Genomic DNA, 144179 nt, shown 5'->3' with positions numbered 1-144179 from the left:
AGGAGAAGCCATAATGAAAAAAGATAAGATACAGCCTATGGAAAAATGTTTGCAATGCACATACCAAACATGAATTAGAATATAGAACATATAAAGAATTTCTAATAAATCTATAGGAAAAAGACAAATGCCTCAGTAGAAAAATGCGTAAAATATATGTTTTAGCAATTTACCATAGAGGAAAGATGCTCACTGCACATATAATCAGAAAAGACATATTAAAACCATTCAAATGATAAAACTGGGAAATGTGACAATATTAAATGTTGACAAGGATAGATAGAATGGTAGATCATACGAATGCACTTGCAAACTGTAAATGCTGCAAGCACTGTGTAGGATTTGGGCAATATCTGAATAAAGGAAAGAAGTAAAACCCACATAATCAAGCAATTGTACTCATAGTCATATGCCTAAAAAGTATTGAATATTGGCACTGTAATACATGCCCTCCAAAAAAAAGAAATCATTTCTACAGTGTCTGCTATAGTGGGAAATTAGAAATGCCTATTAATGAGACAGGGAAAAGTAAACTGTAGTAGGTTTATAAAAAGGAATACTATACAGCAATGAAAATTAATGAAGTAGATCTTTCTGTACCAACTTCAATAAATCACATAAAATAATATTTCCAAGGATGCATATAGTATGTTACAATTTATATAAATATTTAGTTATTTAATATAATACTACGTATGATTGAAGGGTGTACATATACTTAGTAAAATCAAGAAGAAATGCATGGGAATCATAATTGCAAATTTACAATGCTGGTTACCTCAGAGGTACATACAATCTGAAAAAGTACATAGAGAGGTTCAATTTTATTTTTAATATGTACTTACTTAATCTGGGTGGTAATTCACAAATATTCGTTTCACTGTTTTCTCTGTTTTTGCCAAATGAACATGGCATAATAATAAAAAGTCAGAGTCATTAAAAGCTCCAAGAACTCTGCACAGCAGCACTTCAACTGTAAAGGTTATCTTTCAAAATTCTGCTCTTGAGAAGTGTGCCTTCCTGATGCAGGCCTCTTTAATTTCAGTAAGAATGAATTACATGATTTAACTGACTGTACTCTGTAATCAAATCTTTCTTTGAAGCACAGCAATCCAGGAAGCCATGCTCACAGCTCTCAATAAGATCTAAGAAGCTATGCTGATGGTTCCGCCCCCAACTGCCAAATTAATCTCCATATTATCTGGCTGAGCTGAGGAATAAGCATTGTGATAAACTCCAAGTGCCTGGTTACACCTGAAACGCTTGCTGAAATGTGGATTCCAGAATCCCACTCCCATATGTTCTAATGTGTTCAATTTAGTGGGGGAAGGGAGTCCAGGGAGTGGTATTTTAAGTGTTATTTTTGTTGATTTGGAGGTCTTCTTGGTTCAATGGACAAAGTTTGAGAAATACTGCTTCGAGGAATTCAGTCTCATGGTGGAAATGAAATAAACAAATGCAATGGAATTTTGGAGATATTATTAAGAAAGGATTAGAAAGAGACATATTTAAATCTATTTGCTTAACATGAAAGTCTTCACAGAAGAGGTGACAACTGTTTTGTGTTTTCAAAGATCACCCAAGGATCAAGTAAGTGAGAAACATTCTGGGCAGAAGTTCTAACATAAAAAAAAGCAGAGAGTAATGACATATCCTGAGTATTTGAGAAAATGCAAGTCGATTTTCACAGCAAATGATAAAGCTGGAGGCTGAAGAGAGGAATTCTGGGCCCAGATGATAGAGTACCTTAAATAACATGATAAAGAGTTTGGACGTCATTGTTTGTGCTCTAGAAAGATGACTCTGCAGGCATAACACACATGAATTCAAGTGGGGCAAGAATGGAGGTGAGGTGATAGCTTAGAAGGCTGATCCTAGGAATCATGAGTAGGATTTGAGGGCAGGTCTGTCTGTGGGAAGAAGAGGTTGGGTTCAAGAAAAAGAAAATCATCAGTACATATTTTTTTTCACTGCTTGAATGTAGTGGATACGACAGAGGGATGTGTCAAAGATGAATTTGTCTGGATGCATTATGTGCTATTGATGAATTGGAAATCCAAGTAGAAGAGCAAGTTTGGCAGGAAGGATAATGCATGTGGCTTCAAATGATTTCCTTTACTATATTTTCCTTTAAAATATTTTAATTCATCTCTACGTGGAGATGTCAAGTAGTTCCCTGGCAATATAAATGTGGCAATCAGGAGCAACACATGGAATAAAGATATAAAATTTAGATTTCATTATTGAAACACTAGATTTGCATCACACCATCTGGGGTGACTGAAGAGAATGAGAAGACAATAAGGGCTAAATTTAGTAATATAATTAGCAAATAGAAAATTATAGTTGACAGACAATTTATGGAAAATATATAATATAAATTAAAACCAAATTAGATGGCAGACGTTGTAATTCATTGGGAACTTCAGAGGTGTGTAAAAACTATGAGGATTGGAATAGACAGAGAAATTTCATGGTGGAGGAGAAACATGAACCTTCTTACAAGTGAACAGGGTTTGGCCAAGAGAAGGGGAGGCTCTTCCAGATCAGAGAAGCCATGTGTACAGAAAGGTGAAAGTGGAGGTGTACAATTTTCAATCTGAAAATAACTTGATGGATTCTTCCCAGACTGCTTGGCCGTATCTGTCCACATTTCAAAGCAAATGATGAAGGCCCCATTTCACCCCTCTTCTCTGACCTCAAAAGATGATGATACAGTTGGGGTGGGGGGTAGAGGTGGAGCTTTCTTACTAAAGAAGTTATGGCTATGACATCCTTGGAAAGTTAGTGTTTATAGAAGATTGGTCTGGGGGAAATGCAAAGAGTGGTTTGGACAAGAAAAATATATTTAAGAGGTTCAGAAATTATGACTTCTGAAACAAAATTCAAAAAATAATAAATTTTTATTTAAATATGAGGGGAAAAATAGGTCCATGACATGCAGGAAAAGCATGTACTATATCATGAAAAAGAGTTTGTTTCCAATGGGGAATCTGCCCCTTATTTGCTGAATGGTTATGTATATTTTGCTTAACCTCTCTGAGATTCAGTCTCTTCATAAGTTAAAGAAATCTAATAGTCTATTTCAAAAGGGTGATGTGATGATTGAATGAAATATCTATTGCAACTAGGGTGTCTAACACTGTGTCTACAGTTTTCCCCAGTTACTCTTCTAGGACCTTTATTTCCTATAGAATTAGGATAATTGCCTGGTCCATAGAGCACTAATATAGTTTAGGTATAAACATGAATGCATCAACAATATTACTGCTCACTCAACTCAATACCAAGTTTAGAGAGATAAATGATAATGTGACCAGGTCATAATTCTAGCCTACTATATGCTATTATGTTTTTGTTTCTGAACTCACAGATCTAAGAGAAAGAGAAAGATCAGTTGAGTTTTCTGGATGATAAGAAGGACCTCATTCTCTAGTGGATTGGATGGAACCCCACCTCAAGTTACGTTTCAAATGGGGCATTGCACCTGCTCATTTATCAAGCTGCCAAGGGCTGGCTTTGCTGTCTTGCTTTTTTCTTTTAAAATTCACATCTTTGCAGTATCTTGAGTTGCTCAGCCTCATAATGTAAGTAGCATATTAAACCTTGCTTAAATGAAAATAGCTCCTAATGTATCAAGTATAGATAATGCCAAAAGGTGCCATCTCACAGCTGAGTATAACAATAGTTTCCAAATGTTGCATGCAAGTGCATAGCTTCCCTTTCATTTCTGATCAATGTTATTTGTATTTGAATTTAATCTTATAATTTAAAATAAAAGAACTATATAGACCAACATAATTCTCTTTGGGGAGATATTCGGATATTTTTCTTTATTTTGTACAGTACAGGGTAAGAGAAAGTCAGCTTTAAACCTACAGGACTCTCTGGGCAGCTGTGAGTCTCTCCCCCCAACCCCACACTCAGCACAGGTGCTGGATCACTGGAAATCACTAACCCTTTGCAGGATACAGCCTAGAAGATGATAACACTGGTTCAAGGACAAGGGAAGGGAAGGGAAGTAAAAGGAAGTAAGTGGGAAAATAGAGCAAACGTGATTAACAGCTGTTTTCTGAAGCAAGCCTCCATCAGGGATCTGCAGCTGTGTCATTGTGCTTCAGTTATGCAGATTATACAAGGCTAAATTGGAAGACTCATGGAGCAAAAAGATATGTGGAGAAAGGTTAAAGGAAGTCCAAAATCCATGGCAATGATATGCCCTAACTCCCTACTTACTCCTCAGTTTCACCCTTTCCCTTTCTTATGGGAAGAAGCTAGATGCCTAAGAAACAAATAAAGTCCTCCTACTAACTAGATATTTGTTCTGGGTTGCTGCTATTGATGATTTTGGTATTTCTTCTGTTTTGGGAGAGAAAGGAAAGGGGTTGATGGAACACCAGTGGATCCTTTAATAAACCCCTTTAATAAACTCAACATGCTGTATGCCTTCCAGAACGCTTTCAAAAGAACTACACGTACCTCCTCAAGATAAAGAGGAGATACCGGGATATGGGTGGAAAATTAAGTCTCAAAATATTCGGTGCTAGGAGCATCCAATTTGGGTCTGAAAGCCTAGCTGCCAGGCTTCTAGCTGGCTGCCTAATAAATGGGTGGATTCTCACAATATTTTGTTTAGTATCACATCCTAGTTGCCAAACAACCACAATGAAGGGCACAAATGTAATGAAATATTATTGTCTTATCCCATGTGCTCCGAGGAGTATGTTTCCTCTGAAAGATCCCCTTCAAGCAACCAACATCCCCATGTAGACCATTCCTTAGGGTCCTTAATCTATGCCCCTTCCTCCAAGTGCTCAGCGGGGGTCGGCAATCCACCTTGAATTAAACAATCTCCCACCACTACTTGGAAATACACAAACCATCTCTTCACAGCCCTTCGTAACACACAGCCTGGTACAATCACTTAAAAAGAAACAGGACAGATGACCCAGAGGAATTTACAAGGTCAGGGCACTCCCCGGTGGGGGCGTGAAAGGGTGGGAGGTGCTGAGGTCAGGGTTAAATGACACTGCCAAATGAAGCCCCCCCTGCCCTGCCACCTCCTTCCTTCATCTCTAGAAGGAGTCTCCAGTGAGCTCCCGCGTCTGGAAGCCTGCCCCTTCCGTGCCGCAGAGAGGTTAGGAAGCGCATTTCAAAGCCGCATCTAAAGCAGCCCACTTAAAAGAGACAAGAAAAGCCTGGCTGATGACCAGAATTGGCCCAAATCACTTGCTGCCGTTCTCTTCTCGGAAGCCTCATTAGCGTTTCCCTTCTTTCCTCTTCGCCCTCTTTCCCCTTAGGGTACAAGTCCTCTCGGAAGCTTGGGATGCACCCTAGGGATTTTCGGTTAGCGGCTGCAGCTCTGACCCGGGGCTGGAATGAGATGCTTTAGCATTCCGTCTGCCTATCCCACCTGTGGCCCCTGGAAGGATAACCCGGGACCTCTGCGGCCAGGCGTACGCGTCCAGCTCCGGCCCCTCGGGGACCTCGTGGCGCGTGGCTGCTGGGCGCAACCTCCGCGGCGCCGTAACCCCCTGCGGAGCGGCAGCCGGCTCGCCACGCCGAGCTCCCCCTCCACCCGCCCGCAGAGGTCTGCTCGCCTCTTCCCATTGTGTCCGCAGTGCTGCGGGGCTGAGCCGTGCGCCCGCCGCATCCGCGCCAACCCCCGAGCTGCAGGCGGGAGGAGACCGGGAGAGAAGAGGGGGGCAGGGAGAAGGACCGAGAAGGGAACTAGAAGGGCACAGCGCTTCATCAGTAATGCAGAGGCACCTGGACCTCCCTGCAATACGTTTTACAGTTAAACGCCACCAACTAGAGCGCTTCCTGGCACGTCCCCACGCGTGTGGTTTTTGTGTGTGAAAGATGGGACGCACCTTGTTCATTCATCTATCTGCGCTTCATCCTCTCGTCTCCCTCAGAAAAAGTTCCCCCTCTCTTAGCTTTAAGCCTCCATCCCCTCCACATCAGCACTCCATTTCCAGGCAAACACTGCCGATTGGAAACACAGGTCTTGAAAGACCCCACTACATATCAGGAAGAGTTTACCAAAATTCACCTAGTAACGCTGATTTTCGAAGCCCCCATTCTCATCCTCCTTCTTGGAAAATGCTTTCAAAGTTTGGGAGCTCAAATGGCCTTGGACCTGGTGGTTTCTGCACCTCAGTCCCCAATCATGAACCGCGATGCGGTCAGAGACACCGAGATTACGCGGCAAAGTTGCCCAGCACCAACCCAGCAGGCCGCTGATGCTAGGAGCATCGTAAGAGGCAGCTCTTCTGTACGTCCCTGGGAAGCCCAAATGCGCGACGTAACCTCCGCCAACAAGGATTAACTCAACCACACACAACAGACACACATCCCGGAAAGTTCTTTGTGAAGCAGGCTCAGCCCACTCTGAAGGGACGTTCAGCACAACTTGCAAGGAAATAAATAAACATCTCACCCCTACAGGGAAACTTGTTGAATCCCTCCGAGCGAAAGCCTGCAGTTTCCGATTTAGCCTGAAGGTTTTTGATTCTACCCCCAAACATCCCGGTGCACCAGTCACAATTTCTGGACAAACTGCAGAGTGCTTTCCGCACCCATTCTGCACTCCAGTGACCACCGCTATGAAACCGAGCGTGTGCCTCTAGACAATTCGAAAGCCGGCTGTCACTACCTTTGCCATCATATGGGAGACTTACCCTTTGATTAGACTGTTTTCAGCAATCTAGCGGCTCCGCGGTGCAGGCGCAGCCCTCCAACTTTGCTGGGCACGGGGACCTTCCGAGTTCAACCAAGCAAAAGCTGTCTGTGACTTACAAATGTAAGAGTGGGAAATAGGGAGAGAGTGAAGTCGGGTTTCTTCTCAGTATCAGCACCCTGGAAGAATCCAGTCGTTCTTCAGTAGAAGATTCTTTCAACCCCGTTATCTGTATTACTATTAATGAGCAGAGCAGAGGGCATTGCATGCAAATAGGTCCAAGTGCGCGCTTCTATTGGTGGCTGCGGAGGCCCCTGGGTCCTACTGCTCTGGCGCTAAACTACGCAGCAACACTACGCACGCAGCTTTGGAGGAGCAGAGGGGAAAATGGATTTAATTGACTCGTTACCTCTGGTATTGTAATGCCTGCTGCGATGTTTAACGGAGGAAAAAAGAAACCCTCACATTTAAACTCATGTCATGTGATCTATCATTTCATATTTGCTTTTAATTGCCTGTGTGGAGTGGCTTTGAACATACAAAGGCTTTTTGAAAGAACATTTTCTGGGGAAAATCCACACAGATACATTTGGCAGGAAAACCCTCTTTTTTTGTTCTGTTATGCATTATTCGGATGTAAATTCAGGAAATATTTATATAGTCAGATACTTCTGCCTTACCCTTAAATAAAATAGTATCTAATTTTATTTTTGAAAGTGCATGGCTACTCAAAATAAACAGGTTAAAACGACAGAAGCTAAAATATGAATGTTAAGATATCTGGGATATATTTTTTAAAGACTACTGAAAAAAATGCCATCCATGACGATGCCATGGGCATCTTTTTTATTTTGCAAAATAGGAAATTTAGAAATATTTTGTTAGTGAGTATTGACACAAAAATATAAATCAACATAAAGATACTGATGTCACAATATGTCAAGCATTCACTATTAATTGCCACATTTTCTTTTTACAGTTTCTCTCTTTGCAAGCCCATTAGAGATGCAAACTGGCACAAGGAGATTTAAAGTGAGGCAGGCTTGTGGTGACTGGCAATTTTGAAATATTGTAATGTTGTGCAAAAACCCCTCCAGTACCTCATCATTAAAGGTAGCTATCTCAAAAATTAGAATATTAATAGCTGAATCTTAATATATATAAATTTAAAGCCCTTAAGCATGCTTTTCCCTGACCTTTAATTTTGTGGAAGGCAAGAAATCCTGCCTGAAATGACACAGACTCTCCACCAAGTTCCATCTAAGATATTTGCTGATAATACAACCTAGGGAATAACATAATTTTATTGGGTTTTAGATGTAAATAGTAATGCAAATTTAATTACAAAATAATGTCTGTAATTTACAGCTCAATGCTGTTAGAAAGTGATACACTGAATAAGGTCAGCAGCAACGAACTCATAAATTCACCAGCCATGTGTAAAGTAAATAACTGAAAACACAAAATGCAAACATACAACAGAATTGAGATCTTATTCCAAACACATGTATAGCATTTGAATTTATGTAGTGTGTGCTACGATCCTTCTTCATTTCCATAACTCCTTCCCCTTGTAGCCTCTTCCCTTCCCCCATCAGTAACCCTTGACAACAGAAGTGTTACTTCAAGTCCAGGTTGCTTTTGCTGCTTTCCAGACCTACCTTACAGATTACATCCTCATAGGGAACAGAATTAACTCTTACAGGACTGAGATGTAAAAGAAGAGTTTCCTTCGGGGGTTAGAAAATCCAGCATTCTTAGGTGTATTTCCAAAGTTTTCATCAAGCATATATATTTGAAACATCTGTGACCACTAATTCAGAGTGAAAAGACATGATCAATTGTCATTACATCAGAGTCAATTTGCTGCATTTCCCCATTACTATTATGTCTCTGGAATAGTCTTTTGAAATGATGTTTTACACAGAGTTATTACAATCACTTTAGCCCAGGTTAAGAAATTTTCAATTTACAATAGAGTTAACATAAAAATATCAAGATATTACTGTATTCAGTATAAGAGTTTAAAGGACTCATTATCTGTAAAAGAAAAAAAAAGGCTGTTATTTGGTCTAGTAAGGAAAGCACAATGACCATGCAAAGTTGAATGGAGATGACTGATAGTCAATTCTTTTTTTAAAACAAGTATATTATTGGTCTTTCAAGTTCTTGCTACAAGTGGACTTGAAAAAATAATCGTTTGCAGTCTCAGTGCAAATTGAAAGTTCTGCATTTAACGAATATCTTTTTAGAACTGAGAAAATACGTGTTTTATTCAGGCAGAGTTTGTACAAAATTAATGCAATTTATCTATGACTATAATAGAGACGTTGAATAGTGGACAAATATGAGAGTGCATAAAAGAAAATAAATAAATAAAAACAAGCCTATTAACACATTTAGCATAAAATTGTTTGATCAATTCTCACTTTCTGCATAAAAGGCTGAGGCAAATATACAGCAAGGTAACCAGAATCATAAATTCAACTTATTAGTTTTTCAGGAAAAAAATATATTCTACATCTCTTCAATGAGTTACTGGTGTTTATCCCAGTTATTCTTATATGTTATGAAATATATAATATATATGATTGCATATAATATATATTTATAAATATTGAAAATATTTTACCTTATTAGATACTAGAGTAATAATTGTTTTAAACAATAATATTGATGTCACAAGAGTTTTCATCCTCAGATATGTAGGAATATCCTTGATCTATTCTTTACTATCTGAAGTATTGTTGGATCCCTCTTTTTGTTGGTGCAGTTTTCAAGGACAATATATGCTCTGTCAGAAACTGATTTCCATTATGCCCTTGGATCATGATGACAATACCTTATTGTGGCTAATGTGAACATCTATAAAAGTTGGAAAGCAAAACACACCTGGCATACTTCTGTATGCCATTACTATAATCAGCTTACTTTCTAAATTTAAATAGGTAAACATGTAATAGTATACCATTAGGTAAAAGTTAATGAGCTCTAATGACTTTCAGTTACTAGTCAAGCTATTTTTAAAAATTCTATGTGTCTTTAATATTTTTGAAATATGTATAGGTTAAAAAATTCCAAAGCCATAGACAATAATTCATTTGTCTACTTTAAATAGAACATTCATTCGTGTCTGATTTTTGACAGATGAAAAGGAATATTAGCAGACATATAAATTATACTTTGAAAGTAGAAATACAAAAGTAAGAATGTGGTTAAATGGGCATTTTTTTTCGGGTGTAAATCAGCAATATGTATACTAATTGCTAATTAGGATGCTATGATATATTAAATAATTGTGCTAAAATGCCTTCTAAATAATGTAGAAAGTTGCAAGAGGTTATGTTTACATATGCAGTTTATATACTAATTTGGATTAATTGTTATATCAGGTAAAGAAAGTACAACTCAAAAGTTAAAAATAAATTTGTATAAGATAGTAAACTTGAGAAGAAATAAGAACTTAAAAAAGGTGAACTAAATTTTATACTTAGTAGAAGAGATGAGAACTTCACGGTACCATAATTTTGGTAAGACAATCACCATGAATGGAATGTTCGTAATATGTAGAATTCTAATAAAAACTGGCAAGAAAAAGAGGCATGGAGGAGGATAGTTTACTCTATATCAGACAGGATTATAAAGCAAGTAAGATAAAAGTTGACAATAAAATTGTAGAAGTGAAATACTTTGGCAAAAGATGAAAGCACAAACAACAAAACAAAAGAGAAATTGGGTAAGAATCTGTTATAGTACCTTGAGATTAGAGAAAATGTTAATAAACATTGTTTTTATTCAAGTACTAAATTCTTAAGCATATTGTTACCTATTTTCCGACAAAATCTGTGAATAAAAGCTTCAAATATTTTTGCAAATAATGACAGAAAATGTAAACTTACCTAAAATGCTTATAAACTATCAGATAAGTTTTAGTTATAGCAAACAAACAAATGAATATGGATGTAGATATCTAAAACACCACTTCTACATATTGGGGGATAAACATCCAATCAATTTTCTGTATGTTTGTTATAGCAAGGCTAATAGTCAGATGTGGTTTGCCCTTCAAAAGATAATTTAGAGGGAACTCTGTACTAATCAAATTCTAACATATTTAAAAGCCACTCATTTAGTCTGTTTTAAGGACTCCTTTAGGACTTGCTTATAAAGCATAATAAAAGAATTTTAAACTATGTTCTATTTATATACCATAGTTCTTAGGCTGTTAAATTCAGTTAAATTCTAATGTTATTTCCTTTTGTCCTAGACCAACCTCTGCCTGTACAACAGTTAATATTAAAGTTAAGGGTCACTTGCTCATTTAGTGAATATTAAGTCTACTTTCATATGGTATTGTGTTGGACACATAAAAGTAGATAAAGCTACAATAGAAATTAAGAGCAAACATTTTTATTTAAAAGGAAAGAGAAATGAATACAATAGCACGATCCTCTAAGAAGGAAGGGATTGCAAAATATATATTTTAGTGTTAAATAATAATAAATATAGTAGTCTGTGTTTCCTATGCTGGGAGGTTAATAACAGAAAGTCTCCTTGCACATAAGGTTCTGTTCCTTTCTTAACTACTTTTAAAATACCTTCTCCTGTCATATCTCCCAGAAAGGAGCTTTTTTCTTAAGCAACGTTCAAATGTAGGTAATCAATGTGTACCTAGTTTAGAGCAAAGGATCAAATTTTAGTGGTTTTCAGTCGAAGTATCTGTGCAATACTTAGGCCCAACAAATCAGTTTTCTCACTATTTGGTTTCTTTTCTTCATGTAGTAAATACATCTTAGTCTTCAATTGTATGATCCACTTGTTAAATAATAGTTGCTCTAGATTACATAGGTAGGTAGGTAGAGAGGGAGAGAGAGAGGTGATGATGGATAAATAGCAATAGAGAAATACTTGAGAAAGTAGATTAAGAGCAGATTTGGACTCTGGAATTGGTGATGGAAAATTGCTGTGACATTTTGGTAATATAATTACATTAAGTTTTAAAAAAGTACTAAATATTCATACAATGTTTGTTTTAAACACAGAGCTCTAAAAATGGAACATGGATTTTAAAGGGCTGGAGATCCTAGTAATTCAGTTCTGACAGCCAAGCAAATTAATATCAAAAATAAAAAATAGAATAAGAATAACAAAATTTTAAAAATAAAGATTGGCTCAGACTGAAAGAATAGTTTTGGAAAGGCTAAAAGCTAGAAGTAAGGCTTGGAGAATCAAAGTAGAGCAGCCACACTCTGTTTCCTGAGAGATACAGTACAAAGTTAACAGGTACCTAAAAATTGGGAGCTACTTAGATCCTAAGTTTGCTTTTACTCTATTCATTGAGGTAAAACAATTCCAAATTTGAAGAGATATAATATTCATGATTAAGAAGAGATTAAGCATATTAAAAATCATTGATATGTGTGTGTTGTATTCATGGGTGACTTTTTTCTTTTTCTGTTTTTTGTTTGCTTAACATTCCATAAAGCACATATATTAATTTTGTTATTAAAGAAATAAATTAAAAAGCAAATATGAACATTAAGTCAAATAATAAAACACATATTTCAGGCTTATTTCCTATTATCTTAGGAAGGTCACTAGCCTTTTGGACCTCAGATCACTGCTCTCTAAGGTGGGAATGAAATCTTTTTATGGTAAGAATAAAATGTGTGATAAGGTTTTGTAGAGTCCACATTTTAAAAGTAATGTTGGGACTTCCCTGGTGGCTCAGTGGTTAAGAATTGCCTGCCAATGCAGGGGACACAGGTTCGAGCCCTGGTCTGGGAAGATCCCACATGCCATGTAGCAACTAAGCCACAACTACTGAAGCCCGCACGCCTAGAGCCCGTGCTCCGCAACGAGAGAAGCCACCGCAACAAGAAGCCCGTGCACTGCAATGAAAAGTAGCCCCGGCTCGCTGCAATTAGAGAAAGCCTGCATGCAGCAATGAAGACCCAATGGGGCAATAAATAGATAAATAAATTTATCTATTTATTTAAAAAAATAAAAGTAAGGTTAATCAATATTTAAAAAGCACCTAGTGGAGGAGCTTCAAGATGGCAGAAGAGTTAAGATGCGGAGATCACCTTCCTCTCCACAAATACATCAGAAATACATCTACATGTGGAACAGCTCCTATAGAACACCTACTGAACGCTGGCAGAAGACCTCAGACCTCCCAAAAGGCAGGAAACTCCCCACGTACCTGGGTAGGGCAAAAGAAAAAAGAAAAAACAGAGACAAAAGAACAGGGAAGGGACCTGCACCAGTGGGAGGGAGCCGTGAAGGAGGAAAGGTTTCCACACACTAGGAAGCCCCTTCGCAGGTGGAGACTGCGGGTGGCGGAGGGGGGAAGCTTCGGAGCCACGGAGGAGAGCGCAGCCACAGGGGTGCGGAGGGCAAAGCGGAGAGATTCCCGCATGGAGGATCGGTGCCGAGTAGCACTCACCGGCCTGAGAGGCTTGTCTGCTCCCCCGCCGGGGCGGGCGGGGCTGGGAGCTGAGGCTCGGGCTTTGGTGTTAGCCGGGAGGGAGTCCGGGAAAAAGTCTGCAGCTGCTGAAGAGGCAAGAGTCTTTTTCTTGACTCTTTGTTTCCTGGTGCGCAAGGAGAGGGGATTCAGAGCGCTGCTTAAAGGAGCTCCAGAGACAGGCACGAGCCGCGGCTACGAGCCCGAACCCCAGAGACGGGCATGGGACGCTAAGGCTGCTGCTGCCGCCACCAAGAAGCCTGTGTGCGAGCACAGGTCACTCTCCACACCGCCCCTCCCGGGAGCCTGTGCAGCCGCCACTGCCAGGGTCCCGTGATCCGGGGACAACTTACCCCGGAGAACGCACGGCGCGCCTCAGGCTGCTGCAACGTCACGTGGCCTCTGACGCCGCAGGCTCGCCCCGCCTCCTCTGTACCCCTCCCTCCCCGCGGCCTGGGTGAGCCAGAGCCCCCGAAGCAGCTGCTCCTTTAACCCCGTTCTGTCTGGGCGGGGAACAGACGCCCTCAGGCGACCTACACGCAGAGGCGGGTCCAAATCCAAAGCTGAACCCCGGGAGCTGTGCAAACAAGGAAGAGAAAGGGAAATCTCTCCCAGCAGCCTCAGGAGCAGCGGATTAAATCTCCACAAACAACTTGATGTGCCTGCATCTGTGGAATACCTAAATAGACAACGAATCATCCCAAATTGAGGAGGTGGATATTGGGAGCAAAGATATATAATTTTCCTCCCTTTTTCTCTTTTTGTGAGTGTGTATGTGTATGCTTCTGTGTGTGATTTTGTCTGTATAGCTTTACTTTTACCATTTGTCCTAGGGTTCTGTCCATCCGGTTTTTTTTTTTTTTTTTACTTTTTAAAATTTTTCTCTTAATAATTATTTTTTATTTTTTACTTTAATAACTTGATTTTATTTTACTTTATTTTATCTTATTTCTTTATTTCTTTCTATTTTTTATCCCTTTTATTCTGAGCCATGTGGATGAAAGGCTCTTGGGGCTCCAGCCAGGCGTCAGGGCTGTGCCTCTGAGGTAGGAGAGCCAACTTCAGGACACTTGTCCACCATAGACCTCCCATCTCCATGTAATATCAAATGGCGAAAATATCCCAGAGATCTCCATCTCAATGCCAAGACCCAGCTCCACTCAACAACCAGCAAGTTACAGTGTTGGACACCCTATGCCAAACAACTAGCAAGACAGGAACACAGCCCCATCCATTAGCAAAGAGGCTGACTAAAATCATAATAAGGCCACAGACACCCCAAAATACACCACCAGACATGGACGTGCCCACCAGAAAGACAAGATCCAGCCTCATCCACTAGAACACAGGCACTAGTCCCCTCCACCAGGAAGCCTACACAACCCACTGAACCAAACTTAGCCACTGGGGACACACACCAGAAACAACGTGAACTACGAACCTGCAGCCTGCGAAAAGGAGACCCCAAACACAATAAATTAAGCAAAATGAGAAGACAGAAAAACACACAGCAGATGAAGGAGCAAGGCAGAAACCCACCAGACCTAACAAGTGAAGAGGAAATAGGGAGACTACCTGAAAAAGAATTCAGAATAATGATAGTAAAGATGACCCAAAATCTTGGAAATAGAAGGGAGAAAATACAAGAAACGTTTAACAAGGACCTAGAAGAACTAAAAAGCAAACAAACAATGATGAACAACACAATAAATGAAATTAAAAATTCTCTAGAAGGGATCAATAGCAGAATAACTGAGGCAGAAAAACGGATAAGGGACCTGGAAGATAAAATAGTGGAAATAACTGCTGCAGAGCAGAAAAGAAAAAAGAAGGAAAAGAACTGAGGACGGTCTCAGAGACCTCTGGGACAACATTAAATGCACCAAGATTCGAATTATAGGGGTCCCAGAAGAAGAAGAGAAAAAGAAAGGGACTGAGAAAATATTTGAGGAGATTATAGTTGAAAACTTCCCTAATATGGGAAAGGAAATAGTTAATCAAGTCCAGGAAGCACACAGAGTCCCATACAGGATAAATCTAAGGAGAAACACGCCAAGACACATAATAATCAAACTATAAAAATTTAAATAGAAAAAATATTAAAAGCAGCAAGGGAGAAACCACAAATAACACACAAGGGAATCCTCATAAGGCTAACAGCTGATCTTTCAGCAGAAACTCTGCAAGCCAGAAGGGAGTGGCAGGACATATTTAAAGTGATGAAGGAGAAAAACCTACAACCAAAATTACTCTACCCAGTAAGGATCTCATTCAGATTTGATGGAGAAATTAAAACCTTTACAGACAAGCAAAAGCTAAGACAATTCAGCACCACTAAACCAGCTTTACAACAAATGCTAAAGGAACTTCTCTAGGAAGGAAACACAAGAGAAGGAAAAGACCTACAATAACAAACCCAAAACAATTAAGAAAATGGGAATAGGAACATACATATCGATAATTACCTTAAATGTAAATGGATTAAATGCTCCAACCAAAAGATATAGACTGGCAGAATGGATACAAAAACAAGACCCATATATATGCTGTTTACAAGAGACCCACTTCAGACCTAGGGACACATACAGACTGAAAGTGAGGGGATGGAAAAAGATATTCCATGCAAATGGAAATCAAAAGAAAGCAGGAGTAGGAATTCTCATATCAGAGAAAATGACTTTAAAATACAGACTATTACAAGAGACAAAGAAGGACACTACCTAATGATCAAGGGATCGATCCAAGAAGAAGATATAACAATTGTAAATATTTATGCACCCAACATAGGAGCACCTCAATACATAAGGCAAATACTAACAGCCATAAAAGGGGAAATCGACAGTAACACAATCATAGTAGGGGACTTTAAAACCCCACTTTCACCAACGGACAGATCATCCAAAATGAAAATAAATAAGGAAACACAAGCTTTAAATGATACATTAAACAAGATGGACTTAATTGATATATATAGGACATTCCATCCAAAAACAACAGAATACACATTCTTCTCAAGTGCTCATGGAACATTCTCCAGAATAGATCATATGTTGCGTCACAAATAAAGCCTTGGTAAATTTAAGAAAATTGAAAGCGTATCAAGTATCTTTTCTGACCACAACGCTATGAGACTAGATATCAATTACAGGAAAAGATCTGTAGAAAATACAAACACATGGAGGCTACACAATACACTACTTAATAACAAAGTGATCACTGAAGAAATCAAATGGGAAATCAAAAAATACCTAGAAACAAATGACAATGGAGACACGACGACCCAAAACCTATGGGATGCAGCAAAAGCAGTGCTAAGAGGGAAGTTTATAGCAATACAAGCCTACATCAAGAAACAGGAAACATCTCCAATAAACAACCTAACCTTGCACCTAAAGCAATTAGAGAAAGAAGAGCAAAAAAACCCCAAAGCTAGCAGAAGGAAAGAAATCATAAAGATCAGATCAGAAATAAATGAAAAAGAAATGAAGGAAACAATAGCAAAAATCAATGAAACTAAAAGCTGGTTCTTCGAGAAGATAAACAAAATAGATAAACCATTAGCCAGACTCATCAAGAGAAAAAGGGAGATGACTCAAATCAATAGAATTAGAAATGAAAAAGGAGAAGTAACCACTGACACTGCAGAAATACAAACGATCATGAGAGATTACTACAAGCAACTCTATGCCAATAAAAAGAACAACCTGGAAGAAATGGACAGATTCTTAGAAATGCACAACCTGCCGAGACTGAACCAGGAAGAAGTAGAAAATATGAACAGACCAATCACAAGCACTGAAATTGAAACTGTGATTAAAAATCTTCCAACAAACAAAAGCCCAGGACCAGATGGCTTCACAGGTGAATTCTATCAAACATTGAGAGAAGAGCTAACACCTATCCTTCTCAAACTCTTTCAAAATATTGCAGAGGGAGGAACAATCCCCAACTCATTCTACGAGGCCACCATCACCCTGATACCAAAACCAGACAAAGATGTCACAAAGAAAGAAAACTACAGGCCAATATCACTGATGAACATAGATGCAAAAATCCTCAACAAAATACTAGCAAACAGAATCCAACAGCATATTAAAAGGATTATACACCATGATCAAGTGGGGTTTATTCCAGGAATGCAAGGATTCTTCAATATACGCAAATCAATCAATGTGATACACCATATTAACAAACTGAAGGAAAAAAAAAAAAACATATGATCATCTCAATAGATCCAGAGAAAGCTTTTGACAAAATTCAACACCCATTTATGATAAAAACCCTCAGAAACTAGTCATAGAGGGAACTTTCCTCAACATAATGAAGGCCATATATGACAAGCCCACAGCCAACATCATTCTCAATGGTGAAAAACTGAAACCATTTCCACTAAGATCAGGAACAAGACAAGGTTGCCCACTCTCACCATTATTATTCAACATAGTTTTGGAAGTTTTAGCCACAGCAATCAGAGAAGAAAAAGAAATAAAAGGAATCCAAATCGGAAAGGAAGAAGTAAAGCTGTCACTGTTTGCAGATGACATGATACTATACATAGAAAATCCTAAAGATGCTACCAGAAAACTACTAGAGCTAATCAATGAATTTGGTAAAGTAGCATGATACAAAATTAATGCACAGAAATCACTAGCATTCCTATACACTAATGATGAAAAATTTGAAAATGAAATTAAGAAAACACTCCCATTTACCATTGCAACAAAAAGAGTAAAATATCTAGGAATAAACCTACCTAAGGAGACAAAAGACCTGTATGCAGAAAGTTATAAGACACTGATGAAAGAAATTAAAGATGATACCAACAGATGGAGAGATATACCATGTTCTTGGATTGGAAGAATCAACATTGTGAAAATGACTCTATTACCCAAAGCAATCTACAGATTCACTGCAATCCCTTTCAAACTACCACTGGCATTTTTCACAGAACTGGAACAAAAAATTTCAGAATATGTATGGAAACACAAAAGACCCCGAATAGCCAATGCAATCTTGAGAAAGAAAAACGGAGCTGGGGGAATCAGGCTTCCTGACTTCAGACTATACTACAAAGCTACAGTAATCAAGACAGTATGGTACTGGCACAGAAACAGAAATATAGATCAATGGAACAGGATAGAAAACCAAGAGATAAACCCATGCACATATGGTCAACTAATCTATGACAAAGGAGGCAATGATATACAATAGAGAAAAGACAGTCTCTTCAATAAGTGGTGCTGGGAAAGCTGGACAGCTACATGTAAAAGAATGAAATTAGAACACTCCCTAACACCATACACAAAAATAAACTCAAAATGGATTAAAGACCTAAATGTAAGGCCAGACACTATCAAATTCTTAGAGGAAAGTATAGGCAGAGCACTCTATGACATAAATCACAGCAAGATCCTTTTTGACCCACCTCCTAGAGAAATGGAAAGAAAAACAAAAATAAACAAATGGGACCTAATGAAACTGAAAAGCTTTTGCACAGCAAAGGAAAACATAAACAAGACCAAAAGACAACCCTCAGAATGGGAGAAAATATTTGCAAATGAAGCAACTGACAAAGGATTAATGTCCAAAAATTATAAGCAGCTCATGCAGCTCAATATCAAGAAAAAAAACAACCCAGTCCAAAAATGGGCAGAAGACCTAAATAGACATTTCTCCAAAGAAGATATACAGATTGCCAACAAACACATGAAAGAATGCTCAACATCATTAATCATTAGAGAAATGCAAATCAAAACTACAATGAGATATCATCTCACACCTGTCAGAATGGCCATCATCAAAAAATCTACAAACAATAAATGCTGGAGAGGGTGTGGAGAAAAGGGAACCCTCTTGCACTATTGGTGGGAATATAAATTGACACAGCCACTATGGAGAACAGTATGGAGGTTCCTTAAAAATCTAAAAATAGAACTACTACACAACCCAGCAATCCGACTACTGGGCATATACCCTGAGAAAACCATAATTCAAAAAGAGTCATGTACCAAAATGTTCATTGCAGCTCTATTTACAATAGCCAGGACATGGAAGCAACCTAAGTGTCCATCATTGGATGAATGGATAAAGAAGATGTGGCACATATATATAATGGAATATTACTCAGCCATAAAAAGAAATGAAATCGAGTTATCTGTAGTGAGTTGGATGGACCTAGAGTCTGTCATACAGAGTGAAGTAAGTCACAAAGAGAAAAACACATACCGTATGCTAATACATATATATGGAATCTAAGAAAAAAAAAAAAACAACTAAGGTCCTGAAGAACCCAGTGGCAAGATGGGAATAAAGACACAGACTTACTAGAGAATGGACTTGAGGATATGGGGAGGGGGAAGGGTAAGCTGTGACAAAGTAAGAGAGTGGCATGGACATATATAAACTACCAAACGTAAAATAGATAGCTAGTGGGAAACAACCGCATAGCACAGGGAGATCAGCTTGGTGCTTTGTGACCACCTAGAGGGGTGGGATAGGGAGGGTGGGAGGGAGGGAGACGGAAGAGGGAAGAGATATGGGAACATATGTATATGTATAACTGATTCACTTTGTTATACAGCAGAAACTAACACACCATTGTAAAGCAATTATACTGCAATAAAGATGTTAAAATAATAAATAAATTAAAAAAAATAAGTAAAAAACACCTAGCTATTTTAACCTTACTCAACTATTTAGTACTGGAAAAATTTTATATCCATTTTTGTAAAGTACAAACATGATCACCAACTCTCTCTTTAATATTTGTTTAAAAATTTACAAGGAGATATAAAAAAACACCAAGTTTCTAAAATAGTAAATAAACAAATAAGAATAATGCACTGCCAGGAAAATTTCAAGAATAGGCTCTTAAAATAATCTGTAAACAATTAGGATATTTTAGAGCAAGGAGAAAGGGCATAGGTTTATTGAGAAGGAATCATACATAGCAAAACTTACTTTCTATTTTTGCTAAGTTAAGCAGCTTTTAGATCATGAGAATGTCTTAGAAGAAGTTTGTCTTGATTCCAGCTAAACATTTGACCAGGGGTTGAATAATTTCATTTTAACCAAGGTAGAGAAAAATTGGCAGTATGATAGTGCATTTAGGTGGATTTGTAGGTAATGAAACAATTGGACTTACTGTGTTGATTCATCAATATCAACCTGAGGGGACTTCAGATGTCCTGCCACAAGCTTGTGCACTTGATCCTGTGAGGTTTAACATATTATCAGTGAAAGAATCTTCATCAAATGCACAGCTGAGGTATAGCTGAGCCAGAAAGCCAACAATTTGAAAAACTAACTGACTATGAAAATGGACACTCAAAACTTAAAAAAAAAAAGGCTAAATGCATTAATGCTGAAATATAACATTGAGTAATAGAATGTTTGAAAATTAAGTTCAGAGATCAGTGAGAAACCACTTGTATGGTTACACCAACCACAAGGTCAATACAAGCTAATGGTGTGGTGTGAGACCTAATAACACTATCTTAGGTTGCAGTCAGCCAAGTTCTGTGTTATGATCAAGGCAGATAGTAGTAGAACTACTCTCCACAGTTCAGAGCTTATCAAATTCTAGGCCCCATGTTGAAAAAAGAAAGAAAAGGAAGGAAGGGAGGGAGCAAGAAAGAAGGGAAGAAAGAAAGAAAACTAGAGAGCAAGTTATAAACCAAGATAGTGATGGATCTGACAGTGGCATGTAAAAAAGACTTAAGAAAATAAAGATGTTTAACCCAGGGAAAAGATTTTTAGAAAATATGATAGTTGACTTCTACTATTTGCAGAGCTATCATTAAGAAGAGATGGTAAGACAACCCCAAAAATGTTACTCTGGTACTCTTCGAGTCTATGATTCTTTTTTCTATCAAAAAAGAGATATTGGCCATAGACACTCATATATTGAATATAATTTGACCTTTGAACCTAAGTACTTTTCAGATCCCATGCAGGGTTACAAAATCCAATTTACATTTGGACACAAGATGCTTGTTTAAATTAAGCTGAGTGGCCTATTTATCTATGAGAACATCTCAATTCTATTTATGCACATAAATGTGCAAAAATGCCTAGAAAGGGAGAAATGGTGAAGACAAGAAGGATGAAGACATGATATGTGTGAGTTAAAATGTTAACTGTATCATTCTACAAAAACATGCAAAATAGGTTAAACATATTCTTTGGTCAGAAAGTTAATGATAAGGGCATGAATTATGATAAATTTCTGTAAATTCTTGGCACCAAATGATAATTCTAAGAAGGTTTACTTTTAAAAAATAAATATAAAATCTTTCACTGGGATAATTTAGGTGTACTTTGCCAAATTAAGCCAGTAATTTATTTCTTTCTAACAAGAATATTTACTCATTTTAAAATATTAGTGTGTATTTCTATATCCATTCCCATTAAGGAAGAAAACTCTTGTTTGAAAACTTTACTTAATGAGGGCATTCTAGAACTCTGGATGCAGAATCAACATTAAATTATGATCAGATAGAAAAAAGGTAAAGACAATGGCATTATTACACATGGTATTTTATGATATAGATATGTCCAATTGACTGTTTAATCACATTATTCAATGAACTAAATTATAAAAGTGTTCACTGAGAAGGAATGGACTCCATAATTTAAATTATACAAAAGAGCCAGAACAAATTCAAGTAATAAACAAAGTCAGAACAAATTCGAGTAAGGATAAACAATATAAAACTCATGCTGAAATGATATTAGGATGCTAGATTTAACAAAGGAAATAACTTTTGTTTATGATTATACCTTGAAAATAATTAAATATCCTAATAAAAAAAATCAGGGGGAAAGCGGCGGAGGGGTGGCGGTGGTGTGGTGAATTGGGAGATTGGGATTGATGTATATACACTAATATGTATAAAATAGATAACTAATAAGAACCTGCTGTATAAAAAATAAATAAATAAAATAAAATTTAAAAAAATCACCAAGGTGTGCAAGAATCATATATTTATCAAGAGAAATAAATAATTAAACTAAATAAGATAAACACACTTGCTTGTAAATTTTTTTTAGCAAACATGGTTAGATAAAAGTTCAATAAGCAGAATATCAGGTGAAAAAACTTTGGATTGAATTGCATTTTAAAATTTTAGTTCACTTAATAAGTATTTGGAAAAATATATAACATATATGTTACAACCTATTTGTGTACACACATATAGGTTATAGGACACATATAGTGTGTGTGTGTGTGTGTGTGTGTGTGTGTGTGTGTTATAGGATGAATTATCTCTGTATTAACACCTTTGCATGTTTGAACATCTATTATAGTATCCTTTCGCATGGAAGAGAAACTTGAGTATTCCAGGCACCTAACAAAATGAAAGATACTTTTGCTTTATGTACTAGAGTGGATTAATGTTTGACAAATATTAATTTGCAGCGCTTCTCCCTGCAGTGCCTCTTCTTTCAAGAGGATCACACATCTCTATGTGAAAAACTGTGATCAATGAAATTTTGGCAGAATTTTAAGAATAGCATGTGGCTTATAATGTCTTTTCCCCATTACCTGTTGATGGGTTGTTTTCAGTAGAGGCTGCTTGGTTTACATGGGTTGGGAATAAAGCCACAAATGACTCATGATGGACATATTGTATGAGTGAAAAATAAACCTTTATATTGGTAAGCACCCGAGACTTGGGGAGCATTAGTCACTGCAGCAGTCTAGGAAATCCTGATACAGTATGGAATTGAAGAAATTAGATTCTATGAACTAACAATACTTTCTGTATACAGTAACTAGAAACTATTTTCTATTCTTGGTACCCATTTCTTTTTTTTTTTTTTAATTTTTATTGGAGTATAGTTGATTTACAATGTTGTGTTTCAGGTGTACAGCAAAGTGAATCAGTTATACATATACATATATCCACTCTGTTTTTTTTTTAGGTTCTTTTTCCATATAGGCCATTACAGAGTATTGAGCAGAGTTCCTTGTGCTTGGTAACCACTTTTGAAAGGAGTTGAGATGCAATGTCCCCGTAGCTACATCTGTGTAATCGTAAAGACAACAGCTCCAAATCAAGAATAGCCTTAACTCTCCTTTTAAGTCATTTCAAAATTTGCGGTATTTGAAGTTTCCATTCAGAATCTTAATTGAAAACAATATCTATCAAAGAAACACTTAATTTAGGGGCCACAATGATCGTGCTACCTAATTTGGGCTCATCCTGGATTTGAATTTTCAAGACATTTATTTTTCCCATACAAAGTGTAGAAGGCAGAGGAGATAGAAACATATTCAATTGATTATAAAATTCTGGTAATCCTAAAACCATCATGTTTTGCTTTTAGATACAGGAAGAAATTCCCACAAATAATTTTATATACTATACTCAATATTTACTTTAAAATAATCAAAGAATCAAACAAAAACAATAGAATTACTGATGTTAAAAAATAAAATTAACCTCTCTTCAGATTAAAAATTTATATGAAAATGAAATTTATCTCATTATAGAATTATAGACTGATTACTACCACACTAAAAAAAGATCACTAGGACTTCCCTGGTGGCGCAGTGCTTAAGAATCTGCCTGCCAATGCAGGGGACACGGGTTCGAGACCTGGTCCGGGAAGATCCCACATGCCGCGGAGCAACTAAGTCCGTGTGCCACAACTGCTGAGCCCACGTGCCACAACTGCTGAAGCCCACATGCCTGGAGCCCGTGCTCCGGAACAAGAGAAGCCACTGCAATGAGAAGCCCGCGCACCGCAACGAAGAGTAGCCCCCTCTTGTCGCAACTAGAGAAAGCCCACGTGCAGCAACGAAGACCTAATGCAGCCAAAAATAAATAAATTTATTAAAAAAAAAAATCACTAAATCCAACCTGTTCAAAACAGAAGAAAATGATGGAGGTAGTATAAAGGATTAACAACAAATCTTAAAACACCTAGAATATAATGGAAACAAATACTAGAAATAGATGCAGATCATGAATAATAAATCTCAACAAAATATGACCACTAATGAATTTGCTTGTGTTACAAAATTTAAAACACAATGCTTAGTAGACATAAGCAAATAAATAACTCATATACAAATGTTTAGATAAGTATTACTGTGAAAGTATGTTTGATAATTGACTACAAGTAAAACAAAAGTTATAAAAAATCATGTGATAATGTGTTTCATAGAAATACAGTGTTCAAGAGGGTGCTGCAAAAATAGATAATAAACTCTGTTTCAGTGATGATGTTTGTTAAGGATGTATGAACTAATATAGAACACAAACAGCACATTGCTTAAATTTGCAAAATTTAAATGACTTGCTTTTTTACTGGGCATATGTATTTTAATAGTAGTTAGAGAAAGGTATGTAAAATGGAAAAAAATCTATGATTTTGCTATTATTATCATCAAGAGCAACAATGTAGAATCTCTCAACAAATTTTGAGAACTAATTTTGCAGAAAATAAATGATTAGGCTTTTATGAACGATTCAGCTATAATATTTTAAATCTCATATGTTAATTATATTATTGCTCATTCAAGTTATAGAGCATTCTGAAATGAATCATTGACCCATGACAACAAATTACTGCTCTGAAATAACACTATTATTAATATCTTCTGGACCCATTGTGTGGTTGTCCATAGAGGGAATTCTATTTACAAAGAGTTACTAAAACAGCATAGGAAAAATCATAGCCCCATCTTCTTATATTATCCGGGAAGGATGTGGTTCATACCATGTGCTACTCCAGATTGAGTTTCCAACATGGTCAGCATTACTATAGATCATATTCACAATAGTATCATTACTGTATGGCTGGTCTATAGACAATGTGCCAGAGAAAAATAAAAAGGACTTACAATATTTCAACCTGGGTTCTATCTTTTGGAATTTATTCTTGTCCATAATTCTCTGAGCCTCTAGAAAATGAAGACATTTAGAAAGTTAAGGTAGAAGCATATCTTAAAAAGGAATGGACATCACTTTTCTCTCTCCATTTTCAACATTTTTTAAGCCCTCAGTTTTCCTCTGACCCTGCCCTTTATCCAGGACTGTGCAGAGTCCCTTCAATGGAACACTCCAATCTTGGCTACTATCTTTCCCTACATGGAAAAGGAACTCTCTGGATCTGTCTCCGCTCGACCTAACAAATAACCTACTGTACTTTCATTCTCATTATGAGCTGTGACCTCTCCATTGAGATTTAAATATTTCATTTGATAAACATCTCATGCTTTATGTCTGCTTCAAAGATTGGCATTTTATCTGGAAATCTTCATCAGATGCAATGGTCCTCTAATTTCAAGCAATAATTCTTGATAGACTGTGAAATACTAGATTCTATGGCTAAGTATGTTTCAATCACCCTTGAGATTGCTCTAGGTTGGAAAGCCTGAGCATATTTTTTTAGGTGGGAAGGAAGTCATTGTTACAGGAATTTAGATAGCTAAAACTACTCCATGATTCCATTCTTAAGAATGATATTCCTTTGGGGGCTTATGTAAGAGCAGTTCCTGGCTAAAGTTGATGAACCAGTTGCTTTTTAAAATTAACTGTACATAGCTGTTCAATGAACTCTATGGGTCACAAAAAGGTGGGGAAGCAATATATCCTATTAAGAAGCTTATGAAATTGCATCAGGATGCATAATTAATAACATGGTTAGTAAAGTACAACTATGCATAAGTGTTATTGAAGACAACAGAAAAGAATCATCTCTTGGAGGTGAGATTAGGCTAAGCAGAAATAAAACCAGTGAAATTTATTTTAAAATTGACCACAATATAGAGAAGAAATATAGATTTCTCAATGTGAGAAAAATGTGAACAAATGAAATTTCAGGAAGGAACAATAAAAATAATTAAGGGTCTAAATGAAATGATTAATGGGTGGAGACTAAAAAATAGTATGCATTTAATTTGGTGAAAAGACTAATGGGAAACTCAATCACTTGAAAGTATCTGTAGAGTAAAAAAGAGGGGAGAAGGAGCAAATTTTAAGTTAGTCAGGAGAAAATAACCAGAAGTAATGGAATAGAACTGAGTATAGGAAATTTTTGAGTGACTATCATAGAAAAGGCAGCCTTGTTAGGTCTATTAGGCTGAGGAATTGTTTCCTAAGGGACATAGTAAAAAGCCCCTTTGCTTGAGCCATTTATGGAAACCAGACAAAGAAGTGGGTAATGGTATAGGAAACAATTCTATATTCACAAAATTATGGGCATTATGATCTAATAGCTCCTACCCTCCTAGCACAAAAAGTTTCTAGCATTATGATCTAATAGCTCCTACCCTCCCAGCACAAAAAGTCTCTAATGCATATAACTCTTTGGCTTCCAGCTTTTGTATTTTCTCTTTTTAGGGAAAACTGATAGAACACTGAACAGGATCCTGAAAATGAACTTCTTCAATGTACTACTTCAATGGCTTTTGTAATGGCATCACTTCCTTATATCCATATTATTTACTATATTAGTTTTTGTGAATTAAGATTCTTTAAGCAAGAGAGGTATTCAAATTTATGATTTCCAAATAAATGTTGATTTGCAATACAAGAAACTTAGTGACATATTTCATTGATCTACTAACGAACTTAAAATTCAATAGATTAGTCCTTTGGTTTGATCATTCCTTCAAGATATCTTACAATCATAATAAACCTGTAACATATCTAGTATTTAAACAACTGAAAAGTTTTTAGCATATAAAATCATTTTCTTTACACATTGCCCCATGAAACTGATAGTCATAAAAATGATTTTGTGATACATATATTGTAAGATATCTTCAGAATCATCTCATTAACAACATTGTATAGTTTGGGTTTTTCTAGTGTATTCAATCTGATTTAAAAAGGGGGAAATCTATGTATTTGATGAACATTGTAAAAAGTTATCATCTAAAATAACTTTGCCCCTAGATGTGCTGGACAAATAAGAAATATTTGTCTAAATAACCTAATAAATTTTTTTTGTTATGAGGGCTTTTATCCAGGAGCATGAAAGGATTGACATTATATATGAAGTAAAGTAGGACTGAGATGCTAAAAAATAGTTGATAATATTTCAAGGTTTTAAAGATATATCTAATATTCTCCTATGTAATCTTCATTATCATCCTCTAAGGAAACTCCAGCTCAACAAAATTAAGTGACTTGCTCAGTACCACTTGGTCAGTATCAGAATAGGATGCTGAAATCCTGTCTTTAGACTGTAAACAGTGTTACCTTTAAACTGCATCATTTTATCTCTCATAACAAAATAGGCAGTAGGTTTTCTTAAATAATCATTTCATTTTCAGTTTGTGGGATTATCCTTCCTGGATATGCAACAACACGGTATAACTGAAGAAGAAACAGACTATAAGTCGGAAGTCTGGAATTCTGCCACTGGTTCTGCTGCTGTCATATCCTGGGTAAATGGTTTAATTTTGTGAGTCTCAGTTTCCTCAACTATCACATATTTGGTTACATAGAGTTTAAGAATATTACTCCACTCAAAATCTGATTCAAAGCTCTAATGGCATAGTTTTCAAATAATGTAAGACCATTTAAAAATTATGTATCTAATTTTATCATTACAATTTTGTATTTAACGCTTTCTTTAATTCTGAAAAGCTAGTCAAAAAACTTGAAATATTCCTCATTTGTCCAATAAATTAAATTAACTCACTAGATGATAGGCATTTTTAATGAATAAGTAAATTGCAATTAATAATGAATATTAAGCAATGTCTATAAAAATATTTCTAACATTTTCATGTTTTAAATATTTAAAAATTTTCAGCTTTTGAAATGGGTGAGATCAATATTTGTATTTTTTCCTGTTAGCTACTAAAAACACGAAGGAAGGGATTTATATTTTTCAAAATATAGGGATTTATATTTTTCAAAAGTAGCAGAGCGATAGAGTTTATTCTCTTGCTCTCCTCTGTGCTATCAATTTCCAGACTTGGCACTTTAAGAGGAATATAATAACCTGGGGTATTTCTAGAGAAGAATGACTTGGAGGGTAAGGAGAGCCAAAATATGATATGCTTACAATATTGAAGAAACTGGGGATGTTTATAATGCAAAAGTAGATTTAGATAATTTTTGGTAGCCAATAAGTTACTTTTGTCTTTACTATGATCAATATCCTGGAGAAAAAAATATTGTACCAATACAAAGAGTTGCATGCGAAGGCAAGGTCAAATTTTTTTCTGTCGCCTTAACATGAGGATACACACTTGTGCAACATTATGCACTACACACAAATTCAGTATGATATGATAGTTGTATATTAGTGAAAATCACAATTGTCTGTAATTTTTAAACTAATTTATTTATCTGAGAAAGAAAGAAATGGTACCTCTGGAAGATTCATAAATGTATGGAGCTGTCAGGTACTATGTTAGTCTCTGCAGATACAGCATGAAATAAACCTACATATTTCCTGCTCCCATGGGTTGAAAGAGATAAATATGAAAACAAATATAATTCAGAGTAACTACAGAACATGACAATTGATATGAAAGAATGCACAGATAGATAACCAAGAGAAAAAGACCAGAGTACATAGGATGGGCCGAGAAAGACTCTTTGAGGAAATGACACTTAAGTGAATATCTTACACATAAAAATAAGTCAGCCATGTGTAGAACTAGAAGAAACACAACTCTAAAGGAATGAAAGAGGAGAAAAAGTGGATTTAAGAAGCACAATGAAAAAATATCAGTAACTAGGGTAGAGGACTGGGCTAAGAGAGGATCTATACGAATGCATGGGGAAGAGAGCCGTGGTGATAATGGATGGATAGGGGCTTGTTATTTTATTAGTGGCAGAAATAAACATGGAGGTAAGATATGAGTGAATGATTCCTGAAATCTATGCCAGAGATAGGAGAAGAATGAATTTCAGAATATTATTAAATCTTGGAAAATTATCTCAGAAGTACAGGGACTTTTGAAAATCATCTTCTCCTATGTCCCATATGCATTATCTACACAAAAACTTGCATACAGATGTTTTTTAGCAGCTTTATTCATAATAGCCAAAACTTGGAAGCAACAAAGGTGTCCTTCAGTAGGCGAATGGACAGCTAAACTGTGGTATTGATACATCCAGACAAAGGAGTATTAATCAGCATCAAGAAGAAATGAGCTATCAAGCCATGAAAAGACACAGAGGAAATTTAAATAATGCATATTACTAAGTGAAAGAAGCCAATATGAAAAGGCTACGTACTGTATGATTCCAACTATACGACATTCTGGAAAAGGCAAAACTATGGAGACAGCAAAAGCATCAATAGTCACCAGGGGTTGTGAGAGGGAGGGATGAATAGGGAGAGTACAGAGCATTTTTAGGGTAGTGAAACTATTCTGTATGATACTACAGTGGGGACACGTGTCACTACATATTTGTCAGAACCCATAAGAATGTACAAGAGCAATAGTGAACCCTAATGTAAATTCTGAACTTTGGGTGATTATGATGTGTCAATGTAGGCTCATCGATTTTAACAAATGTACCACTCTGGTGGGGGATGGGTGTTGATAATGCAGGAGGCTATGCATGTGTGGCAGGCAGGAAGTATATGAGAAATCTCTGTGTATTCTTCTCAATTTTTCTATGAACCTAAAACTGCTCTAAAAATAAAGTCTTAAAAATTAAATTATAATACTTTATTAATAATTCAATTCTCAAATAATAATATTTAAATACGTGAAAGGCGATGATCTGTGTGGGTCTTGACCATTCTTCATTCATTCATTCATGCAATATTTACTGAATATTTTTTATGTGCCAGGGACTCTTCTAAGCAAAGGGAGTAACATAAACACAAATGCATTTCGTTATTGAGCTTGTCTTCTAGTGGAAGAGACATTCAGTAACACGTTAAATGTCGTATAGCTATGATAGTAAATTTCCTACTTAATTTCAGATTCATTTCCTGCCCTTCTCTGCCCTGATCTGTATATCAGGTAATCAGTCCCCCAGGCTTCCTTAATCTCAGATTCCCAGGGAGGTTTTTCCAGTTGGGGGCACTTATTGAATGCTGGGTGTGAGGGGAGGAAAAGTCATGGTATATCACACCCTTTTTCTAATTTGGGAGCTACTCTCACAGCAGCTGTGTCTCTTGCTTCCTCCAAATCTGTAGCTCCTGCTTGACAGTTCCCTGAGAAATGCAAATTAGACACAAATTAAACACATAATGAGATATCATTTCACATCCAGATTGACAAAAATTTAATAATCAGACAAAACCAAATGCTATCAAGGATTAGAAGCAATGGAAAAATTTCTACTCTTTTGGTGGGAACTAAAATATTTTGAAAAAAAATCTGAATTTTATAGACAAGTTGAAGATAGACGCTACTACTCATCAATGTTAATTATACACTCTAAAGATGAGTTTGCACATGTGAACCTAGAGAAATGCACAAAAATGTCCCTAACAGTACTTACTTCTTGTAATAGAAAAAAAACAAACAAAAAAAAACTGCAAATCATCCTAATAAGCATTTAGAGAATAAATAAATGAATAAATTAATTTTGTTTATATGCATTCAATGGAATATTCTATCACAGTATACATTAATAAATCAGATTCTTGCATTAACAAAGATAAATTTTTTGTTTTTATTTTAAAAAATTATTTGAATTTTATTTTATTTTATTTTTATACAGCAGGTTCTTATAAGTTATCTTTTTTATACAAATTAGTGTATACATGTCAATCCCAATCTCTCAATTCATACCCCCACCCCCTGCTTTTCCCCCTTGGTGTCCATACATTTGTTCTCTACATCTGTGTCTCTATTTCTGCCTTGCAAACCAGTTCATCTATACCATTTTTCTAGGTTCCACAAATATGCATTAATATATGATATTTGTTTTTCTCTTTCTGACTTACTTCACTCTGTATGACAGTCTCTAAGTCCATCCACGTCTCTACAAATGACCCAATTTTATTCCTTTTTATGGCTGAGTAGTATTCCATTGTATATACATGCCACGTCTTCTTTATCCATTCGTCTGTCGATGGGCATATAGGTTGCTTCCATGACCTGGTTATTGTAAATAATGCTGCAATGAACATTGGGGTGCATGTGTCTTTTTGAATTATGGTTTTCTCTGGGTATATGCCCAGTAGTGGGATTGTTGGGTCATATTGTAACTCTATTTTTAGTTTTTCAAAGAACCTCCATACTGTTCTCTATAGTGGCTGTATCAATTTACATTCCCACCAACAGTGCAACAGGGTTCCCTTTTCTCCACATCCTCTCCAGCATTTGTTGTTTGTGGATTTTCTAATGATGCCCATTCTAACCAGTGTGAGGTGATACCTCATTGTAGTTTTGATTTGAATTTCTCTAATGACTAGTGATGTTGAGCAGCTTTACATGTGCTTCTTGACCATCTCTGTGTCTTCTTTGGAGAAATGTCTATTTAGGTCTTCTGCCCATTTCTTGATTGGGTTGCTTATTTTTTTAATATTGAGTTGCATGAGCTGTTTATATATTTTGGAGATGAATCCTTTGTCCGTTGATTCACTTGCCAATATTTTCTCCCATTCGGAGGGTTGTCTTATCATCTTGTTTATAGTTTCCTTTCCTGTGCAAAAGCTTTTAAGTTTCATTAGGTCCCATTTGTTTATTTTTCTTTTTATTTCCATTACTCTAGTAGGTGGGTCAAAAAGATGTTGCTGTGATTTATGTCAAAGAGTGTTCTGCTATGTTTTCCTCTAAGAGTTTTATAGTGTCTGGTCTTACATTTAGGTCTTTAATCCATTTTAAGTTTATTTTTGTGTATGGTGTTAGGGAGTGTTCTAATTTCATTCTTTTACATGTAGCTGTCCAGTTTTCCCAGCACCACTTATTAAAGAGACTGTCTTTTCTCCATTGTATATCATTGCCTCCTGTGTCATAGATTAGTTGACCATATGTGCGTGGGTTTATCTCTTGGTTTTCTATCCTGTTCCATTGATCTATATTTCTGTTTTTGTGCCAGTACCATATTGTCTTGATTACTGTAGCTTTGTAGTATAGTCTGAAGTCAGGGAGTCTGATTCCTCCAGCTGTTTTTTTCCCTCAAGATTGCTTTGGCTATTTGGTGTCTTTTGTGTTTCCACACAAATTTTAAGATTTTTTTGTTCTAGTTCTGTAAAAAATGCCATTGGTGATTTGATAGGGATTGCATTGAATCTGTAGATTGTTTTGAGTAGTATAGTCATTTTCACAATGTTGATTCTTCCAATCCAAGAACATGGTATATCTCTCCAACTGTTTGTGTCATCTTTAATTTCTTTCATCAGTGTCTTATAGTTTTCTGAGTACAGGTCTTTTACTTCCTTAGGTAGGTTTATTCCTAGGTATTTTGTTCTTTCTGTTGTAATGGTGAATGGGATTGTTTCCTTCATTTCTGTTTCTGATCTTTTGTTGTGAGTGTATAGGAATGCAAGAGATTTCTGTGCATTAATTTTGTATCCTGCTACTTCACCAAATTCATTGATTATCTCTAGTAGCTTTCTGGTGGCATCTTTAGGATTAGCTATGTATAGTATCATGTCATCTGCAAACAGTGACAGTTTTACTTCTTCTTTTCCAATTTGTATTCCTTTTATTTCTTTTTCTTCTCTGATCAATGTGGCTAAGACTTCTAAAACTATGTTGCATAATAGTGGCAAGAATAGACATTCTTGTCTTGTTCCTGATCTTAGAGGAAATGCTTTCAATTTTTCACCATTGAGAATGATGTTTGCTGTGGGTTTGTCATATATGGCCTTTATTGTGTTGTGGTAGGTTCCCTCTATGCCCGCTTTCTGGAGAGTTTTTATCATAAATCGGTGTTGAATTTTGCCAAAAGCTTTTTCTGCATCCATCTAGATGATCATATGGTTTTTATTCTTCACTAAGTTAATATGGTTTATCACATTGGTTGATTTGCATATATTGAAGAATCCTTGTATCCCTGGGATAAATCTCACTTGATCATGGTGTATGATCCTTTTAATGTGTTGTTGGGTTCTTTTTGCTAGTATTTTGTTGAGGATTTTTGCATCTATATTCATCAGTGATATTAGTCTGTAATTTTCTTTTTTTGTAATATCTTTTTCTGGTTTTGGTATCAGGGTCATGGTGGCCTTGTAGAATGAGATTGGGAGTGTTCCTTCCTCTGCAATTTTTTGGAAGAGTTTGAGAAGGATAAGTGTTAGCTCTTCTCTAAATGTTTGAAAGAATTTACCTGTGAAGCCATCTGGTCCTGGGCTTTTGTTCGTTGGAAGGTTTTTAATCACAGTCTTAATTTCATGACTTGTGATTGTTCTGTTCATATTTTCTATTTTTTCCCGGTTCAGTCTTGGAAGGTTATACCTTTCTAAGAATTTGTCCATTTCTTCCAGATTGTCCATTTTATTGGCATAGAGTTGCTTGTAGTAGTTGCAGGATGCTTTGTAGTTTTGCGTTGTCCATTGTAACTTCTTCTTTTTCATTTCTAATTTTATTGATTGAGTCCTCTCCTTATTGTTCTTGATGAGTCTGCCTAAATGTTTATCAATTTTGTTTATCTTCTCAAAGAACCAGCTTTTAGTTTTATTAATCTTTGCTATTGTTTTCTTTGTTTCTATTTCATTTATTTCTGCACTGATCTTTATGATGTCTTTCTTTGTACTAACTTCGGGTTTTTTGTGTTCTTCTTTCTCTACTTCCTTTAGGTGTAAGTTTAGATTGTTTATTTGAGACATTTCTTGTTTCTTAAAGTAGGAATGCATTGCTATAAATTTCTCTCTTAGAACTGCTTTTGCTTCATCCCATAGGTTTTGGATCATTGTGTTTTCGTTGTCATTTGGCTCTAGGTACTTTTTGATTTCCTCTTTGATTTCTTCAGTGATTTCTTAGTTATTTAGTGATGTATTGTTTAGCCTCCATGTGTTAGTATTATTTACGTTTTTTTTTCCTGTAATTTATTTCTAATCTCATAGCATTGTGGTCAGAAAAGATGGCTGATATGATTTTAATTTTCTTAAATTTACCAAGCTTGATTTGTGACCCAAGATGTGATCTAACCTGGAGAATGTTCCGTTTGCACTTGAGAAGAAAGTGTAATCTGCTGTTTCCAGTGGAATGTCCTATAAATATCATTTGAATCTGCTGTTTCCAGTGGAATGTCCTATAAATATCATTTGAATCTATCTGGCCTATTGTGTCATTTAAAGCTTGTGTTTCCTTATTAATTTTCTGTCTGGATGATCTGTCCATTTGTGTAAGTGAGGTGTTAAAGTCCCCCACTATTATTGTGTTACTGTTGATTTCCTCTTTTAAAGCTGTTAGCGGGGCTTCCCTGGTGGCGCAGTGGTTGAGAGTCCACCTGCCAATGCAGGGGACACGGGTTCGAGCCCTGGTCTGGGAAGATCCCACATGCCGCGGAGCAACTAGGCCCGTGAGCCACAACTACTGAGCCTGCGCGTCTGGAGCCTGTGCTCCGCAACGGGAGAGGCCGCAATAGTGAGAGGCCCGCACACCACGATGAGGAGCGGCCCCCGCTTGCCGCAACTGGAGAGGGCCCTCGCACAGAAACGAAGCCCCAACATAGCCATAAATAAATAAATAATTAATTAATTAAAAAAAAAAAAAAGGCACCCTTTGAGACCTTTCTGCCCTTGGATGCCTCCGAGTCAGCATCGTTGACGTCTCCCCCCCCCTCCACCCCCATCGTGTCTAAGTCAGACTCTCCCAAAGAGCCCGAACAGCTGCGGAAGCTCTTTATAAAAAAAAAAAAAAAGCTGTTAGCATTTGCCTTATGTATTGAGGGGCTCCTATTTTGGGTGCATATATATTTATAATTGTTATATTTTCTTCTTGGATTGATCCCTTCATCATTATGTAGTGTTCTTTCTTGTCTCTTGTAACATTTTTTATTTTAGATTCTATTTTATCTGATATGAGTATTGTTACTCTAGCTTTCTTTTGATTTCCATTTGCATGGAATATCTTTTTCCATCCCCTCACTTTCACTCTGTATGCGTCCCTAGGTCTGAAGTGGGTCTCTTGTAGACAGCATATATATGGGTCTTTTTTTTTTGCTTCCATTCAGCGAGCCTGTGTCTTTGCGTTGGAGCATTTAATCCATTCACATTTAAGGTAATTATCATTATGTATATTCATGTTACCATTTTCTTAATTGTTTTGGGTTTGTTTCTGCAGGTCCTTTTATTCTGTTGTGTTTCCCATGTAGAGAAGTTCCTTTAGCATTTGCTGTAGAGCTGGTTTGGTGGTGCTGAATTCTCTTAGCTTTTGCTTATCTGTAAAGCTTTTGATTTCTCCATCGAATCTGAATGAGATCCTTGCCGGGTAGAGTAATCTTGGTTGTAGGTTTTTCCCTTTCTTCACTTTAAATATATTGTGCCACTCCCTTCTGGCTTGTAGAGTTTCTGCTGAGAAATCAGCTGTTAACCTTATGTGAGTTCCCTTGTATGTTATTTGTCGTTTTTCCCTCATTGTTTTAATAATGTTTCTTTGTCTTAAATTTTTGTCAGTTGGATTACTATGTGTCTCAGCATGTTTCTCCTTGGGTTTATCCTGCCTGGGACTCTCTGCACTTCCTGGACTTGGAAGGCTATTTCCTTTCCCATGTGAGGGAAGTTTTCAACTATAATCTCTTCAAATATTTTCTCGGGTCCTTTCTTTCTCTCTTCTCCTCTTGTGACCCCTATAATGCAAATGTTGGTACGTTTAATGTTGTCCCAGAAGTCTCTTAGGTTGTCTTCACTTCTTTTCTTCCTTTTTTCTTTATTCTGTTCCATGGCAGTGAATTCCACCATTCTGTCTTCCAGGTCACTTATCCATTTTTCTGCCTCAGTTATTCTGCTATTGATTCCTTCAAGTGTATTTTTCATTTCAGTTATTGTATTGTTCATCTTTGTTTGTTTGTTCTTTAATTCTTCTAGGTCTTTGTTAATCATTTCTTGCATCTTTTGGATCTTTGCCACCATTTTTTTCCGAGGTCCCGGATCATCTTCACTATCATTATTCTGAATTCTTTTTTGGAAGGTTGCCTATCTCTACTTCATTTAGTTATTTTTCTGGGGTTTTATCTTGTTACTTCATCTGGTACATAGTCCTCTGCATTTTCTTTTTGTTTATCTTTCTGTGAATGTGGTTTTCATTCCACAGGCTGCAGGACTGTAGTCTTTCTTGCTTCTTCTGTATGCCCTTTGGTGGATGAGGCTATCTAAGATGCTTGTGCAAGCTTCCTGATGAGAGGGACTGTTGGTGGGTAGAGCTGTGTGTTGCTGTGGTGGCAGAGCTCAGTAAAACTTTAATCCATTTGTCTGCTGATGGGTGGGGCTGAGTTCCCTCCCCATTGGTTGTTTGGCCTCAGATGATCTAGCCTTGAATGCTACATGATCTTTGGTGGGTCTTATCTTATGGCGGACTCAAGGAGGGCTCACACCAAGGAGTATTTCCCAGAACTTCTGCTGTCAGTGTCCTTGTCCCTGCAGTTAGCCACAGCTGCCCCCCGCCTCTGCAGGAAACCCTCCAGCACTAACAGGTAGGTCTGGTTCAGTCTCCTATGGGTTCACTGCTCCTTCCCCTGGGTCCCGATGCTCACACTACTTTGTGTGTGCCCTCCAAGAATGGAGTCTCTTTTTTCCCCAGTCTTGTCAAAGTCCTGCAATCAAATCCTGCTAGCCTTCAAAGTCTGATTCTCTGGGAATTCCTCCTCCCATTGCTGGACTCCCAGGTTGGGAAGCCTGACGTTGGGCTCAGAACCTTCACTCAAGTGGGTGGACTTCTGTTGTATAATTGTTCTCCAGTTTGTGAGTCACCCACCCAGCAGTTATGGGATTTAATTTTATTGTTATTGCACCCCTCCTATCATCTCATTTTGTCTTCTCCTTCGTCTTTGGATGTGAGATATCTTTTTTGGTGAGTTCCAGTATCTTCCTATCAATGATTGTTCAGCAGTTAGTTGTGATTCCGCTGCTCTCTCAAGAGGGAGTGAGTGCACGTACTTCTACTCCACTGTCTTGAACCCAGGATAAATTTTTTAAGATGCACTTTGAATGAAGCAAAGCAATCAACCTATCAGAATACACACATACACATATTTTGAAATTCCTTTCATCTAGTGCTCAAACTGTATAAAATAAATATTTTTCATATATGCAGACAGATAGGCTAAACTAGTTATTTAAAAAAAATAAAGCAATTATAAGAACAAAACCCATGGTAGAATTTGGGGTGGTGGTAGGGTTTAGGGAAGAAGATGAATTTGAGGATGGAATCTCAGGCATTTACAAAATAATTGGTATTCTCTCTCTTAAGATAATGAGTGGGTACATGATATTTATTTCTGAGTATTCTTTCTCTTACTTATATCTTATCTAAATATTATTTTGTATTTTTGTAATTTTTCATAATTAATTAAAGTGGTGCATGATGTAAGTGTAAAGTTCTATAAGATTAGTATCAGCACCATGACATTATAATTATTATTGATGATAACAATAATAAATAATATTTTCTGATACATAAAACACATTTCAAAAATATAAGAAACATATAGGCAATGCATAAGTCAGATATAGTAAAGACAAACCAACGAAGCTATTCTAGCAGAGAAAATATTAAGTACCATGGACATTTCTATGCCTGTTCTGTCATTCTCATGGAAAGTGGTTATCTTTGAGTACTTATAATCTTCACTTTCCCATTTAGTTTTAAGTAGACTATATATATATCTATATATAGTTATATATATATATATATATATATATATATATATAGTTTTTTTACATTTAGTTTTAAGTATATATATGGTTTTGAATAAGCAGGGATTATCATAATTACAAAGTATTTTCCTGTAAGGATTCTTCCTTTTTTTTTTTTTTTTTTTTTTTTTACAAACAGTCAGAAATACAAACAAAATATTTTTCTAAGGGTTTGAATCCCCAGGGAATACATCAGTAAGATGGATCTAGTTGTCCTCACATATGCCTGTTTTTATAATGCAGTGCATTCCTAGAAACCTCATCTTTGGCTATGCTATCAGCAAGTAAAGTGTTTAACACTATTAATTTATCTGTCTCAACACATTTGACATTAATGACAAAATTATCAACCAAACATGTCAAATTTGACTTACTTGGCCTTTGATGAATATTGGTGTCTTGGCGATGGAAGCATGCATTCTATCAGAAAGAATAGCAACTCTTTTTTTTTTTTTTTTAAATTATTTATTTATTATTTATGGCTGTATTGGGTCTTCGTCTCCGTGCGAGGGCCCCCCCCCCAGCCGCGGCAAGTGGGGGCCACTCCTCATCGCGGTGCGCGGGCCTCTCATTATCGCGGCCTCTCTTGTTGCGGAGCACAGGCTCCAGACGCGCAGGCTCAGTAATTGTGGCACACGGGCTTTGTCGCTCCGCGGCATGTGGGATCCTCCCAGGCCAGGGCTCGAACCCGTGTCCCCTGCATCGGCAGGCAGACTCCCAACCACTGCGCCACCAGGGAAGCCCAAGAATAGCAACCCTTTAAAGACAAAATCTTCCCCAGCACTGGAGGAGATGAAATTTCTCTGTTCTACCCCATTTCCCTGAACCAAAGTAGTTGTCATTACAATCTAGAACTTTCCCATGTGTGCATAGAGGATGCAGGGTGGCAAAGGTTTTGATATTTCTAAAGTATATTCAATATCTGGAATATCTCAGTGCAGTTAAAATGATATTAATAACATCAAATACGCTAATAGTACTTACGTTTCAGGCAATATTCTAAGTACTTTAAACATAATAAATCGTTTAATTCTTAAAATTGCATGAGGTAGTAATATTATTAACTTTATTTTATAAATGAATAAACTGAAACACAGAGTAGTTAAGAAGACCTGCATAAGAGAATTTAAACGCAGGAATATGCCTTCTAAAATTTCTTACTCTTAGTTGCTAAATGATACAGCTCCAAATGCATTTAGAAGGTGGGCCAAAGCTGGAGCATATGCAAATGTAGACAGGATTAAAAATCTGAACTGGTTAAAGTTAACTCTCTGGGAAACTTAATAATGGATGGGGGCAGGGGTAATAGATTGGTGCCAGCAAAATGCATCATAGCTACTGTCAAGAGGATAGACTTATCGAAAAAAAAAAAAAAAAAAAAGACAGGTGGAAAAAAAAAAAAGAGGGCTTCAGATAAAAAGGTCAAAGTGAGGTTAGATGAGTATCATTTAGTACTTTGGAAAGTTCCCTGGAATGCTCAATTTAACCTCTGCAGAATTTGATCTGCTGTCTTTTAGTTTTACATTCTCCACGCGCAGAATTAGTTTTCCTTCCTTGCTTACTCAGTATTTGTCTTTTTTAAAACTTTTGTTTTGGAAAACTCTCAATCTGAAGAGAAAGTTTTAAGTGCATAACAAAGATGTTTCCCCATCTCTAAAACATTTGAGAGTAACTATCAAATTGTGCATAATTTTGACTTGTCCCTTTGTGGATGATGTTAACTTTAATCAGTAATTCAAGTGATGCCTGATAAGCTACTCAATTGTAAAGTTACTCTTTTCCTCTTTGTAATTAACAAGATTTTGTTGGGAGGTATTTTGAAAGTATGTAAATAATTACAGATGTAAATGTAAATGCATACAGACATATCTCCGTCATTCTATGAGTAATTCTTTGCTTCTGGGACAATAAAATGTGTCAGTCTGATCTTACAGCATCTGTGCCCCAACCCTAAAATCAGTATTTTCTTCAGAGTCATGACTCCTATTATCACATAATACATACATAAATGTATGTACATGTTTGTGTGTTTCTCTATGTGTAAATATGTGTATAAGTAGAGTGAACTCAATCCCCTATATATATCGAATCTCCCTTGACTTCTGCTGTCCTGTCCCCCATCCATGCAGACATCGTCCTTACCCTATTAGTTCTCTGACACCCCATGCTGAGCCACAGTGCCATGAAGTCCTCACTCTTGCCAGGACTCTAGTACTCTGTATCTGGATGCCCTAGACTCATTTTTTTTTTTTTTAAGAGCAAATAACCATATTAATTCTTTCAAAAGTCTTCTTACATTATATTAGATAGAAAAGATATTTCTCACCTGACTTGATTGCCTAAAATGTTGTATAAAACCCCAGAGGGGCAGGTCAGACTATTATCTCAGTTTCATTATCCTCCTGATTATTAGATTTTTCATATTCTTTAGAAGGACAAAACTTCACAGGATTGTGATCCTTCCTCCTTTGGTAATTCCACTCTGCCAAGCTGGGAGAACACGTGCATTCTTTTATTCATTGCTTATGGCTGACTTCATAAGGAAGTATTATGAAAGGGGCTGCAAACTTCCAATTACCAGATATGAAAATTCGTATGAACATAATAAATATGTCTTCATAGTTTTTTAAACTACAGAGTCTTCATTTTTCTCAGTAAATGGATTAGTACAGGCTGTGAGGAATTTTGTAGTGGTCAAATTGGCAAGAAAGAAAATGAAAGCATGAAAGTTTAAGTGCATCTTTCAGGATTAAGGTATTTAATGTTTAAAGGTTTTCTGGTTTTTTTTTAAGTACTTGAAGGATGGAAAGTAGTCAATGAAATGGAGCTAAAACATCAGTGATTTTAATATTCTAGGCTCAGAGATTTTTTGAGTTTGTAGAAGTCAGTGTGTTTATTTTGTAAAATTATACTTTGATTCATTAAAATGTTGACTTCATCGTGGGAGTTAGTAGCCCGTGCACAAAGATATTATGAGAAAAGGGAGTAGAAATTATCATCAGGGCTATAAATTAAGACAAGTTATTCACTGAGAGGCTGTGTGGGAGATCATCCCATGGAAATGCAAAATCTCTTTATGAGATAGGACTGAAATCATATTTTATCTTGGCATCTCCAGACCATGTTTGACTGACACATAATAATCATTCAACTGATGTGTATTGAACAATGACCATAATAAGCATAATAGCACTAATGGGAATCTCGGGCATGTTGTTAAATGGACAAGATTCATCCACATATATGTGTTATCACAGTGAGTATGTGGGTGAAGTGTCATGGAATTCAGTGTTATGCCCCACAATGACCATGGACCTTGCTCTAGCAGCAATGGATAATGTTAACTGAAGTCTCTACATTACAATGGGTCCTTATCCTCCAGATGGTGTTTGTGTGTGTGTGTGTGTGCGTGTGTGTGTGTGTGTGTGTGGTGTGTGTGTGTGTTGTGTTTTGCCTCTGTGTGTGTCAGACCATTAACTACCTAGCGCACAACCTCCTAGAGTCATGGTCACCAACAACCAGGAAATTCCGATGGGTATATCCAGCATGAACCACTGGAAGGAAGTATGTCATAGCTTTGTTTCAGAAAAAAGATTCAACTTATACATAAGCAAACCACATATCCCTTAGTTAAGTATTACGCTTCTGGATCTGAGTACAGTACTAAACTAGTCATATTTAGTATAAACATACTCATAGGAAAAATGACCATAGTTTAAATGGTATACATAAAATCCCTCTTAACCTACTACTTATCTTTTGCTCCTGCCCTAATTCCTATATCCTCTAGCCCCAGTCTCCAGAGGTAGCAGAAGACATTTTTCAACTTGCTTCTATATGGTAGAATAGAATTTCTAGTGGTAAGGATGGACATGGACGTCCTATTTTTCAGTGACTTCGAGTTTCCAAATAATCCTGGTTATCAGATGGCACTGCATAAAAAGAAACATTACAAAACTGAATCCTGCTAAGGCTAAGATTATCATATCTTAGATAATCTCATCCTGATATGGTAGAGTATATTTGCTCAGTGTTAATGATAAAAAGAAAGAAGTGAACAGAACTTCATGTAGATGAAATCTTGCTTTAGTAGAAGGTAAATATGTTTTCTCATTTAGTTGATAAGCAGGCAAAATAACAGGAATACAATTATACTGTTTTTTGGATTTTCTATTGAGGTTCCTTCTAATGAACTATGTAGGATCTTTAAGATATATTTGACTTTTCACCTGAATTCAGTTTGAATAATTGCATTAGGTGGTCATCCTTATGTAAGCATTCCATTCACTCACTCACTCACTCATTCATCTATTTATTTAACAATTATTTATTAAGCCATTCTTTGAAATTTCCCAATTTAGTGTCCTTCTCATCCTGTACTGTTCAAAAAGATTGGGAAAAGTTAGGGAGTAATATATGTTGCAGACCGTGGATTTTAGTTCAAACATTTCCTTATTTAAGAATGAATAGTTCTGAAAAAGAAATAGTAGCTTTATTACAGTTGATCTCCTCAGCTGTATTTGGGTCTGGGCCCATCGCTCTCCTGGGAGAGAATTTTGGCCTGCAGGTCTGCTGAGTTACCAGAAACTGTGATTAGGGATGTGAGGCTGTCATTCTGTCCTAGGAGCTGACTTTAGAGCCAAGATTAACTGGTGCCAGAATGAGAAATAAAATTCAAGAACCTTAAAGGAACTCTGTAGATTTACCTGGGATTAAAAAAATGTTACTAAGCATCTTTTTTTTAGGGTTCAATATACCTTCAAACCTGCTTTCTTATGCCGATATCTCATTTTTTAAATTTACATAAAATAATTTTTAGGAGGAAATAAAATGAGGACGAAAAAGAAAAGAAAATAGATGAATGAAAAGAGGAATTTTCCATGCAAAATTACAAATGCAAAGAAAAATCTTAAAAGGGTGCAATTAAAATTTTCACCTAAATTATATCATCTTAATATCATGACTAGCAAAAGACCTGTGTCTCTGTGTTTAAAAGCCTCAGATTATTTTTCTGGGAGAACACAGTATTATATCCCTTTTAGAATTCTGAGATTTCTAAGCCACAGGCAAGAATTGTTACCCTACCACTAATTAATTAATCTGTGTGTTCATACTGTGGTTTACCCTGTGGGTGATAAAAATTTGTGCCACAATTTATTTTGCAGATGACTTTAGGATCCACAGTCAAATCAAATGAGATGGAATTAACTGTCCCAGCCTTCCAAAGAGCAGGCTCATACAAATGACATACTGTTTTAGCTCTTGGAAGATGACATTTGTCTTAGTAATTTTGAAATATGAATGTGTTCTAGATAGCAATAAATACACTGCAGTGTTCACATAGGTAAAATATAATAAACGTGATGTTTGAGAGAAGCTCTCTTTCAGTTGTAAAGTCTTCTTGCCTCAGACTTCTGACTTTTCCTTCTACACAACTCATTATTATAAGTTCTATCTGCATTTATTTTTTACTTCTATATGGTCCAAAGTTTCATAATAGTTGTTTACTTTCAACTTTGTCCTCACTCTCAGTTTTCTCATTTTTTTGGGGTTATCTTGTTTGATATATTAACATTCTTCTATTCACTGCCTCTCCATTGCCAGAGTTCTCCTCATCCTGGTTTACAGGGCTGTTTCCACAATCCACACGTCATTGTAATAGGATTAATTATTTATCCATAAAGGGTCTGGGCATATTTATTTTTCAGGTTAATAATGAAAATGTAATAATTGAGTCCTATATAGTTCACACTTAGGAATGATGATCAAAGCTATTTATTATTAAGAAGAGTTACTATTTTCCACTAACTGTGGACTATATAAACTAACCGCAATATGAATAGTCATTAAATTCTTTACACTTCTGGTTAAAATTAAGAAAGCAAGCTATAATAGAAAATAATAGCTCTGAACGCACCAATACATTTTCAGGAAATTTCAAAATGAATGTTAAGGGCAATGGCATTAAATGTTGATGCCTTTTCATGATAGATTTATAGTAATCAAAAAGTCCAAATAATTCACTTTTAGATGAAGCATGCCTTGGTTTTACAAAAAAAGGAATCATTCCTACAAATAATAAAAATATCACTATTACAAATTTTATTTTAGAGGTTAAAAATTTATTTCTGAAAATGCCAATGATTTAGGTATATAAACTAAATTACATTTTTTATGTAATTCTAAAGCTATTTGCTTTACCTCTTAAGTAACTTGTTAATTTCCAGAAAATCTAAAGGACAAATGCTTTTCTGGATTTCTTCCAAAGCAGTACATTAAATGACCTTGATTGTGTTTAGAATTTCAATTTGAAACCTCTAAGCTTGGATATGAATTCCAGTTTAAGGTTTTTGTGAAATTTCTACTGAGGCAAGATGTGTAACAATACAAAACAAATAGTGGCAAAATAAGCCTCTAAAATAACCTGTTTGAGGATAAATGAAAAAATAATAAAATAATAAATTGATTGGACATAGTAAAAGAAGAATATATACATATATAAATATATATTTTTACATTTAAGATTCCTTCTAACTGTAACATTTAATAAAGAATTCCCTTTAATATTCAATTGGATTGACTTTTTTGATTTTTGCTTTTTTTTTCTGAGTACTAGTAATAGAAAATCACCTGAGCTGGTCATGAAAGAAGAGGTTTTCAGTACATCCTTTTTCTTATTTTAATTTCCTTACTTTGTACATTTTACTAAAATCCTACTTTTAACAAAGCACCTACATTTTTCATGTTGATCCCTTGAAGCTTGCCAGCAAATACTATATAGAATTTAATTTAAAAATATTTCACTGGGTATCCCTGTGATTATTGTTGAAAAAATAAAGAGAAATGAACACTGGTTTGTGCTGTCTCAGAATATTATGCCTCTTAAAATTGCAATGACGAATGCAGTTAGAAGTACACATTCTTGGGAAACAAGTGACTTATGTCTACAAATGTTACCACAAACTGTGTTTGTTAGAATAGTATCCAAATCAATAACTTTGAAGAGTCTGTCTAGCAAAAGCTTTGAGGTCTTGGTAAATACATGGTGAATGAGTAAAGTAATGACTTTGCAAATCACTTTCATAATATTAAAAGGATTAAGCAGTTACTTTATGAAACATTTTAATTCATTGACAGCAAAAAAAAAAATTTGCTGAGTAGATTGAATTTTTTGTAATGTGAAGTATACAAAGAAAGTGTAAATTTATGTCCTCGAAATACTCACAAACTTACTAGGAAAAAAAAAAATTGGATTAGAATGAGAAAAAAATAACTGGTTTAGAATGAGACAAAAATAATTGGTTTAGAATGAGAAAATACTCTTGTTATTATGTGTTAAATTCAAATATTCTGTGCAATGACAATAGTTAACTTTTATTGAGTGTTTTACCTTCTTTATCACAACAACCCTATGATACAGGCACTCTTCTGATTCCTGACTACATGGATGGTAGCTGAATCAAAACATATTCATAAGCTTGCCCTGATCAAAGATTCATGAACTCAAGCAGGCTTACTGCAGCATCTAAGCTTTCATACACTGTGCCACAGCTCAGCCTATGTTAGATGGTCAGGAAAAGTTTCATGCAATATGTGGACCTTGATTTAGGTTTCAAAGAAGAATGCAAGTTTGGATAGTATTAACAAGCATGGAAAACCTATGGCAAAGACCAAATTTTTTACCATATGGGCATGGTAAAATTGGGGGTAGAGATGAGTCTAGATTGAGTAGGATTAATAGGGTCAGAATTTTATTGATTTTCAAGACAGTAAAAAATTATAGACTTTATACTCAGAGGTGGGAGATATTGACTATTTGGGAGATTTATACAAATTATCTATAAACATTTCATGCACAGGCCCAGCAGTCAATGTTAAAGAGTAGTCTAAAATAAATTACTGCAATATAGCCTATAAGATATAATAACAGATACATATAAATATGCACAACTAAACCAGAGAAATTACAATAAGGCCTCTAGAACAGGTGACATTTGAGTTTTGTCTTGAAGGAAAAAATAATGTTTTAAAAGATTCATCTGACACTAATGTAAGAATGAATTAAAGAGAAGAACTTGATATTGGGTAGAAAAGATAAGAGACATTGTAGTAAAAGGTATAGTTTGTGGTAGAGGCATAATCAGATGCCAATTTCTTTTAAGCATGATAGATTATTGGTGAGAAAGAGTTATTCCTAAAGAATTATAGTTTTAGATTAATATTATGCATAAATAAGATGACTCTGGGACAGTTAATTTACTTATACTAACATGATGATAATAAGACCAGGGTTATAGGGTTACTCATTCTGTTCTGTGACCTTGGAGTAAAGGCCAGCCAGGAATTTTAGAAATCTTTCACAGAATGACAAAGACAGATAGTGTGAAAACCTTCATAAATTTCATGCCTATGATAGTCAACACTGAAAAAATAAAACCCTCAAAAACATTTATTCAATTAAGTGCGGACCAAGTGTGGGCATTACCACACAGAATTCTAGTGTAATAATAAGATTTCCTCTGAGCTTTCCAGATACAGGTGAATATTGAATTTTATTTACATAAGGTTTTATTTGTTCATGCATAGTACCTCCAGCACTATCACTTAGGTCATCTTTACTGTTGCTGCCTAAAGACAATGATAACAATCACAGTAATAATAAAGAGGACAATATCTATCATGCCTCAGATAGCTTTGGGATTAGGTAGAGAATGAACAAATAGCTATAACTCATTTAGCACATAACATATTGGCATAACATAATTTAATTTTTACATTTCATGAACTAGGAATTTTTAAAAGTCTATTTTGCAGATGAATAAACTGAGACTCATAGCTGGTGGGTGTCGAAGCTAGGATTCAAACCTGGGAATATCTGCCCTCAACTCCAATCCTTTGAACAACATAAGATACATCCAATGATCCTGTCTTATGGGCTTCCCTACCATAGACTCTCAGCCTCCCTTTTCTTTTACCTTGGGCTGTAACATTGGGTTTTAATTTGCAGTGCAGAGAGACAGTAGAGTTAAGACTCCAATGCAACAGCATTTTGTCCTAATTCTTCACTGTGCTGTCACCAGAACTGGCTTCAGTAGTTCTCCCAACTGCAGTTACTCTCTCCATGTGCATCCTCTTTAGGCATCCTATCAAGGCAGGCAGAGGTTAAGCTGTATGGACTCCAAGGTCCAATCCATCTCTAAAAATTCTACTCTTTTAAGAAAGTTAATGAAGTTGAGCCAGTACTATTGATGTTCGGGGAATTCAAAGCATCTGGAAATTCTCTCTGGAATTTCTCTTCCCTTAACATTTTGTTATTTACAGAATTTATCTTGCTGTCTGAAATTTTTGTCGGTGGTTTCAAATATTTACTATTAATTTGTTTAAACAAGTGTTAAGTAATATGGGTCAGGTCCAGTATAGGCATTGGGGATAAAGACCTAGGAGAATTTGTTGCCCCAGGAATCCAGGGCGTATTTCCTGTATCTATGGCTTATGACCTAAAAGTCTTAGTAGGGGAGTGAGAAAAGTAAACTGAAATTATATGACATGTTTTCATTGATATTTTTTATTCTCCCAGATAGAACAGCTTCTGATGATGAGCAAGGGACATACCGTTTGGGTGGGGATGATCGATAACTGGCCACCAAAGTTTGCATTATAAAACTAACTTCAACTTTGTTGCAAAAGTATTGCTTTGAATGGACTTCTAGCTAGCTACCAAAAAGTTTGTTGATTCAACATTCTGACTAATTGATAACAAAGAGATTCTAGTATCATGTGCCTTATTAGAGTGCTTATTTTTACTGGTACCAGTCCCAGCTGGCTTTCATTTGCTGGCTGAGCTTGGGTTAGGCATGCCATCTAAGCCTCATTTTTCTCAATTGTCAAATAACCCTACCAATATTGCTATGAGAACTAAATAAATTCATGCATAAAAAGTACTAAACATACTATCTTATATATCAAGGCCTTTTAATTGTCTATATTTCAACCCAAATTTCAATTGCTTTTTCAGTGATATTTGTTGGACTCTAATAGTCTATACTGTATTAAAAAATTGAATCTAAGAGAGATTAATGCATTTAAATAGAATGAAAAATATTAAAATACGAAGCATGGTACATTGGTACAAAATTTAGTTATTGCTTATTCTCTGGAAATTGATGAATTAAATATTTTAGCTAGCTCTATATTCTTTTTTGTGTGTGTGGTTGTTTTTCAATCTGATTTCACCTGAATAACCACAGAAGCCCCATGCTAAGCGATGACTCAGACACACTTTGCAATAATAGCTATGTTAACTGACTTTTAATGCTATTTTACTTCCCAGTTGCTCTCCACACGTCCCCAAAGTTTAATAAAGCTGAAAACATTTTATTTTATTGTCTCAAACTATTGATTATCTGTTTAATGTAATGTTGAAAACTCTGTGATATATTGCCTTTGCCACAATGATTAAATGAATTATCTTAAAGAAATAAGAGTTCTGCTTTAAAGCAAAGAACCCTAATGCAAAATAAAATTGTTTCATTCCGACATTACTTGGGGCTCCATTAGAAAGCATACAAATCTTATTCTCAGTATTGCAAAGGAAAGGAATTTGATTGTTTCACAACGGATTTAGATATTCCTAGGGGCACTGCACAACAATTTAGATTTCTACTTCTTGATTTTATTGCCAACATAAGCTTATTTAAAGAAATGTATAACAAAGTCACTGACTTCAGAGAAATGGAAACATAAGAAAAAAAAGTGTTTGAATTTTGACCTCATAAACAAACAAACAAACAAAAAAACTATTTAAGCCAAAAAGAAAGCACTATATTTGAACAAGACAAAAGATATGTCACAATTTAAACAAATCCTAAGAGTTGTCTAATATTAATACAGGGTAATAAGGAAACAAATATGGGTGAAATACTGTATTTGTTTGCTAGGGCTGCCGTAAAAAAGTACCACAGACTAGGTGGCTTAACCAACAGAAATTTATTTTCTAAAGAAAATAAATTCTAGTCTAGAAGTCAGAGATCAAGATGTCCACAGAATTTTTGTGTTTTTTTGCGGTCTCTCTCTTTGGCTTGCAGATGGCTGTCTTCTTCCTCTGTCTTCACATGGTCTCCCCTCTGTGTTTGTCTGTGTCATAATCTCTTCTTATAAAGACACCAGTCCTATTGGATTAAGACTGGCCCTAATGATCCCATTTTAACTTAACTACCTCTTTAAAGACACTATCTCCAAATGTTTAGGGTTTCCATACATGAATTTTGGGAGGACACAATTCAGTCCAAACAACTACTTAATGTAAAAATGTTGTACGTGAGTCACTTCATCCATCTTGAGAATGTGGCGTTGAGACATGGTATTTGTTAACAGACTTTATTTGCAAGGATGACAAACACTGCAGAAACACATTCCCCTGACCCCATAGCCCTGACTGTGGACATTGTTTTTCCTCCCAATACCTCTTCCTTATCACAGGAATAGTGTATACATTTTTCAGGGAACAACTCTTCCTCCTCTTTTCACTCTAGTATCTAAACATGTCCAAATAGGATTACCCTCTTCTTATATATATTCACATGCCTGACTAAACTGATTGCTTAAGGGGAGAGCATGTTTACTAAATCATCCCACTCCATTTTTAGATCCAGAGCTGAGAGAAGGGACTGCTTCTTTCTGGAGAGAAAGCTGAGAATATGTAAGCCCAGAAATTCCAAGGTGTGCCAGTTCTGGTCTTCTGGAAAACACCAGTCTGCAGGGGGAGAGAATGAAACTCATATGCAAAGATTACAGACAATAGGCAGAAAGTCTAGAAAATTAAAAAATTTTGATCATCTCTAAATCATCAATGCACATTGTGGTCATATGAATCAAAAAATTCTCCCTTTTTCCCATCCTGGCTTAAATTTAGATTTAATAGCTTCCAAGCAAAGGTTACTAGCTTTGGCTCCAATGAGACAAAATGGAGAAGCACAGCAGTAGAAGTATAATCTCTTGCTACTTCATTTTGGAAACAGGTTTTGAAAATACTGTGACCAGTGTCTTTACTGTGAGTCTTGCTATAGGAAAGTGTTTCTACTGGTTCTGTCTTGAAAAAAGCCTCCAGAGGTACATTGTATTTATTTAGTTTTGCTAATATGGAAGATGAAAAGAAGCAGCCTCATCATGGAAATGTGAATTAAAAAAAAAAAAAGGATAAAAAGAATGAGTCACTCTGTGTTTCCCCATCAGGGCCCCTGATGCTGAGACCTGACCATTTACATGGTTTCACTTAAAGTTACACACTCAACAAATAATTTACTAAAAAAGTGAGACAGTTGCTGAATATATCTGTGAATACTAAAAAACTCTTTTACTTAAGTTGTGTTGCAACTTTCTCTTGTTAACCTTAATAATAACACCCTCCAGATCATGCTACCAGAAAGAGTTGCATGAACACATCCCATAGTGTGAGCAAGGTACTTATGGTTATATTTTTCTGGGTAAAGTGAAAGTCAAGATTTCTAATACATAATGGATGGGTTGACATTGGCTTCCCTACTTAGTCTCAGTGACAAGTATCCATGTGTTTTCTATGCTAGATGATTCATTTTAAGGAAAGTGTGTGAATTACAGAATGGTGAGAATTGATAGTAGTATCCTGATTCATTCATCAACTTTCAGCACAGTGCAACATGTTGCATTTTTTGTATAATAATACTTTAACTGTGTTTTTAAATTATATTATCTGGTTTTAAATAACTTAAAACTGGAAATAGACATTTAGAAAATGCAAGTTAATACCAACTACAAGAGCACAAGCAAAAAACAATGGCAAAGTTGACATTGCTAGTGTGGGTCATTCTTAAGTCACGTTAGAAAGGTAAAAATAAATCTTAAAATAAAATGATCAAAAATATTGCAAATAGTTTGGAAAAATGAAATTTTTAAGAGGACACTTTGAAACAAAATTACATGCCTTATGGCAAATTATAAACTTCACCCTAACACTAATATTCATTCTCATATCTAATACTGGTATGAAGCCATAATGACTACCAAAATATTTTTACAATATTGCTTATAATATTTTAATCTCCTCCTTAGACGTATATAGTCCGTGTATGTTGAATAATATAAATAATATATTAATATCGTAGTACCTGCTTATAATTTACAAATAACTATGCATATTTTTGCGCATGTTCAAAACGTTTTATTATTCTGGTACACAAGTAGAGGTTAGATTCCAAGGGATCTAAGTAATGCCAATATTATGCATAGCGTACCTACAGAATTGATTAAAAAGTTAATCTTATTTAACCAAAAAAAACTAGATATACATTTATGTGTGCTCCTTTTCTATAAAGTAACTTTAAAAAGATAATAAGCAAAAGGTGCATAAGACAAGAACAAAATTAAGAAGTAGCTTTCTATAATAGTGTTTGTATCTAGGATTTTACAATAGCCATACATAAGGAACCCATTTAAATGTTCAGATACCAGTGTCTCATCAGAAATTTTGATCTTAATCTAGGCCCCAACAAATGTAGTTCCAAAAAAACTTCCCTGGTGTTTCAAATCAATAATTCCCATTTATAACATTATGAAATATTTATTCAGATATTTTCATGTATTGATGTATAAAATCATCTCTCTCTTTTTCTCTCTCTCTCTTTATTCACTTTGTTTCTGGAAACACCAGAGACAGATCTGGTATGGCTCTGTAATCCTTAGACTATAATGGGTCCTCTGTTGGATGTAGTATTGCATATATCATTTCTTACTCTGTGACGTTTTTTTTCCACTCTGTTAATAAAGCCTTTTGATGGTCAGAAGTTCTAAATCAAATGCAGTCCAGTTTATCCATTTGTTGCTTTATGGTTAGTGTTTTTGTGTCTTGCATGGAAATCTCTGCCTATTACAACATGAGAAGTTCTCCTACTTTTCTTTTAAAAGTTTTGTTTTTTACCTTTCTAGCTTAGCTCTGCAATCCGATCAAAAAGAATTTCTTGTGTTCAATTCTAGATACGCATAAAACAGTACAGGGAACCCAGAGAAAAGAGGTAGGGTAGTTGGCAGGTAGAGATGGGGCAATAGACTGCTATATTTCAAAGGCCAGTGAAACAAACAGAGGGCATTTATTCTTCTTTGCTACTCCTTATTTATTTATTTTTTCAGTCTAGTGTCATTTGTTTTAGAGAATTTCCCACATTCTGAATCTGGTAAACTATATCCCTGTAGTTAGCCATCATTCATTTTTTATCCCAAATTTACTATACAAGGTAGTTAGATCTAGAAGAATGATTAGATTTAAGTTCTTCTTCTCTTCCTCCATCTCCTCTTCTTTATTCTACGAGAATACTTTGTAGATGAGTTTTTTGTTTTACCTTCCTTCACATTAAGAGTTATATAATTTCTAGATGTTTTGCTTTTACATCTGGATGTTTTCTGTCACTTGATGTGAAATTGATCAGTGGATCCAGTTTTCATGTGCCAGTTTCATTCATGATAAAATTCTCTATTAATCTTCCACCTAATGGTTTTATTTTTCTTTGATGATGTTGCCTAGATCTGTTATTTCATAGTAGCTTGTTGTTGTTGTTGTTATTGCTTGTTTTATTTTGTTTTGTTTTAGTTCTACCTTTTCTTCCACATTTATTATTTGGAATTCTTCTTTAAACAAAGATTTCCTCTCCTCAACTATTTGGGTATAGTAAAATACAGGACAAACAGGAGGAGCAGGATACATGTTTATTCTTTCCCTTTATTTACCAATTTTTAGAATAGAGTCAGGTTATAACAGTTTTCAAAGTTAACCAATGATATATTTTTTAACATATTAACTCAAGGATTTTTAAAATATAGTTGTTGATATGTTTAAATTTAATGCACACATTCTTTCTGATGCTCAAGCTATTGCATCTTTGGCCAAAGAGTGCTATTTCAAGTTGACTTTTGTGTCCTTTAACTAATCTTGGGTAGTATTTGAGAGCTTCTTTGTTTTCAGGAATGAAATTTTCTTTTTTTCATGGAATCCTGATTTATTTTAGTGGAAATTTTATTTATTAGAGTCTACAATCTAGGTACCTAGGTGCTAGAAATTCTCATTGCTACTTAATATTTTATTTTATTTTTTCTAGACCTTTTCAGTGTACACTGAAACATATTGGCAAATACTTTTTTTTTCAAGAAAGAGAAAGGTAAATGAGTTTATATTGATATTTATAAGTCAAATTAAAGATTATGAGATAAACCTATCATCTATCTATCTATCTATCATTTATCTATCTGCCTTTCTATTCTTCCAAGTTTAGTTGTTTCAATTAGTTTTTAACTTCAGAGGCTTTTTACTTTTATACCTAACTTAGTTTTCAAATTAAATACTAAAACAACCAAAACACAAAGAACAAGGTACAATAAAGAAAGTTATAACAATGTGAACCGCAGAATTCGAAACCACAGAAAAAATATATTAATAATAATTATTATTTTTATTTTTTACAGATTAAATCACCATGAGTAGGTCTTGGGGGATATGTTAAAAGTGTAAGTTTACCCAGTGAAATAACAAATTGAATAGAACATGTATTGTAATGAAATACCAAGAAAACATTTATTATGTACAGTTGCCTGTATTTCCAGGCTTTATTGCTGTGCTCTAGTTAGGTCAGAAATTTTTGTAGTATCCATAGAATTTTTAAAAATTTATTTATTTATTTTTGGCTGTGTTGGGTCTTCGTTGCTGCGCGTGGGCTTTCTCTAGTTGTGGAGAGCAGGGGCTACTCTTCATTGTGGTGCACGGGCTTCTAATTGCGGTGGCTTCTCTTTGGTGCAGAGCACCGGCTCTAGGTGCACTTGCTTCAGTAGTTGTGGCTCGCGGTTTTAGTTGCTCCGTGGCATGTGGGATCTTCCTGGACCAGAGATCGAACCCATGTCCCCTGCATTGGCAAGCAGATTCTTAACCACTGTGCCACCAAGGAAGTCCCTATCTGTAGTCCCTATTTGAGAATCTTAACTGGTTTCTTGCCTTAATTCTTCTCCACTTCACTTGCAGCTCTAACCTTATGTCCCTTTCCTGGGCAAAACTCTCCAACTGCCTCTTATGTCTCATTGTAAAAGTCAAAATCCTTGCGCTGCTCTGTTAGTTCAAGTATGATCAACCCTTCCCAAGCCCTCTAATTCATAGTCCTCATCACTTTTTACTTTCTTACTACCTCACTCTCTGTCCATATTGGCCTCATTTCTAATTGCTAAGAATGTCAAGTATATCTCACTCTCAGTGCACAAAGCTGGGTTTTAATGGATATTGGGGAGATACCCAAAATCTTTTGTCATCTAGTGTTGTAGATATTATCTATGATTTCTTTTGTTTATTTTTGCTTTGTTATTTACTTAAGTTATTGTATTTTCTCTACTTTCCTGGTGGAGTAACTAAGCAGATTAAAAAATTGCTAGTATCGATTTCCAGAATATGGTGATCTGTTCTTTTGTTTTTAGAGTAGGCACTCTCCTACAATTTATTGAATGGAAGTAGATGAATTTATAAAATTTCACAAAATGTCCAAAATGTTATAAGAGGGTGAGATTTCTTATATGTAATTCTAACGACTTTATTGGATCATTGATCTGTGTTTTAGGTAAAACCCTCCTTTAGGGAGCAAGGAAAAGAGGACCCAGGAAATAGTTACAAAGAGAGCTTCCAGAGAGATAGGAAGGCTCCAAGGGGGACATGGTTTCAATATATCAGAAGATGAAAGAGGAAACACGGACATCAGAAGTATTAGTTACTTCAAGAGGTAGAGGAAACTGAGAAAAGTGGTTGGTTGATTTTGGAGTAATCCTTTTAATAGTATAGTAAAAGTAGAGTCAGAAATTATCATGTTGCTGTCCAATGTATTATCGAATAACATTGAACATTAACATGCAGTGGCTGTGTCTTTCACAAATTTATTTATATTGCATTCATTATTTAATAGTGTTTAATGCAAAGTCAGAAGATGAAAACAGAGACTGTCTTATATGAGTGGCATTTTTTATTGAAATTTTATTCTGAGGTTGAATTGAATTGTAAGCCATATTTAAACACATTAAACTCAAACCTTAACCACGAGTGACTTGCATAAACTGAGATGATTCAGGAATCATTTTTAAACATAGCTTTAAAGTAAACACATTAACATGATGAATTTGAATAAATGTTCTCTATCCAGATTCATTTTAGAAAACTTTCCATTTAAAGTAAACATCTACAGCACTATTCATTATACTTAGAAGTGTTAAATTAATACTTTTTTTCAAAAAGTTCAGATAAAATTTTTCTTTAAGTACTAACTTTGGCTTAAAAGTATGATGGAATATTCAGCAAAACATAACTACATGTAAAATTTAGACTTAAAAAACTTAAAAATTATACTCCATGATTAGTGAGAGAAACTGATTTACTGTATACATTTGAAATGTCAAGTATTTAGGTGGTGTTGGGAATCTATTTCAGCTATGACCACACAATTTTTTTAAATGTAAGATTAAAAAGAATTAACTTATTTGTACATTTTATAGGAACATATATAACTCTTCAAATTATCTTAATTATTTTGTTATTATAATTACCAAAGAATTGTAAAATTTTATACTAAATACTTTTTCAAATAAAAGACATTTATTTTGAAAAAAAGAAACTCCAGATAACCACTTTTAATATTTTGCAATAACCAATTCTGAATCCCCCCCCCCCATCAATTTTATACTGAACATACAATTTTTTACCCTGGCTTTAAAAATTAAACATATTTAGTAACATTTCCACATTAGGAAATGTGCCGTCTCTGAACCTATGGGAACAGAGACTGCCTGCTTCATGAAGTGTTAAATAAAATTTGTTTGTATCACCTAAATTGTCTTCTTTAATCATTTTTCAGAACATATATACATGTTATATTTTTATGTGCAGGACACATGTATATATATGGTAGCTTTTCCTTATAATTTTTCCCGCCAGTCAATTCTCAAATACACACTTTTTTTTCTATATGTGAAACATCTAATCAAATAAACAATAAAAAACATTTATTTAAAGAATAATGTAAATGAATGATAAAAATAACATTTATTAGATGCCTGTCTATAAGTAGGTACTCTTAAGCATTACACATGCAAGAGTCAATTTGATACTTCTAAAATTCTTATGAACTATGTACATTATCCCTATTTAGCAGATGAAAAAAAACTGAACTAAATATCAGAGATGTAAAAGGTCATACAGTGGATGGAGGAAGTGGACTTGAAACAAACCTGTCTGAATTTGAAGCCCATACTGATTCATTATCTGTGTAATCCCAGCCCTTATTTCACAAAGGTCTGAAGACAGAGCAGAGGGGGATGTGCTGTCAGTGTGGGGATGACAGTCATTGGGAGTCGTGTGCTAGGAGATCTCCAACTCACTTATTGCTCTATATGCCCCATTCTTGGTCACTTTCCCAGTTCATTGATCTCTGCTGGTTGACTCTTAACACATGTCATCCCCTGGTTATCAACCTTTTGTAGCCCTATTGCTTATTTTTGCTTTCTTCAAATCTGTTTTTAAAGAGAAGCCCATCATAGGTAGTCACTTCATTTCTCCATAGCAGGGTTGTCAGTTGCCAGCTAAAAAGTTTAGGCTCAAGCTTTCTATAATAATGCACATTATTTGATAAAGATTAAAAATGTTGTAATAACAATAGGAGATAACCCAGAATTTACAATACTTAGCAGACACACTGCCCATTTTTTACAAATTATTGCATTTAATTCTCAGATTTTTTATTTTTTCTAAGAAATGTTATTATTAACCCATTTTTGTCAGATGAAGAAACAAGGCTTCAAGCACTTTTGTATTTGGTTCAGTCATGCCACCAGTAAATGAGGAGCCTAGACTCAGACCAAGGATTGCAGTGAAATATTTATTTTTCCAGTGAAGTGTACATTACAAGTTGATGGGAGGAACAATTTAGAGTAGTAAATAACATTGACTTCTCTGCTTCATGTATTATCTCTTCCTATTTATCTTTACATATATTTTCAAAACCATAGAATCCTTACTACCATCAAGCCTGTTTCCTGCTCAGATAACTCTTACTCTCCCTCTTTACTTTTTCAGTTTTCAAAATTGATTCCATTTTTAGCCATTACCTCATCGATTTCTTCATGGCCATTATTCCATTCACTATTATCTATCCTTCTCAACTCTTTTTTTTTTTTTTTAACCTATACTTTTCTCCTTCCTCTTTTATTACATGTCCTCTCCCTTTAAGTTCAACCAATATTTTAGTCAGAAACTAATTAAAGTTGTATGATCAGCGGTTGTGGTGTAAATTTTTAAATAATATATGAATATTTTTCAGAATTGAAGGATTGTCTAAAGCTGAGAGTTGTTAGTTTGTTTACTTCAAAAACAGAAAGAGTCTAATACAGTGTTTGCAGTTGGAATAAGTACTATTTTATTTTCCCAAATGTTGATTTGAAACAGTTTTGTTCTAAGAAGTGTCAGAAAATTTTTCTCGAAAAAAGTTTAGAAAATTGGTGTTAAATATGGTTAGTGGTTTATTTACTGCAGGACTCAGAGGCTTCATTATGTTAATATTTAAATGTCTTTAATACTGTTGTGGTCACATAATACCCATTAACATTTTGGGGGGATGCTGATATTCTTATTACACAGTTTGAGACACATAACTATTCTATAATCTTACATTATTCCGTATTATCTTAAAGTTATCCAGGATGAAAGGACACTTTATCTTCAAATCTATGTAGATAAAAAATTATTTACTGCAGTAGAATTTGACCCAATCAATTAAGAAACTTTTATTTGTTGCCTATTCTATTTGCTGCACCATGTGAGAGAAAGTGGAAACCAAAACACAAATCAAACACTTTTTAAAAAGAAGATATCAGACTTGTTTTCAAGATGCTTATCCATTAAATCCATATATCACATGATGAAATGTGATAACCATCTTCAAGTACAATAAAACAGTTTTTTGGTCCAAAATGGGTTGATTTTAGTACTGCTTTTTTTTCTGCCTCAGAAAGTGCTTAATTTACATGACAACTAAATAAGTCTTGCCTGATACATTTATTTTATTTAATTAATTAATTAATTAATTTTTGAGTTTATTTTTGTGTATGGTGTTAGGGAGTGTTCTAATTTCATTCTTCTACATGTAGCTGTCCAGTTTTCCCAGCACCACTTATTGAAGAGACTGTCTGTTCTCCATTGTACATCCTTTCCTCTTTTGTCATAGATTAGTTGACCATAGGTATGTGGGTTTATCTCTGGGCTCTCTATCTTGTTCCATTGATCTAGGTTTCTGTTTTTGTGCCAGTACCATATTGTCTTGATTACTGTAGCTTTGTAGTATAGTCTAAAGTCAGGGAGTCTGATTCCTCATGCTCCGTTTTTTTCCCTCAAGATTGCTTTGGCTATTCGGGGTCTTTTGTGTCTCCATACAAATTTTAAGATCTTTAGTTCTAGTTCTAGTAAAAAATGCCATTGGTAATTTGATAGGGTTTGCACTGAATCTGTAGATTACTTTGGGTAATATAGTCATTTTCACAATATTGATTCTTCCAATCCAAGAACATGGTATATCTCTCCATCTATTGGTATCATCTTTAATTTCTTCCATCAGTGTCTTATAGTTTTCTGCATACATGTCTTTTGTCTCCCTAGGTAGGTTTATTCCAAAATATTTTATTCCTTTTGTTGAAATGGTAAATGGGAGTGTTTCCTTAATTTCTCTTTCAGATTTTTCATCATTAGTGCAAGAGATGCAAGAGATTTCTGTGCATTAATTTCGTATCCTGCAAATTTACCAAACTCATTGATTAGCTCTAGTAGTTTTCTGGTGGCATTTTTAGGATTCTCTATATATAGTATCATGTCATCTGCAAACAGTGACAGTTTTACTTCTCCTTTTCCAATTTGTATTCCTTTTATTTCTTTTTCTGCTCTGATTGCTGTGGCTAGGACTTCCAAAACTATGTTGAATAATAGTGGTGAGAGTGGACATCCTTGTCTTGTTCCTGATCTTAGAGGAAATGCTTTCAGTTTTTCACCATTGAGAATGATGTTTGCTGTGGGTTTGTCATATATGGGCTTTATTATGTTGAGGTAGCTTCCCTCTATGCCCACTTTCTGGAGGGTTTTTATCATAAATTGGTGTTGAATTTTGTCAGAAGCTTTTTCTGCATCTATTGACATGATCATATGGTTTTTATTCTTCAATTTGTTAATATGGTGTATCACATCGATTGATTTGTGTATATTGAATAATCCTCGCATCCCTGGGGTAAAACCCACTTGATCATGGTGTATGATCCTTTTAATGTGTTGTTGGATTCTGTTCGCTAGTATTTTGTTGAGGATTTTTGCATCTATATTCATCAGTGATATTGGTCTGTAATTTTCTTTTTTTTTTGTAGTATCTTTGTCTAGTTTTGGTATCAGGCTGATGGTGGCCGCATAGAATGAGTTTGGGAGTGTTCCTTCCTCTGCAAGTTTTTGGAAGAGTTTGAGAAGGATGGATGTTAGCTCTTCTCTAAATATTTGATTGAATTCACCTGTGAAGCCATCTGGTCCTGGACTTTTGTTTGTTGGAAGAGTTTTACTCACACTTTCAGTTTCATTACTTGTGATTGGTCTGTTCATATTTTCTATTTCTTCCTGATTCAGTATTGGAAGGTTATACCTTTCTAAGAATTTGTCCATTTCTTCCAGGTTATCCATTTATTGGCATAGAGTTGCCTGTAGCAGTCTCTTAGGATGCTTCGTATTTCTGCGGTGTCTGTTCTAACTTCTCCTATTTCATTTCTAATTTTATTGATTTGAGTCCTCTCCCTCTTTTTTCTTGATGAGTCTGGCTAATGGTTTATCAATTTTGTTTATCTTCTCAAAGAACCAGCTTTTAGTTTTATTGATCTTTGCTATTGTTTTCTTTGTATCTATTTCATTTATTTCTGCTCTGATCTTTATGATTTCTTTCCTTCTGCTAACTTTGGGTTTTGTTTGTTCTTCTTTCTCTAGTTCCTTTAGGTGTAAGGTTAGATTGTTTATTTGAGACTTTTATTGTTGCTTGAGGTAGGCTTATATAGCTATAAACTTCCCTCTTAGAACTGCTTTCGCTGCATCCCATAGGTTTTGGATGGTCGTGTTTTCATTGTCATTTGTCTCTAGGTATTTTTTTTATTTCCTCTTTGATTTCTTCAGTGATCTCTTGGTTATTTAGTAACATATTGTTTATCCTCCATGTGTTTGTGTTTTTTACGTTTTTTTCCCTGTAATTCATTTCTAATCTCATAGTGTTGTGATCAGAAAAGATGCTTGATATGATTTCAATTGTCTTAAAATTTACTGAGGTTTAATTTGTGACCCAAGATGTGATCTATCCTGGAGAATGTTCCATTCACACTTGAGAAGAAAGTGTAACCTGCTGTTGTTGGCTGGAATGGCCTATAAATATCAATTAAATCTATATGGTCTATTGTGTCTTTTAAAGCTTCTGTTTCCTTATTTATTTTCATTTTGGATGATCTGTCCATTGGTATAAGTGAGGTGTTAAAGTCCCCCACTATGATTGTGTTACTGTCGATTTCCTCTTTTATAGCTGTTAGCAGTTGCCTTATGTATTGAGGTGTGCCTATGTTGGGTACATATATATTTATAATTGGTATAGCTTCTTCTTGGATTTATCCCTTGATCATTATGTAGTGTCCTTCCTTGTCTCTTGTAACATTCTTTATTTTAAAGTCTATTTTATCTGATATGAGTATTGCTACTCCAGCTTTCTTTTGATTTCCACTTATATGGAATATCTTTTTCCATCCCCTCACTTTCAGTCTGTATGTGTCCCTAGATCTGAAGTGGGTCTCTTGTAGACAGCGTATATATGGGTCTTGTTTTTGTATCCATTCAGCAAGCCTGTGTCTTTTGGTTGGAGCATTTAATCCATTCACGTTTAAGGTAATTATCGATATGTATGTTCCTATGACCATTTTCTTAATTGTTTTGTGTTTGTTTTTGTAGGTCCTTTTCTTCTCTTGTGTTTCCCACTTAGAGAAGTTCCTTTAGCATTTGTTGTAGAGCTGGTTTGGTGGTGCTGAATTCTCTTAGCTTTTGCTTGTCTGTAAAGCTTTTGATTTCTCCATCAAATCTGAATGAGATCCTTGCCGGGTAGAGTAACCTTGGTTGTATGTTCTTCCCTTTCATCACTTTAAGTATATCATGCCACTCCCTTCTGGCTTGTAGAGTTTCTGCTGAGAAATCAGCTGTTAACCTTATGGAAGTTCCCTTGTATGTTATTTGTCATTTTTCCCTTGCTGCTTTCAAGAATTTGTCTTTGTCTTTAATTTTTACCAATTTGATTACTATGTGTCTTGGCGTGTTTCTCCTTGAGTTTATCTTGTATGGGACTCGCTGTGCTTCCTGGACTTGGATGGCTATTTCTTTTCCCATGTTAGGGAAGTTTTCGACTATAATCTCTTCAAATATTTTCTCTGGTCCTTTCTCTCTCTCTTCTCCTTCTGGGACCCCTATAATGCGAATGTTGTTGCATTTAATGTTGTCCCAGAGGTCTCTTAGGTTGTCTTCATTTCTTTTCATTCCTTTTTCTTTAGTCTGTTCCGCAGCAGTGAATTCCACCATTCTGTCTTCCAGGTCACTTATCCGTTCTTCTGCCTCAGTTATTCTGCTATTGATTCCCTGTAGTGTAGTTTTCATTTCAGTTATTGTATTGTTCATCTCTGTTTGTTTGTTCTTTAATTCTTCTAGGTCTTTGTTAAACATTTCTTTCATCTTCTCGATCTTTGCCTCCATTCTTTTCCGAGGTCCAGGATCATCTTTACTATCATTATTCTGAATTCCTTTTCTGGAAGTTTGCCTATCTCCACTTCATTTAGTTGTTTTTCTGGGGTTTTATCTTGTTCCTTCATCTGATACATAGCCCTCTGCCTTTTCATCTTGTCTATCTTTCTGTGAATGTGGTTTTCGTTCCACAGGCTGCAGGACTGTAGTTCTTCTTGCTTCTGCTGTCTTCCATCTGGTACATTTTTTTTTTTTTTAATTTGGTTGATTCTTCATGTTTGTGAATATATGCTTACTAGTCTTTCATAATTATATAATAAAAGCTGACAGCTTACTACACCAGTTACATTTTAAAAACCTAACGTGGATGGTATGAAAATAACAATTGCTTTGGAAGAAGAGAAAAAGAGAGAAATGATAATAATGACATTATTTAGAAGCATTTGCAAATTTAACTAAAATTTTTTACCCTATTCCATCTGAGTTTACAGGTTGGGACTGCTTTTAAAATAATTGCTAATTCAATATCTCTGGTGAGTTTTCTACAGCAGAGAAGAAACATTCATACCATTGTAAAGATATAATAGCTACCAGGTACAAATAAATGTCTGAATGATTTTATGACAGACATTGACATTCTTAATACCTAAGTGGAATGCATCTGTAACTAACTGACTAATTAAGAGGATGTTAATGTTTCCAATAGCTGAGTTGTGATGGAACAATTTTGTATGGCTTATTTGGATTTGTATCTGCTTCTTAAAGAATAAAGACAAAATATAAACCAAAGGCAAGAGAACATTGTTAAATAATAAGTTTTATATTTACTCCATTTTAGAAGAAAAAAACAATGCAGAGGAAATTTGGATAGGGTCATTTAATAAGATATTTTCTCAGTCTATTTTTAAAAGAATAGTTGTGAGTCCTTAAGATCAAAAGTTTTTTAATATCCCTGTACTTACATAGTGATTAGGGAGGGATGTGACAAATCTGATTTTACAACACCGTATAAGATATTATAGGCAATAGCAGTCAATGAAGGAAGGACAAATGGCATCCCCTTGAAGATCTCGGAAAGAGCCAAGCTTCTTACTTCCAGGATCCATTCTGTGGCTTCCTGGTGCTTCAAGTGCATGTATGGACATAAGTCCATAGATCTTGTGGACTAAAGCCCTTGTGACCATTCCCATACAGCCAAACAAGCAAAACAAGAGTTAAGATCCACCTGTTCTATAGTCATACATGCATGTGTCTTTCCATACCCTGCCCAACATCTCTGAGCTGAATCTGAGTGATGTTCCCTCCTTATCTCCCAGGAAATACACTGTCTGATATGGCATATAATTCTGCAGATGAAGGAATTCTGCCTGAATCAGGAGTGACATAAGACACACCTAGAAGTGCAGCCTCTTATTTGTCATGCAGAGCAATGTCTTGGTGCCCAGCTTACACAGCTAAGGAGAAGTTCTTGGTACTGAAGAAGCTAAGGTACCAGTGCTAAGCCAATCCTAAGATTTGTAGGAGGAGCTGGGCCACCTGCACAGCCAGCTTGCTAAAGAAATGGCAGCTGAGGGGTTCAAACATTTCCTCTCTTACGTTTTGGATCCTATGTTTACAGCTCTATAATTAGCAGCATCATAGAAGACATCTCCATACTGGTGCCTGGGCTTCTACCAGAAACCTTCTTTTTATATGCCAGACCTACTGAACTTTGCAAACATGATAGAAATCCTAAAGGCTTTTTCCCAGATGACATAGTGTCAAGTTCTAAAGCAGAGTTTATTACAAGAAGAAAAACACCCCACCATCCTCATATCAGAGACTTAAGAAGGAATTTTCCTCACTCTCGGAAGTTCTCCAATTACTAAGTTCCTCATCACTTTTTTTTTTTTTTTTTTTTTTTTTGCATCTCAATTAGGAATTTTCTTCTGCCAGAGATTTGCTGACAGACTAGAGCTTGGGGCATAAAAAAAGACCTGACCTATGTTTCCCCCATGGCCTAACTTAGCAGAAGCCTAAAGCCAATGTTTTGAGCTAAGACTTTTTATTATAGGTAATTGTGTTGCTTGGAGTGTTTTAACTTAAAGGATGAGAGAATTTTCTGATTTTTCCATGCCTTGCATGAAAATAGGTCTTAAATGAATGACTTGTGACACACGCTACACTCTGTAATGGGTCTCATTAGCCACTTTGTGTCTAGATATCACTTATTCTCACTTAATTCTTTGTTTGTAGCTTAGCAGACTGAGAGAATAGTGCTAGATATATGTATGTGAACATATGTATGTAAGCAGAGGAAATTCTTTTCTGCTGCATCATAATCCCACACCATTGCTCAGCAATCCTGTTTCTCCTTCCCTCCCCAACATCGAGATAGGGGTCAGTCTAGTCTACCATGCAGATTCCTGGACTGCTGATGGGAGAACTGTTTTTCTTAAATCTAAAATTTAAAAACCAAGTCTCCTTTCTAAAGGCTCTTGGGTCTTATCAGTTCCACTGCACTGAAAAGTCTTGTTATGGACTTTGTACTATGGACAAATTCAAGAATAGCTATGAAACATTCAAGAACAGCTAGGAAAATACTGAAAAATAGAGGTTACTAGGAGGGATTTACCTTACAAGATAACCAGAATATTTTATGAAGCCTGTGCTATGCAAACAGTATGCTAGGCACAGATATGAACATGTAAACTTGTAAAACAGAATAGAAAATTCAGAAATAGAGTTATACATATTCAGAAATTTGGTATATAATAAAAGTGGCATTCAACAACGAGAGCAAAAAATGAACATTTTAAGAAATGAGTCTGGGACAACTGAATAGCCACTTAGGAAACAATAAGTTTAGACTCATATTAAGCATCAAACCTAAGAGTAAACCTCAAAATAATCAGGGATCTAAATGCAAAGAATAATACCATATAAGTACTAAAAGAAAAATGGGCAAATTGCTCTATAATTTGTATATTGGAAAAGTATTCTGACTATGACTCAAAATCCAGGTGCAATAAAAGTAAGGATTGATACTTATAACTATCTAATAATAATATTAACGATGATAGTAAGAAATTTTGCATGGGAAAACACCTGAAGCAAAGTCAAAAAAAAAATTAAAAAAAGGAAGAGAAAAATACTGGCAGAAAATATTTGCAATATATGCTACCAATAAAAAGCTAATAGCTCTAACATATAAGCACTCTAAACAATTTACTATTCAAGAAATAAAATAAAACCAACAAATATGGGTTTTTTTTAAAAGTAAAATATTTTCCAAACAGTAATACATAACTTTGTTTCCAATGAATCATCACTACGTTGATGGGGACAAAACAGAACTATTCTAAATAAATGATGAAGAATTTATTTTTCTTTGTAGTCATAAGAGTTAGCAATTCTCATACTATTTTCTGTGTAGTCTATAATTAAGTACATTAGTGAAATATATTGAGAATAATGGAAGCCACATTCTTCCTGTTGAGGAAAAGTATTATAAAGAAGGAAGACTAGAATGAATCCTGTGCCATTGGATTGGAATGGGAGGTATTAAGATGATCTTATGCATTCATAGTACATTTATCTGTATCTATATAATATTTATCTGTGTCTATCTAATACCCATATGTATGTATGTTCATGTGTGTGCGTAAGTGTGTGTATGAGAATAATTTCCAAGCTCAGTTCACTAAAAGGGCCTAAAACCAATGACATACCAATGTCACTGAATACACCTAATAGTCACTTAAAATAATGAAGGCTTCTTGGAGAAATGGACTTATTCCTGGACTAGAGCAGGAAAAAAATAAGATAAGCCTGAAATATCATATGCCAGAAATGAGGCCAGAGAGTAAAAAGTGCTCAAAAAGTGCTGAAAACATGTCAAAGGACACAGTGATCAGCTTGTATGGGCTCTCACTAGCCAAATGTGGATTAACTTGAACAATTAAATAATGATAGTAACAGGTTTTAACCCCCCACTGAATAAAATAATTTATCAGTCTACACTGACATAAGCAAAGAAATGAATACATGAATAAATGGGGATGGGGAAAGCTTTACATTACAGAAACACGACAATAAATTTAAGTTGAATGATGGAGTTAGACAATCATATTTTATTTTAATCAGAGTACTAATTGATGCTGGCAAGAATAAGTAACAGATGTTAATATTAATGGGTAAAAATATGATGAGGAACAGGATATTTTTGTGGTCTCAAGGTATCTCCCCACAAATTATTTATTCATTATAAAGAGGAAACACATTTTCATGTGGAGAAACCTAGCAGACACTACTTTGCCCAAGTGATTAATATCACACTAGCAATATTGGAACAAGTCGAAGTTATATACCTCCTGGTGTGAAGCACAGAGAAAGATAGCATCACTTCTGTGGTATTTCTTCCAAAATTGTGAACGCAAATCTAATTATGATGAAATATGAACTAAATGGATCAAAAATGTTAACAAGTGGTGAATCCCAGTTAAGGATATACCTGTATTCTTTGGGCTAGTTTTGCAAATTTCCTCTAAGTTGGAAATTACAAAAAAATAAAAGGTACAAAAACTACAGGCATAACTACCAAGGGTTACAAATAGAAATGCTTGGTGGCTGGAAATAAAAGTGTATGTATGAATAAGCATATAATTTTACATTCCAGTAGTTTGTTACAGATTTAAGTCATTTGTTTGTAACATGAAATTATTAAGTGAGAGAAATAGTGTTTTTCTTGTGTGAGAGATGAGTAACCTGAAGCATGTGGATATTTTAAACCAAGCTTAAGATCACACTAAATAATCATATGATTTAATATTAAATATCCTGACTTCAAATGTGTTCTTTTACTTTTCTATAAGGCTATGTCTTTTGGGTGGGAATTCTCACCGAGGCTTTTACCCCTACCATCCAGAGCTGAGACCTAGTTAAGCAAGATTTCTTCTCCCTTGAACAGACAGATGTTGGGGTTTTTTTTTTTTTTCTATTTTAAACTGTTCATGCCAAATTTGGAGTTTTGGGTTTTACTCAGGTCTCTGATATAAATTCCCAACTTTTTGTGATACTCAGCCTTTGTTCTATTCTCCAGAAGTGGTCCGTTAAATTTTCAGACTTAGTTTACAAGGAACTGACAGCTGCCTGCTTGAGCTCTCATCTCTCTGGACTCAGGCTTTCTTACTGTATTCCGTCTGTCTTTGAGAATTTCCATTCTTTCCTGCCAGCTCAGCAATGAATTTTAAATGTTTTCTTTAAAGTCTTTATCCAACATTTTTAGAGGTTTGACAATAGTTTGAGAAACATTAATTTGACATACTGCCTGAAATGGAATATTCTGTTTGTTGTTGTTTTTTCTCCCTATGGAGAGGGGAGGAAGAGTCGTGTATTAATGGTCAGTGGTGGCACAGTTTATCTGGTGATTTGGTACATTTATTATATGGACAAAAGTAAACACACTACATGATTTTCTTAAATTTTACTTACCCACATTAAGATCTAATTAGATTGATTGTAGCTATCAGAAAATATGCTAATCATTTTCATTTAATTGTATTAAAATGTTTCAGGTTTGTCTTACCAATATAATATTGTAAAATGTAATATATATGTATATGTTTAATTTTAACAAAATCTACATAGACATTGTCAGAGGAAGTTAAGAATTTCAATGAACCATGAGCTCTTATAAATTGCTAAGAGAAGCACAAAAATCTAATAGAAAAAAATGCTCAATGTTTATGAAGAAGCTTTTTGCAGAAAATTAAATCAAAGCAAAATAAATATGTATAAAACTATGACTAACTTGACTATAAATCATGTCCTATCTTTTCCTGAAAAACAAAAGAAGACCCAATATACCATATTTCTGCCAGGGCTTAGGAAAAACAATACTCTCCCATACCCAGGTGCTAATGACAATTGTTAGTTTCTGGAAAACAGTTTGTTATTATCCATATATTAAGTTAGATTTCATAAATTAAGTTAAAGTTACAAATATTCTTCAACAAAGCAAACCCATTTCCAGGGAATCTACCACTCTTAGAAAAGTAAGCAACAATAGGAGAAAATATAGATGCGAGGATGTTTACTGCAGAATTATTTTTACTGGCAAGAAACTGCAGACATTGGCAAGTCCAAAACATGTGAGTAATTGAAAAAATTTTGATATAGTTGCAAACTGGCATATTATGTAGCCACTAAAAAAAATCATTTTGAAACCTTCACTTAATGAAAAGACATATCCATAAGATATTGTTAAGTAGAAAAAGATAGTTACAATGGAATTTGTACAAGTATGTTCCTATTTTAAAGGCAAGAATGTCAAGATTTTTACATTTAAAATATTCTATATTCATATAATAGTTATATAGATATATACAGGGTATGTATATATGGAATATAAATGCATGTCATATATTTGTGTAAAATTACATGGGCTTGGAGAAAAAATATGGAGATATACCTAAGAAGTAGTTTTAAAAGTTTATATGAAGAAAAGGGAAAGGTAAGATGAAAAGAAGACAAGCAAAAAAGGAAAAAAATCTGTATTCTTTAAAAGACAGAATTACCTGAGAATTACATATATTATATGTAAAATATATATGTATATATGTATATATATGATACTTAGAATGCCCCAAATATACATTATATTAAACATTGTTTAAAATAAATTACCTTAAAATGATCAATGCTCAATTTATAATGCATTTCTTTTAAAACTTTATTGCATTTTCTCCACAGAGTGTTAGCTGTTGAGTCTTAGAGGTGGAGTCGACCTTAGCTTACAAGTAGATTGATTTGACTCTCTGCAATTTTAAGGTCCAAATGGTTAAAAAATTGCGTGGGTAGATGAGCTTTTTACATAATAACTTTGAAAATGCTATAAATGTCAATCAACTATACATTTTTTAAGGGAGAAATTAAAAACCTTGCAGACTTAATTCAGACGTTATTAAAAGTAATGTGAGCATAAGTGAATGTCGGGCTGCACCCTGTAGGCCTAGCTTTAAGAACAAAAAAGAACCTGGATTCAGCAATAAAGACATCAATGGTTTAATGGATGTGGGGTCTTACAGGTCTGAAGCAAGGTCCTGGAGTGACACCCCACCAGGTGCCGTAGACAGCGGGCAGGACATGGCAGCAGTCTTCACTCCTGGGGGGAAGGGGAGATTGCCAGTTATAGGGGCAATTGACATCAGGTTGGCTCATCGGTTACCAAGGGAACCAGCAGAGGGGCACTCCCCTCACTGCTCCTTTGATAAGTTCTAGTTGGGGCCTGGGGCAGGTATGTGCGAAGGTCAGTCATGTGAGTAGGATATAGGTGAAGCAAGCACTGGTTGGGAGGGGATGTACAGAGAGCAAGAGAGTAGCCATCTTGAGTGACCTGATCATACAGTGAGTTTACCCCCACATTCTGGAGACTTCTCAGCTCATATCTCCATGGTTTCAAGGTCTCTCTCCTCACCTCCTCTTAGCAGCCTTTGTGGAGGGAAGTGGTCAGCGGTACTCAGGAACTAGTTATTAACTCCTTCTCCTGCCCTGATGTGCTCCTCAGGTTTCGCTGCCTACAAGATAATGGGGAGGGTGGGTTTTGCCATCCCTTTGCTGGCAGAGTCCTAGATGAAAAGGACTTTGCTTCTCTGCCTGAGCTGCGCACTTCTGTGGCCCCAACGTGGTACAACCCTAAGTGTCACATGTCACTGCACCCTTTCAGTCCTCTGTGCTCAGGGTGCTGTACAAAAATACCATGCGCTGGGTGGCTGAAGTAACAGAAATTGATTTCTCACAGTTCTGGGGCTGGGAAGTCTCAGATCAAAGTGTCAGCTGATGAGATTCCTGGTGAGAGAGCTCTTCTTGGTTTACAGAAGACTGGCCACATTCTTTCTGGATCCTCACACGGTGGAAAGAGAGTGAGCAAGCTTTCGGGTGTCTCTTCTTATAAGAACACTAATCTTAGGGCCCCGCCCTTATGGTCTCCTTAACCATAATTACCTCCATATAGGCCCTAACTTCGAGTATAATTACATGGTGTATTAGGGTGTCAACATGTGAATTTGAGAGGACACAAACATTCAGTTCATAGCAGTTACCTGAGGCTTAAGGCAGTATTGCTCCTACTTTCAATCTGACAAAAACTCTCATAAAAACAGTTCTTTGCCATCAGTACTCAAAACTAGAGCACTGAGTCTAGCAGAAAGTAGATGTCATGCTTTTTCTTTGATTGTTCTTATCACTCTCGTTGTTTTTTTACCATGAGCTTATGAACCACCTTTTCATCTTCAGATACATATATAGTACATATATAAATATATACATATATACATACACATCTATCTTGTAAATAGAGGCATAAGTGTGGATGGGGATGGGGTAGGTGTAAGGACTCTCCGTGTTCCCAGGATATTTAATCTTGCTTATGGATCAGCCAGAATAGCATTTTACACGTAACTAGCTAACATTATTTGAGAGTGTGTAAATAAACTTAAAACAAAACTTAATCAGCTTGTCCCAAGGGAAAGCTCCATAATCAGACCATTGGATCTTTAGAGCCTAAAATGGAAAGTTGAAGAAAATCAAGAGTGTATAAAACATAATATTGTAATCATGATAAAGAAATATAATTATTACTTCCTTTAAGATAAAAAGAAGAACATATATACTAAATACTAATGTAAGTAGCAAAAGTATTAGAAAAATCACAACTATGATTCTTAGGGCAAGCATTATTTTATTTTGTTCTTGATTTGGTACATTTCAAAAGAGTTGAAAATTCTTAACAAAATTGTTATACAAAATAATGATATACTCAAAAGTGGCAGAATAACTTGAATGACAAAACTTATTCAAATTAAATATCAATAGTACGAAGCATTGTTCATTTACAAAGTCGCCATTATTACCAGTTAGAATACTTGACCAAAAGAATCCAATACTAGCAGTGACCTTGAGAAAAGTGACATGTGTGTTTTATATCATAGCATTTCAGAATTAGCAATAAGTAATGAGGTTGGCAAACATAACCATCAAATAAAAAACATAAGTAGTTAACTGCAACAATGTTGAGAGGATACATGAGTCTGGGAAATGGGCCAAGATAAAGGTTACAGTCAGTGTGTTTTTTAAAATGAGGGATAGGACCTAGAAGGTAAAGGAAAAATTTGGTGCCAAGAAAGTACATTGGTGCTAACTATTAACTCATGACTCTAGATAAAATAGAAAATGGGCAAAGGAAAAAACTCATTGCAACTTGCCTGCCATCGGATTTCAGAATCCCCAAATTAATTTTACTTTCCTAATAAATATATGACTTCTCTCCTTATTTTGTAAAGTCAACTACAATCTCATTGATTTCAAAACAAACACCTGTAAGTTATGACACATGCTTTAGGCAATTTCACTTAATGTGTTAATTCATGCCTTAAGCATAGTGACCTTAAATTTACAACTTAACATGTAAGTAAGACAATACTATGCACCTCTAAGGCAGCCTGAGATGCTTCATGATACGTAAAGAGGAGGGCAGTTAGTAAAGAATGAAAGAGTCTTTCAATATGTTAGGGCACAGGAGGACTGTGAATGAATCCAAAACTCAGAGGTAAATGAAGTGTTGACACTCCAAAGAATCTGGAAACTAAAAAGAGAAGGTCAAGGGGGCAAAAGTAGGGCAAGAGAGAGCTTACCGTAAGGATGTAAGCATTCGGGGGGAATTATAGAACTTGTGCAAGATAACAAAGGTTTAGGTGGAAGTATCCCCCAGGAATTCAGAGAAATGGAGCATTCTACTTACTTTTCTCACCACACACACACACACACACACACACACAGGCAAGCACCCACACAGGAGCAAGCTACTATGATAACAATGTAAGAACTATACTTAACTCACTGAAATTCAACAATGTAAGAACTATACTTAACTCACTGAAATTCTAATACTTTGAGTTGAGGAAAATGCCACAAGGAAGGAAGTAAGATGTAGTAGATTTTGAATAATAACATAACAAGAAACCCCAAAGGACATACATTTCTTTGGCTTTTAACCAAATTTAACTTCAACTTTCAGTAAACGTTTCTGTGGGGAGTGACCTGGACGCTCAACCTACCAGACTATTACTAGAGTTCAAAGTGAGTTTTATTGTGAGTTTGAATTCACATTCAGCCTTCTGTCAGCTGAGTGAGATGAGGCAAAGGAGAATATTGGCGCTACATCTTGTGAATTCATAATTCTAACCTTCATCTCTGACCATGGATAAGTCATTCAAGCTCTGTTGAATCATCTTAGTTAAATGAAAGAAATGGTTATTATTTTCAATTACATTATTTTACAGGTTTATATTTAATCATACTTTTGGCAGTACAATTTTCCAGTTTTACACACTTTTATTTATTGAAATAGCACTTAAGGCAAGGGTTGTTGTAATTAAATAGATCACGGCCTTGAACTGATAGATCTATAATTTGGAAATTACACTTCCTAATATAATTATTAAATAAATTTTGCATATATCAAAACCCCATATTAAATACAGTCAGCTATTATCCAGGAGTTGTATATCCAATTTGCACATGAGATCTATAACTTTCCCTACTGACTATATTATTTTGAACCTTTAGCTGTTTAATTATTCATGAATCCATCACTTTGAAGATCCTTCTCCTGTTTGCAATTGTTATGACAAAGTTGTGTGCATAAGTAGAGCAAATTAATAGCAAATATTTTATGCATTAGTATTTCCATTATTGTTTGGCTACACCGGTTGAAAATTTCTAAACTAAACTAATAAATGAAAATTAATTTTGTTTGGGTTTAAGCATTCTTCAACTATAAAAATCTGCTTATGTTTTGAATTAGAAAATTGCATTTATTTTTCATGTGCTTGTAAACTTTTTATCATAATTAATACAAAGTAAGACAATATCAAAATTGTAATAGAGTTCTGGTACTACTTAGGATATAGGAAGCATTGTTTAAAAGATGATTAGAAATTAAAATGTAGGGTTTTAAAGTCTTTTACATAACATCACTGACCTTTATAAATTACTATATTCTATGAGGAAAAAAGGTTTTTATGTCCTATACATCCTGTATCTCCAACTTATAGCATAGAGAAGGCTTTTAACATTAGTTGAATTACAATACAGCTTTTTGCTTATCCAAGTAAAGGATACTCTACTATCCCCATGGTAAGGTCAAGATTAGGATTAGGGATAAGAATAGGTTTAGACTGAAAAATCTGTGTACCTTTGAAAAAGATTATTATAGACTATATATGAGGAAATAATTGCTTTTTAATTCTTTGGTGTTAAATATTTAGGCAACTGAAAGATTTGAATAAAAACACAATACAAATGATAAAAATGGCTACTTCAAAGACATTCCATTGGGAAAAAATACAACTTATGGCAGTATCTTGGGAGAAAAAATGATGGTTTAGATGTGATAATTCCAGTCCTCAGCAACATGGAGCACAGGAGAGAAGGCACCTGCTGTCTGATCTGGGATGTGGATCAGTGTTTATGGCTGCCAAGAGATCCAACTATAAAAGCACTCCCTGTTGTTGGAGGAGAGTAATAAAACTAGCCAACATCTGGGTTTTTAATTAGCTGAGTAGAAGGTTTCTTTCTCAGGAATCAGGTGAAGGGGCTTCCATTTTCTTAGATTCTTCAATGTCAGTAGGTAGACTGTGGGTTGTGTTAGGGGTTATACTATAATCACTGGGAAGAATGTGGCATGTCCTAGTAGGGATCAAGTTCTATGGATTGACAAAGACAGCAAATGAAAATAGTGCAGGGGAGCTACGACACTGGGTGCTTGTTGACATTAAAGGAGACCTGGAGGATTGTATGGAAACAGACAGTTTACATAAGTCTCCCAGCCATTAGACCTTAAAATATTTTTGAATGTTTAAAGAGAGCATAAGCCAGCATAAATGGGAGAAGATGCCAAGGTCAATTCAGTTAGAAAATAGAATCTTTGCCCTTGGTCTTCTTTCTTACTTCCAGCTGTGCATAGACAATTCAAGAGCCACAGATCTTAACTGAAGCCAAAGTCATTTCAAAGTTTCTCCTTAATTACAACAGAGATATTAGGAAACTTCTCCCCCCCACTTTTTTTTTCCTTTCAGTTATCCTGAGACAGAGTACATGTCTTATCCACTGGCTTTAAAGGAGAAACAAAACAAAAGAAAAACTAAGCAAACCACATCTTGACAGCGTCCTCAATAACATAATATCTTTGATAAACAAACCAAAAAATAATTTCCTAGGATGCTAGAGCTCTGGACCTTAATTCGGAAAGAGCTTAGCAGTGATTTTTATTTGTTTATTTCCTAATGGAAGTGTTAGCTTTCCTACTGATTTTCAACCTCTCCTGATAGTATTCTCAAATGTCTGTGTAGTCTGTCTTATAATCTATAGGTTCATGCTGATAGAGTCATCTACACCTATCAATGAGAAAGGATTTATTAAACACAGGCTAGGTACCTGGTATCTAGGGAATTAAACACAGGTTAGGTACCTGGTATCTAGGGAATAAGAAAGAAGTGAAGGACACTCTTCTTCTTCTAACAAGATGAACCAATATTTTGTCATAATCAATAATAAGACTGTGTGAGTATAAATAGAAAGTATATTATCTGGTAGAGGATATGATTTCTCTAGATGCTTGAAGAGAGTGTGGAAATAATGATAAATTTGGCATATTGGGTCTTTGGGCATAGGACATTTTGCTATTCTATGTTTTTTCTTGCTTTTAATTTATCAAACTTTCTAGAATGTATCTTACTCTGTTTATTTTTTCAACTACCTTTTTGGTAACACTGAGTTTTACTCTCTCCTTGGTCTAATTTTTAGATTGTAACTTTACATATGTTGGTACTCCTGGTTTGGGGACCAATGTGATGTTAGCACATGTGATAGAATGGATAGACATATTTGCTGACCTTAGCATGATTGCTTATTTTTCTATTCTTTAGTGTCTTGGGGGAAATTACAGGATATAAATATCTTCAATTCTAATCCTTGGAACCTTAAAAATATAAATTAGAACTTCAACTAAATAGACTCATTTCAGTTTCAGGATATGTTTGGCTGTGTGCATTGGGGACATGCTGTGAGGTGGCATCCTGTATACAGTAACATCATGAGTAGGATAAAACCTTTAGTTACTACTATCTCTTAAGCATTCCCTCTCAAGGTTATAGTTTACTTTCAAACCTAGTCGGGTCATTATTTCCCCATTTTTCCAAATAGGATGATCATACCCTACACTTTACCTGCTGCTAATGGCTACTCTTTTTCTGCTGTGTACTCTAGCTTCAAAATGGAAAAATCCCCCATTTCCCATAATTTATTCAGATTTTCCAGATCACTCTGTTATGAAAATATAAAAATAAACCCACAAGCAAGAAAGTACAACAGGGCAGTAGCAAGCAAGAATACAGGGTATTTTTGTAATTTAGAGTCAAGCCATGGCTTGACACATCTGTCACAAATATCCAGCCACCGATATATACAAAATTCTATCACTATGTTGACGAGAGCATATTCTATAGCTCTGTAACTGTGGGTGGATCTGCTTCTCTGAAATTTGTTAGTCACCTAATAATAGTGGGTCTAATTGGTTTCTATCTCTCTCACTATGTGGAAAAATCTTGTGAACTACTTAACTTGTGTCTGATCTATTTTCTATTACAAAAGGACATACCTTCATCAGATTGTCCCACTAACTTCTTTGTAATATATATTTCTTACATTTCTTGGATGTTTCCTAAGTCCCTTTTTTTTGGTCATTTTTGGTATCTATTCCTCACAAAACAATAGATCTTCCTAAACAGTTTCAAGGAAAAGGATTGCATACTTGAAAATAAATAAGTAAATAAATAAATAAATAACAATATAATCAATAGGGTTAGAACCCTCTTGGTGGGAAGAGAATTTTGGGACAAAGGAGAAAGAGAAAGAGAGAAAGAAGCAACAAGATCTGTAGCAAGGAAACTGAGTCACAATTTGCATGTACTCCACTACTTGTTTGTTTATTTTTAGTAGGGAGTGGTTATGCAAGAGAAAAAGAAAAGAGTTTTAAGGTCCTGCTTACACTTCATTTTAAAATTCCACAGGATTTCCATTCTTGGGTTTTACAAGATAGTCCTCAAAGAGTTTTTGTAACTAGATACCAAGGGTTCTAGTAAATATACTTCTCTTTCCTGATCTGATAATTTTCCTTTGATATTTGTTAATTGGTTAACCAGAGAAAAAAGAACTAATTAATGATAGACTCTTTCAACTTTTCTGCTCCTTCTACAGAATGTCATTGGCTTTTTTAGATTTGACACTTATTGTAGAGAACTAACTTTCAGGAACTTTACCTGGAGACTCACAATACAATTTTATCATGACTACAGTAATAGTAGTAGGCTAAACTAGATACACAGAGAAAGATAGAGCATAATTTGGGGCAACTATTTAAATTTTCCATTCTGTAAAATGAAGGAGAATGATGTTAATGTTCTCAACTTTTCTCTCCTATTTCCAGTTATTTTCACATATGCATGTATACATACACTCTCTCTCTCTGTCTCTCTTACCAGTTTAACAGCCAATTTATAATCTGAAAACATTTTAAAATTCATTGAAATAATATTGCACTGTATTCCTCTCATGATACTAATATATATGGGTTACTATAAAATATTTAATATGTGTCAGAGACACAGAAACACTGTATTAGTATGGTGGGTGAAAAAGGCATTGTAATTAGAATAAAGTAGTTCAGGGTTTCTTGGTAACTGGAGAAGTTACATGACCTCTCTGTACTTCAGATTCTTCACTCCTAGGGCTATTGTGAGAATTAAAAAATTAACTGACTAGATGTATATGTGTGTGCATCAATTTTCAGAGACTTATACTTTATTAAGTAGATACCTTCTGTTTCTTCAGCCTTGATAGCATGATCTTTTTGGTTGGATCTGGTTAAATATGGGTATAAGTGCATTTGAGAAAATAAGTATATTTGTGTATATATATAATTATATATAGTTATAAATCATATATATTTAAATTATATAATATATAAATATATATGTATATGTAATATATATTATATAAATATATTATGATATATGCAAATAATATATAATTTAAGTATATATGTTGTCAATATATTTTAATATATAAATACACACACAAATATTTTGTTAAGTTTATACATCTAGGACCAGTGGAGAGCAAATTGGTAGGTCTGAGTTTAAGAATGCTACAATTTATAAGTCCTTTAAGGGCAGTAACGCTATTCTTTAGATGTTAGAATTTTCCATACTTCCATATACAGAATATTGTGTAATTGGTATTTATTATATGTTTAATGAAAAATTGTTACCACAGAATAAGAGTACTCTCCTGACCTCCTATTCCTAATTATTTGCTTAACCTACACATTTTCACAATTCTGTAGAGCTATGGGTTGATGACAAAGTTTTAAGTATTCCCGGTCTGGTATTCCAGGCTAGGCAATTGCTTTTTGAAAAGTAATTGTGCCCTGGTCTCTGGAATAACTGGGTACACCTCCTTATGCACCATCATCTGTTTAGCATAAGTGCAACATTTCATAGAGCAATCCTTAGAGCTTTGCAATTTGTCTGTAGTTGCCACTTGGAAGATATTTTTCTCTAACAGTTTCCCCACTGGATTAGAAGGACCAGGCTGATCTTTAATAAACCAGATGCCAAGGACTTTATTATCATTGCCCTGGGTGTACTTGAAACTGTCTCAACAATTTGATAATTTCTACAGTGCTTGTGACAACCCAAGCTGCAAGTCAACCTGAGGTTTTGTTTTCTTGATGCTGTAGCTATGCTACAGGCATTCCCTTGATCAGAAGTTCATTCATGTGTTTACCCAGAGTGAAAGAAATATTAATACTCAATAATATTGAGTATCTGCTGTGCTCAGGCTATGGTTCGAGGCACAGGAAATACAGATCCCACTTTGCCACTGTGGAGCTTACGTCCTAGTGGGGGGGCTATGATAATATCCGCCACAGGAACTATGATGCAGAATATAAAAAGTGTGTTCAGATTAATCAGAGAACATATGTCATAATGATCCTCCTACTATGAGGGATTAAGAAAGATATTTATGAGGAAATTTGAACTGATTTTGGAATGAATGAGTAAGAATTTAACTCAGTGAAAAGGAAAAGAGCATTCCAGGCAAAGGAGAAAACATGTTGTAACAGAGTAGCTGAAGGGAGCAGTGAGCATTTGCTAAACTGAACTAAGTCTTATACAGCTGAAGCCAGCAAATAAAAAGAATAGGGAGAGATGAAACTGAAGATATTTTGAAAGATTGAGCTCATTAATTATCTTAAAGATCATGCTAAAGTTTTGGTCAACATTTTAAGGGTCATAGGAAGCCAATAAAGGATTTTACATGCATGAATGTGTGGGTGGGTGGTGTATGGCATGGTTAGCCTTTTAGTTGGAAAAGATCATGCCAGCTACATTGTGAAAGGGAGACCCAATTGAAAGAAACAAAGAGAACAGCTAGTGGACTACTTCTGAAGGCCAGATTAGAGTTGATTTAAAAGGATAAGATTTGTAATAAAGATATGGGTGAAGTAGAGACATTGGAAAGACTTTAATGGAATAATACCTGCAAATGTTATTAATCAACAATATTGGGGAGACACAGACAAAAAAAGACAATGTCTAAGATGATTTCCAGATTTCTGCCTTGTGTACTTGATTTTCTGGCCATGTCAGTTTGTTGATATAGAAAATACTGGAAGAGTTATATGAGCTAAGATCATAATTCGGTTTCAGAAATAATACATTTCAGGTTCATATGCAATATACAATTGTCAAGTTTGGTATAGAGTTTAGCTATATATGGTTTGAAACTGAGATAGGCCTAGACTATAAACATGGGTGTAGAGTAATAGATAATCATTGAATCCATGAATACCGTTGATATTGCCTAGAGAAAAAATACAGTAACAAGGTAACAGGTTCCAGATCAAATCTTAAAGAACTTCAAATGTATTTACTAGGTTGGGAAGGATAAATGAACAGAGTACACTTTTAAGAATGGCCAGGGACATCAGGAAAGTGGTATCATAGAAAACAAGACAGTGTTTCCAGAAGGGCAATGTCAAAAGTCTTAACTGCTACAGAAAGTTCAAGTAAATAAAGACTATTAAATGTGTATTGGCTTTAGTGACAAAGAAACCATTTTTTACCTCAGCAAGAACAATTTCATTGGAGTAATAAGAACAAAAGACAGATTAGGGTAGGTTGAGAAGTTCCTGAAGAGTTAAGAGAATAACGCTGTGATGTAAGACAGCTTGTGAAAGAAGTTTGTTGGTGAAGAGAATCAGAGAGATAGAGCATTAGTTAGGAGTTGAGGCCAAATTACCATTTTCATGTATAGCAGGGTAGCAGCTGGAAGCAACTTGGCTGGGGGGGAAATCAGAGACTGAAGTTGTTTTTATGAGAGCAGAGAAAACAAGGTAGTTATTCTGCTTTTCATGAAGTCCAGTAAAATAATATCATATATAAACAGAATAAAAGATGTAGGCAAGATATTAGAAGATGTCCTTGAATATAAACACTGATATTCTGGAGGGATTTAGTCTGTTTTCCTATTCATTTCTAAAGAAAGCAATCCTCTTGGTTTTGTTTGAATGTGGTCTCGCCCAGAGGAAAGGAAGTGGAATAGATAATTATCCTCATAAGTTTCCAGCATTCTTTCATTTTAAATACCAAGATGACAGTATATTAGTTTCTGATAGAAAAAAGGGGACTTTTTTTTTCTGAAATGAGTATATTATGACCTGAATTTATTGAGATTTTAGATAAATTCTGCTTCAGTACATAAAAGACAATTCAGTGACAATAACATGTTGGAAAATTTGAAACTCATTCTCACCAAAATATTACACATATGTATTTCTAGAAACAATGTTTTAAAGGCAATGATTATTATTTCTGCATTCAAACAGATTTATAGTGACACACATATTGGAAATGAAGGATTTATAGTGACACACATATTGGAAATGAAGGAATATTCTTTTTAAATGTGTGATTTCTCAATATCTCACATATGAAAACATTGAAATAAAATCATGCACTGTGTTATTTCAATGTTTGATCTCACCTACACCTAAGGCTTTTAAAAATATATTCATGAAATACAATACAGAAAATGTTATGATAATCTTCACATATATGGAACTATTCACAGAACCCTAGGGCAATATAATTTAACTTTTCAATAGTGGTCCAACCTACATGCCTTGAGCAACCATATAACAAATGTGCAGAACTTATACCAACTATGTACTTCTTCATATTAAATTAAAGGCTCAGGCAAAAACCACAAGAAGCAATTTAAATTTTTCTATCTTAAATATTATAATTATAGAATGAGACATGTGCCATGTAGTGGCTGTTATAATTTTGTTAAAATGATAAATATTTTACTCAAGAATTACTAAGGGAGCATGTTCTGGTGAATGAAGATTATTCTCATAATATGAAGACTTAAAATGATGTCACTAATTTCGATTTATTGTATAGCATGTTGAAGGTCAACTTAATGAGGAAGTTATTGGAGTTTCCCTACAGTACTAACTTAACTTGTGGCACTTTTGCCAACTTAGGATTAGTTTTCTGTTCTTAAATCTAAATAAGTATGTTTATATTTAGAGTTAAATGTGTGCTGTATCAATAGGTAATACATATTTTCCTGGTTTATTGTAAGGCTAATTTACATAATTTATCATATAATTTTAACTATCAACTTTTTTAAAAAAAGAAATGAAGTTTTATGAAAAGCATATAGCCAACAGACAAGTTATTCTTAGCATTGGGTAAGTACAGACATGATGTGTAAATGAGTTACCCTCAGGCACCTCTAAATTATGCAATAGTCCTTTTTTCTTAGGAAATTCAAGGATTTAATGACCTCGGCAATACAGTAACAGTACTATACATCTACTGCAATATATTTTAAGAGAATTCAACATCATAAAATATCTTGATTTCTGGAGGAATAAAATTTTTGGAAAAAAATTAACTATATCACAAATTTTTATATGTCTTGTGAGATGTCTATTCATCTGACAAGGCTCAGGTACACTCAAGGAAAATCAATAAATTGGCTAGAAATCAATACAGTTTTTCAGAACTTAAAACACTTTGTATCAAAATATTGAAAAAATGAGTTAACATATTTGTTACTCTTTTCTTTGCCATCTAAATAATTTCTTCTTTGCACACATCCTTTGCCCATAAGTACAGCCACCCCCAAACTTTCAATGGACTGGCCTGCATCTTGTCACAACTGGAGTTTCCTGAATTGCAATTCCTCTGATATTCCTCCCCAAACTCATTTTCTGGTAATTCAAGCTTGCCTCAGTTTACCTCTTTATTTAGATTGACATGAATGAATGGTAATAAGTATTGCTACATTCCTATAATCAATACATGTTGTTTCTAAAAGTGTTTTCATAATAATACCTTACAAAATCTCTTTTGCTGTTAATAATTTCAGAATTTCTGGTATGTTGACCTAAAACAAATAGCCTGCCAGATATATCTCTAGCACAGTTAGGTTTATTTGGGACCAACAATGAATTGCAACTTGGGGTCTGAAACCATGGCAAGCCATATGCAAGTTCCCACAAGACAAGGGAAGGAGGACACTTTAATGGAGAGGAAAAGGAAGTTGGGAGAGCTATTGTAAACAAAGAGTCTGTGGCTTTTCATTGGCTGAGTCCTTGGCAGGAAAAAAAAAACGGTAAGTCTTTCTTCTTCCTTTTAGCCTCTGCTATCATCTCAAGCCCTGAGAGCTCCCCTTCTGGTCTCCCAACTCTATTTAATTGAGGTTTTTGTTTATTAATTTTCTTTTACACCTGCCATAATATTAAGTTTATAAATTTGAATTTGTTAATCTATCTAGGAGACTCATAGAAACTCTCCTATTCGTTTGCCAACCCCAATTTAATTTCTTTTGACAAATATAAAAAGCTGCTTCATTAATGTGCCTGTTTATTGTTCTACATCAATTGAATTAGTATACTATGCTCTCATGGTGTTAAAATTTTAAAAATCACGTGTAACTTGAAGCTAAGTGCCAAGTGTCAGGGCTTGACCATTCATCTATTGATTCATTTCTTAAAATGTATTTGTGATATTGTGATTTATTATATGAAGATGAATATATTTGGTCTTCATTCCCATTTCTGGCACAGAGTTTCTAAAACTCTTGGAATTTCCTAAGCAATGAGAGTGATAAAGCTGTCTTTTGTTAATGAGGTAACATTTTCCACCCCCCAAACTGGAAGATGCTTAGAGGTCTTTATCCCACAAAGAAATAGATACTGCAGTCTTCAGCTGACCTTACTTTCTCCCCTGGCTGCCAGGCTGATAATCAAGTTAAGGAACATATAATCCATTCAGAGAAGTGTTGGGCCTGCTGAGGGAAGGAAGGGAGTATAATCCCAAAGGAATGAAATCTACCCAACATGTACTGGTAGAGGCCTGGGACTATCCACATGACTGTATTGATACTGAAAGTGCTTAAATAAGGAGACCAGAAAATAAGACCCATCTAGGGAGAGTTTATTGACTTGTGAAAACATTTTTTGGGATAAAGGGATTGCAATCCTTGGCTTAGACCCAAGAGGATGGGTCTTGAATTTGTGTAAATATAAGCTCAAAGTTAGAGGGTGACTCCTAGAAACCTCAAAACAGGGATGGGTCACACTGAGCAAGGTGGAAATACCTGAGTGAGAAAGAAGAAGGGGCTAAGAGCTCATGGAAATGGGTAAACTGGGATAGATATATTATGAGACACATAAAGTCCCACCAGAGAACTACATTCCATGGGAAATGGAAGAGCATATGACTTGGTAAGACCATCAGAAATGTGCTAGTGAAAAGATACCAGCACCGATAAGAAGTTCAGTGACGGCTTTCCTCTGAACAGAATTGAACTCACTGATAATGGATATTTTAGAGACTCTGAAAGAGTAGAGGTCAGGTATCAGCACTTAGACACTGGAAGCCAGGTATGTCAGATAATTATTATAATGCCTGAGAATTCAGATTGGCAGCCAAGTGGACCTGACACATAGAAAGTTATGGTGATGGTTAAGCATGGTGTTCCTAGGCACAAAATAGATGAGCAGTAAACAAGGGCACTGCTTAACATTGTTATTTAAAAGAGAGCAATATTGGATGGACAGGAAGCTGAGGGCAGTTGCACTATTAAAAAGTTCAAAATCTTTTGCCTAGTTTCTGGAACTGATCCAGTTTTCTGACACTAAACCCACTGATGCAATAAGTGCTTGGTTCTCCATTGAGAAGGACTGGATAAGGTCAGGGCAAGTATACACTGTAAAGGATTTCCTTAGTCCTTCCCCAAAGACATCCATGGCATTACCTTAAGTAAATCTAAAATGAGAAAAGAATTCCCACATAATTTACTGTTGAACACTAGCTCTGGGTAGACATTGACACCTGGGAACTTGAAGCATCATCATGGCTCCTCATTTAGAGGGTATATAGAGTCCAGAAATAAGTGGACTCCTGGCTTAAGTCTGGTTTTCAGTGTGTCTATAGATTTGCCTGGTGATCATTTCACTGGTCCCTGAGTATGAATGGACGCACTTGGTAGCTGGAGTAACTCTCACATTGTATCATCAGGGGGAAAAGCAAGTGGAAATCTCTAAAACTAGTCACAGGGCAAGGGAATAAATAAAAACAATACTATATTGGAAGGGGGGGAATGGCAGAGAATAATTCCAATCTCAAAGTAAATTCAAGGATAATGGCTCCTATCATATTTTCTTTTAATACCCCACTTGATGCCCTACAGACATCAAGTGTATCCTAGAGAATGACTGTGGGTTACTGCAAGCTCAAACTTCTAGGAGTCTTGATCACAGCTGCTGTAACAAGTGTGATACCTTAGCTAGAACAGGTTAATATGGCCTCAGGTATATGACATGTGACCATTGAATAAATAAATGCATTCTTTAAATTCCAATCAGGAAAGAGAACCATAAAAATTCACATTCACAGCAACATACATTTTAATTTTTCCCCAGAGCTATGGTAATCCTCCCATCCTCTGCCATGATACAATCCAAAGAGATCTTGACCATCTGGATATCTGAACAATCTGGGTATCCTACAAAAAATCTATAGATCCATTACACCAATGGCATCATGTCAATCAGGCAAGAGCAAGAGGTAGCCAGTATCCTGGAGGTCTAGATAAGGCACATCTAGTCCTAAGGGTGGGAAACAAATCTCATAAAGATTTAGGCTCTGCCACTTCAGTGAAATGTTAGGAGTCCAGGTATCCAGTTCATGCCAGAACAGCTTCTCCAAAGTAAAGGACAAATTGATGCAACTTGTATTCTCTATACAAATAAGAAAGCTCAGAGCCTGGTAGACGTCTTTGGGTTCTGAAGATAATATATTGCATAACTTGGAATACTATTCTGGTCTTTATACTGGATGACATGGAAGGCTGATAGTTTTGAGCTGGGCCTGAAGCAATAAAGAGGGGGTCCAAGCTGCATAACACGCAGTTCTGCCATTTGGGCCATACAATCTGCAGACCTTATAACATGTGGGTCAGTAATGAAAAAAGATGTAGTGTACAATTGAGAGTAGGTGTAACTAGGAGAAATACAACATGGACTCTTGAGTTACGGGAGCAAGGACATTCTATCTGCAGCAGAGAAATATGCACCTTTTAAAAATGGCTTCTGGGGTTTAACTGAGCTCTTATAGAGACAAAACGCTTGACCATAGGGTACCAAGTGACCATGCATCTGGAACTGCCATAATGGGCTGGGTTATTTTGGACTTATAAGTCATAAAGTGAAGTGGGCACAGTGGTCATCCATCGTAAGTTGGAAATGATATATCTGGGATCAAGCACAAGGTCCTGGTCAGAAGGCACAAACAAGCTGCCTGTGCAGTTCCCCCAGATTCCCAGGTAACCACCATTGTTGTATCAGCATCCCTCCCTCAGCTCACACACATTGATCTCTGAAGGGTTCTGTATAATTGACATAAAATGAAGAAAAAAAGCGTAACTTGGTTTATGGACGGGTAAGCTCAGGATGAGAAAGCAGTCCAAAAATGGATGGCAGCTGCAGAGCAGAGCCACTCAGAAGTGGCCTTAAAAAACACCATGAGAAAAAAATCTTCAAGAACTGCAAGTGGCCCATCACTTGAAGGAGAAATGGCCTGAGTTTAGAATACGTATAATATAAACTTTATAGAAAGTGGAAAATTGCCTGGCTGGCTGGTTAGGGTGTCTGGCAGGAAATGTATTGGAAGATCAGAGACAAAGAACTCTGTGGTAGGGCACATACATGGACACAAGAGTGGGTATAAAGTGAGGATCTTTGTGTCACTGGCTGATCCCCACCAGGGAACATCCACCAGAGAAGAAGCACTAAGGAGCCAAGTAGACAAAATGACTTGGTTGGTATCAACCAGTATTTGCTAGAATTCACCCCAATGCTGGGATGGTGGGCACATTAATTCAGGGGCCATGGTAGAAGAGATGAGTCAATGCAAAGGCTCAAGAGCATAGATTTCCAGCCATCTTGCCAATGCTACCACTGAGGCCAACCTGCCAATGACATGTTAGATTTATGACACTATTCCTCAAAGAAACAAACTGTGGCCACTTGGTGACAAGGTGACTACATTTGCCCCTTTTGTCTTGAAAGAACCATTGGTTTGTTCCCCAAGAATAAACACTTAATCCATGCATGTGTTTGTCTTTTCTCTCCATAGAACCTCTGTCTAGAGACTTACGGAAATCCTGATCCACAGGCGTAGCCTTCCACACACAACAGCATTCAATCAGGGGAACAACCTCACAGTAAAAGGGATGTGGGATTGGACCCATCACCATGAGATCCACTGGTTTCACATTCTGCATCACCCGGAAACTATGGGCATGAAAATGGCTTGCCAAAGGCGAAGTGATAGCCGAAAGGCAATGGCCTGTAAGGGTAAGGTGCCACTCACCAAGATGCAGTACAAGCATTAAACTGGAAATCACTAAATGGCACTGTACCCCCCCATAGAAACAATAGTTAGATTCAGGAACCAAGGTATAGAAGCGGAAGTTGCCCTACCTTCCACTACGCCCCATGACTTACAAGCGACTTTATGGTTCCCGTCCCTTCAAGTTTGGATGCTGCTGGGTTAGAGGTTGTGGATCTGGTCCCAAACACAGATGCAGTCTTGCCTGGAGCACCAAAAGAGTCTCAAAGTATTATAAGCTAGGATACCACCTAGCCCCTTTAGGGACCAGTGAGTAAGAAGATGAGTCACTTCTTTTCAGGGATAATTGAACCTGATTATCAGAAGGCGATGGGGCTGCTATTTCACAGCAGGGACAGGGAAGAAGATGTATGGAGCTTGGCTGACTCACTGGGGTGACTCATGATATTCCCTTGTCTAATTGTAACTGGAAACAGAAAAGTGCATCATTTCCAGCCTGGGATGGGCATGACTACTAGGGCTTCAGACAATTCAGGAATGAGTGCTTGGTTCACACCACCAGATAAACCACTATGACCGGCAAAAAGAGTATCTGAGGGTGGGGAGAATTTAGAATGGACAGTAAAAGAGGGAGAAATGAGTACGGATTATAGCCCCGAGACTACTGGAGCCTGTGGTTCTTCCCTCTTTTTCCCACTTCTGAGTTTCACCTCAGGAAGAGATTCACCCGGGAACCATGGAGGGGATTCATCCCAAACCTACACAGAGAAGTGGATCAGTGAAGTACAATGGGTAGATCATGTCAGACATGGAGATCTGCTGCTCAGGTATCCCTTTAAGAAAAGACTCAGTGCCCAGCAGTCAGGAGTGTGTCCAGCTTTTAGCTCCTTCAAGATCCACTCTGGTTTTCGAGTTGAGGTCATGCTCTTCTGTGGGTGACCCCAGTCAAAGACTGAATACAGTAGTGTTAGGTGAGAGCCTGCCCTTCTCAGGGGAAGGCCTGGGCAGTGGCTGAACCAGAAGTTAGTGCAGGTCCTAACCATTGCTGCCAAGGAAAAACTCTTCTAAGGGGGCCAACTTTTCCCCAACTTTCAACTTTTTTCTCCATTTGGCTAGCAGAGACTGTATCATGATCTGAGGGCTTCTCTTATCCCATTCTTCTCCCTCCCCTTTTCCTTCACAGGTGTTACTTCTTCATATAACTTTTTCACTCCCAACTTTCTCTCAGCGAGACAAATATACCTGTGACAAAAGGACCCGAACAACCTATACAGTAGTCATGATTTTATCCCTATTGCCTAAGAGAGTGCCTAGAAGATAGTTACTATGCAAAAACTCTCAGTTGAATGTGTAATGCTTTGTTCTATATATGATTTCTGAGAGAAGGGAGTGAAATTACTCATAATCCAATTTTCTTTGTTCCTTATGATACACTCTTGAGACCAGAAATAATATGTCATTGGAGAAGGGCAGCTGAAGCTAATGGACTAGTATTTTTTTTTTTCCTTTAAATTCAAGTAGTTTTTACTGGATATTCCACAAAAAAAAGTTATGATAAAGTATTTGATAAAGCTTATCAAATAAGCTATTAAAAAGTTATGTAACTACCACTTCGTTATTGTTGCATGTATTTTTTCTAAAACACTTATTCTGTGAATTTCTGCAGTTAAGTTGAGATTCATACACAGGTAGTGTTTTTGGCGAATTGTAGAAGTGATATCTAGAGTGATATTTATAGACTTAGTCTAAGTAATTGTGACACACGATCATGGATGGGTACTGACAAGTATAAAATTTGTAGGGCAAGCTGCAGGCTGGAAATTCAGATAAAACTTGATGTTGCAATCTTGAGAATTCCTTCTTCTAAAAACCTCACTTTTTGCTCTAAAGGTCTTCAATTAATTGATTGGATGAGATTAATTTATGGAAGTTAATCTGCTTTAGTCAAAGTCTACTGATTTAAATGTTAATTACATCAAAAGTGTCTCAGAGCAACATCCAGACTGGTGTTTGACAAAATAACTGTGCACCACAGACTAGACAAGTTGACACATAAAATTAACCATCACAGTGGTATTTTGTCTGGAGGCCCAAATTTAAATGCATTTCTTGTTTCTGACAAAAAGGAGAAATCTTGGAGTTTTGTTATCCTTCTCATACCATCAGAAATAAGCTTTCTTAGCTAGATAGGAAGCTACAAAATCAGGGTTTGTGAATATTTGAGTTTCAATTGAAGTGAGTAGAATGAAGGGCCACCTTGGGGACTGGGTGTGGCAAGGACAATTCCCAGCTCCCAGGTCTCCATTTATGAGACAAGAAGTCAAGTGATCTCTGTGGGTTATGAAAACCTAATATGTTCTCCTTTTTAATGTTTTTGAACAATAGTCCGGCTCAGAATATCTGATGGAAGTGATTTGCGGACTCAATGCCCACAATATATGAAATCCTCTGTTAATGGGAAGTAAGAGATCATTATCGGTTCTTTTTCTTTATTCTTCTTCATCGGACCACATGCATTTCAAATTTACTGTTAAAATATTTACATGTTAGAGAAATATGGCACTTGGCTGTGTTTTAAACATATTCAGTATATAGTCTCTGATTCAAGAAGAAAGAAATTTGGTGCTTAGAGAATGGGGAGGCCAAAAATAAAAGTCTGAATTTTATCCTTGAATTTACTGTCAGGTTTAATTTTATTTAAAAATAAAGTTGAAGAACAATTCTTCACCAACATGAAATTAAGATGCTTAAAAATGCAGTTAATATTTTGCAACCAGTGATTTGAGGGCAATTTTCTAATACTACACTGAAATGGAAAGTAAGGTAATAGAAATGGAGAATCTACCAGAAACTGCATTTGCTTTGGGGCCAGAATCTTTGAGGAGGAGATGAATTCTCATAAAGTTCTATTGCCCTTTAAATCTACTCTCTAGCAAGGTAGACTAAACAGAAAACTCAACTTCACCTTGTCAAAAGATTTAATCTCTCTAACTCAACTAAATGTTCCATTTAATTCAATCATGTTTTTGAACTAAAAGTTTGTTGTAACTGTATACTGTGATTCCCTATCCATCCCCATTTAAAACAAAATAAAATAAAACTGTTCATGATAGTCTTTATTTGATTTTATAGGACTTTATCTCTTGGCTTTCATGTCAGATCTTTAATGCAATATACCCTGCAGAATAAATCATGAATATAAAAACCAAGTGAAATAACATTTAAGCATGAAGGAAAATAGTCAACATTTCAAAGAATATATCATATATGAAATCATCAGGGTACCTCAGGGCACTATGTCAGTTTAGCTAAGTTGTTCTAGAAATGCATTTGCATTAAAGTTAGAATTACCAAAGTAATATTTGACATGGTTCCAGATGTGAGAGAATAATAAAGGATTACCCTTATTGCATAGCTTCAAAACAAACAAGGACATGGTGATTTTTTGTATTGAAAGGTTTTGTGTAAAATTTGAGTCATAATTTATTGTTTATTTTACTGATGGCTTTAAACTCAAAAATTTGGTTATTTAATGGATATTTACTTTGTTGATCCCTTTGTTTGACAAAGTCTTATTTCTGGTGTTTGTGCATTTGCAATGGGATATTTAAAGGATTAGTAACTGTACTTGTTATTTCTGTAATGGAAGATTTTCACATATTGCTTTTCAGCATAAAATGTTTGTTTGTATGGACCAGTTTTATAATACCACTTTGGTTATATCTACTTCACATTCTGTTTGGAGAACATAATGTGTGAGAATCCAATTTCATATGTAGATATTGACTCAACTTCAGTAGATGTCCTGGTAGTTTGAAGAATATACCAACAGATTTTACTTGAGCCTTCATTTTATAGAATGAAAACCTTGCTGAAAAACAAAGGCTTTCAACTGACCACTAGAGTACAGTGTCCAGAAATAGGCCCACATACATAAAATTAACTGCTAATTGACAAGATGATACTACAGTTTAGTGGGGAAAGAGTGGTAAATAGAATAATTGATACAGGTTTATTATAACTGGATTTCCATATGAAAAATAATGCATATTGGCTCCTATTTCACATATGAGAAACAATTCCAGTTTGTAGCTCTAAATGTAAAAGACACTCTTTTTTGAGAAAATGTAGTTATTTACCTGCGTATTTACCAGCATTTACCAGAACACAGCTATTCCATTCTCTCACCCCACTCGTTAGTTACCCTTACAGCTCCCCACTCCTTCTTCTTCAGTGAATAGGTACCATCAGAGGACTGATATTCTCCATTAAATCAGCACACCCACCTATATTTATGCGCATATTCTTTGTTTTTCCATTTATTAAAATAGAAGCTCTACCTCTGTCCTATCAAAGAACAAAACCAAAATCAGTTTTCTCCTGTGTTTCCTCCTTCCAGGTATTCTTTGCAAAAGATACCTTAGATATCTCTGAATATCTAAATTTTGAGTACTCCAGAGCTGGATCTTCTCTCTCTCTTCCATGCCCTCTCCCTAAGTGACACAGCGGCCCCATGGTTAATGATTTCTATGTTTCTATCAACTGCTTAGAACCATCCTTGAGCTCCAGACTTGTATAACTTGATGACTACTTACTATTTCTACGTGTCAACACGTCTACAACTGAAATGCTGCCTTTCCTCCGCACACCTGTTTCAGTGCTGGGTTCCACACATCAGTAAATCATGCTGTTAGCCACTTGTTTCCTCAAGCCAAACACGTGGGCCATCTTCTGTATCGTTCTTCTCATCAGAAATACATCTCCAACTCTCCTATTCTCCCTGGGTTCAATGTCAGCTCCCTGATGCCATCATCTCTGATCTCAACTACTCTGCTGCTGTGGCTACTACTACTGCTATTACTACCACCACTACGTAGCTTCCTAAATCCCCTTTCTCAATGGGGTCCATAGCCCCACTTTTGCTCTTGCCCTTGTGTTCTCCAAATAATAAAGGTTGCGTCCATTTATTATTTAAATAGGCAAGTGTTCCTTTAGTGAATTTTTATTGATCTTAGAATTCTAAAAAAATTCCAAAATCTAAAGTATACTGCAGGGTCTGTCTCCAGTCTAGTTCTCCTCCAAATGCTTACTTGACTTTAGCTGTATTGGTCTCCTTTCTAATTAGTCAAATTCTCTAAGATTCTAAGTTACTAGCTAAGATGTTGTACTTCCTCGGGAGGCTGTTTTCTTCCATTCTGTGTAACTGGCTCCTTCATTTTTTCAGCTCATTGTTTAATTGCTACTTCCTCAGTTCTTCCCTAAATATCTCATATGGCCAGATATTCCCCCTTTACTCTATAGGATGCATCATGTTTATTTTCTTTATGGTTCTTATCAAAAATTTAAAAATGTTTGTATTGTCATTCATTTATTTTCTGTTTTCTCCACCGAAATTTAAATCCCACGAACATGGAAAACTTGATTTTTTCTGCTTACCATTTAATCATTAGAATCTGGCATAATGAAATGCTTGATGTTTCTGTTATAGTTGATGTTCAGTAAATAGTTTGAATAATTGACTATATCCTTCCCACATGATGTCAAATATTGATGGATTAACACCTTGCTACTCAAAATGTGGTCTCAGGCCAACAGCAGTGGCATCACCTGGGAGCTTGTTAGGTTTGTAGAATCTGCATTTTAACAAAACTCCAGTTGGTTTGTATGCATGAGAAGGTTTGAGAAGCACTAAATTAACACCAAGAGATTTTTCTTTTAAGCCGGTACTGGCCAAGAGTCTACAATCTTTGTATCCAAGTAAGGTTGATCATAAAATGTCCTTGGAAATGAAGAATATTAAAAAGTATAGCTCTGAATGACCCCGAGGGAACTTAGCACAACTTCCAAATATTTTGTTTCGTTATTTCAAAGTAAGTGGAAATAATAAAAGAACATAAAAATATACTTTTAATTCTTCTTTTTCTCTTGGTATACATGATATGATTAGGTTAATGTTTTGACATGTTTCTCAGCTGCAGTGAGCCTTTCAACATAACCTGAACAGTTTTTTATAATTTCTTCTTTTGCACACAACATTTTCTCAGATTAGGACGATACTTTTATATCCAAGGTTCCCATAAAGTGCTTGACCAACTACACAGCCAACTCAAGTGCATGGGATTGATTTCCTATTATTTATCTGATCACATGTCAGAAATGTGTTTTGGAATGCCAGATCCCTGAGGTCAAAAGACCACACCTCATTCATCTCTGTACCCCAAGGTCTAGCAAAGTGATCAATGCCATCATGACTCTCCAATGTTTCCTGAATGAAGGAATAAATACAAAGAATCCAGATCTTAAAGTAATAATTCACTGTGATTGTTTATCTAGGTTTTAGATGGCAGTTCAATCTCAGAGAAGAAAATCTACTTTCCCACTTGTATTGGTCAGGATAGGCTAAACGTATGATGCACTATTAACATCTGAAAGTCTTGATGGTTTAAAATGATTAAGGTTTATTTCTTGCTTGTGCCCTGTGTTTATCCTGGTTGGCAGGAGTCCCTGTTCATTGTGGTCCATAAATAACCCAGGCTGATGGCACACCAGTGTCCTGACGGTTGTCAGAGAAAGAGAACGAGGAATCACATGTTAGCTTTAAAAACTTCTTTCTACAGTGACTAACAGCACTTCTCACATTTGACTGGCCAAAACCGACTACAAGGCCAAGCTTGATTCCAAGATTAGAGAAGCCCAAGGGAAGGAAGGCATCCTAACATGTGCCTGAAAGAGCAAAGCTGAGAATATTTGGCCAAGGTACTAATGATTGTTACAATACCAAATTATTTTCAAAGGACATTAGGATCAGAATACAGTGATCTTTCACCCTCTCTCACATTGGCAAAAAGAACGTGTGGGGGGGTTTGGGGAGGAGTAGGAGATGGGAAGGGCAAGAAGGGTCAGTTTCTTGCATGAAATGCTGCTGATTCTAACGTTGGATGTGTTTTAACCCAGATGCAAAGTCCATTGCTAGTTTTATGACAGGTACAACACATACTTGAGTAACACAAGCATGAACTTAACAAATGACAAGTGTATCTCCTGGGCTATTTTGTGATGCTTTGAATGTTTGAGTTATAATTAAATATATATTTATATATAACCACACCTGTACATATACACATACATACATGCATTTAACATCTCACCTCAAGCCCAAGCAAAAGAAGCATCTAGAAGAGCATCTTGCACATAATTGGTGGTAATATGTAAGTTTTCACTTTCTCTTACTGATAAGATAGATCATATTCAGATTTCTTATTACTTAATGTCAAACTTTACTAGAATCTTAAACACAGTATTACAGGAATTTTATTTGAAAGCTCTTTCTCCTGTTATGTCCAAATTTATAACTATAAGATCATAGAATTAAATAGCCCTGTGGTCTTACTTCACAAGCATCTGGAAAGTAAATATACAGAATTTATACCAAAAAAAACCACACTTTTTTTTCAAATGACATTTGTACCAGGAAGGAGATCTTGAATTCAAATTTTTGGCATCATATCCAATAAACATAGTATATATTATGAGTAGTAATTATTAATTATATCGATAAAATTACTAAGCACATTTCTAAGTTTATTTTGTTTTGAAGCCAAACAATTATTCCTTTGAGTGGCTGCAGTTTTAGACAGCATAGGATCCTGAAGCCTGGAGATATTTCTATTTAAAGTATACCTGTGTATCTAAATGCCTTGTCAAAGTGAGTTATATTCTGGAAAAGAATTCTTGGGACCTACACAGGTCAAATCCCTCCTACACGCACCATTGCAATAAAAAGTTCACCATAACAAAAAGTTCATGGAAATGCTGGCTGGCCGCCCATGTTAACAGAACAGATCTAGTGAGAACAAATTCCCTAGCACTGAGTAACTGTATCAAGAAGTTTTCATCTCCTAGAGTCATAGTCATTTTTAATTCCCAAAAGGTTTATTCTCTATTGTGAGTTCTTTGCTTGTGATTTTGTTGAGAAATTGATCACATTTTTCCTGTGAGAAGTATAGGCGAACTACCTAATTTTCAGCATTTAAAAAAATGTTTCCTTAGACAGCCAACAAGGACCTACTGTATAGCACAGGGAACTATACTTTATAGCACAGGGAACTATACTCAATATTTTGTAATAACCTATAAGGGAAAAGAATCTGAAAAAGAATACATATACATATATAACTGAATACACACACATGTAACTGAATCACTTTTGTGTACACCTGAAACTAACACAACATTGTAAATCAACTATACTTCAATAAAAAAAACTAAAATGTTTCCTATAATAGTTCATATTCTGCAGATCTAGGAGATTCAGGGAAGGGGGATATGTATCTTCTGTGGCCTGGGGGAGTGGAAAGAGTTCTTTCCATTGCTGAAATTTCATAAAACGTTTCCTTCTATATTTGTATTATTGAATTATAAATGACAGGTGAACACTGAGTGTCAAATATTTGTTTTTTCTGAGATCAAAAATGTTGACACTGGGGAAGCAGACCCTAATGGTAAGAAGATGGCTTCTTTGTTACTGTTGGATGGGAGGATGTTATTTTGAGATATTAATCATCCCCTGGGAATTCTCCTCCTCCCTGTGCCTGTTTGATCCCTATCCTTTCACACACATAGGCTTTTCGGGCTCATTGCTTTAAGTAAGTGTTGAGATGACATGAAAAGCAGAGTTTTAACTGTCTCAGGTTCCTTAAGAAATATAGAGAATATTCATTTCGGAGAAAATATTTGAGAGGGACAAGGCAAAATCTCTCTCTTCTCTTGACCACGATGTTTTCCCTAAACCTTTACTCAGTCCTTGCTTACACCTACTTGCTAGAATCCTATGACTCTTATTCCCCCACAAGTACACAAAATGTACAAAAATATTAATATAAAGAGGGTATGGCACTTGGTGGGATGATGGTGATATGAAAATAAGGCCTTCCAACCCTTTCATTCCTAGTTGCTTGGGGAATAAAGATGGCAGTGTTGTGTAGAACCATCTAGAGATTCACAGTACATTGGGACAGAGCAAAACATATGGTCTTATTACATATGGTCTTAGTGATAGGCATCCTGTGGAAAAGTCCATGAGAGAGGGACTTGAAAATAATTGAGTGCATTGATAAAATGAGTGCACTGATGAAACTGGATTGCCAGATCAGTGATACGAGGATGTGAGAACAGGAGGAGAAAGTTGGCAAATAGAAAGAAACTGTCTGTTCATCAGACTTGGGAGAAGTGTGAAAGCCTACAAATCACAAAGAAGGCATAGATCCGATTCAGTGAGAATAAGGGAATCGGGAAAGTGAAAGGACAGGAGATGGTAATCTGAGAGGGACTTGTAGATCAAAGTCTTGGAAGTGAATCAATTTTACATGGTAAGAGATACAGCCACGCTGGTGGGAGCTTAGGCATAGTGAATGCCGAGATCACTGGAACTGGGCAATTGGGAGGTCAGTGGAATAAAGGGGATGTAAAAATTCTGGGGCTACTTTTCAAAGCAACATTTTTGATTGGCAGTGATTAAAGTAACAAATTTGGAAGGTAGGTTAAAGGTAGAAAAATTCATGCCACTAATCTGCAGAGTCTAGGTTGAGGAATTCTTGAATCAATCAGACCTGGGCTCTGTAACAGACTCTTCTAGCTGCCTAATATTTATTTCCCCATTTTTCCTTTCTAAGAGAGCTGTGACTTTGTTTTGCATGACAGTGACCCCAGCCAAGCCAAGCCTGTCTTACAGCTGAATGTGGCTGTCTGATTAACCTCTCGCCACTGAGATGATAATTGGAAGTAGTCAGGTGGGCATTCCCCCAAAGGTTTGTTTGTAGTGGTTTTGTTTATCTGTGTGTGTGTTTTTTAAAGAAAACTGACTTAACTTATCTTGCCCTTATTCCTTTGTCCTTTGCTTTTGCCTCTGCCTCTTTTAGCTACTTGGAACAAGGACGCTCTATCTGGATGCATGGAAGCCTACTTTTGAATATTCAGACGAAGGCCTTGGGTTAAGGATGTGTGAGCAAAGATCTAGAAGAAGCCTGGACTTGGATAGTTTAGAGAAGCCACTTTATTATCACCTCTGGACCCTCTTGCTGTATGGTAAAATTAACCCTTATGTGATTAAGCCACAATAGACAATTATCTGTTATAGGCAGACAAACATGATCTCTCACTGGAAAAGGAACCAGCTGTAATGGTAGTGTTGAGGAAAACTTACACCTTAAGGAACAAAAATCTTACTCCTCAGATGACTGACAAGACCTAATAGTGAATTCACTGATTAAAAAGAAGGGCCGTGTTAGGCTGGTGTCCTGCTATTTCAAATCTGCCTCTCTCTCCTGCCAGGTGTTCAGGAATATTCATAATCAAAAGAATGTTGGAATTCATTTATGATAATCCATACTATGTTATTCAGTTTTATTAAAATGTTATTATTCTGTGAGATTGATCCTTAGGTTAATTAGGAGGGGGGAAAACTTTCCAGGTCAAAGTTTGAATAAATTAGAGGATGAAAAGTAGCATATGTTCTCAAAAATATGAAAATTACTTGCAAAGTCACAGTTAATTTAATTATCTGGCCTTACTGCCTTGGAATAATAATAAGATTAGCCAAAATATAGACCACTGGAAATTTTAAATAAGAAACCTGTGTGGTCGGTTATCTACTTTAAATACAACTGTTGTATAAAAAAAGATATATAATTTTAATGATAATGATCTACTTACTTCATAAGACCACATTTCCATTTCTATCGTGCAGTCTAAGGAAATACATTTATCTTCCATTATCTCTCATATTTTCAACTGAATATTTTCAAATACAGATTCTCAAATTAAGTGGATAAGAAACAATATGTAACTACAGATACCGCTAGAACATACTATATAAATGCAGTTGAGACAACAAGTAATGTTGATGCTATATAACATTGATTTATGATTCCATATAACATATCTAGTCAGATCTGGTATTTTACTTGAGTATGACTCTATAAACCGTGGAAATGTATGTACAAAATAATTTAAAATGTTTGCTTATAGGACATCTCTGGTCTCAGGGTTTAAAAACTGAGCTTGTTTTAATTTAATTTTGTATAAGACAGCTTTGAAAGAGAAGATAAATCTTCCTGACCTGAACAAAGTTCAGGCCACCAATCTCCCTCTTAATTTCATTACACACACACACAGACATACACACACGCACACACACACACACACACACACACAATTCCATTGCTCACTGTTTTAAAAAACTGTTTACAGATTGAAGGATTTTCAGCTGTGATTCAGTGCTGTTTACTTCTGATAGCTAATATGATAACCACCAGGCATCATCTAATTTAGAGTCCTTAGAACTGACAGTTAAATAAAACTAATGTTATTAAAGGCACTCTTCATAAAATAAGCCTCCTTGCCCAGGTAAAGTCTTTTATTACAAATTTTGGACCTTATCTATCCTAGTAAAAGCTGATTATATTCAATTCCATAGTTCAGGGTTTTTTTTGTTTTTTTTTTTTTAACATCTTTATTGGGGTATAATTGCTTTACAATGGTGTGTTAGTTTCTGCTGTATAACAAAGTGAATCAGCTATACGTATACATATATCCCCATATCCCCTCCCTCTTGTGTCTCCCTCCCACCCTCCCTATCCCACCCCTCTAGGTGGACACAAAGCACCGAGCTGATCTCCCTGTGCTATGCGGCTGCTTCCCACTAGCTATCTATTTTACATTTGGTAGTGTATATACGTCCATGCCACTCTCTCACTTTGTCCCAGCTTACCCTTCCCCCTCCCCGTGTCCTCAAGTCCATTCTCTACATCTGTGTCTTTATTCCTGTCCTGCCCCTAGGTTCTTCAGAACCTTTTTTTTTTTTTTTTTCCATATATATGTGTTAGCACAGGGTATTTGTTTTTCTCTTTCTGACTTACTTCACTCTGTATGACATTCTCTAGGTCCATTCACCTCACTACAAATAACTCAATTTCATTTCTTTTTATGGCTGAGTAATATTCCATTGTATATATGTGCTACATCTTCTTTATCCATTCATCTGTCGATAGACACTTAGGTTGCTTCCATGTCCTGGCTATTGTAAATAGAGCTGCAGTGAACATTGTGGTACATGACTCTTTTTGAATTATGGTTTTCTCAGAGTATATGCCCAGTAGTGGGATTGCTGGGTCATTATGGTAGTTCTATTTTTAGTTTTTTAAGGAACCTCCATACTGTTCTCCATAGTGGCTGTATCAATTTACATTCCCACCAACAGAGCAAGAGGGTTCCCTTTTCTCCACACCCTCTCTAGCATTTATTGTTTGTAGATTTTTTGATGATGGCCATTCTCACCCGTGTGAGGTGATGCCTCACTGCAGTTTTGATTTGCATTTCTCTAATGATTAGTGATGTTGAGCATCCTTTCATGTGTTTGTTGGCAATCTGTATATCTTCTTTGGAGAAATGTCTATTTAGATCTTTTGCCCATTTTTGGATTGGGTTGTTTGTTTTTTGGATATTGAGCTGCATGAGCTGCTTATATATTTTGGAGATTAATCCTTTGTCAGTTGCTTTGCCTGCAAATATTTTCTCCCATTCTGAGGGTTGTCTTTTTGTTTTGTTTATGGTTTCCTTTGCTGTACAAAAGCTTTTAAGTTTCCTTAGGTCCCATTTGTTTATTTTTGTTTTTATTTCCATTTCTCTAGGAGATGGGTCAAAAAGGATCTTGCTGTGATTTATATCATAGAGTGTTCTGCCTATGTTTTCCTCTAAGAGTTTGATAGTGTCTGGCCTTACATTTAGGTCTTTAATTCGGGGTGGTTTTTGCACACACTTGCGGTTTCTAAAAAATTTTCTAGTCTTTTTCTTTGTTTCTTAACAATATTCTGTATTCTGGAATTCCCGGATCTAACAACAGGTCTTCAATGAAATATGTAAGTTTGAATAAGCAATTTCCACTACACAATATATTTTTTAAAAGACACGTCACTGCTTCCCACTCAGCAATAACAGTTTATCTGGGGGAAAAAAGTCTCTGATAAATATTTCTCACACATTCATCAGTTGCAGAACTAGAGTTGCAAACATATACTAGTTCTAGGCCTAAAAAATACCATGGTCTCGATTCACCCTCTATAAATAGATGCTTTGTAAATACAATTGTGTCAATACAAATTATTTTTATTATCATGTTGCAACAATTCTTTGGATCTTGTATTCTTAGTAATAAATATTTCTTTTTACGATTACAACTTCTTAAAATCTGTTTTCAAAATTAGCTAATCTGGATAACTATTTAAAAAGTTAAAAACAATATTTTCAATCAAAGGTAATCCCACAACTCAGAAATAATCTGTTTGAATTTTGATATAATCGTTTTTGTTTTTTCTGTGCATAGACATGGTTACAATAGCATGTTTTGTATAGTATTTCATAGTGTACCTTCATACTTATTCAGTAATTACTCTTAAAATTAAAAAACTTAATGTCAGGACTTTCCTGGTGGTCCAGTGGTTAAGACTCTGTGCTTCCCCTCCAGGCAGCATGGGTTCAATCCCTGGTTGGGGAACTAAGGTTGCACATACCACGTGGCATGACCAAAAAATAAACCAAATTTAATATCTTATGGAATTTCATAGTTGGAATGCATCTTAATAATTATTCATTATTATATGCCTTTATAACATTCTTCAAAAGTCTTCCTAGCATCAGTCCAATATTATAATATCCCTTAAAAAACTTCTGAGTATCCAGTATCTTAAGGGTAAGTAGATGATTTTGCCTTAAGATATGACATTGCATTTCAGATAGCTCTAGTTTTATGTTAGACTTACAACACTGCCACCCATTGTCTATACTTCTGTTCTTATATTTTCCTATGAAAAAGAGGAAAAATTCCTCAGAGTAGGAGAATCTTATCTCCAGGCTAAAGAGCTATCATTTCGTCAATGACTCCACGTAGGGGGTTGTGTTTATTTCTGCTTCTGTTTGCTCTCCTTTGAGAAGTCAAGAGACTTCTAAAGAAGTTATTCTTCACATGTGCTGTCTACTCAAGCAGCCTGGAATTGAATCCTGCCTCCCCAAGTTACTAGCTTAAGCAACGTAGTTAATCTTTCTGTGACTCAGTTTCCAAATCTGTGAAACAGGGCTAATAATCGTACCAAATTATAAGGTTGTGAAGGATTTCATTAGTTAATACACACTAAATGCTTGGTACAGTGGCGAGCACACAGTAAGTGCTTAACGAATGCTAGCTATGATTAATTTATCTCAGCTATTTATTTACTTTCATGGTTTCTACTACTACCAATATGTTGATGACTCTATTCATTGTCCAGAAATCTTCCAAGCTTCAGATACATATATCCAGAACTTGTAGATATCTGAGACTGAACTTTTTATAAGCACACACACTTGGCATTATCTCTCACCCTTCCAAAGCTGCTCGTCTGTCACCAGCTAGCCTCTCCTTAGGTAGAATCCTGGGAATAATATACGCCTCTTTCCCTCTACTTCTCCTTGTCCCTTTATCTCTTCTGCTTCATTTTCCACATTCAACTGGCTTAAATTGTCTCCCTCCCAAAGATATTTTGAAATCCTAACTCCTGGTACTTGTAAACGTGACTCTCTTTGAAAATAGGGTCTTTACAGATGTAATCAAGTTAAGATGAGGTCATAATGGATTAGAGTCTACCTAAATTCAATGACTGATTGCCTTAAAGGAGAAAAAGATCCAGAGATGCAGAAGACACACACACACAGATGAAGGCCATGTGAAGAAGGAAGCAGGGGTAAGAAGGTTTCAGCTACAATGTAAGAAAAGCCTAGGATTGCCAGCAATCACTGGAATCTAGGAAGAGGAAAGGAAGGATTTTCCTTTGAATTTTTGGAGATAGGATGGTCCTGCTGGCATCTTGATTTCAAACTTCTTGCCTCCAGAAACGTGTGAGAATAAATTTCTATTTTCTGCCACTCAGTTCATGGTGCTTTGTTCCAGTAGCCCTAGGAAACTAATATAAACTGAGTTGTCCATTTTGCTTTTATATTTCTTGAATTCATACCCTCATTTCCATCTCTAGTATTGATTCCAATTTGGCTTCCATGTTATCTCTCCAAATGATACCTCTGTTCCTGGTCTTTCTTAAGAGTCACAGAAATGATAAAACAGGGATAAACAGAAAATCACAGATAAGAGTGATGAAATGCTCAGCTATATTATGAAGAATGAAGGCTAAGTTCACAGGACAGTATATGCTTAACTAGAAATCTGAGTTCTGGGGTGGCATATGTAACTACCCTTTGGCATAGTAATGGGTTGATAGTAAGCTATTAGTCTATTAAGTTGCTAATTTTCAAACTTGAAGAAATATTGGTGGGATAACTGTTTATTTCTTGCAAATGTGGATTGGTGGAGCCAGACTCTTATCTGCTTTAAATGTTATCCATGTGCTGACAACTCTGTAATATGTATCTCCATGCTGTCCTCTATATTAATGCTTACTTGACAGTTCCACTTGGATTTCTTATACGCTATGAAACTTAACATGTGAAAATAGAACTTAATTTTTTTTCACCAAACTTGCTCTTCCATAAATATGTCCCATTTAATTCAATAATGTCTACCTTCATCAAGTGCTTAGACCAAAATTTACAGTGTCATACTAGTTTCCTCTTTCATGTCTCATCTTCTGACATTCAACCCATCTTCTCTGCATTCTATCCAGAATACATCCAGAATGCAATCACTTCCCCAAACCTCCATGGTTGTCATTCTAATCTGTGGTCCTGTTATCTCTGTGCTGGACTATGGCAAGGGTACCATAAATGGTGTCTCTACTTCCATTTTGGTCCCATGCAAGACAAAATGTTTGTTCTCCATAAGCAGCCAGATGATTCTTTAAAAATATAAATCAGATAATTTCACTCACTGCCTACTCAAATCCTCTACTGGGTTCTGTTATCTTTAAAATACAATCTAGGGCCCTTAACAGGGCTTACATTGCCCTACTTAGTGCTTGCAACTACTCCTACTTTGTTCCTTCTCACTCTCCCTAAGGATCACTTTCCCAGATTCCCAGGCAACCTTGCTTTTCTTTGAAGAAATCAAAGATGATTCTCTTCAGAATATTTGCACTTGCAGTTTCCTTTCCTTGAACTGTTTGTCCTCAAAATATTTGTATTGTTTGCTCCTTTCTTTTTTTTTCAAAGTTCACCTCACAAGAAAGATTTAACTGATCATTCATTTAAAAAAATCCTTACATGACTTCAAGATTTACTACGAAGCTAATGTAATCAAGACAGTGTAGTACTGGTAAAAAAATACCAAATAGATCAATGAAACAGGATAGAGAGCCCAGAAACAGACCCACACAAATATAGTCAACAGTCTTTGACAAAGGAGCAAAGGCAATACAATGTAGAAACGATAGTCTTTTCAACAACGGTGATAGAACAACTGGGCATCTATATGCAAAAAACTGAAAGTGAATCTCAACATAGACCTTCCTTTACAAAAATTAACTAAAAACAGACCATAGGCCTAAATGTAAAATGCAAAACTGTTAAAATCTTAGAAGACAACATAGGGGGAAATCTAGACAATCCTGGGTGTGGCGATGATTTTTTTAATAAGATACCAAGTGCATGATCCATGGAAAAATAACTGACAAGCTGGACTTTATTAAAATAAAAAATTCTGGTCTGTGAAAGACACTGTCAAGAGACTTAGACGATAAACCTCAGACAGGGAGAAAATATTTTTAAAAGACATATCTGATAAAGAACTATTATCCAAAATATACAAAGAACTCTTAAAAATCAACAATAAAAAAAAAAGTGATGAAAAAGATGGGCAAAAGATCTAAACAAATACCTCACCAAGGAAGGTATACAAGACAGGAAGTAGGCATATGAAAGGATGTTCAGCATTATATGTCATTAGAGATTCGCCAAGTTAAAACAGTAATAGGAGACCACTAAATGTCTATCAGAATGACAAAAACCCCAAACACTGACAATATCAAATGCTGGTGATCATGTGGAGAATAAGAACTCTCATTTATTGAATGAATGAATGAATGGTATGCCGCTTAGGAAATGGTACAGCCACTTAGGAAGATATTTTGACAGTTTTTACAAAACTAACCATACTATTATCATACAATCCAGCAATTACACTCCTTGGTATTCACCCAAAGGAGCTGAAAACTTATGTCCACATAAAAAACTGCACACAGATGTTTATAGCAGCTTTATTCATAATTCCAAAACTTGGAAGCAAGAAGAATGTCCTTCAGTAGGTGAATGAATAAATAAACTATGTTACATCCAGACAATGAAATATTATTCAGTGCTGAAAAGTAAAGAGCTATCAATCCATGAAAAGACATGAAGGAAATGTAGGTGTATATTATTGAGTGAAAGAAGTCAATCTGAAGACGCTTCATGGTGTATGATTCCAGTTATATGATGTTCTGTAAAAGGTAGATCTATGTAGGCAGTAAAAAGATCAGTGGTTTCCAGGGGCAGGGGGAAAGGAAGGATGAATAAGCTGAGTACAGAGCATTTTTAGGGCAGTGAAACTATTCTTCATGATACTATAATGGTGAATACGTGCCATTATACATTTGTTAAAATCCATGGAATGTACAACACCAAGAAGGAACTCTAATGTAAACCATGGACTCCGAGTGATAATGATGTGTCAATACAGGTTCAACAATTATAACAAGTTGTACCATTCTGGTGAAAGATGTTAATGGAGGGGAGTGGGCAGGTGTGGGAGCAGGGGGTATATGGTAACTCTCTGTACTTTCTGCTCAATTTTTCTACAAACCTAAACCTATTCTAAAAACAGAGTTTATTTTTTTTTTTAAGATTACCAGAGCTTATATCTTGACCAGGTATTTTTCATAAGAAAGAAGTGATCTTTGAAGGTTTACGTCATAAAATATTGGACTTTGGAAGGGTAAAGGACCTATAACTTGTCAGTGGTCACCAACACTCTCAAATCAGAATCTGGAAAAGTAGAAAATAAAAACAAATTCTTCTAAAAACAATCCTCTCTCAAACCCGAGTCCCTTGTTCTACTATACCTTTTGGCATTAGCACTCACCAGTCATTGATATATAATTACATTTCATTCGTTTATTTTCTGTCTCCCCTAAAACAGGATGAAGCCGCATGAGATCTGGGACTTGGCCTGTGTTATTCGCTGCTATGAATCCTTTGCTTCTAACATACTGCCCAACACTGAAGTATATGCAAAACTATCTGTGGAATGAGGGAGTGGAAGGAAATGGAGTTGAAATCTTGTTATATCATAAATGTTTTGCTTGTTTAATAAAAGCTCTGGAACAACTGTCTCAAAATATGAAGGCAGTTCGATTTGGGTAGAAACATATATATGTTCATTAGATTATTTTCTATACTTTTTCATATGCTTGAAAAATTTCATAACTGGAAAAAAGCTAAAAATCTCTGTAAGTAGCCAGACGAAGTGTAGAAGTCAGTAAAATATTGGGATTGAAAACATCAAAAACTTAGAGAAAAAATGGTGAATATAATTAAATTTTCTAGTTTGTGCATGAAGAACACATTGATTTTTGAATATTTATATAGAATGCCTCATTGTGGCTTTTTAGTGTTTGTTGTAAAATATTATATCAAACCTATCCATAGAATCATTTCTATCTTGTAAGTTTCATGTCATCTTATTTGTTAGGAATGACACAAGGTACGATGAGATATTTTCATTGTATGTCTGGAGTTTTCATATATAAATATTTTTTGATTTTAAGACAAACTGTGTTTCATTCCGGTTTAGTTCTAAAACTATGAAATTGCCTCTATCTCTCGTCTAGTAACTTGGGTTTGTGGTTATTGTACTTCAGTTTAATTTTGAATGTAGCCCGAGGCAGAGGCTAGACTCAGTGGTGTATCCTAGGGAGCTCAGCTGGTTTTATTCCAGTTTTTCATGAAGCACTGCCTGCCTTGCAGGAAACACCAACCTAATTGGTACCCTTGCTGTTTGTGTCTAGGGAAAAGCTGCAAACTGAATACACATCAACTGATCCTCAAAAATAAACAGAAGACATTAATAAGATGATTTGTATCTCTAAGGAAATATGAAACAAATCAATATACTTTAGAAACTGAAAGAAGCCAAATGTGATTTTTGAATGGCTTTAAATTTTTATGGTTTTTCATTAAGTAATTTAAAGTTTCCAGTTGAGAGAATCAAGAGGCTCAAAATAAATTACGACATATTTAATTTTAACCAGAGTCACGTTTCTTTTCAAAATAGGTAGTGTTAAGAAACTAATTAATTAAGACCAACAATCTCTTTAAAAAAATATTTGACAAATATTTTAGTGGAATAAATAACCTGATTATTCGGGGTTTACTGTAGAATTCATTTAAGCCATTTATAGATGTTAATTCAGTATAGACTGTATTTCCATCTTTTTTATTCTTTTCTCTTCTGAGGATGTAAAGGACCTGGTACCAAGTTGGCATGTTCAACATTACCTTGACACCTGCAAATATATTTCAAAACTACTCAATATTTCAATCATTTAGGATGGCAATGCATTCTTAGAATTTCCAAGTAGTCATTGAGGGATGAGACTTTTTTTTTAATAATAAAAGTTCTAAAACATTTAAGTGAAACTTTAAGTTAGCGCTTCCCATACTCCTTTCAGATGGTTCCTGAAAAAATAAGTTTGAAAAATGCTCAAGAATTAATCTCCATTCACAGACACATATGCCTTGCATTGAATTATCAATCACATTCAGGAGACGTGTAATGAAAAAAAAAAACCCCACAAAACAGTTTGCCCAAACGTATTCATTCATAGAGGTCTTTTTCCTAATACAACAAGTAACATACCTCTGGTTAGTAAAAACAACATGAAGAACTATAAAACTGATCCAACCCTTAAACAGTTAGATCATTCTATTTGTCCTTTACTGCAAGTACTTTAAAGTTATATTAGGGGAATTGTCATGTAGTACCTCTGTGCCAAGTGATTGCAACAGAAGATATTTTGAACCCAGGAGAGATAGGAGAAGACCAGATTACCTCTTGGATTGCTCTGGAGATCTGTATCACCATGTTTTCATGAAGCAAAATCAGTAAGTATCATCACCACTGTCATCACATGATTGGGTGATATTATCATGCGCACTGGCCTGACGCTTTATGTTCATTGCTTCCCTTAATGCACACAGCAGTTCTGTAAGGCAGCTGTCCTTAGCATGTCCATCTTACACATAAGGAATCTGGGACCGAGGGGTGAAGACACTGGCTCAGGGAAATACTGTTAAGAAACTGAGAATCATAAACCAAACCTAGGCTGCTTAACTCCAAAGTTTCACAAGCACATAATTGTGATTTTAGTTCACAGAACCAGTGTTTCAGATTGAGATTAAGAAAACTTCAATCATGTCTCTGTTTTTGCTGTTATACTTTGGGGTGACTGTTGTAGCCATACTGAGTGTTTTAAAAATGCCAAATGCCTTGAAAAATAAGCATATACATTTTTACACGTAAAACTTATTATATAGAAAATCTAAACTTTTGGATAAGCAAAACTAAAAAGAATAATTACCTGACAAAAACATTAAGAGACTACTTGCATTATCATTTTTATTTTCTTCTACTATTTTGCTATAAAATTATTTGTATACATAAATTATGAATATACAGAAAGAATAGTTGATAGTTGATTTCCATTTACAAATATTTTATGAATATTTCTGTATGAATGATTATAAATGTGCCGTCATTTAAATAATTAAACAGTGTTCCTTGAAATGGATGTATAATAGCTATTTACTCAATCTCTAATTCATATATATATAGACATTTCAAATTTATATTTGGGGTCTTTCTGTCCCCCAAATTTCAGATAACATTTATTAAGCTCTACAAGAACTGATTCTAAAGCTTTACTTTGCCTGAAGGGATGATAGAGGAAAAAATTACCACCCTTTGCATGTGTATGTGTGAGTGTGTGTGTGTGTGTGTTTAATTCACAAAACACTGACAACTCTCTCCAAAACAGCCCCCACTATCCAAGTTATTCAACTCCCTTATATAGCCTGCGGGTGGATACTGAGTAATGTGGACAGAGTTGCTGCTACAGAGGTTTGGCATTGACTGCATAGATGATTTAGCATCTTGCTTTATGTACTTGGGAATTACTATACTGTTTTCAACTTTGAGTCTCTGCTGAAACACTAAGAAGGGAAGGAAAAAAATAAACACTTTGGGATGGTGTTCAGACACGTTGGCAGCTAACTACGTTCTTTATCTCTAAACTAGATTCAAAATACGTTAGAAATAAAACTTACAATCTAAAAACTCTGTTCTTGATCTTTCCATTATGCAATTCAGGGTACTTTGGTTGCAAGTAGCACAGAATGACCCTAACCAACTAACAAAAATGGAAGGAGAAAATCGCATAAAATGTTAACAACAAACAACTGGAAATAAAAATTAAAAACTAAGAACCAGGCTTGGAACAGACAGAAACAAAGATGGCTAGTCATGTAAGAACCACCACCGGGTTGCTTGAAATTCAACTGGAGATTGATATTTACAGAAGGAATCTGATGTCAGGAGCTTCCAGGCATTTCTCTCTCTTCCACGATGGGAGAAAACAATACCAGGCTTTATGTTCCCACTACTACAGGGTACATGGCGTGGAAGAGATGATGTTCCAGAAGGAAATCAAGTGCTGCTATGAATGGGTCATAGAAACTAGGACCCCAGAAGCAACAAAAGTCAACTATACACTCAGAAACACTTCTGCAACTCAGCACTGGAAAATATTGAAACATTCAATATTTGAACAAAATGTTCAAACATTCCAAGGGAATCAGCACGAGAGAAATTTTATTAAATGGTAGAATTGGTTAGATTTTATTCAGCCAACCTAATCAATTTATAGTAACTTTATTCATATGTAACATAGATGAAATCTCTCTATGAAATGTTTTTACATCGAAAATAACTTAGGAAAGAAAATCTGTAATGGAAAACTTATACTTTGATTCTACTTCCAAATAAGACTTAAAGCATAAGAATAGTAATTTATTTTAAAAATATGGCAGAAACCCTTACCATTCAAAATAAACAAACAAATGTAGAATGTCTGGAAAATTCTGTTACAGACCCCTGGTTCTTAACGTTATTTCATATTACCCATGAAGCAACATTTTGAACATGATGAATTTGCATCATGGATTACAAGTGAAAAAAAAACAGCCCTTATATTTTTCTGTATTATGTGTCAATCAGAACCTCTCTGGATGATGAATTAATGTTAATCAGGTTTGATGAGTAAAATGATATAAATTATTATGGGGAGACTCTTGCGGTGTTAGTAGATAGGAAACAGTAGGTCTTAGCTCACTATAGAATGTTACTACAGGGACTTTAAATGGAAGAAGCACAAATATTGAAGCACAACATCCTCTGAGATATCACTGACCTGAGAAGAATTATTGTTCTTTTCATCACTTTACTATTATATTACCTTAGAGCTTTGATGGACACTAAGGTAATATAACAAAAAAATTAAAGCCAAGTTATTCTAGATGGAGTGTTTCAAGTGGCTCTGTCTGTCCGATCATACTGGAAAAAAAATAGTTTCCTCAGTGAATTAGTACGCTAATGCTACACTCATCCATCTGGAGCACATCTTGGGACTCTGCTGAATATTACCCCATTACTTAGAGTGGACAGAAGAGACTGGACTTGATACCAAGTGACAGGGTCCATGGATACTTCTCCAGAGAAAGTTCAGTCTCTAGGTTCTTAATCTGCTGTCAGTAGGACAATGGCAAATTGGGGATTAACAATAAACTAAGCTATGGTGGTGAGCCACCTCAAGAAACAGGCAGAATGTTGCTAAGGAGTACACAGTGGCAAGTGGCCCAGTAGTTAACCAATGGGCACCATAATTTTTTATTACTTACCTACCTGAGGAGCAGATTTAGCCATACTACTAGGAAAACAGGATTGCAAGAAATGTAAAAAAAAAAAAAAAAAAAATTAAAAGATTAAAGAATAAAAGACTGTGAGCACAGATATTTCCTATCTGAGGATAGTTTCATATAGAGAAAAGTGGATTTTGGGAAAAAGAGATATTATTGGGGTTTTTTTGTTTGTTTGTTTGTTTTACACTGGGATTGAGAAACAGATACTAAGCTAAACCAGTGTCAGCTAACATGAATACCACAGTGCTGAACTCCAGAATGTGGGTGTGGTGCTCAGTCCTACTATGCAATTCTTAAGAACCTGTTGACAATTTGAATGGATTTCCTTCTCCCTTAAATCTTCATAGCTCAAGCAGTTTCTCCTGATCTAGCAGTCCGTCTCTTAGAATCTTCTTATTCTCATATGATTTCTTCCCAATGTGTATGCTTTTGACATATACCCAGATATTTCTTCCTTGTTTGTCCTTTTAGATTTCTGACCTCTTTGGCTTTCCCAGTCAGCAATTTTAGTTGAATGGCCTTATAATTATTGTTAAATGGATGGTCCACTGAATAGCAGCAAATGACGGGGCTCACCCAGTTATCAGGCACCAGCAAGCAAGCAACAGTTTACTTAGGTTTAAGGAGATAGGTTGGGAGTTGAGGAAGAATGCAGAGAAGAGATAGGCAACAGCCTAAAGAAACTTGTCACTGTAGCAATCAGAGAAGCCTTAATCTTCTGTGGTACCAGTTCCCCAAAAGTGATCTGTGTGTAATCATGAGTTGGGTATTTTTTTTTAAAGTTTCACATGATTCTATTGTGCAGACAGGAATGAAAACTACTGTTAGAGCAGTTGGGAAGTTAGATGTAAGGGTAACAAAAAAAAGGGATCTCTGAACTTTGGGGGTCCTCAAAGACCTTTCCAATGAGTCTTAAGATCAAAACTATTTAAATGATAGTTGCATGAGGTCATTTATTTACCTTTTTTACTTTTATTCTATCATGAATGTGAAGTATATTTTCTCAAGGGCTACATGATATGTGATATCAACAGATTGAAAGCAGAAACAGAAAGATGAATACACTTGTCTTCTATTAAGCCAGACTTCAACAATTCTTGTAAAAATATACTCACCAATTTTTAAAAATAAAGCTATTTTGAAAATGTGTCATTTATGTTAGGTAGGGGTTTATTATTATTTTTAACTAAATTAATAAGTAAATCTTATTCAGTTTTAGTTTCTAATCAGTGAATATTGATTGTTTTAATCCAAAATAAACAATAACTCTTCAGAGTTTTCAATAATTTGATAGAGTATAAAGGGTTCCTGAGACCAAAAATATTGATAACTGCTGCTCTGTAGAGTGACAGATGCTTCAAGAAGTTGTGAGAGACTCATAAGTCTCTAGATATAGAGAAACTTCCTACAGATGTGTTTGAAGAAGTGTGCTAGGCAGAGGTGATATTTATCAATGCAACACATAGCTGAGCACATTAAATTTAACAAGATGCATATTCAGATCTAACACAGTGTGCCAAACACTATCAACTGATTTATATCTTTATTCCTTTGGAAGATTGTTAGGGACTGTCCATCTGAACTCTAGCTTCCACCAGGGAGTGACTGACCATTGTTGCTGCATCTGTGTTGAGATGAATACTTCATGCTCTCAGGGCTTGATGACATTAGGCAATAAAATATCCAATTAACTGCTCTTGCTTTATTCCCATGTTGACTGTGAAATCATATAATTATAATTTAACTTGCCTATAGGGAAGGAATATGCTGATCTGTAAATAGAAGTATTCATTCCTCTTGATAGCTATATGTTTTATTTAATAAGAATTAAGTCTCACTTGGTTGTCTTATAAATTAGACTCTTGTGAGTGTGGTTAGCCTGACTTCATGCCCCAGAGACGGACAGACTCAGGGTGCACCGACAGTCACATTTCTGAGCCTAAAAAACTGAGTGCTATGCCTTAGAAATGGAATTCCTGTCAAGTGAGGATGCTTCAGGAAAGCCAGCCTTCCCTTCTCTCTTACATATGTCTTTTTGAATTTTGCAGTAATGAGTTAAAATTCATTTCACTTGGCTTTGGGGCCCATAAGAGATACCATATTCCTAACTGCCTCTATAACCTCCTATATCAACCTGCAGTCACTGTAACACATGGTTTTGAAAGATTTCATCAGTGTATAGATTTTAACCAAGATTCTTATGCGTCTTAAATATTACGGGGAACTATACCACCATTCCACTTCACAAGGAAAATAAAATGCAAGGAAAGAGTGAATTGCCCATTGATCTCCATAAAAACACTTTTAGTCTGTTTAAGCATTAAGTGCTCTTAGAAGCTTATTGAACTTCTGAGCTATAAGTTTAGCTTTTATACTAACTCTTTACAGCGATGTTTTCAACCAGAAAGATGAATGTTTTAAATTAGGTGTCCAAGAAAACCATTAACCTTTTCAGGTAAGTTGTGTTATTTCCTTCACTGCTGTGAATGACATAACTAGAAATAATGCTGTGTACACAGACAAAAGATGTTCCTTGTGACCCACCATAAAAAGGAGATGTATAGAGTGGTGTTTTGTGGAATGATGGATTTGTGCTGATGCTATCGTCCTCTTCTCAGTGTTGCCCTTAGCATATGCCTCTGTGATTCACCGAGTTTCATTGAGAAAGCTGTGGCTGCTCTCAGCCTCTGTTAAGAAAAAAAAAAAAAAAAAAAAAACAAAACCCTGAGGCTCATGTAATCACCATTCCTTCAAACAACCAGGTGGTACATGAGGTTTGCTTACCTGCCTGGCAGTTGCCATCACTTTATAATACATTTTACTCTCAGAATATTCATTTTATCTATCTTGCATCTGGATCTCTGGATCTCTGGATGGGCAGGGCAATGTGTTAAGCCAGAATTGTCACGCTTCTCTAAAGATAACTTCATTCTTCCTCGCACCACATTTAGTCTCTTGAGCAATGGAGCACCTATTTAAAACAATTAAGAATAGGTCAAGTGTATAATCTGTAACTGTGGAACAGTCCATTCACTGCATACTAAAAAATTCTAATACCTTTTGTTCACTCAGGAACAAAATAATTAGCTCAGAGAATTCTGGTCTGAGAAGGTCTGAATATCAATTGGACTGGTAGAGAAGAATTTTCCATCTAGATGAAAATAAAATAACAATGAAATCATTTTTCCCCTTACACAATTTCCTATGGTTTTTGCCCGTAGGAAATGTGAAGAATTTATCAGGCGGAAAATTGTAAAAGAGATGTGTCTCGTCAGTATTAAGAATGTCACGGCTTTGCAGCTTTTCCACAACTATGGCTAACATATGGAGAAAGGAAAAAGCCCTTCAGACTATTCTCAGAGGGAACTAGAAGAGGCTACATTGCTTACAAAGCCTGGAGAGAATTCAAGTCAAATAGAGCTAACTATAGAAATATAAGTATAAGGACACCTCTCTCAGCAGTGACACAGATCACATGAATTGCAGAAGCCCTTCTTTCTATCTCTACTTACTGCTTCAGGCAATCTTCCCAATGAGAAGCAGAAGCTATTGAAGTCAAAAGCAGTTTTAGGCCCTGATCTGTGGTGTGTCGTTTTGTTGCAGTAGGACTTTAGTTATTGGCACTATTGTTTAAAATACTTCATTTTAAATTTATATATCGAGTAATAATATATGAGGAGTGTATATGAACATTAAAATACTTATTCATATCTGATATTCATATATGAATAACATTCATATATGAACGTTCATACACCCATATATGAACCTTAAAATACCTGTAAAATTTGCTAGTAGAAAAAATATTAATCTCAATGTGATCAGTCAAATGGAAGGCAGTTAAAACTAATTAAATAATATATAAATAGAAATTTATCTCCCCTTTCTGGAATAAAATTAAAAAAATAAATTTCATCTTTCTAACACAGGCAATTTAATCACAAATATTGGCTAGTTCTTTCACTACAGCCTATATAAGTTGAACAAATAGCAACTAGCAAGAAAACTGATTTGCTTTGAAATTATCATTATTTGAATATAATGAATTACTCAAACTAAGAGATTTTTCAATATTCCACAATGCTAATTAAACAAATATTTATTTAGCACCTACTATGTGCCACGTAATAAGTTATATGAAGAGAATACAACAGGCAGAATTAACCCCAGCCTTCAAAACTTAGTGTAGCCAATTATAATGTACTATAAACTATTAGAAAACAAAAAAGATATTTGGATAAGTCAACAAATTCTTTCTTCTGGAAGATAAACATCATAAAATACTGTATGAAACATTTACCTGTATATAAATCTAGATCACATGATAATTCTCTAATGACAGAGTTTTACTGTTGGAGCACTGATTTTGTTCAGGTAACCGATCTCCTCAGAGTCCTGTATTTAAGCCCCAAGATCAAGACTTCATGGTTTGTGTGATTTACACAGGCTCCAGTGTCTGTCTTGACAATGTCTTTCTTTACCATTTATACCAAATGGATTCAATCTTCCTGGTTGCCGCAAAGAAGAGGGAGAATATTCTGTGATCCTGGTAGGCAGTTATAATGCTGGAATCCCAATTCAACTCAGGGGCATTGCTAAGGAAATGAACAATCCTGCATTCCCCTCTTAGGACCAGTCAAAGCAATTCTAATAGGTAGAGGAGATAAAACAACTCAAGCTGCACAACACTGCTTATTTACAGATTTATTAATGTTCACAGGAAACTAGGTTAAGGGGGAAATGACTTGATTTTCTCAAACACACATGCTTTGATATTCATAATTTATATAAAACATTAACCCCCTCCATTTTTTGTTCTCTGAGTAACTGAGTCTGTATTTTGCCTTTCTACCTCTGTTGGTTTTGCTTGTTACATCTAAAGAATCCCTTAGCACCTCCTTTTTCCTATGTCCACATTTTTCTTATTTATCTCTTTTAACTTATTGTGTCAATAATAAGGGCAGTGTTTGGGGATCCTAGGATGCCTTGCTTTTTTCATGGCCAGTACTCCCCGATGATAACCCTAATTGTAAATGGATTTTATCTAAGTATGAGTAAACCATAGGATGCTTCTGTATTGACTACTATGCAAAGTATCAGATGCTTATTTTCCATTATATTGTATAGAAAGCAGTTGATTTTACATGGCATGTCTATTTTTTTCACAGTCCTTGTATTCTATAAAACCGTTATTCATATATTTTAGAGTGAATTTCACACACATTATTTTACTCCTTGTCATTCTAAACATCTGGCTGTGACTTTTAAATTGGAAATTTTGACAACAAAGTAGGTAATTAAGGAAAAAGCAAAATGGCCATGAATAAACAGTACTAATATTTGTTTATTACACTACTAATCTGCTTGATTATTTATCGTTAACTTAGCATGTTTAGAGACTTTGAAGGACCAGCTTTGAAAAATTGATGTCAAAGATGTCTGTGGGAGAAGTATACAGATGAAAGCCTATGAAAGTGTAGAAAATGTGAGACTGGTGCCATGTGAATGCCTCCAGTCATATTGAACCTTATGGATCAAGATATTTTGTGTAAAGACACTGTAGATATTGCGTTCAGGCTTTCAGAGACTCCCTTAGTTTAGTTTCTTTTTAAGCACTTCTAATATGGCTTGTTTGTTTGTTTACTTATTTGGTATACACTTTAAATTGAATATATGCAACTAAAAAGTACATTAAAAATAAATGTGTAAATCAGTGAATTTCCACAACGTGAACACACCTGTGTAATCAGTTCTCTTACCAATAAACAGAATATTAGCAGCATCCCAGAACCCACTCTGGCCCCTTCCAACAATATCCCCTTTCAGGGTTGACCAATATCTTGACTACAGATTAGTTTTACCTGTTTCTGAAATGTATATAAATATATTATATAAATATTATAAATATTTATATAATATAAACATAAATATAATAACACAGTACATATTTCTTTGCGTCTGTCTTTCATCACTCTATATTATAAGATTTATTCATGTTTGCTGTGTATAGTTGTAGTATATAAATATATTATATTATATAAATATTTATATAATATAAATATAAATATAATAACACAGTACATATTTCTTTGTGTCTGTATTTCATCACTCTATATTATAAGATTTATTTATGTTTGCTGTGCATAGTTGTAGTTCAAAATTCTCACTACTGTATAGGATTCCTTTTTATTACTATACTATAATTTCCTCATCCATTTTTCTGTTGATAGCAGCTTGGAGTGTCCTTGTTATTACAAATAATGTTCCTATAAATATTCATGTACTTGTGTTTGTGAATAGAGTACTTCTATTTTTGTTAGGTGTGTATCTAAGGAGAATTGTCTACTCAAAGGATATGCAAGAGTAGATACAAAAAATAGTTTCAAAAGTGGCTGTATCAATTTATACTTGACATTTGCTTGACTCTGAAAGTGAGTGCTGCCTTAAATTAGGTGCTCTAGGCCACAGCCTAGTCCTGGCCTTGCATTTACCTAATGAATAATGAAGTTTCTTAATGAATAATATATTCATTGCTTATTTAAATATCTTATTTTGTGAGATGTATATTCAACTCTTGTATATTTTTATATTGAATTGTCTGTCTTTTCCTTACTGAATTTTATGAACCCTTTATATACAGTATTCTGAATGTATTTTTTGTCAGATTCATGTATAACAAATATTTTCTCCCACTCTTAACTGACTTTTCACTTCCTTAATGATGACTTTTGAGTTGAGTAGTTCTTAATCTATAGATTAGTTTTTAATGAATAGAGTAGTTCTTTATCATTTTTTTTTCCTCTGTGCCTAGTGTTCACTTTGAAAGATATTTGCCCACTTCAAGTTGTGGCTGATGTTATCTTATATTTCTTACGAAGAGCTTTATATTTTAATTTTCTAATTTAGATCTACAATCCATCTGGAAATTATTTTTGTGTTGATTTTGAGGTAGAGGTCAAGATTAAATTTTTTCCATGTGGGTAGTCAATTGACCCAGCACCATTTCTTGAAAATACCATCCTTTCTCATTATTTTTCAGCGTCATTTTTATCATAAATTAAATAACCATTGACATATGAGTACTAGAGTATCCATGCTGTTCCACTGATCAATTTTTAAATTCTTTTATCAATACTGACCTAATTAATATAGTTTTATCATTGGTCTTCATATCTAGAATATGATTCTTCTAGCTTTCTTCTTTTTATTCTTTAAAATTCCCTTGGTCACTCTTGATTGATTTTTGCATTTTGTATTTACATATGACTTTTATAATTTGTCAGCCAATGCCTCCCACCCCTCCCCACCAAATAAAAAAAAATCATAAGATTTTAAGATATTGTATTGAAAGTACTTTCTATTACACCTGAGAGCAATGTTAGAGTGGCTTTATACTAAACATATGTCTTGTCACTTAGACGGCCACATTTTAAAAAGAGAAAGTTATTTCCATCCACAAAGAAGAATGATAAGACTGAATCCTTACTAAAAAGCAGTCTAGAATACCTGCACTGTAGGTATTTGTCACTTCTTCTCATTACATATACAAGATCAGTAAAGAAAAATGACATTTATGGAGTACTGCCTGAAGAACATACAGAACATCTATGGCTTACGTAAATTGGTAGCATCCAGGTTTCTACTCAAATTCCATGCTCAGTAGATTACCAAGTGGTCCCCTGGGGCTACTTATGAACCCAGGCAACAGGATTTAACAATCAGTTAAAGAGACAAACACCATCAGCCCTGGAGATGCCATCAGTGAGGGATGTACATGGCATGTATTTTCCATCCCATACCTGGATACGATCATCTTCTTCCACGTTAGACCTGGTTATTGGAGTTTCTTGACTGAATTCCTTTGCTCTGGTTCCTTCTTAGAATTTTTTTACTTTTTGCATTTAATACAAGTAACTTTCATTTAATATGAGTAATTGGGTCAAATCTTAGTTAAACAACAATGAAAACATTTAAAATTATTTTCTTACCTAATCATAATTAAATGTATTGATAGATAATTTCATTTTCTATGGAAATGAAACTTTCTACAACTTATTTTCCTTGTAAAACTTGTGGTAAAATATACATAACATAAAAGTTACCACTTTAATCATTTTTAAGTGTTCATTTCTGTGGCATCAAGTACTTCACATTGTTGTACAGCCATCACCACAATCCATCTCCAAAATGTTTTCATCTTCCCCAGACAATACTCTGTACCAATTAAACATTAACTCCCTATTCTTCCCTCTTCCAGCCCCTCTTCTGACCACAATTCTACTTTCTGTCTCAATGAATTTGACTGCTCTAGGAACCTCATATAAATGGAATCACACAATATTTGTCCTTTTGTGACTTACTTCACTTAGTAAAGTATCCTCAAGATTTATCTATTCTGTAGCTGTGTCAAATTTTCCTTCCTTTTTAAGACAATATTATTCAATTATATGTGTATACCCCATTTTATCTATTAACTAATCCATGAACACTTGGCCTACTTCCATTCTGGGGATATTGTGAATAATGTTGCTATGAACATGGGTGTACAAATATCTATTTGAATAGCTGCTTTCAATTGAGGTGGGGGATGGTTAGTGGTATATACCCAGAGGTGAAATTGCTGGATCAGATGGTAATTCCATGATTAATTATGTTAGGAATCACTATACCATTTGTCCCTGTGGTTGCGCCATTTTAAATGCCCACCAGCAATGCACAAGGGTTCAATTTTCTCCACATCCTCACCAACACCTGTTATTTTCTGTGTTCTTTGTAATAGCCATACTAATGAATGTTATATGTTATTTTCCTTTGATAGATATCAAGATATCTTCATTCTATCATATTCTTCTGAGTAATTGGAGTAAACAGTAATTAAGTTCTACTCTAATTTCTGAGTTTAAGGACATTGGTGACAAACACTCTTTTTAATATCTACTGTAAGATGCCATTCTGATAACTTTTGAATAATAAATGATGCCTGTTTTATAATATATTATAAATTGTAAGCTTTAAAATGTGTCCAACTACAATCTGCTTTATAATCACATTCAGAAAATAAGGGAATACATCATCATTTCATAGTATTTTACAGTATAACCAAAGGAACTGCTAACTGGCTGATAGGATAAAAAAATGATAAATATTAATGGTTAACTATCCTCTCTGTGTTCATATTTAATTGGTCTTCAGATAAAGTACATATTCATGACAATTAAATAAGTATTCAATAATTAATGACAAATTACACATAGTTTTACTTTGACATTTCATAATACTCCATTAAAAGCACTGAAAAAAAATCCCATAAACATAGGCATGTTATTTAAATCTACCAGTTCTATTTTCTTTAAACAGGTTACTTACTTTTAGATCAAGAAACTTGATGAAAAAGTTCATTTCATAAGGTCATAAAGCAAAGTGATATTCTTACAATAATGATATCTAGTTTTATCTAATAATTAACACCTGAAAATGTAAATCTATTTTGGTTTACTCTCAGTAAAAGTATAATAAAATTAAAAATAACCAATATAAATTTACATTTAAATGGAAATATTTTCTTTTCTTAACCCAATTGCTTCTTAAAGAATGTGATTAGAGCTGACAGTTTATAGGTTTTAATTTGAATTAGAATTCACTTCTCTGCCCCTTACTCAAATTGGTAAATTCCACTGCTAGGTGTATACTGAAGACAGATAAGTGTTTAGGTCCAGTAGTATGATTCACAAGAAACTTTATATCAGTACTAGATATAGCAGTTTAAAACTTCAGATGACTAGGGACTTCCCTGGTGGTCCAGTGGTTAAGACTCTGAGCTCCCAATGCAGGGGGCCCAGGTTCCATCCCTGGTCAGGGAACTAGATCCCACATGCCGCAAGTAAATGAGCCCGCGTGCCGCAATAAAGATCCCATGTGCAGCAACTAACAGCCAGCGCAAATAAATAAATAAATAAATAAATAAATAAATAAATACTAACAGAAACCACATTTTAAAAAAACACTTAAAATGGCTAAAATGTGCATAAAATGAAGAGTGTCTCAAAATAGATTATTTTACAGCAATGAAAAGGAATGAATTATGCTACATTAAACAACATGGAGAAGTTTCAAAGATATTACTGAGTAAAATAAAATTATGAAATTTAAAAACAGGGTAAAATAGTCTAAGGTAATAGAATTCAGACTAAATGTTACATTTAGGGAAAGTTAGTGACTGAAATGGGTACAGGAATGATTCTGATATGTTGTGCTGTTCTCTATCTTAATCCCAGTGACAATTAACTCAGTTTTATATATTTATAAAAGCTCATGAAACTGTATCATTATGATATGTAACTTTTAGCAGATTATACTTTGATAAATAGCTTAATAATAATAAAAATAATGCAGAACATTTCCCTATTACCTCTCCCAAATCTAAAATTCTATGATTCTATGAAATCCTTAATTACTCTCCTATTCTTATTATTTTTCTTGTCTCTGTCTATATACTGTCCCTTGCTTCAACAGCTTCCCAATCAATATAAATTATCCTCATGCCTGGCAATTCCCTAAAACTTCAATGAATAATTAGACTCACAGTTATGCCTTCAAAATTTCTACTACCCCACTCTCAACTTCATCTTAACAATCGCTTTTTTTTCTTCCAATAAAGCTTTATAATTTAGTGTTAAACAGACCAAAGTAGCAATATCACGCATCAGTTGTAAGCTGCTTTACTACATTGGATTGGGAGAAAAGTATAAGCAGATACTAATCCTATAAATTGGTAATATACACTTTTAACTGACTGTTATATTCATTGACTCTGATTTAATTTTTGATCATTTTCTTTTGAAGTTTCAACATCAACATCTGGAGAAAAGATTGGGGAATAATTTATTTCTTTAAATTGTAATTCATTAAAATAAAAAAGTATTAAATTCATACATTAATTTCTTAATAAATCAAGAAGTTTTACCTATTTTAATTTCACATTTTACTATTTAAAAATATTCTTAGAAATTAGCCATTATTTGTTAGTATATGCGTTTTTAAAAAATAATAAAATAAGATTAAAAACAAAAGTTTAAAATATAGAAAATTCTACATCTCTCATGGTATAACAGAACACCGTGATATTTTTCTTTCTTTGGAATTTCTGATAGCACTCATCTCGGATCAATCCTCACACACAAATGTATGTTTTGAATCCCATGTTATTTGCAGAGAACACCTTCTTCATAACAATGTGATAGTACATCTAAATTCTAGGGGATTTTATACCTCAGTAAACATCAATACAATGCAAATGATGATTTACGGGTTTTCTTTTATCTATGATCTTTTATTCATTGCCTCATGTAGAGCAAATGTGAAATACAGTCTTTGTTCCTCAGATACAGAGAGAGAGTACGGAATTCTTGGATCAGCTATCCTTTATTAAAAAAAAAAAAACAATGAGATGGCAAGTATTCTACATTTTTGCAGTTTATTTTGTGATAAGTCCCTTCTAGTATTTAAAAAATATTCTAATAATGATTTGTCCTGAAGAAAATGAATTTGGTTTTGGTTTTTAAGTATTATATTTAAAATTTTTTTCTTACTCAAAAAGAATTTTAATTAAATAAAAATTAAAAGTGCAATTATATTGCATTCAAATATGCAGTGTTGACATTCATAAACCTGCTTTAAATTCTCTCCACTTGAGCTGTGATGGCAGGATGAGTAGTGAAGAAGCAGAGTACAAATACCAGAAAAAAAGCACTGGTGCTAAATAGAGTGTATTGCACTTAAACATTAGTAGTGTTCAATATTTAATGTCCAAATATGACAAGCTATAGGTCTTATCTCAGAGTCGAAGAGCACCTTAATTCTCAGTAAGACAAGGATTTTCTAATGAATGAAACTCCTTTATGAAAGTTTTCCCAAGCACTCACCAGATCTGTAAGTGTCTGGCAGCAAGTTGCCCATTCTATTGTTGGATAAGCCTTACTTTGTTACTTTGTTTTTTGAAGTAGTTGGTGTTTTGTTTTGTTTGTTATTTTCATGTTGACATAACTGCCTACCTGAAATTTCTGCTTAATAGTCCCTTACAAGTTCTGTCTCTGAGTACACAAAGAAGACATGCAATCATGTGACAGCACAGAAAATGTATACAGATACCTTTCATGACCTTTCAGAGTTGGCTCCCTCAGGCTAATCATCTTCATCCTCATGTCTTTAACCCATTTTTCTCTTTCAACATCCTTCCTCTCTTGTTCCCTCTGCCCTTTCTTTTATTTCTCTTTCCCTCTTTTCTTGTTTTTATGAAAATTAATCTACAAAAATTTCAATTAAAATAGAGTTGGGAGGCCAGAAGGGGGAGCTCTCATGCCCTAAGAGATAGCAGAGCCCAACAGGAAGAAGACTCCTCTTCTTGCCTGGCAAGAGCTCAGCCAATGAAGTCACAGTCACAACTCAGCCATTGAAGAGCCATGAACTCTGTGTTTACTATAGCCCTCCCAACTTCTTCCCTTCTTTAAGAGTTCTCCTCTCCATATTTGCTGGGGACTTGCATGTGGCTCACCCTGGTTGTAGACCCAAACTGCAATTCTCTGCTGATACCAAACAAACCCATTTTTGCTGGAGAAATAACTGGCAGTCTATTTGTTTTAAGTCAACATTTTCAATTAGCGTTTGACTGGGATCTCTTATATAACAAACATTGTAGATGCCATTGGAGTTATAAAGATAAATACAATAGAGTCATTGTCTTCAAAGAACTTTAATATAAAGTGTCTAGTGTCAACTAAACAAATGATTATAACCCTATAAAACAACTGCTATAATGGAAATAAACACATTGGTTATTACTGTATACAACCCTGACAATAATACTCTAGAGATGGGTATTATGTTTATTTTGCTAATTATAAAAGTAATGTATGCCCATTGTAGAACATATATACATGTAATGACAATAACAATTGTTGTTATTATTATTATCATCAATAGGATCATTTATCATGCATTTGTTTTGTGTCAGGCAATTTACCAAGCAGTTTGCATTTATTAACTAAATTAAAATGCACAATAAAACTTTGTTATATGTCTTATGATCCTATCATCATCCTCATTTTCAAATGTAAAAAGTGAGGCAAAAAGACATTTCACACTTAAAAACTGCTAATTCTTTGTAGGAGCTAAGGTCATTTGATTCCTGAGCCTACACTTTTATAATGCTCTAAGTGACATGAATATCACTCAAACTGCATTGGTTGGCATGTTCTGCTTTTACTCTTTCACATTCATTATCCCTTTTCTTTGGCCACAGCACCCTGGTTTTTCAAACAAGGGTTCACTCCAAGTCTGGGCCTTGCTCCATTCCTTACAACTCCAGGTGTGGGCCTTAAAGCAATCAGCAACAGCTTCTTCCCATGAACCTGTGAATGGTTTGTAGATCACGTAACACACAAAGGCGCGTCCATCCTAGGAGATATTGGGTGGGGGCTTCTGAGTAAGAAAAATTCCTTATTCTTCTGCATAAGAAACATATATTTCTCCTAAAGGTGAACAAGGAAGAATGCAGCCCTTTGAAGCTGTTGGAAATCATCTTATCATCATGAGGAGAATCTAGTTTATGTATTTTAGAAACAAAACATAAACAGAATTAGGTAAACAGTGCTATAGGATTATTCCTTATTTAAGCTATTCAGATGTCTCTGCTAAATTTTTTCTTTAAATATTCCAGCCTGTTTGGGTTGAGTTTCTGTTATTTGAAAACAAAATTTTCCAACCTGATACATGTCAATAAACAAAGTATGTTTTACTAACCCCACAGTATAAATAAGTACATAGTATAGATAAAACTGTGTATATTGTCCCTTCCAAATCTTCTCCAACCACAATCTTACTGACTCAGTTAACCTTGACTTAGAATTCTGCCATTTCTTTCCCCAAATTAATATTGGTATTTAAATTTAAGTGCTATTGAAATAAGATAGTAAAGAGAATATGCCTTAGAAGACTCCTGTTATGAAATATGCAGGAAAGCTTAAAGATTGGGATGGGATTGGTTATATCCATTTACATATTTGTTTAATAATGCTCACTAAGCATCTACTGCATGTCTACACTGGAGATAAAAATTTGAACAAGTAAAAATTCCTGTGCTCACAGAGTTTACAGTTTATTTCTCTTCCAACATGCATACAGTCTTTAATGACAATAAATGCAGATACAGTGAACAAGCAATTTAGAGATTAGTAGGAAATAAATGTAAAAAATTTAACATATGTTTTTCTAGTTGCATAATCAATCTAGAATACAAAAAATGAACTGAATGTTTATGTTTAACAAGTGCCCTTTACCTACACAGAAATGAAATTATTGATAATTAGAAAAATGTCACAATGACTCCATGTTGTTCCTGTAGAAACCTTTGCCACACAGAAGATGTGGCATACATTTCACTGTTTTGACATGATTAAGTGTCAAGGGAATGACATTTCTGAGGTAATGTGAGGTTAAACAACGGTGACTAAAAATACAGGTTTCTACCACCTGAACTTGAAGGAATATATATGTATGACATTCACCACTATAAATGATTAATAATTTAACAGAATTGAATTTTTTTTGGATTTCCCCTATCCATAATTATAATGAAAATATTGTTGGGTCGAAAACCTATGAAATCTACAGTTTACTAAAGAACAGTTATCTTAATTTTTTATCTTGTATTTGTGAAAAGAGACCCTTTCCTGTTTGTTTTTCTTCCCCACAGAAGTCTGTGAAGTTATTTATTTAGGAAAGATTCAGTTAAATTTGCCAATAACTGGTTAAGAATAGCGTAATATTTTTTTTTTTGATTTTTTAAAAAAATTGTGTTTCAGTATAACAGCTTTAAATTACCATTTGGAAGGAACATCTTTTGATTACTAAGGATTATAGTAGGAGGTGTTTTCAGTCTAAGAAATTTGAAGATTGAAGGGTGCTATGGATTGAACTTTGTCTCCCCATATATTCAAACGTTGACATCCTAACCCTCAATATGACTGTATTTGGAAACAGAGTATATTAGGAGGTAATTTAGGTTAAATAAAGTCATAAGAGTGGGGCCCTTGAAGAATTAGTGCCCTTAAAATTGAAGAGATGCAAGAGAGCTCACTCTCTTCAACAGGTGAGGACACAGCAAGAAGATGGCAGTCTTCAAGGCAGGAGGAGAGCTCTCACCAGAACTCAACCATCTATGCTGGCACACTGATCTCAGACCTCCTGCCTCCAGAACTGTGAGAAAATAAACTTTTGTCATTTAAGCCACTCTGTCTATGATAATTCGTTATGACAGCCTGAGTTGACAGTTACAAAGGGAGATTTAAATGGGCACCTAAGCCCACAGCAGAAGAAAGAAGAAATAATGATAGTGGTTACAAAAGTCATTTAATATCTATTCATTATTTCCTTTATTAAGCAAATATTTACTACATACCACTATGTGCTAGGCAGAGAAAACAGCAATGAATAAGACTCTGCTCCTGGCTCAGCAGAGGGTGTATTTTAATGGAACAGGTAATAATAGATGTGAAATATCAGGTAGCTGTAAGTGTTGTGAAAAAATATATAGAAAGTAGTATATGAGCACAGAGTTTGACAGTACTGCTATTTTAAATATGATGACATAGCAGTCACAAAGAACTGAAGAAAATGGGAGTGGATATTAGGGGAGAGCCATACGAATATTTGGAAGAAGGCATCCAGGAAAAGAAAAAAAGAAAAAAAGCAAGTGAAAAAGTCTTGAGAAAGAAAGCTGGGCATACATGACATATCTGTGTGAACGTCAAGGAATTGATACGGATAAGCATGTGTATGCAGTGGAAGGAATAAGGACTGAGGAAGTTGGACAACATTGGATACTGGAGTCCTTGGTAAAGATGTTGGAATTTATTCCAAAAGCTGTAGTATAATGGTGTAAATTCAACATACACCTTAATTTGAAACCTGGAGAATTTTAAAAAACCTGAAGAGTGTCTAATTGATTAAAAGATTCTGATTTTTCAATAACGAAATTTAGAGGGGCAAAGAAAAAATAATGGTCTGTAATATTGTCACCTGTTAATGGAATCAGACTTTTGCATGTGGTAATTGAGGCCTTCTTCAATTACCTGATTATCTAAATGAGCCTCTCTCACAAAAGTCTTATCCTGCTTAACTTTTCTTCATGGAGCTTACTGTTACCTCACAGAAGGCCGTCCAGGAATCCATGTACAGATTATCCCTAAACTTATGATGGTTCTGCCTGATGCTTTTTTTGGCTTTACTATGGTGTGGAAACAATACGCATTCAGTAGAAACCATACTTTAAATGTTGATCTTTTCCTGGGTTAGTGACATCTGGTAGATACTCCCTCATGATGCTGGGCAAAGGTAACCTCAGATCCCAGTCAACCACGGGATCAAGAGGGCAAACAACCAATACACTTACAACCATTCTGTACCCAGACAACCATTCTGTTTTTCACTTTCAGTACAGTATTCAATAAGTTACATGAGATATTCAATACTTTATTTTAAAACAGGCTTTGTGTTAGATGATTTTGCCAAACAGTGGGCTAATGTGAATATTCTGAGCGTGTTTAAGGTAGGCTAGGCTAAGCTATGTTGTTTAGTAAGTTAGGAGTATTTAATACATTTTCTACTTAAGATATTTTCAACTTACAATGTGTTATCAGGACAAAATTCTCTTGTAAATTGAGGAAAATCTGTATTTATTTTTTTATTGTCCAGTTCTGTCAGCTTTACCATTAGAACGTAAACTTCCTGAGGGAAGGGATTTTGTCTCTCTTCTTCAGCATTATACTCTAAATGGCTAGACTGGTTCTCATTCACTGTTGAATGACTGCATTAATGAATCACAACAGTTGAGAAGCAATTTTGGTGTTATGATGAGAGAAATGTCATAGATAAAATGGAAGCACTGGTACAGTGGAGTATTTGTCTATTTGCGCTACAAGATTAGTCATGAAGGCTTGATTGGAACTGCCTCTTTCTTATTTATGTAAAAAGCACCTAGTACAACACTTAATAAATAAAGAAAGGCACCTGCCATAGATAATCTAAAGAAAAATTAGAGTTAGCAGGAAAATACCACAAATCAGCTTAGAAAAAATTTTAAACTCATAGGAAAAATAATTCTGTGATAAGGACATAATAGATTGAGAATATAACAGGCTGAAGAAACATGTTGAAGTCTATGGATACTGGGAAATGGCTTGTATGGAAGAAGTCAAAAATCAAGAAGAGCATGAGATGAAAAGAGTGAATGAAATTAAGTAGGAGAGCCATCCTTCACTCAATATTTTAAAAAAGAGAGAGTATCAAATCCTCTTTATTTTTAACTAATACACTTATCAATCTTAAATTAAACTGAATACAATCCCCATTAAATTCTAGTCTACTTTGAGAGAATATTGACAAAATTATTTTCACGGTACCATTTTTTAACTTACTGCCATAACTACTTCTATAACAATATTTTTAAACATTTTTTGCATATTTAATATACTAGGTCACCAAGCAATTTTCTATATTTTTATTGCTTAATTTTGAGAATATATTTAACTATGTTGTATTTAAAATGTGTCTACTTTAAAAAAGGAGACTATTAGCTGCCTATGAATTCCAGCTAGAGGAAAATCTGCATTACTAATTTCAAGAATAAACTTTTTCCTTGTGATCATTTAAGCCAGATAAGATTTCAATGCCATTGTGGAATTAAGGCAGGGATGATTTGGGGATTTGCATAGTAATTGGTGTGACACATATGCCATACTGTACAGGGCTATGGACACAGATGGTGACGAATTTACTTGCCATGGTCCCTGAGATCAGTATAAAAATGCGATGAAATTGATTTTTTTTTTTTCACTCTTTGAGGTTTGTAAGTAACCATGCTGGCTAATGAGCTAATTTAGATAGGCTTTAAACAAGAATATAATCACATTGATGGTAATTATTAGAAAGTAGCAAAAAATGAAGCTTTTTAGCTTCCATTCCAAGTTTTAATTAGCAATTAAATGAAAAGTTATTTGACCTATAATTAAATTTCAGTGTTTTCTTATATGTATATATGTAAAACAGTTTTAGAACTATAATTTCCATAAAAATGTCTCCAAAAGAAATATCACCAAATATCTTTCCAATAATAAGTATTCTAAAAAATACCTTTAAACTAAATACTGGAGATGCAGCACAGTTATGAGTATCCTTGCAAGTAAATTAAACTCTAACAAATGGAACCAGAAAAAGTGCTATATGAAAATGTCATCTAAATTAATCCCAGTTCTTAAAGTATTAAATTATTTCTGACTCACGTATTTGCTTTTTTCATAATTGGGAAATTGTCTGATGCATGTTGTGCCATAATGATTGTCATTTTTAATATACAAAAATATTTAGTAGTGACAAAATAAATTAACAAATGAAAAACATTTAAATGTTTCTTGGGGGCACCTCATTGTCTTTGCAGCCATAAAATTTATATGATAAAGTGTTTAAAAATAACGTTATTGCCAAACTTACATGAAATGTTAGAAAAGGATATACATTTTAGCTTTAGAGGTATATATATATATAGTAGATTTCCGTATTATTCTTGGTACCTCTGAACCTTGTTTTAAAAAATAAATTTATTTATTTATTTTTGGCTGCGTTGGGTCTTCTTTGCTGTGCGCAGGTTTTCTCTAGTTGTGGCGAGAGGGGGCTACTCTTCGTTGCGGTGCGCGGGCTTCTCATTGCGGTGGCTTCTCTTGTTGGCGGAGCCTGGGCTCTAGGCGTGCGGGCTTCAGTAATTGTGGCCCATGGGCTCAGTAGTTGTGGCTCACGAGCTCTAGAGCAGGACAAATCCACAGGAGAGGAAAAGTGTAGAAGGGTTTACTATTCTGGAGGTTATCTAATTTCTTTTCAATGTTAATTCAACAACAAAACAGTTTAAAGTGACATGGAAACTTAAAGCTTATAGTTTTCACATATTCCTTATGGATTTTCCTAAGCCCTTTCACATTCTATTGTAAATGTGTGTTTCCTGCTAGCACCTTCCCCATCACCATTGCAGAGACAGGAGCATTATGCAGCTAAGACAAAGTCTGTAACATTACTTTTTAAACCTTATTTCTTTAGTTCCTGGCACATAGAAGGTGCTCAGTAAATGATTGCTGAATGCAGGGGCAAATCCAGTTTTACCTGCTATTATCTGCATTGAGAACCTTTTCAATATTCAAGATAATAACTAAGGGTATTCATACTTTTAAAAACTCTGATATGTTAGTAATTCCACTGGTAATTATAAACATTTCACAGAAATTGAAAATATCCTTCAAACTACTATTAACCACAAAGTTTAACCAAATAGACTTCTAAGTATGTTTAAGCATGAAGGCTTAATAACATAATATATCCTTAACCATCCATAATACTTAGAAAATACATACAATCTCATGGCACAGGACTAAGTACTAAAATACTAGCCTTAAAAATGCATATATATATATACATGTATACATATAACTTGTACTCTGTGCTTCCCTGCTTCTTCAGTAGATGAAACAGAATATAATTTAATGCTTTCTTGATGACTTGGACTCATTATCATGAACCTCAGTTATGTGACACCCTACACTGTTACAGATATAATGTGACTACAGATGCTGATGGCATAAATTCTATTATTAAGTTTTAATAGTCTAATGTAATTAGCTGCAAGGTACATTGCAAAGCAGCAATTGTTTTGTCTTCTTCCATGTTTTAGTCACTTTCTTTGATACTGTTATTACTTGCTAAGTCCCTGTAATTAGTTAAGGGAAAGCTCAGGCTATATTTAAAAAGAAATCCTGAGGAAAATATATAATCTACTTAAAAAATCTCCATATGCTTGGTTTAACACATTACTTGGTACTGTCAATGACCACTAAAACAGTAGAAATTTCCCAAAACACGGTACCTGCACATGGTGCCAGATGTTTTATTTAACAGATTTGAAACTAAAAATCAAGGTTGTCATTCATTGCCCTTTTGAGGATTTAGCCATAAAATGAATCAGTGAAAACAAGAGGGAGATACATAAGAATCTCTATTTTATGTTAAATATAAAAGGGAATTTTTTTGCTAACATAAATCCATAATTTTGATAGGATTATTTTCTATAAATAGTCAATAGGTAGGTACACATATTCATAAACTCATAACAACTCTACTTACTCATAGGGATACTTGGTATTAAAAATACCCTGCATAATAAGAATAGTACATTCAAATGTTCTTTAAAAGTGTTATCAAATATTTTAATGTGAATGTTTGAAATGATTTACTTATTTCTTTTACATTTACATTTTCAAGCTGGCAAAAATTTTACAAGTTGCGGAGAATGTTTGCAATTGGCCTCTTATTTTTCCTGTCACTATTGGAGATAGCTGATCTAATCCCTTTAGAGAATTTATATCATTTATATCAATGCCATTTTAATTTTTTCTATATTATTCTCATGTAGTAAGTAATCCCATGTTGACCTTTACTCATATCCTGCTTCCCCATGAAAGGGCATCCTGTAATCTATAGACGTATCTAAAGACGCCAGGAAGGTTAGGATGTGCTGTCATATACACAAAATGTCATCAGATAGAGGGTGCCCCGAGGAGAATACAAATCCTCCTTCTTGCTATGGTCAAGCATCTCAATGATGCTTCGTAGGCAATCAAGTACATAGATGCTGGTCTGACCTGCCATTGACTTGAGTAGACCGCCTGACGTTTCAAGCTTGCTATTTAATCGGTCAAATTCCAGTTATAAGAATGGTTAATTTCTAGGGAAGACTATGGAGCACTTTATCTACTTTCCTCAAGTTTACCTTACTTTTTTATAGCCTCAGGGGTTTGCTCATGTCCCTTCTTTCTGGAATTCATTTTACCTCCCATGGTGGGGGGAAGGCGACACCAATTCTTCCTTTGGAACTTAGAAGGAAGCACTTCTGTGATCCTAAATTAAGTAGCTCTGTAGCATACAGGCTCCTGTAATAAATCCATTGCACCTGCTCTATCAGCCCCTTCACCAAACCACGCTGCACTTACCTGTTCTCTTAGTCTAATTATCATGATAGCAGGACTTTCGCCACTTACTGCCTAGATGTGTCCAGCATCGCTCATATTATTTATTCTTTAATCACTGTGTCTCTTCTATGTTTTTCACTTTCCTTCAAAATACAAATTTAACAAATGTATCTTGATGGTATTCTTCAAATATGACAAAAATAGTTAATCTTTCCTTAACACAGAGGTATCTCTTTTACTGAAAATACTTCTTTCTGGCTGTTATATCAGGTGATTTTTCAATTCCGTTAAAGATTTCAGGAACTTGCAACAGGAACATGATGCCTCTGCAATCTCAGAAAAGCCTGATTATTTTTCCTAGTCTTCTGCTCCTGACTGACACCAACTAGATTGAAGATGAAGATTTCCCCTGACAGAGATAAGATATTAAATCTAGACATAAAAACAATGAAGCAAGTTTTCATAAGCTAAATCCATTCTAATAAGAATAATTAAGAATATTTTCTCTCTAAATTTATATGTTGATATTGTCTTTTCATTTTAAAGAATAATGGAGGTAAAAAATGGTAGTTTTCTAATGGTTTTTATTTGGAAAAAGAAAATGAGGTAATATTAATAAATAAACATCGCCTTTAGATCCTCCCATTTTTGTTGTTGTTACTACTGAACCACCCCTGGCCTCTGAGATCTGTACTCTGAGAAGGCCTTTTCTAGATCAGATGCTAGAAATCCTAGCGTTCTGACCACGAATCTTTGTGGATCCAGTCACAGACACTATAACTAAAATGTTTGTTCAGAAGTAGATCGCAGAGTAATAAATACATGGAAGTGACTAGGAAATAATGCTTTTCAAGTAGTTTCGTGCAGTTTAGAGTTGTAATATTTATCTTGTTTTCAAAAGAAAACAGCATCATTGTTTTAGTTCCAAATGAGTAATTTGTGGCCTTAAGGCTCACGGGAGGCAAGCTTGCATTCCAGCGCTGCTCAGAGTGAGAGCTCGGCTGCCTGCGAGGGGGCTTCATCACATTTGCTTTAGACACATTTATGCCTTGCAGCCACTCAGGAGCTCAGAGAAAGAAAAGCCACCGTGATTATATGTTGGAGGAATAATGAAGTCATGCAAAGGAAGGAAAAAAATACTGCATAGATCACAGTAGCAAAAGAACATAAATCCCTTTAAAATAGCAGTTAGCAGGGCTTCCCTGGTGGCGCAGTGGTTGAGAATCTGCCTGCCAATGCAGGGGACACGGGTTCGAGCCCTGGTCTCGGAAGATCCCACATGCCGCGGAGCAACTAGGCCCGTGAGCCACAACTACTGAGCCTGCGCGTCTGGAGCCTGTGCGTCTGGAGCCTGTGCTCCGCAACAAGAGAGGCCGCGATAGTGAGAAGCCCGCGCACCGCGATGAAGAGTGGCCCCCGCTTGCCGCAACTAGAGAAAGCCCTCGCACAGAAACGAAGACCCAACACAGCCAAAAATAAATAAATAAATTAAAATATATATATATATATTAGTTAGCAGATTTAAGCCTTATACCACTAACAGTCATGTTGCCATCATGAACCTTTTGCAATTACATTTTTCACCCTTTCTAATTGAAGGTTCCTTTATCATTCAGAATGAGTAATTCTCATATTTTGTATGTACCAAAGAGCAATATGTTGACTAAGACAGTTTCAAAGGCAATTGTAAGATATTTTTGAACTAGCTCTACTATGTCTGAAAATTCATATATTCATTTTTTTATATATTCATTTTTAATATTATGTATATTCTATGTTTTTTATCTTTTCTTCCCAAATGTAACATACTGAATATATAACAAATGCCTCTTGATTGTATTCTTCAAATATTATAAAAATAGTTATGTTTCTAAGTATTTAATAGCTATAAGTATTTTTAGTCATTATATATAAAATGAATTATTTCCATTGACTCAGCAGATACCTTTATAACTATGAAATTACTGCTACCGTTTTAGTGAAGAGGTAAAACTTTGAAGAAAATTTCTACCATTTAATACATAATGAGATTTTTAAAGCGTTGTAAGATCAAAGCATAATAAGGCATTTAATAGGCACAAACTTTGAAAAAGAATCATAGGCACAAACTGAACTCACAGTTTAAGCCAACTGCTTTTCTTAATTAGGTGTTAGACAAAAGCAATGCACAGAAATTTTCTTTAATTAAAAGAAAATTATACCTGGTACCTCAGCAATAAATATTGGTTAACTGATCATAAAATTATTTTAAAAACACCAAATATTATCACTTAGTACAGTTATCATTATAACATTATAACCAACTTGTTCCAAATCCCAATTTTATTTGCAGCTTTGGTAACTATGTTCTTTAATAAGTCATCCTGAGACATATGCTTTGCTCTGGGGCTGTGGCATTTAGTCAAGTCTCTCTAGCTTCATTTACTGCTCAAAGTCCTGCTATTTTTGTACCTCCATCATCTCCAATCAAAGAGCTTATTATAGCATTGCTTAAGTGCTCGAGATAGATTTCCACCCTATGAGAATCATTTCCTCTTATCAAAAGCAGGCTCCTTTTCCCAATCTCTTCCTTCTTCTGAGAATCTCCATTCCACTACTGGGATGGATTAGAGGCAGCGGTTATTAAAATGCAATAGCTTTTCTCCAATTTCTTTGGACTCCTAAAGACAACCAACAGTTTATCTAAAGTCAAGATTTTTAAAATTTAACTCTCTGCATGGTGCTTTGCTGGTTGTATAGTCGTGTGTCAGCCCCCTCTAGGAAAAGTAGAATTTTAATTTTTGTAAAATCCATTCAAATATGATTTAATAAGGAAAGAAAAGTAAAAATAAAGAACATAATTTTTAAAAAATAAAGTTAATTAAAGAGATTTGAGCCCACAAACACAAAAGAATTTACTTCATCCCTAAAGTTGGTAATATATTTTTGTATGTTTTTTTTTTTTTTTTCCTTTTTAATGAAATGTTACTCTGATTAAAGGGTTCTTTAATCACAGTTGGTGTTTCATGATATATAAGGGGCATCAATAACATTGCAATCTAGGAATGGAATAGAGAAGCCTCATTATGGTACCCTTGCTCAGACCTTAATTCTGGACTTGACCAGGATATTCATTACAAACAGTCAATGCAAATGCTGATTCCAAAATAGGTTGTCCCTCTTCTCTCATGTAGGTGTGGTCTTGGTTTAATAGGTAAAGCAGGGCAAAGGAAAAGGGAAACTAAAATAAATTAATAGCTTTCCCTAGATGTTGAAATACAGAAATTTTGTTTAAACAGGACAGAACTCATGCTAACTCAAGATTTGAGTGAAAACGTATAATCAGCAAACTCTTTTACATTCTGTTAACCCTAAAAAATCAAATCCTTTGCCTTTTAAAAAATCTTTTGCTTGGAAACATTAACTTTTAGGCAATATATCCATTGATTCATTCTTTCTTTTATGCATTCATGGAACAAATATTTGAGCTGCATTGTATCAAAAATTTGATACCTAGCCTCAAGTAGCTCACAGGATAGTTAGGGAAAATACACTTGCAGGTATGTACATTACAGACAGTCTTAGGATTTATATGTGACTGCTAGCTAAATATTCGCTATAGACCAATACTCCTCATTTTATTAAAATTAGTCTTTGTACTCCTCATAAACCCAAGATGAAAAACAGATGAGAATGTCATTGCTTTTATTAAAGCTTGGGTGAGTGTCCTGGAAATATTTGCCCCATATTTCCATTTTACGCTCTTGGCACAAGGCTATGGATCATTTGAAGACAATATAGTTACAGTACTATTTACAAAAGGATGGATGTAGGCGGGGGAAAGAAAAAGATAATCCATTTCTTGGTGCTGTTCTTACTCTGGGCCAGAAGGAATCAGGGAAGAAGCAGCTTCCCGCTATTGGATCCCAAAGATGGATAGATGTGGACAGGGCCTTTGGTGGAGGATCACAGAAGCCTGAAGTGATCCTGTGGTCAGCATGCCTGGATATATTGATAGATTACTTGATGACCTTACTTTTTTCCCTCCCTCTCATAGAGTGCAAGATAGGAGTAGAAAGACTAATGCTTATGTGGACCACTAGCATTTCTCTCCAGCTTATTACATTTGTTTTATTCTTAAAGGCAAAGAATAGATTTCTTATTCTCCAGGTGATCTGGCTTTGGAACTGCTGAGATTTGTTAAAAGAACAATTTCTACAGATAATTTGCTGATCTAGTAGGCTTTTACTTAGCAGTTCATGAATCAAGAAGCATCCAGTCTAGAAAATAGAAAGGAGTTTGAAAGAGCCATACAAGGAGAGATTTTTTTTTTTTTAATTAATTTATTTATTTATGGCTGTGTTGGGTCCTCGTTTCTGTGCGAGGGCTCTCTCCAGTTGCGGCGAGCGGGGGCCACTCTTCATCGCGGTGCGCGGGCCTCTTACTGCCGCGGCCTCTCCCGTTGCGGAGCACAAGCTCCAGACGCGCACGCTCAGTAGTTGTGGCTCACGGGCTCAGTTGCTCCGCGGCATGTGGGATCCTCCCAGACCAGAGCTCGAACCCGTGTCCCCTGCATTGGCAGGCAGACTCCCAATCACTGCGCCACCAGGGAAGCCCAAGGAGAGATTTTTATAGACCAAAGTGAGTAGGAAAAAGGAAGTTATACGTTTGCTGATTGGTTAGAGCAGGGTTACTTTCCTTATATTGGAGCAGTGTATTGGAGCTGGGGGAGCTAACCTGTGCTGAGCAGACAAGAGCTGATGGGTTGCCTTTGGCCTTCCTTTTCTGGAAGAGTGGGACAAAGAAACTCTTAAATTTCGTTTTGCTTAGCGTGAGTGACTCCATCTTGGGTCTAATCTTGTTACTTTAAAAGATGCTTTCGTGCCTTCTTTTTCTTTTCTTTATGTTCTTCAAATAGTACCACCCTTTTATAGCCAGAGGCTCTCTTTATTCTTTGAGAACTGAAAGAGTTGACAATTGTAGTTGTTTTTTTTTTTTTTTTATCTTCAAGAGTTTCACTGTCTTGGCATATAGTAAACTTAGCCGAGGCTTGAAAAAGGAAATGGTGAGGATTTGAATGCCAGGAGGGGAGAAGCAGTGCTTTGTATCTGGTAAATACTTAAGACTCTGATTAATAAGTTATATTTTCTGAAGTTTTTTGCTGTTCTCCCAGCGTTACATCCTCTTCTCTCCCTCCTAATACTGAGTGAACAGAAAGGAAACCTTGGTAGCTGCATTTATCCCCCTTAAATTTTTTAGTTTAGCCTATGAATTTTTATTGTAGAATGATTGGAAAGATTTTATTCTCCACTAACATTATGCCCAGAGGAAACAACTCTCCCCAAATCCCATCACTGATAATTGGATTTGATAATACAGATGATCGAAAACCAACAATAGATTAAATACAAGTGTCATAAAAATGCTCTGCAAAAATAGGTTGGTAGAATCCTAACTTCCAAAAGGTTTTGAAAGTCTAAAATTAATTAACTGTAAACAAATGTCTCTAGTTTTGAAGCAGAAGCAACCCTAAATTGATAAATGTTTGTAGAGATAATAGAGAAATTATAAAGAGAATTGAGGCAACAGAGACATCATTAATTTTTGAGGAAAATGGTGAATCAAAGGCATTGTAACAGATACTGGGGAGAAGGAAAGTGTTCAGTAGCTAGGCTTCTTGTTTCCAAGTGATAGCTGACATGTATTTTTGATTAAGGATGAATTGAGTTGTATCATTGTGTTGGATCATTAACTATTAGTTGAGAACCTACTATGTACCAGGATTTCTACTATGTACTGGAACACTGCAGGGAAGTAAAAATAAATGTCTTTGTTCTAAGAGTTTTTAGACTTTATTATTAAAGATATGCATTAAATGACCGCATAAACATGATAATATTCTAATATGGAAATATACTTAAGAAATATACATAGTATTATAGGAAATAAAAATGGGAGAAATAATATAGTCTATGAATCAGGAAAAATCACTCAATGGAGAAAACATTTAAGGTGAAACTTACAGGACCCTCTATGAGTCACATGTTATTAGATGTCACCCTGAAATAAGGCTTATGAGTATATAGTTCTGATCTGCATTTCTAACAAAATCTAAAGTTAATCACTTATGAAAGCCTATGGCATCTATGTGGTGCCAGTTTAGTTATCTCCTAAGCAGGCAAGTTTGTTAAATGCAGAAATCATGAAGTAGATTTTTAAAATGTAGTCATCTTTCACCTTATCTTCTCCCATCCTGTGGTTATTCTTCCCTCACTGAACTCTGAAGACACCATTTCCTTCTGTTCAATAGTGATGTTTGTTAGCTCTGAGCTATGAAATCTCTCTGCCTTTAATGGAGATTAAGAGAAATTGATTACTTTTTCTGTTCCCATGTGTAAAACAGAAAAAAAGAAAACTTTCCCCTGCTCCATCATCATCATATTCATGGATGTCTTTACCTGTCTATCTATTGGCCTGTCTGCCTATTTATCATCTGTCTGTCTACTACCTACTTATCTGCTTACCTACTGGGGAGGTGGGGCGAGATGTAAAGGTGGGAGATGGAGTCAATAGGAAAGAAAGATGACAACTAGCCAAGCCAATAAAGCATATATCATTGAAAAATGGAGACTTGACTCTCCCCCCATGCCACACAGTTATGCAGATATTTCTGGCCTTTTAATCCATGTTCCTATGTTCCTATATGCTTGTTTCCAAGATCAAATGATATCTTTTCTGTTGTGCACCATATTGCTTACCAAGGTAAGGCAGTGTTAGAGTCTAGAAAAGTGTGGCTTAAGTAATGTAAATGTTTGCACTTCTGATTCATTTCATTTTAATTCTCAGAGAACAGCCTCTTACATATTCATCTTATATTTATATGCATTTTTGTAAATCACCCATGTGAGTAAAGAATGTAATCCTCTGTTTAAATGAAATAGCAGTGTTGGTAGAACCAACACGGTCTAGGATATCAATATAAGAAAAGCACGCTAGGGCTTCCCTGGTGGTGCAGTGGTTGAGAATCCGCCTGCCAATGCAGGGGACACGGGTTCGAGCCCTGGTCTGGGAAGATCCCACATGCCACGGAACAACTGGGCCCGTGAGCCACAACTACTGAGCCTGCGCGTCTGGAGCCTGTGCTCCGCAACGAGAGAGGCTGCGATAGTGAGAGGCCAGCGCACCGCGATGAGGAGTGGCCCCCGCTCGCCGCAACTAGAGAAAGCCCTCGCACAGAGGCGAAGACCCAACACAGCCAAAAATAAATAAATAAATAAATTAATTAAAAAAAAAAAAAAAAAGAAAAGAAAAGCACGCTAGAAGGCAAGTAAGAAGGGAAGGAGACATGATGGCAGCCCAGCCCACATACTCTTCAATTTCAGCCTATGTTGTAAGATCTTGACTTATCAGAAATAAGATTTTTCTCATTTTCAGATACAAATGATGCTCTTCAGGAAAACTGTGTTCATTTTGGTATGATCAGCAGTGTTCATCACTAATCCATATATCCTGAGGCTGAGTATAAGTTAAGGATTCCATTATTATAACAGTCTTTTTGCGCTATTCTTTGCTAACACTATAATCTTTTTGTATCCTTATCCCATTGACACTTTTGTTGGCACATTATCAGCAATAGGGAGTTTTCATCATAATCATGTCATATGTTGATAGGAATTTCTAAAGATAGCTTTATTGATCCATCATATGAGCTAAACCCTTAGGAAGTAGATAAGATAGAACTTCTATTGGACAATAGTTATTTGAAATATAGACAGAGAAGGCAGATTTTTATCTTTCTTAAACACTTCCACTGTCTTAACACAATAATTTAAATCTTGTGTAATGACATAAAATTTCTTAGTCTATAAATGATGAAAAAAAAAACCCAACGTAAGTACATTCTTTGAATGTATATATGCTATGAGAAGTGATACACATTTCTTCTTCTTGCAATGCAACTATGCAGAAACAAAGGTTATTATGTTAGACAAGATAAGAAAAAGGAAAAATATGAAAAGGAGTAAAAACCAAATTAAATTTGACAATGCTGTCAAACTAGCTTTGGGTTCACTCATGTCTTTCATTATATATAATCAATTCTATGTCGGAATCTCATCATCACCAGTGGATGAATTCCCATAACTTACTGACAGGTAACACTGCTTTCAGGCTTTTCTCACTTCTACTCTTCTTGTTTTTATTTAGGGAACTAATCTTTTATTACAGACATTGTCTGCTTTAGGTTATTCTTTATTAAAGAATATTTAATCTGTTACAATCAAAATAGAAATATCAAATGGAAACCCACTCTTAATACTTAACTGATATTTTGAATTTATTTCCTCATATACTTAAGGTTTCTTATGGTTCCTTACATATTTTGCTTATTTTTTTCTATTATGCTTCAGCGGTATCTTCCTCATCTTCTCCTCTCTTTAAGGTAAATATGCACTTTCCCTTTTCTGGCTCAACAGTCACTGAAACAAAATATTAATATTGATGGCTATAGTACAAATGAGGATTTTTACTTTCAAAACCAGCATTGTGCTTATATATGTTGCATGCACAGTGAAAACTAAATACATGGTTAAATGAGCAAGGTTCAAAACATTCATTTCTTCATTCATTTCTCCACTTTCAATAAATAATCTTTAGACCATACTATGTGTCAGACATTGTACAGGTCATGATTTAGGGTTCTGAATGGATTGAATTTGGACACTTAATTTGAAAACAAATTTGGCTTATTGATTAGCACATATCAAAATGATCCATTGTAAGGTGGACCAAATATAAACTTTAGCTAGGCTCTACTGCTACTTATGTTGAATTCAATTAATCTGTTAAGAAATAAATGTTGTGTGCTAAGTTTTGTCTTAATATATGTATTGAGCTTGACTAGAGGGGAGGACAGATGGACTAGATAAAGAAAATGACATTAAAAGATAAGTGGAAGAAAGAAAGTCAGAAATAAAGAAGTAAAGGAAGGAAGAGAGGAAGAAGGAAAAAAGTAAGATGAAAACCATCTGGTCTATCCTCTGAAATATTTAAAATCTAGTCGGTTACCTAAGTGTGAGCTAGGCAAGTGCAGAGACATACAACTAAATAGGTGTTTGCAGCTTTCCAATGTTACCCAGCTTCTAACTACAGAGACTTAACCAAAGTGAGTTTTCAACACAAGCCAACAGAGAAAGTTCAGACTAGCCCAGAGTTACTGCTGGCTTCTTCTATAGGGAAAGAGTCATGCTAGCACTCAAGAGTTTACCTACTAACATGTTAGCAATTCCCTGCTGGGTCACATTTACGTACTCTGAAGTTCCAGTCTTACTGAGTTATTCGGGATACTAGAAAAAATGACAAGTTGATATTTTATCAAATTTTAGAACATATGTATGGATGATATTGCTTTGGGAGTCAGAGAAAAGAAATGTTCTTTTCTTTTCCCTCTTGAAGTATCATGGTGTATTTGGGTTATAAATTAGCCATTGGTAGAAGTAAAATGTTTCAATTAATAGATATAATTGATGAAAACATTTAAAAAGCATATTTTTAGTTTTTAATTTTTTAGCTTGTACTCTTTCTTTTTTTAATTGAGGTATAGTTAATTTACAATGTTTTGTTAGTCTCAAGTGTACAATGAAGTGATTCAGTTTTATATATATATATATATACACACTATATATATATATATATATACACTATATATATATATATATATATATATATACACTATATATATATATATATATATATATATATATATATTCTTATTCAGATTCTTTTCCATTATAGGTTATTAAAAGATATTGAGTATGGTTCCCTGTGCTATACAGTAGTTCCTTGTTGTTTAAATGGACTTTCTAAATGCCTTGTTTCAGAATGGAATAGTGGGAAATCTGAATTTTGAAGACATGCAAATACATATTCAAATATTAACCCGTCACATAATTTGGGGACTAATTAATTAGATTAGTTAACCTGTTTGATACTCATTTTCCCCATCAGCAGAATTCAAGTCATATTATGCTTTCTTAGAATTGTTTTGTGAATTGAATAAAGTAGCATTTATACCACTTGTGAAACACTTAACACAGGGCTTGAAAAATGGAGGTGCTGAAGGAATGGTCGTTGATTGATCATAATGATGAAGACGACAATAACGAAGATGATAAAGCCTGGCATTAATGATATCCAATACATACTAGCATGCTTTATTTGGAAAATATCATATTTGACTTAATGCAACATTATAAAGTGTTACAAGTAGGAGCCATGCCTGGGGTCAGTTTCAGAAGTGTGGTGAGTAGGTTTTGAATTCAAGCAATGAAATAACATTATGGGGGAGAAATTACACGTTAACATAGGAATTACACTGAAAATAAATTCCATCCAAGTGGTGAGTAGAGGGAGGGAGGGAGTGAGGGAGAGACTCAGAAACTGAAAGAAAGAGACATAAATGAAATAGGCAATGATATAAAGAACAGTTGCTAAGCTGATTTAACTAATTCCCCTAGACAACGTTTTACTTTGGTTTAGCACCTTTTTAATGAACCAGAAATTTGTCTTGTGGAATCTTAAGATATCAGTAATTACTTGATTATATAGAAGAAGGAAATACAGAAAATTATAATGATAATTTGGTAATATATAAATGAACTGTCTTGGAAAAGTCTTGGTGACATTCAGTGATTAACAAAATACACTTAAACCACTTTACATGAATACTCAAGAGTGCCTTCAAAAGAAGATGTTCATTTTCTCTCATCTTCTCAGCTTTATGGCTCTTTGATGATATATTAGCTGTAATACATAAAGTTATCTTTAAGACAGGTCTGTTGTCCTGTGAGAATAAGCTTTCCTAAAAGAAATGCCACAGATCATATGTCATGATATTAAGAGCTTATTTCCTGAAAGCTTGGCAAAAGTATATAAGAAATGTGTGCTCCCCTCTTAAATAAAATAGGAGGTGTTCATTCTAATGCAGGAAATAAACCAGGCCTGCATTTCAGACTGTGGAAATAAGACAGAAAGGATTTTTTTTTATCCTTTATATTTTCTAAGTTCTTTTTTAAAAGTAGAATATTTTGGTAGATATATAGAATTATTACCTTACTAAAATGTCTCAAAAATCCTGACCTAAAAGGACTTCAGAAGGTGGAATAATTTTTTAATATCCTTTAGGAGAATTTTACACTTTAAATTGTAAGGAAAAGCCATTCTTCAGCTTTACATTTTAGTGATGTGAAAGCTGGTTATTTGACACCTCCCTCTTCTCTCTCTCTCTCTCTCCCTCTCACACACAAACACACACACACACACATACCCTGTCATCTGTGCGTATCTGATGCTACTATACTACATTATTGCAAATATAGTACAACTATATTAATACATATGTGTGTATGTGTGCTTGTGTTTGTACTTTTTCTTTGCCATAGCACTCTCAAGAATAATTTACTAAAATGCATTTCCTACTTTTGATAAGACTATTCCATAATAGTTCTGTTATTAAAATGAAAAAATATTATAAAATTATTAACAAGGTATCCAAAGGATTATGCTTTAACTTTGAGTAATAAAATTTGATTTAGATGACCTTTTTAAAAAGTTATTTCTTTCCTTTTAAAATACTTTTTGGATCGTAATTTGATAGTGCAAATTGGGAAATAGTATCCTTAACTATAAAGAAAATTACCAAAAGGGAACAAAGTTATCTAAGTTTAAAAGTTTTAAGAATAACTTAAAGTTAAATGTATAACAATTTTCAGATTAAATTTTCTTCAATTAACATTTGAAGTACTTAATGAATTTTAAAAGTATAAACATTGAGTGATGCAACCTGTTGGAATGAGCTTATTCTTTAGGCTTTTTGATATCTGAGTTCCCTCTTATAATATGAATATTTTATTGCCACAATTTAATTGACTTTTTTTCTTATAATTTTTATGTGATGCTGATGATAAAATAGAATTTTGATTAATATTATTAATACTATGTGAGGACCCATTGTTTACAAGATATTGTCCTAGGAATAGAACAAAATGAAAGAGATATGTTTTATTATATTTAAGGGTGTATGCCTAATGGAGAAAAGAAACACCTAAATAAATAAGTTTCAAAAGAACATTGTAAGATATAATAATTAAACTGTAAATGTTGTTGTACTCAGCAACTGTAATTCATCTATTTCCTCAGCATTTTGTTATATATTCTACTTCACAAATCTGCTATTTTTGTTTGATTTTCACCATTTCTATAATATTCAATACTTATTTATTTCAGATAAATAATCTTGCCTTTTATTAGCCTTTTGTTGGTGGTGAATACTGGATTAATATAAAAATAATTGAAGATGTACAGTAACATATAAGATTTACATTACATATATTTATTCTATTTAGGGAAATACTTTTATCCATGTGTTTACATCAATTTATTTTAAAATTACACAAACCTTTTAACAAAAATGTTACTATTTTGATAACAGTGGAATCCATCTTAAATGAGAACATTGATACAAATAAGTAGAAATCAAAACACTGCAAATAACCTATAAGATAAACCACTATCTTTAAAATCTCTAATAAATAATACCCATGTCAATATGTTTTAATTCTATTTGTTGTTAGTGTATTTTTTTGGAACATTTATGAAGTTTGACCAAGTTTTCATTCAGTAAGCACAAATTTGTTGCATGCAAATATGCAAAGTATCGTGCTAGACATTGAATAATATGATGGTGATTAAAATACAACCTTGTCATCAAGGAATTCACAAGATAGTAGAAAAGATTGTCAACAAACAAGCTACTACAATACTAAATAGCACAATATAAGATACGCAGTGGAGGAATTTTGGAAGAGAGAAATCAATCCTTGGTGGAGGTCTGAGGGAGGGTCCTAGCACTTTGCAGGGGGAGGAGGCATTAAAATGAGTTCTGGAAGATACATGCGAGGCAATAAGGTAAAAAAACACTGTTGGGAAGGGGAGACAGAGCAATAAGGGAGAGTAACATGTCTACAGATCCTGAATAAAGGAAAAGAGGACACTGGAATTGGAATTGTGCTAAAATTAAATGAATGTTCAAGTGAAGGTCATTTTATGATCCTTTGAAGTTTATCCTGAAAACAATGCAGAACCTCTGAAAGACTGCAACAAGGACATGATATCCAGATTGAAGTTCTAGAAAAGTCATCAGCAATACCCATAGTGAGCATTCATGTATGTCAATCTATGTTAGCAGCACTTGAATTTTTTTGTTAGAAATATGTCTTCCTTGTTGGATGTTTTGGAAAAAAGAAAAATACATTGCCTTGAATTGTAGCATTTTCTACACTCTAGTAAAATATAAGCTTCCTGAGGATGGAGGCCATGACTTTTATTCCACACAGAGTATTTTACAAAATAAAATATTAATGACCAGGTTTTGAGTTGATTGACAGTCACCGTTGTTTGGGGATGTTAGGATGCATGCCAGATTACATGGAATGAAGTTTTAATATGAAATAGTCTTTCTTTGTGAATGCTGCTGCTCTTTTCCTTAGCAATGATCGGTTTCACTGAATTCTATTTTAACCTTTAAAAGTAAATCTAAAGAAACATTAATTATAGGCATCTCAGGTAAATAAGAAGATGAATTGACTTTTCTGCTTCCACATACCAGTATCTCAGTGGTAAAATAAAGAATTTTTCCTCTGGTCTCTTTTAAAGGGGATTCTTTTGTAGAAGTCCAATGCTACCAAGAAATTGGTAGTGTTTATTGCTTGGCTTTAATGGAAACTACATTTTATGGGGAATTGAGATTGATTATCCTTATCTTGACAAGTGAAGATTGAGGGTGTATACTATGGAATAATGTACTGTCTCAACAGCAAAGGGGAAATGTTTAACATCTTAGTTACTAAGTTTTTAAGACCAGGATTATACAAAGGGTCTATTTAATGCAACCATTTCTAATTTTCAAATTAATGCTATTTAAATTCTATATATTTACTGGTCTGTTTTCCTAAGGGCAACAAAAAGGTCCCATTTTATTGATTGAAAAAATCTGGTTTGGTCTCAATTTTATTTATCTATCAAGAATAATAAGAAACATGGGATATAATTATGATTATTATGTGAAACCTAACAGTGTAGTTCCCTAACATCAGGTGTAGGAAAGTAATAAGGAATTTATAATAATATTGGTCTCTCTCTGTAAATTATATTTCTCAAATGTCACCCACAACCTATTTTACTAGAAATTAGTAATAAAAAAGAATACATTTTCAAATAATATAAAATATAGTCTTAGTAGTATAGTTTCTATGAAATATAAATTTCAAGTTCCATTATATTGTGATTTAGTTTATAAAACCACTGTGGATCCCAAGTATTATTCATTGTCTCAATGTCAATGACT

Source organism: Balaenoptera musculus, chromosome 4, assembly GCF_009873245.2.
Source record: "Balaenoptera musculus isolate JJ_BM4_2016_0621 chromosome 4, mBalMus1.pri.v3, whole genome shotgun sequence".
Lineage (NCBI taxonomy): Eukaryota > Metazoa > Chordata > Mammalia > Artiodactyla > Balaenopteridae > Balaenoptera > Balaenoptera musculus.
Note: the sequence above shows the minus strand (reverse complement) of the source record.